This window comes from Microcaecilia unicolor, chromosome 12 (assembly GCF_901765095.1).
Source record: "Microcaecilia unicolor chromosome 12, aMicUni1.1, whole genome shotgun sequence".
In the NCBI taxonomy this organism is placed as follows: Eukaryota; Metazoa; Chordata; class Amphibia; order Gymnophiona; family Siphonopidae; genus Microcaecilia; species Microcaecilia unicolor.
In genome coordinates, this window is record NC_044042.1 from 87,638,036 (window position 1) to 87,759,216 (window position 121,181).

At 43.8% G+C, this 121,181-nt stretch overlaps 1 protein-coding gene across 1 annotated transcript; it reads right to left on the bottom strand.

Annotated features, from left to right (window-relative positions):
* Window positions 1–920: 920 nt before the first annotated feature.
* On the bottom strand, window positions 921–102,828 carry ESAM (endothelial cell adhesion molecule). Its single transcript, XM_030221910.1, has 7 exons — window positions 102,716–102,828; window positions 34,214–34,371; window positions 17,939–18,152; window positions 11,856–12,011; window positions 8,694–8,816; window positions 4,766–4,904; window positions 921–3,991 (listed from the first exon to the last, which is right to left on the bottom strand). Exons 1-7 carry the CDS (start codon window positions 102,777–102,779, stop codon window positions 3,568–3,570), a joined length of 1,278 nt encoding a protein of 425 aa, XP_030077770.1. The 5' UTR covers window positions 102,780–102,828; the 3' UTR covers window positions 921–3,567.
* Between the last annotated feature and the right edge of the window lie 18,353 nt (window positions 102,829–121,181).

Consider the following 121,181-nt stretch of genomic DNA (forward strand, 5'->3'; position numbering starts at 1 on the left):
TAATTAGTATACCCTGTGCTGAACTCAGAATCACATTTAATAAGTATGACTTTACCAATCATTTCCATTTACCTTGTAATGTTTGTTTGATAACTGTTCCCAAGAATTCAGTTGTTAATGTTGAAGAGTTTCTGTTTTACCTTGACACAGTTCCAGTGGTTACTGAAACTGAAGCTCTGAATGTGTTTCATGGACATTGTATTGGCTTTGCTCAAAACATCAAGCCATTTTTAATGTTTAAAGACTCACACAATTGAACTTGCTGTTGATCAAGATGACATTCAAATTGCTGACTACAAACATGAGTCATCTCCTGATGATGCTGTTAGCGATTTTACCACCTGTGTTGTCATCCCAATCTTCACTGTCTTGTGGACCATTGTGTTCCTGCTTGCTGTCTTCTTGGTGTGGGAAGTTCACAACCTGTGCTGCATCATTCACTCTGGTGCCCCTGAGATTTCAAGATTTTGAGAAGAATGCCCCTGCATAATTCTCTACTCTAATGTCTCTGTTTTCAATATCATGTTATGTACTAATCCTTGTTGGTGCTTTTGCCATGCACTAAGTAGCACCATATTTGATTTTAATTATTGTTTCATGAGTTAAGACATTGTACTAACACCATATTCTTTCTTCTTGTATTCATTTATTTCCTGTATGAAGTTAGAATATTGCTATATAATTGACTGAAGCAATTGCTTCTAGTTTTCATTGATGAAGAGTGCTAGTTTTGAGGTTGTTTTTAGATATTATATATTTTGATGCTTCTCTTTGGTCTTGACCACGAGTCCTGGTTCTAACCTGTCTAGTTGTATTGTTAGTTAGGTTGGAGATGGACTAGACTCCATTGCAGTTATTCCACTTACAAGGGGGGGGGGGGGGGGGGGGGGGAAGCTGTAGGGGTTTTTCTATCTCACCTTTCAGGTCTGAGGCCTAGTTAAGCTTGAACCATCATTGCTGAACCAATATGGATTCTGCAGCCTGAGGCCTGATTACAACATGAACCAACTTTTCTACAAGAAAACTACTTCTTGGCATAGCTGCACTAGTGACTTCATTCAAGGACATTATGTTTACTTTCACTAGCCTTCCAGTTTATCTCCTGGGAAGGTGTGTAGGAGCGTGCTTCACAGAGACAGTGTGTCTCTGGGAACATCTATCAACCATGGAGGGGAGTTTGGTACTGACTGATAAGCTGTTCTTGCTGGATGCCCACAAGGCCCCTCATTGTCATGACCTAGGCAGATAGACAGATGGGTTCATGACTGGACCATGATGGTCATCTGTGAACCCAGACAGCAGTGCCAATGCTGGGCATGAAAGAGAGAGAAAAAGAAGAAAAAAGGAGAAGAAGATCTGATGGATTTCAGGAAAGAGACTGATGTGCCCAAGGCTAAGTTCCAAAGCAGCTCTGTGGCTTTCTACATATGGACTAACCACCTTCACAAAGCAGAGACCTCTGACTAAATCCTGATCAGAAGGGGCTCTCCGGGGAATTCTGCTAGAGTCTGAAGAAGGAGCCGATTTATCACCCCATCTGGACTCCAAAGTTATGGACCACGAGGGTGAGAGAAGCAGGAATTTTCCTCTTATGTTCAGGTTTAGTTATTGCCTGTGAAGGACAGGTTTGCTCAGGTGCATGGTCATTAGCCTACTTTAGCTGCTAAGTTGGTGTTATCTTCTCAGGATATATTGTAGATATGTAGTTACATATATATATATATATATATGTTTTTTTCATATATCTGTTGGTGGAATCCTTAGTATTATTTTGTGCACAGTGCATATTTTGTATATTGCTATTTTTATATCTATAATAAATATATATTTTCATTTTGGCATTATTCCTTCATTGGTGGATAGCAAGATTCTAAAGCTAATTTAGGCATTGGTCATACCTCTAGTCATATGAGTCCAGAGTATTGCTGTCTGATTTTCTGACATACAACAGTGCCTACAATCTTAACTCTCTCTTCTTTGCAGAACTGCTTTAATTCAGACACATTCGTAGGTTTTCATGCATGAGCTGTTCACCTCATGACCGACAACTACATCTCTGTTGGGTTCAAGTCAAGACTTTGTCTAGGCCAATCCAAAACTTTAGTTTCTCCTCAACCATTCAGATGTTGACTTGCTTTTGTATTTTGGATCATTGCCTTGCTGCATATCCCAATTATACTTCAGCTCACAAACAGGTGACTAGAAACTCTCCTCAAGATGTTTCTGGAACAGTGCAAAATTTATTCCTGCAGATCCTGAGGTAGCAAAGTACCCTCCACACCATCACCAACATGTTTGACTGCTGGCATGATGTTCTTATTGTGGAATGTTGTAGTTGCTTTAGACCAAACATATGGGGCCTGTGTTGTTGACATTTATCTCAGAAGACTTGGAGATCATCCAGGTGTGTTTTTGCAAATGTGAGCTGAGCATTGATATTACTCTTGGGTAGCAGTAGTTTCCACCTTACTACGGCCCCACGAGTCCCACTTTTGTCCAGTATTTTTTATGGAACCATGAACACTGATCTTAGCTAAAGCTAGAGAGGCTTGCAGTTCTTTGGATGTTCTTCTGGGATGTCTTGTAACTTCCCAGATGAGTGGTTGCTGGGCCCTTGAAGTAATTTTGGCAGTCCAGCCACTCCTGCGAAGATTCACCACTGTTCCAAGTTTTCTCCATTTGGAAGTAATAGTTCTCACTGTGGTTCAATGGCGTCCCAGAGCTTTAGAAATGGCTTTGTAACCCTTCCAGACTGATACAATTCAAAAACTTTTATTCTCATCTCTTCTGGAATTTTCTTTGATTGTGTCACAGCGTTTTTGTAAAAACTTTGTAGTGACCACTTCACATTCATGGTTCAATATATAGTGACGTTTAGATTCAGCAGGGCTGGCTGCAGTGAAGCCTTCCTGTGTTCAGTTAGGTGACTCTAATTATCAATTACAATTTGGTCATTGTTGATTGCGTAACTAAGGGGGAAAGTACTTTTTTCACATGGGTGATATGGGTGTTGGATAACTTTGTTCCTTAAATAAATGAAGTATAAATAAATGAAGTAATAATTTAAAAACTGTGATGTGTTTACTCAGATTCCCTTGGTCTAATATTATATAATGTTTAAAGATCAGAAACCATTCAGTATAACATATATGTAGTAAAAGGGGAAATCCGAAAGTGGGGGGGTCTTTTTCACATCACTGTATGATAAAATGAAGTGGTGCGGAGGTTCCTCTGGTAGAACATTCTCCATGAAGTTCTGAGGGCTTTCCTCCATTTAAATTAGAAGAACTGAGTGATTCCTAGTTTGATGGGCTTGTGAATATTACAGGTGGCTTCTCCTGGATGTGGGCCTGTTTGTAATTTGAACCTACTAGCATTGTGTATTTTCATATGAGATAAATAGTGAAAACAAATACATCGGTAAGATTATAGCGGAAATCAATCTAAAGGACTTTCCCTATTATAATTACTGTGCTGGATTCTCTTTCAAGTCAGTGCTTCAGTTGCTGGGTATTGCAATTTTCAAAAAACTCGTTGTTTCTACCAACAGTCTGACAGTGTCCGTGCTTACACCAGTGATCCTGCTTGACTCTGAGCTGGAACCATGACTGGCACAGCTCCCATTCTTGCCAGGTTAGAAGGTGTCACTGTAGCAGGGGAAATGGCTTCTGGCCCTGGGAGCTGAGACGTTGCTCTCTTTGTCTGGCAGTGGTGGAAGTGGCTGCCATTGTGTGGAGGTAGGCAATGTCCCTGAGGCTGGCTGGACATACTTGGAGTTGGTGTCAGTGCTGCACTTCTTTGGCTCGTGTACGGTCTGTAGGCCAGCGTGCTCCCTGCGGTTACTATCGATGCTGTGTCAGAGGGAGGCTTGCCCAGGTAAGGTCTGAGGTCTGGGTTACTGTTCACAGATGACAAGCTGCCGTTTTTGGATACAATGTCAGATGCAGGCTTTCTAGCCCAGCTGGGGGTTCTTGGAGCTGGAGCATCTTCTCTGCACAGGAAAGAAACAAACGACATTAACATTTCACAAAGGAAACAGAGAGTGAACAGGATGCACTTGTTTAATGATTTGAACAATTATATTTGGAAGGCAAAATTCAGAGTGATTTAACCAAGTTGACTGATACATCTGAAATTTCTCCACTATCATGTGTGTTTTTAGCCTAGCTAAAATAAACATGTGTTCATAGGATTTTCAGAAACACAAATACTATTTTAAATATCACCCGCTCCCTCCACTCCCATGGGTCAGACCAGCCATTACACAGGACTAGGTGATTGCCTAGGGCAGTATTTTTTGTGGGACAGCAAAGAACAGCTGTAGTCAAACCAACAACCAGACAACTGAAAGAATTTGCCACTTTCCAAATAACCCATTTACCCATATTATTCTGAGAGGGGTCATGTTAAGAGGTCAAAGGGCTTCAAGGTTAATTGGAGGGGGTGCAAGGCTGAAGGTTTGCTTAGGGCAGTTAATACTTTGCCACTGGCCCTAGAACCCTCCCCCCCACCCCCGACAGATAGCAGACATAAAGGAAGCAGAGCCTTTTACTGTGCACACTCTATACTGGCTAATTTTCAAAGAGAAACCAGTTTGAAACTACAAGCACTCTCGATATTTCACATAATCTGCAAGTGCATTGACTGGAGAATGTTCCTCATGGCTCTACGAAAGCTGCACAAACCTTGTTACAACATTCAGATATAAATCAGCATGGTGAAGATGGATAATCATTTGAATCGGATACTGTAATACTGCTCTTACTTGATCTCATTTGCCAGGTCATCCCGAGCCTCTTTCTTCTTCTGTCTGTAGAAATAGAACAGCACGCCTAAAGCAATGATAAGGAAGAGCCCAAGGAAGGACCCAACAACAGCTCCCACGATCACTGCTGTGCTCACAGCTGCAGAGACAGAAGATACTATCAGTACACCAACACCACACAAGAAAATAACTGGATTCTAACACACGCAGATCAATATTAGAAATGTGTCCCATAATCCATCTGTTACGAGAACACAAAGAACACAAGCCTAAATATCACAAGTACATCTCTCCTTCAAGATGTTATTAATAGGTCCACACTCAAATATAACATCCCTCCTGAGAACATATTATACTAAAAATGTTGTTTTGGTTATGAAAAATTCATCTTTGAGCAATTTATTTAGAGTACTACAAGACAACTTATCACTTGATACTGCAAAATGTTTTTGCAACTGTCCACGATAAGACTTTTTATTATTATTATTTTAAATTAACTTTCACCAAAGAAACATTCCAAGCAAACACTTTACAATAGCAAAGATGAAGATAGTAACACACAATTCAACAATTCCAAAAAAGGAAACACAAAACTTCACAAGGAAAACTATAACTATCTCATTGTTCAGGTGGAAAAGAGGAGGGGAGAAAAATCAGATAAATAATCTACAGATCTGGAAAACTCCTCAGAAAATTAGAGAAAGAGAAACAATTTGAGAAATAAAGGAGAACATTACAATCTGGAGATATAATATTAAACACTCCCCTGATTCAAGGAAACAGCAACCACAAATCCTGATGACCTACCTCTGCTTTCCACAGCACTCTTCAAAAGTGTTAGGTCAAAGAAAGTAAACTCATTATAGTTATAGCTTACTAGTAAAACATGCCCGTTTCGTGCGGAAATGAAACGGGCGCTAGCACGGTTTTCCTTCCGTACCTCCCCCCCTCCCTACTCACCCCTTCGGCGTTCTGAAGGCACTGACTGCCATTGTTGCGGTCCTCGGCACGCCACCTTCAATCTGCTGCGTCGTCGGTTGTGAAGCCTGTGACGCCATTGCTCCGCCCTCGACGTCATCACGTTTGACGCGAGGGCGGGGCCTGAACACAGTGTTTTCAGTGGCTTCACCACCACGAAGGCTTCGAACCAGAAGGAAGTGCCCGGAGGACCTGACAGTGACATCAGTGTCCTCAGAACGTTGAGGGTGAGTTTTATTATATAGGATTATACAACATCAGGATTTTAGAAACATCAGTACCCGCACCGCCGCTTCACCTCCTGCAGAAGAACAGCGGTAGTGCCTGCCCCCAGCATGCACCATTTCTGGCATCTCAGATATTTTAAAATATTTTTATGCACCGGGGTTTACCTGGTGGTAATCGGTCAGCACTGTGCACTGCCCGGTTAATGCTGGGGAAGAGCGGGAGCCCTTACCGCCTCCTACATAGGTGGCAGTAAGGGCTTCCCCGGGAAATGGCCTCGCAGCAAGTGTTTCATTTACCACATAAGTACATAAGCTTCGCCATGCTGGGACAGACAAGGATCCATCGAGCCCAGCACCCTGTCTCCAACAGCGGCCAAAAGAACAAGCAATTTGTCCCACCCCTCCTAGAAATAGTGTATTATTCCCTCATCCATTCAATAACATTCTATGGCCTTTTCCTCCAGGAAGCCGTCCAACCCTTTTTTGTAGTCCGCTAAGTTAACCGCCTTAACCACCTTTTCAGACAGTGAATTCCAGAGTTTAACTACGCGTTGAGTGAAGAAAAATTTCCTCCGATTCGTTTTAAATTTACCACACTGCAGCTTCATCACATGCCTCCTTGTCCTAGTATTTTTGGAAAGCCTAAACAGACGCTCCACATCGACCCGTTCCATTCCACTCATTATCTTATAGACCTCTATCATATCTTCCCTCAGCCACCTTTTCTCCAACTGAAGAGCCCCAGCCTCTTCAGCCTATCCTGATAGGGAAGTCGTCCCATCCCCTGTATCATCTTTGTCGCCCTTCTCTGCACCTTTTCCAATTCCACCATGTCTTTTTTGAGGTGCGGCGACCAGAATTGAACACAATACTCGAGGTGCGGTGGCACCATGGAGCGATACAACGGCAGAATAATATCCTTATTTTTGTTTTCCATCCCTTTCCTAATGATGCCCAACATTCTATTTGCTTTCCTAGCCGCAGCAGCACATTGAGCAGAAGTTTTCAACGTATCATCGACGACGACACCTAGATCCCTTTCTCGGTCCGTGACTCCCAACGCTGAACCTTGCATGACGTAGTTATAGTTTAGGTTCCTCATTTCCGTCCCCTTCCCAGAATTTCCTTTTTCCGGGTGGCAGTAAAAGGGGGAACCTCGGTGCGTGGCACACCAATGCACGATGCCACCACAAGGTCCCTTTTACTGACATAAATTTGCTATACTGCCATGGCTAACTAGCAGATCTCAGCAGTTTACAATGATCCAAATAATATATAAGGAAAGGAATTACAAAAATTGATAGGAAAAAAATCAGCCATTCAGGAGAACAAATTCAGACAGGGAGAAGGGAAGAAAGGGGACGGGATAGGGGGTAGGAAACAGGCAAAACAGGAGGGGTAGGAATGGGAACGTGCAGAATCAAGAGTGGTCAAACTCAGGACTATATTTTAAGCCCAGGCGAAGGATTGAGTAAAAAGCCATGTTTTTAATCTTGATTTAAAATTTTTTTTAATGAAAGTTCTGCATGAATGTGTAGGGGAAGGGAATTCCACAGGGATGCAGCAGCAAAGAAAAAGGCACAGTGCCTGGTTGATTCCAACTGGAGTGACATGGACTATCAATACTCAAAAAATTCATATAGTATAAAGTGAAAAAATATTCACTCAAAATACATTGTTTGTTAAATTCACTATAAGGAGCATAACATACCAACGATAGCCAGTGTTAACAAAGGCTGCTTTAGGGTCTATGGGACATTAACGGTTAACCAGCAAACAGCTCATATAATAGAAACTCCTTCAAATGTTTGAAGGAGCATCTACTATCCTCTGAGGTATGCTGATGTACCATGCAAGAAGATAAAGTTGAGGAAAAGAGTTGCTTTCAACATCAAGGATGGAATTTGAATGCACCACTTCAGATATTATGGTATCCTGGGCGGCGTCTCTGGCTCAGCCCTAAGGGAGTTTCAATCCGGCATGCAGCCACTGGAGGTGTAGAACAAATTTGATGGTGGTTCCTCCTGAGGAAGATTTGTGAAATGTGGTTCTGCATTGAGGAGCCGGCATAACATGAAACAGATATGGTGGACTGTTGAGTTAGTCACCAAGCACACAGCACCTGTATTGTGATGCATACTAATGACTGGAGGTGGTGTATTTGAACAGCCAACACGGAGGTTTAACGGACATACAGAGTTTGTCCATGAAGAACAGTCATCCAGCGTTTATGTGGAAACATTTTCACTGTGTCCATGCGGAAGGCGTGGCGTTTGTAGGAAAAGGACCATTTTGCTGGCAGGACTGAGTTTTGATTATTTGAGTATGATATAATGTATAAGCATGGCAAAACATATGCACAATACGAAACAGTATAAGTATGCAGTTTAAAATGTAAAATCAACTGTTTTGTATTTAAAATAAATACAGGTGTGCAAGATGAGCGGAGGAGTGAATGTGTGAGGTTTTAATAGTAGGCAGCAGTGCTAGTGAGGTTAGCGGGCATTGCATACAATAAAATGTTTTTGTGATAAAGAAAAAATACTGGAGTCTTTGTGTAGTCGATATTAAAAGTGACTCTGGAATTAAAAGAGTTATCCCCTGATTAGTAATTTTGATTTTAAAAGTAAGGCAAAGGATTCAGAATTGTAGCAGCTGTGATGTCACTTCTAATGGTCTTTGGCCAGCACCAGAGGTCACCTCTGCCATTATGGAACACCCACCTGCGGTCACCTCTAATGTTACATTGCATTTTGAGCTTGAAACTTGGTTGGATGCTGTACAGGCATAAATTCCTGACATTCCATACGTGAGATTTGTTAACATCAGAGTTCCTTTTGCAGTGTCTGAAAAACAAGAACAAAGTATTTAGATTTTAAAGAAGAAAGAAAGAAAAACACTCAAACAAGTATAATGGTAGGTGAAGACAGCAGGACCCATCCAATCTATGGGCGAGTGCTCAGTTGGAGGCAGAAATCATTACAGGAGCATGGTTTAGTGTGAAAGCTAAGGCAGAATCCATGCTGAGCTGGCAAGGTGGAGGAAGAAAAAGGAAGTTGAAAAATTAATGGATTAACTGAAAAGTGCTTTACAATGGACAACAGATCTTTATGCAAGAAAAGTAAAACGAAATGAGGAAAAGGAAACCGATATGGTGCTCCAGAAAGTATCTGTAAAAATAAAGGCATAAAAAGTAGCATTCACAAAATACAGAAGATCACAAGAAGATGACATCCCCATCCTAACCGATAAAAAGCTGGATACAAAGAAACTAGACTCAGTGGCGAGAGAGAAAAACTAGAAAGGCAGTGATCATAGAAGTGTCGGTTCTATTCTGTGAATCGGGTGAAGAGGGAGAAGAGTGGAGGAGTGGCCTAGTGGTTAGGGTGGTGGACTTTGGTCCTGGGGAACTGAGTTCGATTCCCACTTCAGGCACAGGCAGCTCCTTGTGACTCTGGGCAAGTCATTTAACCCTCCATTGCCCCATGTAAGCCGCATTGAGCCTGCCATGAGTGGGAAAGCGCAGGGTACAAATGTAACCAAAATAAAATAGATACTATTGGAGATTCTACATGGAATGTTGCTACTATTGGAGATTCTACATGGAATGTTGCTATTCCACTAGCAACATTCCATGTAGAAGCCTGCGCAGCCACATTGGTGATCTGCAAGGGCCAACTTTGTTGCTAGTGGAATTGCAACATTCCATGTAGAATCTCAAATAGTAGCAACAGTGGAGGAGTGGCCTAGTGGTTAGGGTGGTGGACTTTGGTCCTGAGGAACTGAGTTCGATTCCCACTTCAGGCACAGGCAGCTCCGTGTGACTCTGGGCATGTCACTTAACCCTCCATTGCCCCATGTAAGCCGCATTGAGCCTGCCATGAGTGGCAAAGCGCGGGGTACAAATGTAACAAAAATAAAATAGATACTATTGGAGATTCTACATGGAATGTTCCTACTATTGGAGATTCTACATGGAATGTTGCTATTCCACTAGGCATGGATTAATGGGATAAAGCCAACATGGACTTAGTCACAGGAATTCTTGCCTCACCAACCTGCTACATTTCTTTGCTGATACAGTAGTCGTAGATAGTAATATATGCATATGAAAAAGTACATGATTTCTGATCTATTGAATTTCTAATTGACCGTAACTGTCAGGGAAAGTAAAATGATTTCTTCACAACAGCGGATATCTGTGAGCTAAAAGAGAGGGCTGAATTGAGGATTACTCCAAGATATCTGAACGAGGAGTGATTTGTCTGTCAAATAGGGTAGGCATTGATGACCCAGCAGTAATACTTTAAGATACGGCTAGGGGTAGATGCCATTTGAGGGTGCCAGGCAGGGTGAAAGTGAAAGGGGACCACTCCCTATGAGGACCCTAGACCTCCAGGTAGATCTCAGGGGTTTATGATGGGTCAGGGGTGGGGAGCGGACTCTGGTTTAGGCGGAGGGTCTTGGGAGGTTGGTAGTTCAAACCCAGGGAGGGTGGGAGATTAGAAGGGGTCCTTTTGGGAGGGGATGATTAGGGGAACCTTGCCAAGTGGGTTAGTGGTATGATCAGAGTCGTAGCCAGTAAGCTGTGGTAAGAGAGCACCTTTTATTGCTTCTTAATGGCTACCCCCACCCCACGCAATTCCCATGCCAAGAATACATGTGTAGATTTGCAAAATGGTTGTCCTAAAACATACAAGCTGCCACTTTCACCCGTAGGTTGCTGCTTTACAATGTACACATGCAGGTGTGGGCACGTACATATGCATATACCACAGAGTTCTATGTGGATTTTTTTCCATGATTCTTTTTCTAAAATGACTCCTCCCATAAACTGTGTATCCCTGACAGGCTTTGATGTTTATCCATGTCAGCAACTACACATGTATGCCAGTTTGTTATTTGCACACAGGAGAGTGGAGGATTGGCCTAGTGGTTAGAGCACCGGTCTTGCAATCCAGAGGTGGCCAGTTCAAATCCCACTGCTGCTCCTTGTGATCTTGGGCAAGTCACTTAACCCTCCATTGCCTCAGGTACAAACTTAGATTGTGAGCCTTCCTGGGACAGAGAAATATCCAGTGTACCTGAATGTAACTCACCTTGAGCTACTACTGAGAAAGGTGTGAGCAAAATTCAAATAAATTATTTGAGATTCTGTTGCTACTATCTGAGATTTTACATGGAATGTTGCTACTATTTGAGATTCTAGATGGAATGTTGCTATTCCACTAGCAACATTCCATGTAGACGCCTGCCCTTGCAGATCAGCAACGCGGCCGCGCAGGCTTCTGTTTCTGTGAGTCTGACGTCCCGCACGTCAGACTCACAGAAACAGAAGCCTGTGTGGCCGCATTGCTGATCTGCAAGGGCAGGCTTCTACATGGAATGTTGCTAGTGGAGGAGTAGCCTAGTGGTTAACACAGTGGAACATCGAACGTTGCTACTATTTGAGATTCTGTTGCTACTATTTGAGATTCTACATGGAATGTTGCTGAGTGGAGGAGTGGCCTAGTGGTTAGAGCACCGGTCTTGCAATCCAGAGGTGACCGGTTCAAATCCCACTGCTGCTCCTTGTGATCTTGGGCAAGTCACTTAACCCTCCTTTGCCTCAGGTACAAACCAAGATTGTGAGCCCTCCTGGGACAGAGAAATATCCAGAGTACCTGAATGTAACTCACTTTGAGCTACTACTGAAAAAGGTGTGAGCAAAATCTAAATAAATAAGGCTGTACATCAGGCAGATTCTGTTCTAAAATACTCCCAGATTCGTACACGTGCTGATGTAGACAAGTCAGTTCTGGTTCTGAGATACCTTGTATTGCCGAGGAGACCTGAGTGATGAATCTTATGATTTGAAAATAATATCCAGTTACTTTTACACTTACCCTGCGCCGGTGGAAAGAAGACTTGAGTTTTGCGTGCTCTGTGTTCCCAGGTGTACTGAGGTGCTGGTTTCCCAGATGAGGAATGACACTTCAGGGTGACATTGCCTCCAACCCAAGTTCTTCCATGGATCTGGCATGTTGGAATGGAGGGTGGAACTTCAGAAGAGAAAATGCATTTTCATAATCATAATCACAGCATTTATAACTCACTCTATCACAAATAAAATTGGTTCAAAGCGACTTACAACAACAAAAAACATATTGATATAATTTTTAAAAAAGCAAATTGTTTAATAAAATATCACTAGTAACAAACCATACTATTCAATCTTCTAATGAAAAAAAGGGTATGAAAACATTAAGATGGTTCAGTAATTACAAGACCTGTAAATATGGAAGGCTGAAGTTTGTCTTTATTAAAACCTGAAACCAGCTGCAGTGATTCAGAGGTTTCTAACTGTATTTGTATTATATAATTCAAGCTAGCATCAACTTCCTGGTAGAACCTGTAATCTCTCTTTTCATTAAGTCACACCTTGCATGGAACCTCATTCCTCCCTTCACTGGGAAACCTGCACGGTTCAGGCTTCAGCCCAAAGTACATGCTTTGACCCTACTGGTCATTTCTTTGCGTCCTAGTTTTCTGGGTAATTTCTTTGCCCCTACTTTGCAGAGCAGAATTGTCTATTTTGGGCTCAAGAACAAGCTATCCTCAGCCTCTGTCCTTCTTTTCCCCCTGGAAAGTATTCTTTTTCATCCTCCTTCCAATACCTAAAATCCTTCTTTCAATGAACCCTGCAGCTATCCAGTCCAGCAGACAGACAGACAGACAGACATCCTTTTCCCACTAAAGATTAACTTCCACCTCTGTCAATTGATCAGTATCCAGTTTCAAAGTCTTCTCCTGCCTGGCAGAATTTTTGTTTTCCAACTATCTGCATGCAGAAAAGTTATCTGTATTACTTATTTCCAATAAACAGTTGGATGGGACGACTTCCCTATGAAGAAAGGCTAAGAAGGCTAGGGCTTTTCAGCTTGGAGAAGAGACGGCTGAGGGGAGACATGATAGAGGTATATAAAATAATGAGTGGAGTGGAACAGGTGGATGTGAAGCGTCTGTTCACGCTTTCCAAAAATACTAGGGCTAGGGGGCATGCGATGAAACTACAGTGTAGTAAATTTAAAACAAATAGGAGAAATATTTTCTTCACCCAACGCATAATTAAACTCTGGAATTTGTTGCCGGAGAACGTAGTGAAGGCGGTTAGCTTGGCAGAGTTTAAAAAGGGGTTGGACGGTTTCCTAAAGGACAAGTCCATAGACCGCTACTAAATGGACTTGGGAAAAATCCACAATTTCGGGAATAACTTGTATAAAATGTTTGTACGTTTGGGAAGCTCCCCAGGTGCCCTTGACCTGGATTGGCCGCTGTCGGGGACAGGATGCTGGGCTCGATGGACCTTTGGTCTTTTCCCAGTATGGCATTACTTATGTACTTATGAAATTAAGAAAAGTAAGTCTTCCTTTGGGTGCTGGGCTGGTTCAGCTGGCTGTTTATTAATGCATGGATATGGGCTATGATAACAGCATAACTATTCTTAGTTAATCTGGGATCTCCACACAGTATGCATCAATGCTCCTGGTTAGATCTTGGGTTTCTTTTATGGGGACAGCAGGCAGTTTTGTTCCTGGCTAGATTTCAAATCTTAATTTTGAGTACAGCAAGCAAGAAGCCTATTGGTTAGATATAATGTCCCCCATATCTCTCTACCTGCCAGGCACTATACATCGTGCTGTGAGTAAGGGTGCTCTGCAGCTCAGAGGGGAGGGGAAAACATCTTGATGGGAAAGTTAAATACTGTCAGCAATACTTGGGAAAATTAAACAAACTGAAGATCTTAGTCTGGCTTGGTTTGGTTTGGTGACTAAGTCCTTGTCAACCAGAGAAATCGGCACCTAACCACTATACCTCTATTCAAGAAATCTAGACTGCCCCAACTTGACATTTCATCCTTTAGATTGTATGCTCCTTTGAGCAGGGACTGCCCTTTTTTGTTAAACTGTACAGCACTGCGTAACCCTAGTAGCGCTCTAGAAATGTTAAGTAGTCGTAGTAGTAGAATTAATTTGAAGACTATTGGAAAATATTGAGAATGAGTCAAGGGTACTAGGCATTTTCCTGGACTCTAGACTAAAATTTGAATCACAAATAAGTAATCTAACAAAAAAAAAATGTTTCAAGCTATGCCAATTAAGGGCAACAAGGTCATCACTGAATAACAAGAGTTTCAGGGTTATATTCCAAGCTGTAGTCCTCCCCCAGATAAATTACTGTAATTCTTTATACTGTTCATTGTCTTTAAAATTAAGGCAAAAGCTTCAATTTTTGCAGAACATTGCAGCCAGGCTTACTTTCTGTAGAAGTTTGAAAGAGCTACTCCACTTTTAAACTCCCTGCATTGGTTGCTGGTTGACTCACGTATCGCTTTTAAAATTGCAGGTTTGATTTTTAAGTCATTATGAGCTAGATTCTATGTATCACCTAAAACATCATTGCAGAAAAAAAATACGCTTAGGTGTATTCTATAAACCGCGCCTAAATTTAGGCACGGTTTATAGAATACTCCTAAATCTAGGCATAGTTTGTAGAATACACCCAATACCTGTTTTCTGTAACTATACTTAAACACAGCTATTTACACCAATGAAAACCTGGTGTAAATGCTGACACCTAAATTACACCTGGAACAGGCATATTCTATAACAGTGCACGTAAATTCTTGGAATGCCCACAACCCGTACATGGCCAGATCCACATCTTAGAATTTACGTTCATCACTTTATAGAATATGCTTAGACATTTGTGCACGTAAATTCTAATTAATGCCAATTAGTGTCAATAATTACTTATCAATTATCGGCACTGATTGGCTTAAGCTAATTAAGTTGCGTGTGCAAATCCAAAATATGACCAGATTTGCAAGCGCAACCAAAGTCGCACTATATAGAATTTGGGGCTATATAGCTTAAATTCTGAAGGTATTATTAGAATTTTAAATATTCCTTCTAAGTTACATACTGTGCGTGAGATTCATACGTTGAAGCTTGACTTTCTTTCTTTAAAAGGAGTCCATTAAAAAAAAACCAACAGATTAAACTGTCCTTTTCTTTCCAGGGAGTGAGAATTTGGAACAATCTCCCACAGCAGATTAGGGAACTGCCGTCTTATTTACTATTTTGTAAAGCTTTAAAAACTTATTTGTTCTCAAATTCTATATCCGATTGATAATATTTTGTAATTTTATTAGTTTTAATATTGTACTTCCCTCTATTGTTGAGGTCTCTCTATTTGTAATCTGCTTCGAATCCTTATTTAAGGAATTTAGCAGAATATACGATTAAACTAGAATAGAATGATATGTGGTTATGAACAAGACTTCTTAGTGTTTGGCTGCCTATATGGTTGGCATGGTGGAGACTTGACAACCAGTGTTTAAGCACGGGTGGCTGGGGCCCATACAGGGTGGCGGGCATGGTTCTGGCCACACTGTTGGGCAGACTGGATGGACCATGCGGGTCTTTATCTGCTGTCATTTACTGTCTTACTGTGTAAGAGATCGACAATTAATATCAAGCACAGTAGATTGCAGTTTGAGGGAGCTGGATAGCATGAAACCTCAACAGTCCACTACCCATATCACGTGTCATCCTTTTCTTCTTACTATTTTGGCTGTTACCCTCTATTACCCTCCAGAATCCAGAGTTCATACTGTTGAGTGTGCAAAGCATACATCAGATTCTGTCTGTTGGTCTCATTTATAAATCTTACCATCAACTGATTTTAGGGTAGATTTTAGACCTTAAGAGGCAAAGTAAATTTAGAATTTTAAACTCAAATTAGGTTTCAAGTTTTGCTCTAAGGTAAATTCTGAGGCAGAAAGAAATATGGAGGGACATTTTTGATATGACATCTAAATCTGATTTTGGACATTTTGCTGAAAATATCCAAAAATCAAGTGGTGAACATAGCGATTTTCAAACCAGAAAAAAAATGTCTCTTTGTTTTGAAAATGGACATTTGCTAGATGTGTTTCTGCTCAGTGCCATCTATCTTTCTGGACCATTGTCTAAAAATAACGTCCAAGGGGAAAACGCACAAAAACAAGTCACTGGGATGTACTGGGCGGGGGCAGCATTCTTAGTAGACTGGCCACGTAGCTATTCAAGCAGAGCAGTGGGACACTCTAGGAAGCACTGCAGTACACTTCACATAGAAGGTCCCAGGTACACATCTCACCATTACCCCCCTAGGTTTTTGGTGGGTTTTGGAGGGCTCACATTTTCCACCACCACAACTGTAACGGTTAAGAGTGGGATATGGGCCTTGATCCCCTTCTCTACAGTGCACTGCACCGACCACTAGGTTACTCCAGGGACCAGCTTGCTGCTCTAATAGGACTGGCCATAACATCTGAACTATCATATAGGCTGGTATGTACTGTTTTTTTTTAACATCATTTGGGGGGGGGGGGGGGGGGGTTGGAGAAGGTCAATGTCCAGTGGAGAAGTAAGGGGGGTCGTGACTTAATCCCTTCAGTGGTCATTTAGGGCACCTTTTTGTGACTTGTTATTGAAACAGGTATAGACCAAAACATCTAACTTTAGCCCTGGACGTTTTTGTTTTGATCCATCATGTAAATGATGTATGTTTTCCAGTTCAGAAACAGATGCATTGTTGAGTGTGATGCTTAATTCCAAGCTTACCATGAAAAATCAGGTGGTTAAGGTTATTCAGTCTTCCTTTGCCCAGCTTCACCTCTTGCACAGGCTGAACCTTATGCTATCATTATTATTATATAGAAACATGACAGCAGATAAAGGCCATATGACCCATCCAGTCTGCCCATCCTCTGTAACCCCTAATACTTCCTGTTCCTAAGTGATCCCACATGCTTATCCCATGGCTTTATAAACTCTCGAACAGTCCTCAACTCCACCACCTCCACCTGGAGGCCATTCCACACCTCCACCACCCTTTCTGTGAAATAGTACTTCCTTAGATTACTCCTAAGCCTATTCCCTCTTAACTTTGTCGTATGCCCCCTCATTCCAGAGCTCTCCTTCATTTGAAAAAGGCTCTCTTCCTGTACATAAATGCCCTTGAGATATTTAAACGTTTCTATCATGTCTCCTCTCTCCCTCCTCTCTTCCAGCGTATATGTGTTGAGGTTCATAAGCCTGTCCCTATAATTTTTGCATTCAAGACCGCTTACTAATTTCATAGCTGCCTTCTGGACTGACTCCATCCTGTTTATATCTTTCCATAGCTGCGGTCTCCAGCACGCAGTACTCCAAATGAGGCCTCACCAGAGACTTATACAACAGCACTATCACCTCCTTTTTCCTGCTGGTCATGCCTCTCTTTACCAAGCATCCTTCTGGCTTTGGCCGTCGCTTTTTCTACCTGTTTGAAAGCTTTAAGGTAATCTGACACAATCACCCCCAAGTCCCGCTCTTCCTTCGCACACTGAAGCACTTCACCCCCTATACTGTACCGTTCCCTCGGATTTTTGCGACCCAAGTGCATGACCCTGCATTTTTTGGGATTAAACCTTAGTTGCCAAATATTGGTCCATTCCTCTAGCTTCGCTAGGTACTTCCTCATGTCATTCACACCCTAAAGGGTGTCCACCCTGTTGCAGAGTTTAGTATCATCCACAAAGAGACAAACCTTACCAGACAGCCCTTCCATAATATCGCTCACAAAGATGTTAAAAAGAGCCGGCCCTAGGACCGATCCCTGCGGTACTCCACTGCGCTCTCTTTTGCACCACCAAGGACATACCCAAACCACGTAAATGTACATGCAGATCCTGTGTAACAGTATAACAGACTGAACATTGCTGTTGGCAACATGATTACTTCAGGATTAATTCAATCCTGTATGAGTATATTTATGGGTAAAGGAGTAACTTTAAAAATGCAGGTGTCACATTCAAAGCATGTTCTACACTCCCTTGCCTCTCCTTTACTAACAGTGTTCGCCTGTGCTAACATTATGCAGACTAATAGCTTCACGTTACCCTGCACAGTAAGGTTGACCACGCCAATATTTGTCCCTCCAGAGCCACTGTCATGTGCCACGTTGACAAGACATTCATAGAGACCCGAATCCTCCTCTCGAGTACGGTTGATGGAAACTGAAACATTTGTAGTTGGCATGAGGTATACAAACTGGATGCGATCCTTGAACTGTGGATCTTCTATCTGTGAGGATGCGTCCATGTATTTCAAGATCTGAAAGTAAGAAAAGAAGAATGGACAAGAACCAACAAAGGACTATTTCTAGGTTCACAGATACCGATACCACCAGGATTACTTGTAAGCCCCATAAGCTGTGAAAGAGTCAGAACTAATAATGAAGAGTCAATCCCTAAGTATACTGGTGAAGATCAATGGTTTAAACAGGATGCTCAAGAGAACTTATTAGGGGTATTTTTTTTTATTTTAGTTACATTTGTACCCCGCACTTTCCCACTCATGGCAGGCTCAATGCGGCTTACATGGGGCAATGGAGGGTTAAGTGACTTGCCCAGAGTCACAAGGAGCTGCCTGTGCCTGAAGTGGGAATCGAACTCAGTTCCTCAGGACCAAAGTCCACCACCCTAACCACTAGGCCACTCCTCCACTGTTGCTACTATTTGAGATTCTACATGGAATGTTTCTATTCCACTAGCAACATTCCATGTAGAAGTCGGCCCTTGCAGATCACCAATGTGGCCGCGCAGGCTTCTGCTTCTGCGAGTCTGACGTCATGCACATATGTGCAGGACATCAGACTCACAGAAACAGAAGCCTGCGCAGCCTTCTACATGGAATGTTAGAGCAACATTCCATGTAGAATCTCCAATAGTATCTATTTTATTTTTGTTACATTTGTACCCTGCGCTTTCCCACTCATGGCAGGCTCAATGCGGCTTACATGGGGCAATGGAGGGTTAAATGACTTGCCCAGAGTCACAAGGAGCTGCCTGTGCCTGAAGTGGGAATCGAACACAGTTCCTCAGTTCCCCAGGACCAAAGTCCACCACCCTAACCACTAGGCCACTCCTAAACCCATCTTTACTTGCATTTGTGTTTATGTATATTTTTTATTTGTTGAAAATATATATATACAAAACAAAATACATAAACACACACACAAAAAAAAAATATATATACACATAAACACAAATACAAGTAAAGATATACCCCTAATAAGTTCTCTCAAGCATCCCGTTTAACCCATTGATCTTCACCAGTACACTTAGGGATTGACTCTTCATTATTAGTGTCCATTTTTTTGATCTCCCTCGGGAATGTTTTGACAGTATTTAGTGAAACAGTCAGAATCATGTTTCTGTTCTTTTAAAAATAATTGTGATTACACTATAACAAAAGACAATTGTCATGAAAGTGGATCACAGATGCCACCTCAGCACATTAGTAAAGATAAATCCTGTAAATGCAATACCTACTCAGGCAACATTAGGAAGAGAGGAAACATTGGGCTGTTAGGCTGAGGCTGAGGTCTTCATTGGGAAAAGAGAAAAAAAACGTGTTTCTTCTCTTTAAGCATAGAATCAAAAACTTTGCTGAAGAGAGAGGCTTGTACAATCACCTTGTCTATTTCCTATTTCGTTCCCAAGCCACACCACATCTTTCAAGCATGTCAGGGTGGTGTTGGAGGGGTTTCTTTTTCCTTGTTTTCTATAAATACACATGTACAACTGTCACTCCTGATTAAGTTTTTTGGCTTTTGCATCCAAGCCACAGCAAACATTTACAATATAATCAGGGATCCATGAGGATAATGAACAATATTTTTCTTGTATTTATTCCATCTAAGAACTTTTGGCCAATTATAACACTCAATAACTTTTTGTTTGACCATCATCAAATTTTCCAGATATAAGGATTCTGTCGTATTTTAATAGGGATCCCATACATTCAGTGAATACACACAAGCAACTGTCATCCCTAATATGTTATTGATTTATTAGATGTGTTTTTAAACCCATCATGTTCTCATTCGTGGCTTGCAGTGCTACGTGATCAGTGAGTTGACAACATATAGACAAGTAGGACTCTTCGTTTTGCATTCATTACTTGGGTAAGCATGAGGTCTTGTTTTTAGTATATTGTCATTGCATGATACTAATATATAAAAGTGCACATGCATTTAATATTAATTACCCTATTTCATTTTTTCTAACAACCATTTATACATCATATTTTAGCTGGCATATAAGTCCAAAATTATATATATACCTGGAATACACATAATATTTATATTTTCATATTTTTTGATTTATATTAGCAGAAGCCAAAAACTTTTTAAATCTTTTGAATATATGTATGCTGTTTTAATGGTTATTAAGCATATTTGAGCATATTGACCTCTGATCAGAAAATCAGTGTCTATTGAATTTTCATATCTCTATATGGATGTGCATATATATGTTTTTATTGGCATTATTTATATGTTATATGTTTTGATTTGTAGTGTATTTATTGACCCCTGATGCAGACGCTTTTTAGCGTCGAAACACGGCCTGTGTCGGGTCGTTATCTCTGATATAATAAAGACTGTTGGACTCACGTCTCCAGTGGTGAATTGTCTATTAGTCTCTACTTTTGCCTTCATTGATATCTGCACCATATTAACTTTTCAGGACGTCCCAGGGTGTCTACAAGACCATGACATCAGTATATTTCATGGATTCACATTTGCAAATTGACTTTCTTTGTTGGCAAAAACAGAAAGAAAAAAAAAAAAAAAAAAAGATTGCTGGGCCGCACTGTTCCTGCTCACAGCTGCCAGTCCCACCTTCCTCTGACACAATTTCCTGTTCCGGGGTAGAACCGGTCAGCTGCGAGTGGGAATAGTGTGGCCCAGTGATCTTTTTCAGTGTTTTTGATGCCGCTGCTGAAGCAGCAGAAGCAGCAGTGGTGGTACTGGGTGGGAGTGGGGAGAGCCTAGTGCGCCAGTGGGGGGGGGGGGGGGGGGTGAAAAAAAAAGACAGACACTAGATGGAGGAGGGAGGGGGACAGACGCTGGATGGAGAATGGAGGGGGGAGGGGGGAACAGATGCCGGATTCAAGGAAGGAGAGATGGGACAGATGCTGGATAAGAAGTAGAGAAAGGACAGATGTCTGATGGAAAGAGGGAGAGGAGGGAGAGGAGGGACAGGCACTGGACGAGGGGGAGAGAGAGGACAGATGTCAGATGAAAGGGAGAGAAAGGATGCAGATGTTGGATGGAACTGGGGAGAGAGAGGGGCCAGATGCTGAATGGAGGAGGGAGAAAAAAAGAGGAGACGGAAATGAGGAGAGAGAGGGGGCAGAGGCTGGACGGAAAGGGCGGAGAGAGAGGGGGCAGAGAGAGGGCAGACGCTGGATGGAAAGGAGGGAGAGAGAGGGCAGACGCTGGATGGAAAGGAGGGAGAGAGAGGGCAGACGCTGGACGGAAAGGAGGGAGAGAGAGGGAAGACGCTGGACGGAAAGAGGGGAGAGAGAGGGCAGATGCTGGACGGAAAGAGGGGAGAGAGAGGGCAGATGCTGGACGGAAAGAGGGGAGAGAGAGGGCAGATGCTGGACAGAAAGGAGGGAGAGAGAGGGCAGACGCTGGATGGAAAGGAGGGAGAGGGCAGACGCTGGATAAGAAGTAGAGAAAGGCCAGATGTCTGATGGAAAGAGGGAGAGGAGGGACAGGCACTGGACGAGGGGGAGAGAAAGGACAGATGTCAGATGGAAGGGAGAGAAAGGATGCAGATGTTGGATGGAACTGGGGAGAGAGAGGGGCCAGATGCTGAATGGAGGAGGGAGAAAAAAAGAGGAGACGGAAATGAGGAGAGAGAGGGGGCAGAGGCTGGACGGAAAGGGCGGAGAGAGAGGGGGCAGAGAGAGGGCAGACGCTGGATGGAAAGGAGGGAGAGAGAGGGAAGATGCTGGATGGAAAGAGGGGAGAGAGAGGGCAGATGCTGGACGGAAAGAGGGGAGATGCTGGACAGAAAGAGGGCGAGGGGGAGAAAGGGGGAAGACGCTAGACAAAGAGGGTAAGGGGAGAGAGTGGGAAGACGCTGGACAGAAAGGGGGAGAGAGGGGGCAGATGCTGGATGGAGATGGAAAGGGAAGAGAAAGAGAGAGAGAGGAAGAGAGCAGATGCTGGATGGAAAGGGGGGGGAGAGAGAGGGGCACTGGCAAGACTTAAGAAGAGATCGAGGAAAGAAGAAACAAGACACTGGGACCAACACAATTTTAAAAAAGTAAATGGCCAGACAACAAAAATAGGAAAAAAATGAATTTTATGTTTAGTTTAGGATAAAGCAGTGGCGTAGCTACGTGGGGCCACGGGGGTCTGGGCCCCCATAGATTTGTCCCTGGAGCCCCCATGCCAACAACCCTCTCGATCCCCTCCCGCCGCCAACCCTCTGCCGCCGTCGGCTACCTTTCCTGGCAGGGGACCCCAACCCCCACCAGCCGACGTCCTCTTCTTCCGGCGCAAGGCTTGTTCTGCAGGATGTCAGACTCACAGAAACAGAACGAAGCCTTGCACCGGAAGAAGAGAACCTCGGCTGGCAGGGGTTGGGGTCCCCCGCCAGCCAAGGTAGGCGACGGCGGGTTGGAGGTGGGGGGGTTGAGACTCTCGGTAGGGTCAGCAGCGGCGGGGGGGGGGGGGGGGGGGGTCAAAGTTGGTGGTGGCGGAGGCGGTTGGGGGAAGGTCGATGGCGCCGGGGGGGGGGGGGTGCTAAAATGTGCCCCCTCATCTCGGGCTCTTGACCCCTCTCCTGTTTGGCTACGCCGCTGGGATAAAGTAGAGTGGTACCTGTGTTAATAAATACAGAACATGGAGATAAGGTGATATCTTTTTTGGACTAATTTTAATACATTTTTGACTAATGTTTGGAGACCCAGCCCTCCTTTCTCATGTCAGAACAGAATACATTAACAGCAGTATACTGTCCTGAACTGAGGAAAGAAGTTTTGGCCTCTGAAAGCCAATTGAAAAATGTATTTAGTCCAATAAAATGATATCATCATATTTTCCATTTTTATATGCTAATTTATAGTATAGTGATTGAAATATGTCAATTTTTTGAAATTTGCATCTGTGGGTGGGGGAATAGCGTCAGCGCAGCAGGCAGGAAAGAACATGCTCACCCCCCGCAGAGGCCACTAGACCACCAGGGCCCTTCAGGTAGGACCAGGATGGCAGGTCCATGGGCTGGGATACAAAGGCATTATAGTATTTTCGGTTTTATTCACCATCCCTTTCCTAATAATTCCTAGCATCCTGTTTGCTTTTTTGGCCAACGCCGCACATTGAGCAGAAGATTTCAGCGTATTATCTATGACCACCAGATCTTTTTCTTGACAGCTGACCCCTAAAGGTGGAGCCTAGTAGCATCAGGTAACTATTATTCAGATTATTCTTTCCAATGTGCATCACCTTGCATTTGTCCACATTAAATTTCATCTGCCATTTGGATGCTCAGTCTTCCAATTTCCTGAGGTATTCCTGCAATATTTCACAGTCCACACGTGTTTTAACAACCTTGAATAGTTTTGGATCAGCTGAAAATGTAATCCAGTGGCGTAGCCAGACAGCCAATTTTGGGTGGGCACAAAATTATCACTGCTCCGCCATACCTCCACCTCAAAATATAATTACTTTAGCTAATGAGGATCCTCAAGCTTTGTTAGCTGAAGACTTTCTTCAAAGGCAATTAATACCAATCGGTCCAGCACTTTTCTTCCTTCCCCGCCTCCAGTCTATGGTCTGGCACCTCTCCCTAGCTCCACCCCACTGACAATTAATACCTTTAAATAAATTTAGATATTAGATATGTATCATATGTCAAAGAATAAAGTGGTTGCTCAAAGCATCAATCAAAGCGACAATCGCTCTACTGCAAAACACTATGCACAAATTTGTGCAAAAACACACTCAGAACCTTACTGTACCATAAATATTACACTGGGCAGACCCTAATACACCAATATACCGATACAGAAAATGCAGACCGTCAACAATATGAAACAAGGGATCATATCACAATTCTCATGTAGAGCCACAAAACACCTTTTTAGGATGGATAGTGTTCACAATGAGCTCCTTTTATTAACGACCATATATAGATCCTTCAAGAGGTAGTGTGTCATGATTTAGGCTCTACACCCTTTCTGATGTTCTGGTGCCACCTCAGTAAGGCCAATACACAAATTCTCCACTGCAAAACACTATACACAAACTTGTGCAAAAACACACTTATAACCTTACCAAACCATAACAGCACTAATTCCAAGGACAGGACGAGCTACAAACTTATGCGTGGAAAGGCAGCACTATAATTACACCGGGCTCTAAAACACCAGTACACAACCTAGTGAAACAAAAAAAACAAAACAAAAAAGGCTGCAAATACTACACGCTAGCAGAATACTGCACCTTGATCACACATGAAAAACACATGACACAACAGATATGAAGGCAAATTTCTGAACTGGAAAGTTATCTCTAGAAGTCGAAGTCAGACTCAGCATGCAGCAATACTAGAAAAACTGAAACTTACATGCAAAATATCACAGATGCACATTTCCAAAAGCTGACATATTCCAATTAATAAATTCTGAATTAAAAAATGTTTTCTACCTTTGTTGTCTGATCATTTAGTTTTTCTATTCGCGTTGGTCCCAGTGTCTTCTGTTTTATGCAGTGTCTTCTTTCTATTTGATATTTTTTCACTCACCATGTCCACCATCCTCCTGTGTCCTTATGTTTTCTGCCCCTGCCCTCCCCTCATCCATGTCCAGCAATTTCCTCTCTCCCCTCCATCCATCCATCTCCTGATGTCCAGCAATTTCCTCTGTCCCCCCCCCACCCTCCTCTCCATGTCCAGCGAGTCTCCCTGCCCTCCCTCAGCTCCCCAAAAGCCCTCCGAATCCTCTCCATTCCCCCCTCCCCTCCCACCCATGGCCAGCGAGTCTCCCTGCCCTCCCTCAGTTCCCCAAAAGCCCTCCGAGTCCTCTCTGTCCCCCCTCCCCTCCCACCCATGGCCAGCGAGTCTCCCTGCCCTCCCTAAGTTCCCCAAAAGCCCTCTGAATCCTCTCCGTTCCCCCTCCCCTCCCACCCATGGCCAGCGAGTCTCCCTGCCCTCCCTCAGTTCCCCAAAAGCCCTCCGAGTCCTCTCTGTCCCCCCCTCCCCTCCCACCCATGGCCAGCGAGTCTCCCTGCCCTCCCTAAGTTCCCCAAAAGCCCTCCGAATCCTCTCCGTTCCCCCTCCCCTCCCATCCCACCCATGGCCAGCGAGTCTCCCTGCCCTCCCTCAGCTCCCCAAAAGCCCTCCGAATCCTCTCCGTTCCCCCCTCCCCTCCCCTCCATGGCCAGCGAGTCTCCCTGCCCTCCCTCAGCTCCCCAAAAGCCCTCCGAATCCTCTCCATTCCCCCCTCCCCTCCATGGCCAGCGAGTCTCCCTGCCCTCCCTCAGCTCCCCAAAAGCCCTCCGAATCCTCTCCGTTCCCCCCTCCCCTCCATGGCCAGCGAGTCTCCCTGCCCTCCCTCAGCTCCCCAAAAGCCCTCCGAGTCCTCTCCGTCCCCCGCACACGAACCTGGCCTTTTTCTTTCAGTAGCAGCGAGCGACGTGAAGGCACTGCAACGCTCGCCAGCTTCATGTTCTCCCTTTCCTCTTCACACAGTGTTCGTCCCGCCTTCGCGGAAACAGGAAATACGTCATCGTAAAGGCGGGACAGACACTGAGTGAAGAGGAAAGGGAGAACTTGAAGCAGTGTCTTCACGTCGGTCGCTGCTTAAACAAAAAGGACAGGTTAAAAACATTTGCGGCGACGGACGGAACTGAGGGGGGAACGGAGGAGGAGCGGAGGAAGTCTGACGGTCGGGCGAGGGAGGGAAGGAGGAATGCCACGACTCGGGGTGCACCATTCCTGGGTGGGCCTTGGGCTTAAGTGGGTGGGCCTAGGCCCACCCAGGCCCACCCGTGCCTACGCCCCTGATGTAATCACCTCACTCATCGTTCTGATTTCCATATCATTTATAAATATGTTAAATAGTACTGGTACCAGTACAGATCCCTGTGGCACTCCACTGTTAACCCTCCTCCATTGAGAGAAATGATCATTTAACCCTACCCTCTGTTTTCTGTCCAATAACCAATTCCTAATCCACACCAGAACCATGACTCCTATCCCATGACACTTTAATTTTCTCAGGAGTCTCTCGTTAAATCACAAGAGGATTTTTCTTCACCCAACGCATAATTAAACTCTGGAATTCGTTGCCGGAGAACGTGGTGAAGGCGGTTAGCTTAGCAGAGTTTAAAACGGGGTTAGACGGTTTCCTAAAGGGCAAATCCATAAACCACTACTAAATGGACTTGGGAAAAATCCACAATTCTACTACTACTACTACTACTATTTAGCATTTCTATAGCGCTACAAGGCATACGCAGCGCTGCACAAACATAGAAGAAAGACAGTCCCTGCTCAAAGAGCTTACAATCTAATAGACAAAAAATAAATAAAGTAAGCAAATCAAATCAATTCATGTGAACGGGAAGGAAGAGAGGAGGGTAGGTGGAGGCGAGTGGTTACAAGTGGTTACAAGTGGTTACGAGTCAAAAGCAATGTTAAAGAGGTGGGCTTTTAGTCTAGATTTAAAGGTGGCCAAGGATGGGGCAAGACGTAGGGGCTCAGGAAGTTTATTCCAGGCGTAGGGTGCAGCGAGACAGAAGGCGCGAAGTCTGGAGTTGGCAGTAGTGGAGAAGGAAACAGATAAGAAGGATTTATCCATGGAGCGGAGTGCACGGGAAGGGGTGTAGGGAAGGACGAGTGTGGAGAGATACTGGGGAGCAGCAGAGTGAATACATTTATAGGTTAGTAGAAGAAGTTTGAACAGGATGCGAAAACGGATAGGGAGCCAGTGAAGGGTCTTGAGGAGAGGGGTAGTATGAGTAAAGCGACCCTGGCGGAAGATGAGACGGGCAGCAGAGTTTTGAACCGACTGGAGAGGGGAGAGGTGACTAAGTGGGAGGCCAGCAAGAAGCAGATTGCAGTAGTCTAAACGAGAGGTGACAAGGGTGTGGATGAGGGTTTTGGTAGAGTGCTCAGAAAGAAAGGGGCGGATTTTACGGATGTTGTAAAGAAAGAAACGACAGGTCTTGGCGGTCTGCTGGATATGAGCAGAGAAGGAGAGAGAAGAGTCAAAGATGAACCCAAGGTTTCGAGCTGAGGAGACAGGGAGAATGAGAGAGCCATCAACAGAAATAGAAAACGGGGGGAGCGGGGAGATGGGTTTGGGGGGGAATAACATGTATAGAATGTTTGTACTTTTGGGAAGCTTGCCAGGTGCCCTTGGCCTGGTTTGGCCACTGTCGTGGACAGGATGCTGGGCTCGATGGACCCTTGGTCTTGTCCCAGTGTGGCATTACTTATGTACTTAATTACAAGAGGACCTTACGAGACTGGGCATCCAAATGGCAGATGACGTTTAATGTAAGCAAGTGCAAAGTGGTGCATGTGGGAAAGAGGAACCCAAAATATAGCTATGTAATGCCAGGTTCCACATTCGGAATCACCGACCAGGAAAGGGATATATGTGTCGTCATTGATGATACATTTAAACTCTCTGCTCAGTATGCGGCGGCGGCGGCAAAGAAAGCAAATAGAATGTTAAGTATATTGTGTAAAATTCTGATCACTGCATCTCAATAAAAGATCTAGTGGAATTAGAACAGGTATAGAGAAGGGGAACGAAAATGATAAAGGGGATGGGACGACTTCCCTATGAGGAAAGGCTGAAGCGTCTAGGGCTCTTCAGCTTGGAGAAAAGATGGCTGAGGGGAGATGTGATAGAGGTCTATAAAATAATGAGTGGAGTGGAACGGGTAGATGTGAAAGCATTGACAAAGCGCTAATCACAAAACACTAAGTACTGCACTACAGCACTAGCACGAGCAAAGAAAAAAGAAAAAAAAGAAAGTGGGCAGACATTTTATCTGCTGGTACACCTAGCACCCTAAGTGGAGTACAACCAGGGATTTTTTTTTTTTTTTGGGGGGGGGGGGGTACTTGGGGGTACTGAGTACCGGCACCTTTTTCATAGTCTGCTAAAATTGACTCATGGTCCCCAAGTTATAATGAAAGAGCTCAGGCTCTACACACCAATTCTGCCTTTTCATAGATTCTGTGACTGGTTGAAGGGGGCCTGGCTATTGTGGGGAGGGTCCCTCAGTGATCACCCCACCCCTGAAGGATGGCATGGCATTTGAGTACCGGCACCTTTTTTGCTAGAAAACACACACTGAGTACAACTTATGCAGAGGAGCTAAGTATTATTATTGCTAATGTTATACTGTTTAGATCATGTCAACTGAATACTGACCATGCTGGTTATTTTTAGCATTTCATCTATCTCAGCTCCATTTGCAGGTAGGAAGGGAGGGATTGACAGTGCGATGATGGTGGTTACCAGTGATATGGTACAAGCTGTTTAACGGCTTAACTCATGCACTGTATTCTGAGCACTATTGTACATTATTGTACACTACTTTAGAACACATGGGATTTAGAGGTAACATATTGGATAGTAAGCAAATTTATTAAGGTTTCTAGTCTTTCCATATACTTATAATATAAGAGAAACCTATCGATTAAGGATCCCCAGAATACCTTTATTAGTTAAAATGTAATGCCAAGTGCAGAAATCCAAAGGAGATGTACCAGATAGGAGAGGAAATATTGATTGATACGCACAGCTCAAGAGAGGGATCTTTGGGTGATGGTGTCTGAGGATCTCAAGGTGACAACACAATGCGACAATGCAGTGACAATGGCAAGAAGGATGGTAGGCTGCATAGACAGAGGCATAAACCAGCAGAAGAAAGGTATTGATGCCCCTCTACAAGTCATTGGTAAAGCCTCACTAGGAGTATTGTGTTCAGTTTTAGAGGCCGTATCTTGCTAAGGATGAAAAAAGACTAAGTGGTTCAGAGAAAAGCGATGAAAATGGTATGGAGTTTGCGACACAAGATGTATAAGGAGAAACTTGAGAAACTGAACATGTATACCCTGGAGGAAAGGAGAGACGGGGTGATAAGATAGACATTCAAATATCTGAAAGGTATAAATCTACAAACAAACCTTTTCCAGGGATAGGAAGGTAGTAGAACTAGAGGACATGAATTGAGGTTGCAGGGGGGCTGACTCAGGAATAATATCAGGAAGTACTTTTTCATGGAGAGGGTGGAAGATACTTGGAATTCCCTCCCGCAGGAGGTGGTGGAGATGAAAACAGTAACAGAATTCAAAAATGTGTGGGATAAATACAAAGGAATCCTGTATAGAAGACATGGAACCCAACAAGCTTAGCGGTAATGAGATGGCAACACCAGTAACTGGGAAGCAAAGTCAATGCTGGGCAGATTTCTATGGTCTGTGTCCCGACTGTGACTGAACAGATTGAGCTTCAGTAGCTGGAGAACAAAGTCAGTGCTGGGCAGACTTCTACAGTCTATGCTCTGAAAATTACAAGCACAAATCATGATCAAAGTATACATATGTAGTTCACATTATACTTTATGCGATGAATTATCTTGTTGGGTAGACTGGATGGACCGTACAGGTCTTTATCTGCCATCATCTACTAGGTTACTATGCTTCACTGATATATACAAAATGAAAACACAATTACAGAACTATTTGGAAATGGAAGCAGATCAGCATGAAAATAAAGTTTTAAATACTACCTAAACAAAATCCCCAGAGTTAACAGGGAAAAATAAGTAAATTTCCGAATTCATAATAATTTTCCACTGCTTCACACTTTCAGTCCAAAACCAATTTAACTTTCACCCGAGATATTCTTACCACTTGGAAAGTTACAACCTAAGGCTCTATGGCTCTGTTGGAAAAGAAAGCAGGAGCCAATCTAGTATCCACTTCCTGGAATTTGTCAGAAGATTGCTTGGAAAACTCACAACTAAGTTACTGACCCCCTTCAGTTTACACTACATTCTAGTGACAGCCCACCAAACATCATGCAAAGAGACATCTTGCTCACCATCTAAATGCCTCTACAGCTATGCCCAGATCACCAAGAAAAGACACCGACACAGAATAGGCCTCTTACTGGCTCTCTTCAATGGAGAACTACTAGTAGTAAAAACTCAAGTCAAAACAACCCAAACCAGACAAACCATATGAGCACAAATCCCCAGCAGGATATAAATCAGAAGCCATCGATGGGGGTGGGGAAGAACAATCACAGTTCAGTTCACAGTTCAATTTTGATGTACTGCCTAATAAAAAAGATAAGTAACTGTATATACTATATAAACAGCTTTGAATATTTTTTTTTTTTTACATTTGTACCCCGCGCTTTCCCACTCATGGCAGGCTCAATGTGGCTTACATGGGGCAATGGAGGGTTAAGTGACTTGCCCAGAGTCACAAGGAGCTGCCTGTGCCTGAAGTGGGAATCGAACTCAGTTCCCCAGAACCAAAGTCCACCACCCTAACCACTAGGCCACTCCTCCACTATAGTTGCAAAAACAATAGAAAGGCTGTATATCAAGTCCCATTCCCTTTCCCTACAGGTAAATACATACAAAATAAAGTCTACGAGAAACGGAAGAAAAGGTGGGGAAGATAGGAGATCTAGAATATAATTAATTTCAAAATAGAGCAAAGGGGAGGAGACATGGCAACATTAATAGATAGCATAAGAAAAGGAAGGAGAGAAGGGGTAGCAGACACAGGACTCAAAGATGAGGTTGGTAGTGGCTGAAATCTACATGTGGTAGGTTACTTAAACCGGGGGGGGGGGGGGGGGGGGGGAACTTTTGTTTAAAATTCTGAAGGGAGGTTTCCAGTCAAGTATCGATGGGAAGTCTATGCCAAAGAGATGGGGCAACTACTTTAAAGCAAGAGGCGTGCATTGTCTCCAACTTTAATGCATAGTAGGAAGGAATAATGAGAAGTTTTTGTTGAGTTGAGCATTGTGTTTGGACGGGCTTATGCTGAAATTTGGATGCACTTCTGAGGTGTGTGTGCAACTTAATTGGCTAACAAGCCATTAATGAGTAATAATTGGATGTTAACAATCAATCATTGATGTCAATTGGCTCTAATTAAGATTTGCACATGCATCTGGCTGCACGCCATTTTAGAACACTGGGCACCTAAATCCCATAGCATGCAATCCAAAAGGGGATGTGACCATGGGTGGGGGTCAGAAGCATTCCAAAAAATTGCATGCAACTTGCACACCAGGTTTCAGCAGGTATAAGTCAGGCACCCTGAGGTAGGCACTGGAATCGACGCTAAGCACTGTTCTATAAGGGTGGGTCCCTTTAGAAGAATAGCGATTAATGTCAATCTTTTTCAAGTGACATTTATAGAATTCCCCCCTTAAGGGGCAGATTCTATATATGGCACTATGAGTTACACATGCTAAATTGGGAGCATGTCCAAATTAATATGTGGAACTTGAGTAACAAGTCAGTCAATCAGCACTGATAATTGGGCAATAACCAATTATCAGCACTAATTGGCAATAATTAGGATTTACACACTATTGTATTCTATAATGATGTGCATGTAAATCCTAACGTGCGTACATATTTGGGGCATGAATAGGGGCATTCTCAAATGTTATGAGCATTGATATAGACTATGGCCAGACTGCACTTAACTGTAGGTACCTGCATTTAAGGCTGCTCATAGCAGGCCTAACTGCAGGCGTCTACAGTTAGGCACAGTTTATGCCTAAGCGTGATTCTATAAAAGACACATACTCTTTATAGAATGACGCTAAGCGCATTAAATTTTCAGTGCTGATTTTTAGGTGCTACTTATAAAATATACTCCTAAGAGTATTACTAAGAAATGAAGGAATGCCTGTGTAGAAAACTTGGTGGGCTACCAAAAGAATCTTAGATGGGGTGCAAAATGAGACAGGTAGCCAATATGGCCTATAGATTGTAATCTGCTTTGTTTTTACCACAAAGAACGTCAGTATATAAAATCTTAATAAACTGTAAACTGTCTGTAAACTAGTATGATTTCTTCTTGCCTAAGATAAGCTTTATGGCAATATTTTCAACTAAGTGCAATCAATGCAGCTGGATATCATTGGCGTAAGTGAAGAGATTTAAGTCTACTGATTGGATAAGAAGTACGAGCTAAGTGAGATGTCTGGCTCATCAAGAATAACATCTACAACTCATGTTAACTCTCAAGACCCATCCAGAATTTTGACATATTTGTGCATAGGTATCTGTGCAATTAATGGCACACCAATAAGTGTATAAGAACATAAGAATTGCCATACTGGGTCAGACCGATGGACCATCCAGCCAAATACCTGCTTCCAACATTGGCAAATCCAGGTCACAAGTACCAGGCAGAATCCCAAAGAGTAACAAACAAAAAGGGAGGGGAGGAAGGTCTGATATCAGAAAAACAACAGTGGTGACGACCAATGTCATTTGAACAAAATACATTTGTATATATATTTTGGTGATGCAAATTGTAATCATGAGGGCATATTTCCATCTAAAAGGATAACATCCAAAGCTGCTTTCTACGTATAAAGGTATTAAATTGAAAATACTCTCTCTTATTCACAGTGTTGTGGCACTCATCAAAAGTAATTACAGCTATTTTTATATTTCACCTTAAAGTAATTAGCAATGGTAATTAAATTACTCCTCTAGGAAAGTGGTTAATTACTGATTACAGTTACCAGTTTACAATAACTGGTTACTTTTCCTCTACTTTTGAACACGACATGAAAAATAAAGACAGCGCATGCAAATTCTCAAATTTGACATATTCCAAACACTAAAATGAAAATAAAATGATTTCTTCTACTTTTGTTGACTGGTGATTTTGTTTTCCTGATCATGTTGGTTATAGTCTCTATCTGTGCTGTGAACTCAGTTTCCAGCACCTCCTGTCCATTTGCTATTTCTTTTTTCTTCTCCTTTCTTTTTCACTTCCTGCCTAATTCCATCTCCCTCCTCTGTCTTTCCTTCCCTTTATTTCCATCCATCAGGACTGGTTAAAAATTCTATAACCTCATACAATGGGGACAGCAGAGGATCTGGCTTTGCTTATGTGTTGCTTTCGTCTGCCCGGATCCAGCGGCTGCTATGGCTGCTTCTCCATCCTGCCCTGCTCTGCTTCGGCAAGGCTTCCCTTGACCAGGAGCTTCAGGATTATTTTTTGTGTTATATTAAAGTTGGATCTGTTGGTCTCTGAGGAGACCCCAGGATCCAACTTTAATATTAAGAAAAAAGGTCATAAAGGTGGAGACATGACCAGGGCAGCTTGAGGAAGCAGTGGATCTGTGGCAAAGATTTTATATATATACAGAATATAAAATACTCATTTAGAAAAAAATACACACACATACACGCAGGTACACAGATACTCTTACACCTTCTTCAGAGAAGCTGTGAATCAGTGCAAGAGAATTTGTAAAAATCTATTTATAAAAGCAGAAAAGCACAAAATAAACAATGTATTGGACATTTCATATCCAAAATATAGAACAGGAGAAGTTCTCTACGATGACGAATCACAGAAGGCAAAAGTAGAGACTAAAAGACGATTCACCACTGGAGACGTGAGTCCAACAGTCTTTATTATATCAATGATAACGACCCGACACAGGCCGTGTTTCGACGCTAAAAAAGCGTCTGCATCATGATTCTTGATCTGTTTGCGTCCAGCATTTTCTGATTAGTGATACGTGATCAGTGAGTTGACAACACACATACAAGTAGGACTCCTGGTTTTGCATTTACTACTTGGTGTATTTATTGACCCCTGATGCAGACGCTTTTTTAGCGTCGAAACACGGCCTGTGTCGGGTCGTTATCATTGATATAATAAAGACTGTTGGACTCACGTCTCCAGTGGTGAATCGTCTTTTAGTCTCTACTTTTGCCTTCTTGGACATTTCATATAAATGGTGTTATGAAATTATTCCCTATAAGGATAAACATGCTGGTCAAGTATGACCGAGACTCTTCCCTTCTTTCCAGCTGATTTTCTTGGCATGAAAATGTGCATCTGATAAAGCCACAATTTGAGTACTGTACTTTCCACTGCCTCTCAAAACTCATCCCCGACCACAACACCGAATTCACTGCTTCACAAACAAAGCTGACAGCAAAGTGTGAAGATCTTCAGTCATCCAAACTCTGTTCATTCTTACCTGTGAGCCAATCTCATGATTCTCCTCAGTACTGCAGCCTTTCAGATCTTACAGGTTTCCTTTAAATTACGTCTTCTTACCTGAACCCTCTTGGATGAAGCTCTCTCAAACAGCCAACTGACAAAAGGAGGTTCCCGAGAGTCACTTGTGTACCACACAGGCAGGACAATGCTTTTCCCTTCAACTGCAATCACTGGGGTTTGTCCAACATGAACTCGTACAAGGGCAGACGAGAACTCTACAGTGGATTAAGAGAGCATCAGTTAAATCACTAACATTCACGAACTACGTACCTGCCAAACTCTCCTTGCATCCCTCCACCCCAGCACTGCACTACATCACTGAATCTGTAAAGAACCTCCATGGCTCCTCAAAACACATTCCTCCTGAATATTCAAAACTATTTAACTCAACAGGAAGGCTCCTGGCCGGTTAAACAGAGTTTAAGCACCAAACCTGGAGGAGTGGCCTAGTGGTTAGAGCACCGGTCTTGCAATCCAAAGGTGGCCAGTTCAAATCCCACTGCTGCTCCTTGTGATCTTGGGCAAACCACTTAACCCTCCATTGCCTCAGGTACAAACTTAGATTGTGAGCCCTCCTGGGACACAGAAATATCCAGAGTATTTTTAACAAGCAATTACTGGCACTACTTAAATTTAATTGGGTGTTACATGCATAAAGTTAGCTGCATGATCCACGCCTAAAGTTTATGTGGAGCAGAACGGGGGCGTGATTTTGAGTTATGCGTATAATTACAGAATAAGGGTGCTCCACACATAAATATAGGTGCGAACATTTGTACCATGTTTTCATTGATGCAAACGATGGCACCTACATTTACGCACAACCATACACTTAAGCGTTATTCTATTAACCGTGACTTATAGAACAATGCTTAAGCGGCTTTTTGATTTTTCAGGCACCATTTATAGAATCTAACCCTATAAGTATTTTTTTTTCTATTAATTCATTCCATTTTGGGATGTATTAATTTCTTAGGTACCTTATTGTGTGTCCTATTCAAAGATAATTCTTTGCATATCTAAATGTCAATTAAAAAATACAGTCTTCACAAAAGGAAAAACACTTTCCCCAATCTCCTCCAGTCTCTGTTAAAACTTAAAGCATTTTAAGGGGCAGGTATGATCTCCAGTTACTCCTGCCTCACCAGTGCAATGATTGAAAATGGTGCCATTAGTTTTGCCGTATAAGAAAATGGCAATAAACGGGGGTCTGAAAATTGACAAGAGTGTTGTCCTTGTCTGCTGACCCAGTTTGCAATGGCTGAACGGGGATGGGCAGGGGGAGGAATAACCTTACTTTGCCTCTTCTCCTCAAGTATGTAGTATTAGTATATAAAGAGGAACTGGGGAGGAGGGAGGAGAACTGAAGCACTGTGAAGGATAAAAGTTTGAAGGGGGGGGGGGGGTCCAGATTTTTTTTGTTTAATTTTGCTTGTTTAGTGTCTACAGGTATTTCATTTGAAATGAAATGAAAAAATACATTTCTTTAGATTCTTGGGGCTCTGTTTACTAAGCCATGCTGTAGGCGTACACACTTTTTAGCGTGCACTCAAAATTAGTGTGCGCTAACGATAAACACACCCATTATATGCCTATGGGTGTCTCTAGGATTACCACATACAAAGTTTTAGTGCGTGCTAAAAAGTGTGTACGCCTACAGCACGGCTTAGTAAACAGATCCCTAAACCTGAGCGATGTAATTGTGAACACTGAAAGCCTACCCAAATGACCCAATCTAATCCTATGAACCCATCTACCCAACACATATCCAGAAGACGACGACAATGACTCAGACTACATCTCCCACCATATTTCCCTGTGCTTTTCCTGTGTCCCTTCCCCCTCCCGCCTCCTCTACCCCTCCTCCAATGCTCATCTACCCCTTGCTCATACCTCTCATACTCCCATCACCCTTCCCCATCTCTACCTACCTATCTCTTTTTATTACTCTGCTATAATTAACTAATATTTTCTCTATCAACACTCTGTAATCTATATTATTATTATGTAAGACGCATTGAACCTGCTTTGAGTGGGAAAGCGCGGGGTACAAATTTAATAATAAATAAAAGAAAACACAAATATATATATTACACATACACACACACACAAATACACATACATACAGTGGGGGAAATAAGTATTTGATCCCTTGCTGATTTTGTAAGTTTGCCCACTGACAAAGACATGAGCAGCCCATAATTGAAGGGTAGGTTATTGGTAACAGTGAGAGATAGCACATCACAAATTAAATCCGGAAAATCACATTGTGGAAAGTATATGAATTTATTTGCATTCTGCAGAGGGAAATAAGTATTTAATCCCTCTGGCAAACAAGACCTAATACTTGGTGGCAAAACCCTTGTTGGCAAGCACAGCGGTCAGACGTCTTCTGTAGTTGATGATGAGGTTTGCACACATGTCAGGAGGAATTTTGGTCCACTCCTCTTTGCAGATCATCTCTAAATCATTAAGAGTTCTGGGCTGTCGCTTGGCAACTCGCAGCTTCAGCTCCCTCCATAAGTTTTCAATGGGATTAAGGTCTGGTGACTGGCTAGGCCACTCCATGACCCTAATGTGCTTCTTCCTGAGCCACTCCTTTGTTGCCTTGGCTGTATGTTTTGGGTCGTTGTCGTGCTGGAAGACCCAGCCACGACCCATTTTTAAGGCCCTGGCGGAGGGAAGGAGGTTGTCACTCAGAATTGTACGGTACATGGCCCCATCCATTCTCCCAATGATGCGGTGAAGTAGTCCTGTGCCCTTAGCAGAGAAACACCCCCAAAACATAACATTTCCACCTCCATGCTTGACAGTGGGGACGGTGTTCTTTGGGTCATAGGCAGCATTTCTCTTCCTCCAAACACGGCGAGTTGAGTTCATGCCAAAGAGCTCAATTTTTGTCTCATCTGACCACAGCACCTTCTCCCAATCACTCTCGGCATCATCCAGGTGTTCACTGGCAACTTCAGACGGGCCGTCACATGTGCCTTCCGGAGCAGGGGGACCTTGCGGGCACTGCAGGATTGCAATCCGTTATGTCGTAATGTGTTACCAATGGTTTTCATGGTGACAGTGGTCCCAGCTGCCTTGAGATCATTGACAAGTTCCCCCCTTGTAGTTGTAGGCTGATTTCTAACCTTCCTCATGATCAAGGATGCCCCACGAGGTGAGATTTGCGTGGAGCCCCAGATCTTTGTCGATTGACAGTCATTTTGTACTTCTTCCATTTTCTTACTATGGCACCAACAGTTGTCTCCTTCTCGCCCAGCGTCTTACTGATGGTTTTGTAGCCCATTCCAGCCTTGTGCAGGTGTATGATCTTGTCCCTGACATCCTTAGACAGCTCCTTGCTCTTGGCCATTTTGTAGAGGTTAGAGTCTGACTGATTCACTGAGTCTGTGGACAGGTGTCTTTCATACAGGTGACCATTGCCGACAGCTGTCTGTCATGCAGGTAACGAGTTGATTTGGAGCATCTACCTGGTCTGTAGGGGCCAGATCTCTTACTGGTTGGTGGGGGATCAAATACTTATTTCCCTCTGCAGAATGCAAATAAATTCATATACTTTCCACAATGTGATTTTCCGGATTTAATTTGTGATGTGCTATCTCTCACTGTTACCAATAACCTACCCTTCAATTATGGGCTGCTCATGTCTTTGTCAGTGGGCAAACTTACAAAATCAGCAAGGGATCAAATACTTATTTCCCCCACTGTATATATACATACATACCAGGGGCGTATCTGAACTGCGGCGGTAGGGGGGGCCAGGGCCAGAGTGAGGGGGCACATTATAGCCCCCCCCCCCCGCCGCCGCCGCCGCCGCCATTGCCGATCCCCCTCCCCCCAGCCGCTACCATTGCCAACCCTCCCCCTCCGTTGCTCGCTTACCTTCGCTGGCGGGGGACCCCAACCCCCGCCAGCCGAGGTCCGCGTCCTCCTGCCGCTGCCGCTGCCGGCTGCCTTTGGTGCTTTCATTTGTCCATTGAAGCTGGCGCCAACTAAAGTTTCTTTTGACTCTGACGTCGCTGCACGTTGTACGTGCAGGACGTCAGACTCAGAAATGTTTCTGAGTCTGACGTCCTGCACGTACAACGTGCAGCGACGTCAGACTCACTACACATAGACAGGGTTCAGAGCTGAGGGATTTGATCCGAATTTGCTTCCTTACAGGAGTTCTCTTGCTTTTTTATTTCCTTTTACCTTTTGACTTGCACCCATCCTAAGGGGTTTCTTAGATTTCCAAATAATGCTTGGTTAGCATAAAACACTAAGGGTCCCTCGTACATTGGCATGCTAGCGTTTTTTAGCGTGCACTAAACATTAGAGACACCCATATATTAAATTAGGCATGGATCTGCCACATTCTGTAGGACTACGCACAAATTCTAGGAATGCCCCTGACCATCCATGGCCACACCCTCTTTTCAGATCCGCACGTTAAGAATTTATACGCACATGTTTATAGAATACCAAAAAGATGCACATGCAAATTCAAACTGTTGCCAATTAGCACCAATAATTCTTAGCAACCAGTTATTGGTGCTACTTGGCTTGTTATTCAATTAAATTATTGTGCATGCAAATTGTGTGAACGCCCAAATTTTCACACAATTTTGAGTGCCATATAAAAAATGTGGGAAAGATGTCTAAAAAGATGAGCCATTTTCCAAACTCAAACACCCAACTTACGAACGCCAAAAAAAAAACAGGCACAAGAACATCTGTCTGGCATCATTTTGATATAGATGGGCAAACAGACTCCCTGCAGGTCTAGTGGTCAGTGCAGTGGACTTTAAACTGAAAAAAACTTAAACACAAGTTAGAAGGTTAGAATGTGCGTGGAATAAAAAGAAAGACGACCTCACACTTGACGCCTGGAAACAACTTCAAAGAAAATATAAATATACCATAAGACAAACTAAAAGATTATTTTATAAAACTGAAATTGGACCAAGCTACAAAGACACACACAAACTCTTCCAACTCGTGAATAAACTGCTAGATATCACACCAATCACAACCAACAGCAAAGATACACCAGGAGCGGACAATCTTGCGAAATACTTCAATGAAAAAAATCGTACAATTGCAACTTAAAATACCAGTCAGTACCACCGATTACGCCGCACTCCTTGACTGTCTAGATCCAGACCCTGGTGTACACCCAGCAGACAGAACCTGGACCAACTTCGAGATATTATCGGAGGATCTTATCTCCCAAACACTCAAAAGATTCGCCGTCTCATTGCAAATTAGACATATGCCCAAACAACCTTATGACACCTGCGCCTCAAAAATTTATAACAGACCTCACGAATCACATGAACTATATGTTACAAATTGGACTCTTCCCGAAGGAGAAAGGAAACATTCTACTCACCCCTATACCCAAAGACGCAAAGAAAGTGCCAGTGAATTAACCAACTGCAGGCCAGTAGCATCCATTCCCTTAATAACTAAACTAACGGAAGAAATGGTAACCAAAAAACTCACAAACTATTTAAACAAATTCTCAATACTGCACGACTCCCAGTCAGGATTCCGGTCTAACCACAGCACGGAAACGGTACTAGTCACTCTCATGAATAAATTTAAACAAATGATTGCAACTGGCAAGAACATACTACTTCTACAATTTGATATGTCTAGCGCCTTCGACATGGTTGATCATGGAATACTACTACATATCCTCGAGTACTTCGGAGTTGGAGGCAACATTCTCAATTGGTTCAAGGGGTTCCTAACCACACGATCATACCAAGTGACATCCAATTCGACTACATCAGCTACATGGATACCTGAATGCGGAGTTCCACAGGGATCCCCCCTATCGCCGACCTTATTCAATTTAATGATGATACCCTTGGCGAAACTACTATCAAACCAAAACCTTAACCCATACATATACGCAGACGATGTAACGATCTACATCCCATTTAAACAAAATTTAAATGAAATTTCCAATGACATCAACCAAAGCGTACATATCATGCACACATGGGCGGACGCATTCCAGCTGAAACTCAATGTAGAAAAAACCCAATGCCTAATACTCACCTCGCAACATAACACAAACAAATTCACCACCATTAACACAGCAAAACTGAATCTTCCAATTTCAGACACCCTAAAATTCTTGGAGTAACCATTGATCGACACCTAACACTGGAGAGTCACGCGAAAAACACAACCAAGAAGATGTTCCAATCAATGTGGAAATTAAAAAGAGTAAGATCTTTCTTCCCAAGGACCATCTTCCACAACCTGGTACAATCATTGGTACTCAGTCATCTAGATTACTGCAATGCACTCTACGCTGGCTGCAAATAATTAAAAAACTTCAGACAGCAGCAAGACTCATATTCGGTAAAACAAAATATGACAGTGCTAAACCCCTGCGAGAAAAGCTACACTGGCTCCCACTTAAAGAATGCATCACGTTCAAAATATGCACCCTAGTTCACAAAATCATTCACGGAGACGCTCCAGCTTACATGTCAGACCTGATAGACTTACCACCCAGGAATGCTAAAAAATCATCCCGCACATTCCTCAGTCTTCACTTCCCCAACTGTAAAGGTCTAAAATACAAACTAATGCATGCTTCAACCTTTTCCTACCTGAGCACACAATTCTGGAACACACTATCGCGCAACTTAAGAACGATCCATGATCTAACTAACTTCCGCAAACTACTGAAGACCCATCTCTTTAACAAGGCATACAACAAAGATCAACAAATATGAACTCCTATACATATATCCAGAACTGCCTTACAATATGTGTTTGTTAAACTACTATCATGTTTTATCATTATCATGTTACCCAAAATCCTTCTGTTATATTAAATGTATATTTTCTCATATATTTCCACAATTCATGATGTATTGTAAGCCACATTGAGCCTGCAAAGAGGTGGGAAAATGTGGGATACAAATGCAACAAATAAATAAATAAATAAATAGTAGGTAATTTTGTGGTTTTGGAGGGCTCATGATTTTCCACCACAAATTTACTAGGTAGTGTGGGATTTGGACATACTACTACTACTAAACATTTCTAGAGCACTACTAGGGTTATGCAGCGCTGTACAGTTTAACAAAGAAGGACAGTCCCTGCTCGAAGGAGCTTACAATCTAAAGGACGAAATGTCAAGTTCGAGCAGTCAAGATTTCCTGAATAGAGGTGTAGTGGTTAGGTGCCGAAGGCGACATTGAAGAGGTGGGCTTTGAGCAAGGATTTGAAGATGGGCAGGGAGGGGGCCTGGCGTATGGGCTCAGGGAGTTTATTCCAAGCATGGGGTGAGGTGAGGCAGAAAGGGCAGAGCCTGGAGTTGGCGGTGGTGGAGAAGGGTACTGAGAGGAGGGATTTATCTTGAGAGCGGAGGTTACGGGTAGGAACGTAAGGGGAGATGAGGGTAGAGAGGTAAGGAGGGGCTGCAGATCGAGTGCATTTATAGGTTAGTAGGAGAAGCTTGAACTGTATGCGGTACCTGATCGGAAGCCAGTGAAGTGACTTGAGGAGAGGGGTGATATGAGTATATCGGTCCAGGCATGGATCCTCTTGTTCACAATCCACTGATCTGACCACTAGGCTACTCCTGGAACCTGTTTGCTGCTCTGTTGGGTATGCCTACAATACCTGATGTTGTCACAGTGTCTGGTATTCCCTTTCAGTTTCACTTCTTAGGGGGAGTGGGAGGGGGACAGCATCCACTGGGGATGGAGAGATCAAGGTTTAATAAACAAAAACAGCGAAGATGACACTAAATAACAATAAAGTGAAAAAATGGAAAGGAAGATGAAAACAGGAAAAAACATAAAAAATGTGACAGAGAAAAAAATCCAAAAATATACACTTAAAAATAAAAAAATAAAAAATGAAACACAAAATGTGTGTGTAAACAATAAGGAATCTCATTAGCCAAAGATGGTTTGAAGTAACTTTATTCAGCACCAGATTTATATGTGACCAAACACAGGACTGTGTTTCAACAGATATACTGTCTGCCTCAGGGGTCAAACACTATATACAAAATAAATACATACAAAAAAAGGTTAAAAACAAGAAAGTCTACAATTTTCATATAAAACATAATAATAAAAATGACAACATCAATATCATAATCAATAAGAATAACAATAATAAAATGATAGAATAATAAATTAAATATAAAATTAACATAGATTATATATGAGAAAATAAGCACCAATCAGTATGAAGACAAAAACACAATATAAAAATATATATGCAATAAAATGTGTAATAAATAGTTAACAGGACTGACCTTGAGGGGCATAATCGAACGCAAACGCCCATGTGTAAGAACGTCCATCTCCGAGAACGGGTCCGTGAAGGGGTGGGCCGAATTGTATTTTTGAAAAAGATGGACGTTTATCTTTAGTTTCGAAAATACGGTTTGAAATGCATTGGATGTGGGCGTTTTTGAGATGTAGGCGTTTGTTTGAGCTGGGCGTTTTCGTTTTTCAGCGATAATTTAAACCGAAGCGTCCCAGCTCAAAAACGACCAAATCCAAGGCTTTGGGTTGTGGGAGGGGCCAGGAATCGTAGTGCACTGGTCCCCCTCACATGCCAGGACACCAACCGGGCACCCTAGGGAGCACCTTTAAAAAATAGGGAAAAAAAACAATTACATTACCTTGGGTGCTGAGACCCCCAAATCCCCCTCTCCACAACTCAACACCATTACCATAGCACTTAATGGTGAAGGGGGACACCTACATGTGGGTACAGTGGGGTTTGGGGAGGGGGGGTTAGAGGGCTCCCATTTACCACCACAAGTGGTACAGGTAGGGGGGGATGGGCCTGGGTCCGCCTGCCTGAAGTGCACTGCATTACCCACTAAAACTGATCCAGGGACAGGACTTGGTGCTGCTGTATAACCTTGGCACAGCAGTTCACACTAAGACTAATCTAGCTGAAAACGTCCTTTATTTCAATAACCACGTTTACTCACAGTTAACTGCAGATCAGAGGTTGTGCCCCACTGGCAACGAGTCTCCCTGGTACTAAGATTAGCAGTAGGTCAGAGCTGGCAGAATGGTGTACAATGCCCTCTTTCAGCAACATTCAAGGTAAGAACTAAGTTCTGTAATGTGGCTAACACACGAAAGGGATCTAAAATGGACTTACAAAAATGGCCACTACCTCGTGGACTACCGGAAACAAAACAGGGCACACTCTAACCCAGTAAGCAGAGGGAAAAGCATCATGGGAGAAGAGCCTAAAAACTACCAACATCGTGAGACTGTAACACAAGCTACTGAAATCACGGAGCCCAATACCCTACACCCACCACAATGCAATGCTGATGTGACCCTGCAGTGCACCCGAGAGCCACATCTGACCCAGGGAAAGGCTGTGAGAGGATCGAACACATTCTGCTGTCATGGAGGTGGGTACGGAATTTGAGGGTGGCATAGAGGCTGGGAAATAAGGTTTTTGCAAGTGGGTTTTTTTTGGTGGGAGGGGGTTAGTGATCACTGGGGGAGTCAGGGGAGGTGATTCCCGATTCCCTCCGGTGGTCATCTGGTCATTTAGGGCACTTTTTTGGGACCTGTTCGTGAGAAAAAAGGGTCCAAAAAAGTGTCCTAAATTCTCGCTAAAAACGCCTTTCTTTTTTCCATTATCGGCCGAGCGCGCCCATCTCTGCTCTGCCGATAACCACGCCCCAGTCCCGCCTTCACCATGCCTCCGACACGCCCCCATCAACTTTATTTGCTCCCGCGACGGAGTGCAGTTGAAGACAACCAAAATCGGCTTTCGATTATACCGATTTGGCCGCCCATGGGAAACAGACGCCCATCTCCCGAACATGGGCATTTTTCTCCTTTCGAAAATAAGCACCCTTGTGATGAAAATTACAGAATGTGGGTGCAAAAATAGAGAAGAATAACTGATGATGATCTAAATGAAGAGAAAGGAACCGTTATAAAACCACAAAAAGGAAGAACACTGGAACAGGTAAATAATTTAGACATTGTATACGGAGGAAGGGCAATCCTCAGGAACTATTAAAGGGTCATAAACAATGATAATAAATAAAAATGAAAAAAAAATTGAAATAATAAAATAATGAATTAAAATAAAAAAGTAAAAAACATCTATATGACCATAAAAAGTGTATAAATACACAATCAGTTTTAATGAGAAAGAAGGGTTAAATGTGTAAAAAGGTTTTAAAGAAGTGTATGAACCAAAGTAATACAGGGAGGGGAAACAGAAAAGAGAGAAATATATATATATACGTATCTCAAATATGAAAAAATAAAATCGTGTGAAAATCCACTATATAACTGGACTTAGAGGCCCTGGGGAGAATCAAGAAACCTACAAAAAGAAGAAAATATAAAAATCAGTGGTTCATAATAGGTAAGTGACATGGAAGTGTACTACTAAAAAATATATGAAATATAAAAGAATAAAAAAGAAAACAAGGAGAAAAAAGAAACAGCTTAGAACGGGTAAAAAGTGGTATGCTGTGCCGTAGTCATAAAGCATGCTTTAAGCTGTGAAAAAAAGGGGGGGAGGGGGCAATAGCACAAAAAAAAGGAACAGAAAGTAAAAAGGGAGGATGCTACAAACTACCATTAAAGTGAAACATGAGTACCTATCATGAAAATGTGGAAAAAAGGGGTCAATTTGAAGGCTAGAACAAAGTGTCGCTGTCATCAAATAAAAAAAGAAGTCAACATCGTATCCATAAAAAAAATGATGTTATAAATTGGGAGAAAGGCTACTTAAGAAAGCAAAATATAAAAAATATATTTTTGGGGCATCACAGTATCTGCCAGATGTAGAAAAAATACAAACAAACCCCATAGTATTAGCTAGAAGAAAAAAGTAAGAGTGACCGGAGAGCGGAATACTGAGCAGTAAGCATGAGAAAAGTAGCCATAGAGTAATGGAAAGCTGAAACGTAAATAGAAATGTGCTAAGATATAAGAACACAGACCACAAGGTAAACAAACTGACGTACAGAGTTACAGAGATTGAAACTAAAGTCAGCAATAAAGAACCAAATCAAAAGAATAAAACAGCAAGGACTCACCCTTTTTTTCCACATTTTCATGATACTGCATGGCCATGTGTGCCTGGGGACTTTTTACCCACTGTTGTAAAAAGGGCCCTGGTGTGCAGGAAAAACAGCCCCCACCGATAGTGCAGGTCCCTTTTTCCCGTAGTTTGGTAAAAGGACCCATCTGGCTTGACTTTGGCTATTAACTTGGAAAAAAGATGGCTGAGGGGAGATATGATAGAGGTATATAAAATAATGAGTGAAGTGGAACGGGTAGACGTGAATCGTTTGTTTTATTCTTTCCAAAATACTAAGATTAGGGGGCACACATTGAAGCTGCAAAATAGTACATTTAAAACAAATTGGAGACAATATTTCTTCACTCAACGTGTAATTAAGCTCTGGAATTTGTTGCCAGAGAATGTGGTAAACGCAGTTAGCTTAGCAGGGTATAAAACAGGTTTGGAAATCTTCCTAAAAGAAAAGTCCATTAGCCATTATTAAGATGGACTTGGGAAAATCCACTGCTTATTTCTAGGACAAGCAGCATAAAACGTATTGCACTGTTTTGGGATCTTGACAGGTACTTGTGACTGGATTGGCCACTATTGGAAACAGGATACTAGGTTTGATGGACCTTCGGTCTGTACCAGTATGGCAACGCTTACGTTCTTAACTTTGAGGCCATTGAGTGAATTCCTTCAAAAAGGCGGTAAATAAATCCTAATAAATAAATAAATTACATTTTTCTTAATAACAAGAGACCGGATGCAGGGAGCAGAAAGTGCTCATCTCAGACTGACAGCAGAGGGCGCTTTCCTGATTAATACTACTTTCCATTCGCTGCTAAGGCTTTTGCCTTTTTACTTTTTACTTTTATAGTTCACTATTTCTGGAACCCCCTTATGTCAGTATCTAGAAAATTGTCTAAATAGTTGTACAGAAAGTATAGTTGAAAAGTTTCAGGGCAAAGATTTGTTACTGGTGTACATTTATGCATTTATCCTACACAACATCAGGAAAACAATCTCTGCCTAATTATCATTTATAATGTTTCTAAGTAACTGTACTATTTTAAAATAGTTTGTTAACATGTGATAGACTTTTCTGCCTTTTGAAACCTTTCATTTCTAGAGCCCAGAAGCACTGCAAACTACTGTTGGATATTTATAGGTTTCTTAATATATCTTGGGAGTTTCCTGTCAGGTCTCTAGAAGCTCTTGGACAGGAAATGCTGTGTTGGAGCGATAACTCAGGGAACAATGGCCTCCAGGAGTCTATGTAGCTGAAGGGTAGCGATATGTCTCTGTAAATAAACAGAGGACACACTGAATGCAAATACACGACTGCCAAACAGCATGACATACCGTAATTAACTCTGGAAATCCATGCAAGGCCTCTCTCCAGTTTTATACCCCAACCAGTCTGTGCAGACTCCACAGGAGACACCTCTCTCCAAAGTTACACCCAAACCACACCAATAAGCATAGGCTTCAGCCTTGGACAGGTTCCCCAACCATTTTTCTCTTCTTTGTACTTTACCTTTAGAAGTATACAAAGAGCATGCTTTGACAAGAAATTTAACTACAAACTCTAAGGAAACATAGAACTATACACGGGAGGAATTATATAATTACACAAAAAGTTGGTCAAGAATCAGAAAACAAACAGGAAATTGTCATAAACTGCTTTTTACTATTTTAGGAGTCCTTTTACTAAGCCGTGGTAGGGCTACTGCGTGAGTAGCGCGTGCCCAATTGACCTTACCGCTGGGGTAGCGTGGGCGCCTGGTGATAGTTCCAAAGTTGGCGCGTGTATTTTCTCGTGGTAGACAATTTTCTATTTTCTACAATGGGGGCATTCCTGGCAGTAATCAGCAGCGTGGTCACATTGCCATGCTCTGCCCGATTACCACACGAGTAGTGCATAAGCCAGGGGCGTAGCCAGACTTCGGCGGGAGGAGGGGTCCAGAGCCAGAGCCCGAAGTGAGGGGCACGTTTTAGCCCCCCCCCCCGGTGCTGCCGACACCCCCACTGCCGCCAGCACCACCACGAACTTTGACCCCCCCCGATGACCCTCTTTGACCGCCTGCGCCGTCTGCTACCTTTGCTGGCGGGGGACCCCAACCCCCGCCAGCCGGTCTTCTTCCTTCATTTGGTTGCCGAGTCTGACGTCCTGCAGGACGTCAGACTCAGAAATCAAACGAAAGAAGAAGACTTCGGCTGGCGGGGGTTGGGGTCCCCTGCCAGCAAAGGTAGCAGACGGTGATGGTGGGTTGACGGCAGGAGGGGGAGTTGAGAGGGTCGTCGGAAGGGGGTCCAGGGCCAAATCTACGGGGGCCCAGGCCCCTGTGGCCCCATAGTAGCTAAGTCCCTGGCATAAGCCCTTACTGCCTTCTAAATAGGTGGCGGTAAGGGCTCAGGCAGTAAATAGCCACACGCTAATTTTAATATTAGCAAACAGCCATCTACTGCCCCATTTTTAAAAAGGCCTTTTTCCCACCGTGGAAAAAAAAAAAGGGCCCAGCACACACCAATTTCACATGCCAAAACTAGCACAGGCCACTTTTTACCGTGGCTTAATAAAAGAGCCCTTTTATCTCCAGAAATATCACAGAAGCCTAGATTGAGCCTTCAAAGCAGCACAGGAGACACCTTTCCCTTCTAGAAAAGAAATCTCAATTGCTGCAGTTCATTTAAAAAAGTGGAGGGTCATTTTTCGAAAGGATGTCTACTACTGTAACGCTCTGTATGCCGGCTGCAAAGAACTGACTATCAAGAAACTCCAGACAGCCCAAAACACCGCAGCCAGACTCATATTTGGTAAAACCAAATACGAAAGTGCGACATCCTTAAGAGAGAACCTTCACTGGCTACCACTCAAAGAACGCATCGAATTCAAGATATGCACGATCGTACACAAGATCATTCACGCAGATGCCCCTCTTTACATGTCTAACCTAGTAGACCTACCGCCCAGAAATGCCAAGAGATCAGCCCGCAAATTCCTCAACTTGAACTTCCCTAGCTGTAAAGGGCTTAAATACAAGCAAGCACACGCCACCACCTTCTCGTATAGAAGCACACAGCTATGGAATGCGCTACCCCCAACCTTAAAAACCATGGACAATCTAAGTAACTTTTGCAAATCCTTGAAGACACATCTCTTCAACAGAGCCTACAAAAAGAACCTCTAAAAACACAAATCACTATACAACCCACCCACACAACCAATTACACCTCCTACATCACCCTACTTAACACCCTCTTCTCTTTCTCTAAATATCTTCATCCTACCACTGACTATATCTACTATTCCCTCATGAATATGTCATAATAACACTCTGTAAGCCACATTGAGCCTGCAAATAGGTGGGATAATGTGGGGTACAAATGTAATAAATAAATAAAATAAATAAATCTGAACATCGAAGTCAGAATGTCCCAAACGGACATCCATCTCACATGTATTTTCAAACAGGATACAGCTTGTTTGAAAGTACGTGAGATGGACATCAATGTGGTGGAAACATCCAGCATGGACATCCATTTTACACACTGAAATCTCCAAATTTTGAAAGGACATGGACATCTGTATAGCAGCAGTCTTAGAAATTGTCTTACAGATGTCCCTGCAGAGGAGAAGATCAGTTTAGTGGTTACGGCAGTGGGCTGTAAACCAAGGGACCCTGGTTCAAATCCTACTTGAACTCTTTATTCTTGTAATTGTGAGCCCTGTAGGAACAGAAAAATACAAAACCACACTAACAATTCTTGGTGGGGCAAATGAGAGGAACCCATTCAATTCGTAGGAGCATAATGTAAGACATTTTTCGCCAGTCCAGGGCAGTGTAGCCTGACCTGACCCTCCTATGCCTTGATAACTTTCTGCATCCAGCAGCCCCCACCGCACCCACTCCCTCCTCCCATATTTAAAAAAACCTTCCCCTAGTATCTAATGCACTCCCATCATGACCCCAACCTAACTGTAAAACATTTTCCCTGGTGTCTAATGCCCCCCCTTGAGCCCTCTTGGGGGGCATTCGAAACCAGGGAAAGGAATGGAAAACAAAAATGACGTTATAATGCCTTTGTATCGCTCCATGGTGCGACCGCACCTCGAATATTGTGTTCAATTCTGGTCACCGCATCTCAAAAAAGATATAGTGGAATTAAAAAAGGTGAAGAGAAGGGTGATGAAAATGATAAAGGGAATGGGACGACTTCCCTATGAGGAAAGGCTACAGCGGCTAGGGCACTTTAGCTTGGAGAAAAGACAGCTGAGGGGAGATATGATAGAGGTCTATAAAATAAGACTGGAGTGGAAAGGGTAGATGTGAAGCGTCTGTTTACTCTTTCCAAAAATACTAGGACTAGAAGGCATTCAATGAAGCTACAAAGTAGTAAATTTAAAATGAATCGGAGAAAAGTTTTATTCATTCAACGTGTAATTAAACTCTGGAATTCGTTGCCAGAGAATGTGGTAAAGGCGGTTAGCTTAGCGGGGTTTAAAAAAAGGTTTGGACGGCTTCCCAAAGGAAAAGTCCATAGACAGTTATTAAAATGGACTTGGGGAAAATCTACTGCTTATTTCTGTCAGTCCCTTATTTGGTAGATTGGGTGGAGACTTCCAAACAAGGAAAAAAATTGTCATTTTGCAGACCAACCCTACCTGTTAGTGTATGAGCCAATCATCACCCACACACTGTCAGGAAGGGTGACATTTTCCAAAGAGCTACAGTAATTTTCCCGCTCATCACCTACTGCATGACCATGGAATTTTTGTAGTTAATTTCACATTAGAAGTCATGTATTGAGCTGGCTCTATGATATTACTTTTACACTTTCCAACCGTACAAGGGTCAAAAGCCATTGGACAGTTCATTTCCATACCAAGCATCTTTAGTTTGGAGCAGTTTACCCAGTATGCTTCATTCTCAACCATCTTATTCAATTATGAAATTGTAACAGAGATATTTGCAGTTCTCAGTTATATTATTGTAATCCGCTTTGGGCTCTTACAAGGATTTGGCGGAATATAAACGCATGGATTAGATTAGATCAGTCCCAAAGCGTCTGCGCAAATCTGGCTGCTTTGATAGGCAGACTAAATAGTAAACGATGACAGATCTGCACTCTATTACAAGGCATTCAATGATACATTGTCCTATCAGTGCAGAAATCCCCACAGAATACCTCTGCTACTCTCATTTCAAGATTTGGCACACTTATAATACACACAAAAAAAATAAAACCAAGGAGAAGGGTTCCTCTAAGAATCAGAGAATAACACAAAAAAGAGCAGGGGTAGATCGATAGGCATGTAACTAAAAAGTGTCACCAAAGACGTATTAAAAAAAAAAACAGCCAAGATTTACTGACTTAAAAACAAAGAAAAAGTCTATAAGGGACAATGAAAGGTTTCAACTTGTAGAAGAAATGTTCAAAAGAATGACTCGACGTGCCGTGTTTCGGCGTGATCAGCAGCATTAGGAGTCACAAACATCTAAATGATTTACAGAACAGCTATGAGGCCACAAACCATCACTCTAAAGTGAGACCAGTTTCAGTGGAAATGCCTCTCTCTACAAACACTGCAAACTGTGTGTCTCCTGGTTACCCCAATTAAACACTCTGTTTTGTGGACAAGAATGTGTTCCCAGAGCTAACAAGGCACGTAGCAGCTCAAGGCAAGTTACTTAGGGCAGAGGATGAATGTTTGGTTGTTCAACCAGGTTTCTGTTGTCATGCAACTCTACTGAAACTGATCATTTGTTCAGGAAGGTGAACTGCATATGTGGGATAGTGGTTTGGGGAAATTGATATTGGTTGGGTATCAAATTGGATGGACAGCAGCCTATGGGGAGTGGGAAGTAACATGGCAGGATTTGTTTAGGAAGTGTGTATTTTAATTTGTATTGTACCTCGATTAAAAGTGTTTTTGGAAAATCATGTTATGAGATGAAATACAGTTAATAAACGGACCGCTTATTTACGGGAAAGGAGAATGATAGATAACAATTAACCCAAAACAGGAAGAAACCTCTACAATATAACACCTAGTAACTGCAAGAACATTCTGCTCTTCTAAGAACACAACCAAGAGATAAAACAAGAAAACTTTGGTTTGAAGGACAAGTCTAGTAACCTTTAGACTTACAGAAGAAATGTTAGTTCTATAAAGTGTTGTCCTCTCATTAAGGGGCCCTTTTACTAAAGCGTTGCCACGCAGCAACCTGGAACTACGCTGGCCCAACGCGGGTGCTGAAAGTAGTTCTACCCCTAGCGAGCTAGCGAAAATATTGAAAAATATTTCCGCAGGAGGTTACCCGAAAGTAATCAGGCAGTGTCGCGCACTGCCTGGTTACCACTGGGTTAGCACAGGAGCCCTTACCGCCACCTCAATGGGTAGCGGTAAGTGCTCCCCCCCCCCCCCCCCACCGAAATGGCTGCACGGCAAGTGCAAACTTACCACACTTTTGGTTATTTTCACCCGCTGCGGTAAACTGGGCCCTAGTTCGCGGCAAAAATGACCTCTGCCGCTAGCGAAGGACAACTTTTACCACAGCTAGTGAAAGGGCTCCTAAACCTGTTAGTTTTTTCTATACCATAGTATAACAGAGAGAGGGGAAGCGAAGCACAAAAATGCCAAGAAACAAAACAAAAAGCACCAAGGGCCTTCAAAAAAAGTCTTTAATCATATACGTTTATGAAACAATGCAAAAAAAGACCCGACACGGTCCGTGTTTCAGCGCCCAGCTCCTGCGTCAGGGGTCGCAAAATACAGCTGACAACATGCGGCAGTATTGAAAGAACAATACAATGTTGGAGAAGTAATATACTGCAAACGCCGTGTGATCCCCTTCACGTGCAATGAAAAAATATAGTGATGGAGCAAACGCAGTCCTTCAGTCAGGGATTGAGACCGTCACTGAAGCAAATAATAGTACATTATTGTTCAAATAATCAATAGAAATAGAATAAAATAAAACAGAGAAAAGAAAATAAGATGATACCTTTTTATTGGACTCACTTAATACATTTTTTGATTAGCTTTCGAAGGATGCCCTTCTTCGTCAGATCATTCAAATAAATATGTCTTCAAACCTTCCAAATTTTTGCCCCTTGATATGAAAATTAATTCTCACGGATAGACTTTAAATGTATATCTTTAAAGGTGATAGTAAGACCCCAATCTAATATTATTTTTAAAATATAGAAAAATAAAGTGTTGAAGATCCAACCATTTGTTCCCATCATATATCTGCTCTTTGTCCCTCAACTATTTTTTTAAGTCGTATTGTAGAAAATCTTTAGCATCATAGCTATGTTAGTTGAATGTTCTAATGCATGCTTATTAGGTGTATCATTAGTATTATGCTAACATTTATTTTTATTTATTTTAGATTTTGCTCACACCTTTTTCAGTAGTAGCTCAAGGTGAGTTACATTCAAGTACACTGGATATTTCTCTGTCCCAGGAGGGCTCACAATCTAAGTTTGTACTTGAGGCAATGGAGGGTTAAGTGATTTGCCCAAGTAGTGGGATTTGAACCGGCCACCTCTGGATTGCAAGACCGGTGCTCTAACCACTAGGCCACTCCTCCACTCAGCAACATTCCATGTAGAATCACCAATAATAGCAACATTCCATGTAGAATCTCAAATAGTAGCATCAGAATCTCAAATAGTAGCAACGTTCGACGTCCCACCGCACTAACCACTAGGCTATTCCTCCACTAGCAACATTCCATGTAGAAGCCTGCCCTTGCAGTTCAGCAATGCGGCCGCGCAGGCTTCTGTTTCTATGAATCTGACGTCGTGCATGTACGTGCAGGATGTCAGACTCACAGAAACAGAAGCCTGCACGGCTGATCTGCAAGGGCAGGCTTCTACATGGAATGTTGCTAGTGGAATAGCGACATTCCATGTAGAATCTCAAATAGTAGCAACAGAATCTCAAATAGTAGCAACATTCCATGTAGGATCTCAAATACTAGCAACAGAATCTCAAATAATTTATTTGGATTTTGCTCACAGCTTTTTCAGTAGTAGCTCAAGAGGAAGGCTCACAATCTAAGTTTGTACCTGAGGCAATGGAGGGTTAAGTGACTTGCCCAAGATCACAAGGAGCAGCAGTGGGATTTGAACCAGCCACCTCTGGATTGCAAGACTGGTGCTCTAACCACTAGGCCACTCCTCCACCCAGCAACATTCCATGTAGAATCTCAAATAGTAGCAACATAATCTCAAATAGTAGCAACGTTCAATGTTCCACTGCACTAACCACTAGGCTACTCCTCCACTAGCAACATTCCATGTAGAAGCCTGCCCTTGCAGATCAGCAATGCGGCCGCTCAGGCTTCTGTTTCTGTGAGTCTGACATCCTGCACATACATGCAGGACATCAGACTCACAGAAACAGAAGCCTGCGCGGCTGATCTGTAAGGACAGGCTTCTACATGGAATGTTGCTAGTGGAATAGCAACATTCCATCTAGAATCTCAAATATTTATTTAGATTTTGCTCACAGCTTTTTCAGTAGTAGCTCAAGAGGAAGGCTCACAATCTAAGTTTGTACCTGAGGCAATGGAGGGTTAAGTGACTTGCCCAAGATCACAAGGAGCAGCAGTGGGATTTGAACCGGCCACCTCTGGATTGCAAGACCGGTGCTCTAACCACTAGGCCACTTGTCCACTATATAACACAATAACATTATATAATATATAACATTGTATTATATCTCTGTTATTTGATATTCCAGTGCTGTTAAATGTGCATATTTTTGATACTGTTTCATGGTGGTTCTATTATTAGGTTCCAATGTACCTAATTTTCTTGTATTTATGTCTATTCTTGGTTGTTTTACTATTGTTATGCTGTTAACAGAATTGTAAGTTTTATGTAAAACTGTATCTGCTGTACTCCGCCTTGGGTGATGAATCTCTTCATAAAGGCGATGAAAAAATCCAAATAAATAAATCTGACACAGCTCAAAGTCTTGAGAATGGGGGACTGAGGTTCAGATACTGCATCTGGAGGCAAACAGATCATAGCACTGTGCTGTGCAGTGGCGGATCCAGGTTCAGACATCCCACTGTGCAAAAAGCTACAGAGTGGGGAATCTGAGTTCATATCTGTATTTTTATAATTATACTGAGCATGTGGAAAACAGTGTTTCCTCTAAGGAGTGGCCTGGTGTATGCAAATGGTTTTTTGATTAGCAATGCATATCTGTATATAGCACAAAAAAAAAACATTTTTGTGAACAACCATATAAAAAATCTGTGAGCGATGCTCCTAAAATGTATGAACAATCGCTCATGTGCTCCGCTTAGAGGGAACATTGGTGCAGAACCATACAATGGTGATACGTAGAATCTTATATAATAATACGCACCTCCAACGTTCTATGAGCCTGGCTGCCTGTGTCCGTAACTTTCCTCGCTGGGCTCCGAAGCCCCAGCTGACGTCACTGGATGTGATCAAGTTGGAATCTGTTTGTGTGCGTGCGCCAGACATCAGACGCACGAACACAAACTGATTCCAACCTGATCACATTCGTCCACGCCGCGCGGCCAAGAACAGGACTTCGGCTGGTGGGGGTTGGGGTCCCCGCCAGCACAGGTACGCAATGGCAGCGGGAAGGGGGGTTCGGAAATCGGAGGGAGGAAGGCAGGGAGGTGGGGTCTGGAACTCGGACAGCGGGAGGGAGGGGTCTGGAACTCAGAGGGGGGTCTGGAATTCGGAGGAGGGGACGACAGGGGAGGAGGGGAGGAATGCATCACCTGTACCAAAACTAAAGAAAAAAAAGGGGGGACACTGGAACTGAGTGGGAGGGAGGGACCCCAGGCACACACACTCTCTCTCACAGACACACACTTGCACACAGTCTCACTCACTCTGTCACACACACACACTCGCAAATTCGCTCTCTCTCACACAGTCACTCACACAGTCACTCTCACACACACTCTCTCAAACATACACACGCCGAGGAAACCCTTGCTAGTGCCCGTTTCATTTGTGCCTGAAACCGGCCTTTTCTACTAGTGTCATAATAAAGCCCTGCCCCGAAGAGCTTTCCATGCAAAGTAACTGAGATAAGAGAAGAGAAGCTGTACAAATAAGAGAAACAGGATTTGAATCTTGCCTTCTCTAGTCCTCAGGTGACTGCTCTAACAATGAGGCCACTTTATTCTTCCTGTCCAGTAGGGCTGCTGGGCATAGACTGATGTACACTGCCTTGGGTGAATCTCTTCATAAAGGTGGTTAAGAAATCCCAATACATAAATAGACACACAGCGGAAAAAATGCACTTAGTTCCAGGAATGAACAAGACATGATTCAATTAGGCCTACAGATGGAACAAAGATGGCTGTCATTACCGTAATGGCTGTCAGCTAATAAGTGGCACTTAAGATATATCGCCATCTCTTAGGCTGGAGAGGAATAGAAAATAAAACAGAGGATATCATGATGTGATTTGCTGCTTGAGTATATTGTGCAATTCTGATCACCATATCTCAAAAACTACAATGGGACTAGAAAAGTTACAGTGAACAACCACCAAAATGAGAGACAATGAACAGCTCCTTATGAGGAATGACATAGGTTAGAGCTCTTAAATTTGAAGAGGAGACTGCTGAGGATAGATATGATAGAGATCTATAAAGTCATGAGTGGAATAGAAGGGGTAAATGTTAATCGGCTGCTCTCAAAAAGCATAAAGATACTCCATGAAGTTACTAACCAGGCAATATTCAGCCTGGGGCAATGAGGTTCCAATATTCAGTGATGACACTGAACATCTGGGATCTGGCCAGCACTAGACCATGCATGCACGCAGGTGGGACATTCAGCCAGCTACCCAGTTAGTTAACTGGCTAGTGGGCTGAATATCAGATGGTCACACCTGATCCCCCAAACAAGAGAAGCGCCCCTTCCCACCCCGTCACCCAGGATCAGCCTCCATGACAGAACTCCCCACCCAAACACCTCCAAGATCATGTATCCTCAAGATAGATCCCCAGCCAGACCTTTGCCGGACTGCTCCAACGGTGTATCCCTTCCTGAACCCCCCATGACAAGAGCAACATCACCACCCAAAATCACCCCCCCCCCCCACTATATGTACTCCCCCAGGCCTAGCTTGGTGGTCTGGGGGAGGGTAGTCCAGATAGGACCAATGCCTAGTTGCTCCTGCCTTTGCTAGTTTCAAAATGGTGGCCACAACCTACCTGTAGTATCACAGTACTACCACTAGGGGTCAGGACATAACATTTTTTCAAATGATGTAGCTAAAGATTTTTAAATGAAGTTCAGCAAAATGTCATTTTTGCCTATGTTTGGTTTGAAGAAATGCTAAAACCAATACTATTGACACGGGAATAAATCTCAGACTATCTGAAAAGCTCGGGTCACCACAAATTGCACACCAGGGCCTCAGGTCTCTCAGCCATCGCTCACTGGGCTTGAACACAGACTCAGAAACACAAAGAGTGTATGTTATTTACCCAAGCAGGAGAAGGAAGGCCATTGAAAGAAAACCGATACTGTAGCAGCCGCAGCAGACTCAGTGGCTCAAAGGGCAAATCAATGATTGATCAAGTTTGGTCCCTGCGGAATATGAGGGCAGGGAGAGCACACAGAAAGGGATCCTTTAATCTACATATGGAGAGCAGCCAGCCACACATAGCTGCTGCATGCCACTAGAAGAACTCAACATATGCATGTATACATGCTAAGAAACTGTCTGGTCTATGAGCTGTTCACGTATGTTTTATACAAGCACACACTATTTCAAAATAACAGTTATCCCAATAACAAATAAGACTTGACTTACAAATGGGGCTGTGATAGAGGTACTTATTTATTTAATACATTTATAACCAGTGCTTTTTTTGAGGGGGTACTTGGAGGTACTAAGTACCGGCACCTTTTCCATTGTCTAAAATTGACCTACGGATCCCAAGTTTTAATGAAAGAGCTCAGGCTCTACACACCAATTCTGCCTTGTCATAGATTCTGTGACTGGTTGCAGGGGGCCTGGCCATTGTGGGGTGGGTCCCTTAGTGATCACCCCACCCCTGAAAGGTGACTAGCATTTAAGTACCGGCACCTTTTTTGCTAGAAAAAAAACAAACACTGTTGATAACTCGCCTATCCAGCCATCTATGCGGGGTACAACACTCATTCAAAACAAAACAAAACATAAAAACGTCAAGAAAACATACAGCCAATGCCCCAGAAACATCCGAAAGCCCTCCCCTCAAACAAACGCTTTACAAAACCACCAGGTTTTTAACCGCTTTTTAAACTGAGACACAGAAGAGAGTTGGTGCATGGCCAAAGGAAGAGATATGAATAACTGTAAATATTTTTCTTCTCGCCTACGGAAGACATTCAGAGGGGCATATGGTAGTGCCTATATATATATATTAATTTATTTCGTAAACTTTTATTGTGCTTATTGTTTAGCTTGAAGTTGGTTATAGTCACTGATTTTGCGATCTCATTTGGCTGTTCTGTTTGTACCGTGAACGCCGTGAGAAGGTACAAACACTGTTCAGTTGCAGTACTGCGCATACCTTCTCTTATTTAAATCACCAACACAGTACAGTGCCAACACTGTGTATACTTTTCTGCCCTACGTTACCCGATTAACACCGTATACATTTCTCTCCCTTATATTTCCTGATTTACAATGTAAAGTCCTTAGGACACATATTTCTTGGTCTAAACACCATACATATTTTTTCTGCTCTATAGATTCCGTGGACACATCTTTAAAGTACAATATATTTCTGCTATAACCCGAGTTGGAGTAATGTCGTTTTCTCTTTCTTTTCTATTCTATTTTTCTGCATAGACTATTCGACCTCAAGTTCCTACTTGAGAATACAAGGATCACTAAGGTCGGTCTTTATATATATATACATTTTTTTCATATAAACACCTGATCTCATTACTTTTTACATACTCACTGCATCCCATACTTTCCGTAATTACTGATCTTATACCCTCTCTGAAAATGGGCTTTGAATATGGCCACATATATATATATATATTTATTTATTTTTAAAAACTTCTTTAATAATTAAATACCCTCAGTATACACATATATATATATTTGTTTAAACTTTCCATTTTTTAATTTTTAATTTTCAGTTTGATTTAAAGATACATATACATGTAATATATATATATATATATATATATATATGTGTGCATGCATGTATTTGTGTGTATGTATGTATATTTATGTACACATATTTTCCTGACTTTCTTTGTCTTAATCATAGATTTATATGTGTGCACACTAATGCAATATAATATGCAAGCATGTTCTGCTTTCTATTTGCTATATCTTATAGAGTTTTCACATATGGACATGTGATTATATGTGTATATATATGTACCTTTTACTGCATTTCATATCTCTTTTTTAGATTATACAAATTCATATTGTCTTATCATTCTGAATTATTTATATTTATATTATATATATTTTTGTCAATATTATGTTTCTTCTATATATATTGTTCTTCTTATTACATTACTTTGATTATATTTGTTGTTTATTTTAATTGATGTTTTTAAATATCTATTGTTTTTAGACTCCTGAGGCAGGCCTTCTGGCCGAAACACAGGTGTCTGTGTCGAGTCATTCAATAAAGTGGTTCTTTAAATTTAACTCCCATTCTCCTGGAGTCATTGGTCCATTTCCCACTCTTCTTCTGTACTGTTGTTTTCACGTGGGAGCTAGTGTTCATCCACTTAGGTGGATTACTCCTTCTCAAAGGAAGAGAATTCCACAAAGAAGGGCCAGCCACGGCAAAAACTCGATTTTGAATTTCCTCTAAACGAACTTGATGAAATGAAGGGACAACCAACGAATTCAAATCTTCAAATCGCAACACCCTGGAAGGACAGCAAATCTGCAAACACTGCACTAAAGCCAACAGAGTAACACCCTGATGCGCCTGGAATACCAATACCAAACCTTAAACTCAATACGCTGCATCGCAGGTAACCAGGGCAACATCTTCCATTGCGGAGTAATATGCACCTCCCGACTCAAACCCAAAAGAAGCTGAGAAGCTATAAAATGATCATGCAAAATATGTGAACACTAACAGGGCCGCCAAGAGACTAAGCCGGGAAAAATGAAAGTGAAAAATTCCAAAGGATTATTTTTCACTTTCATTATTAGAAGCAAATATTGAGACTTTAAAAAGCAAAAAATAAAAAAATATATAAAAAATTTTCTCTTTGGAGTTTTTCATGCCCAATGATAGAAACGGAACGCCTTATATGTCAAAACACATCACGTAAGAGCGTTCAAAACCTTCAGCAAAACTGTCGTCGGTTTCTGAGGGCTTTTCTCCAAAGTATTCTTTGAGCACTTTATGCAAATGATCTGCTGAAGTCTGTGTTTTTTGTATTAGGTTACTTCATCTTAGCTCCAGCATATACTGTAAGTTATATATTTTGCCTTTAGACTAAGCCAGGCCCAGGACAAGGCCGCCACCCCCTCCCCCCCCGACGCTGCAGTTCCCGGTCTCACATGGCTGCCCTCGGCTCCGTCCGCCACCGGGCCCCCTGCATTAAAATCGGCAGCGCCTCAGCTCCGTTTGGAAAGGCAGATCGCCTCCCTTCGGGCCTTCCCTCACTGTGTCCCACCCTCGTCTGATGTAACTTCCGGTTTCCACGATGGCGGGACACAGGGAGGGCCCGAAGGGAGGCGATCTGCCTTTCCAAACGGAGCTGAGGCGCTGCCGATTTTAATGCAGGGGGCCCGGTGGCGGATGGAGCCAAGGGCAGGCAGGTGAGACCGGGGACTGGGACTGCAGCGCCGGAACCTGACCCCGGCACCAGGCCCCCCTTGGAGGCCTGGGCCCAGGGAATTTTGTCCCCTCCTGAACACTAAAACCAGTATGCTCTAAATCAATTTGCCAAATTTAAGTTATTTGCGCCGACAGTGAGTCTGCAGAGTGTCTTCTTCATTTCATACCAGATCTTAAACTTGATCAGTGACATCAATAGCGAGTGCACTACTGCAGCGACAATTAAAATCTCCTTCAGCCTAGATTCAAATGGCTCTCGCAGAATCAACTAGCACTGCGATCTCTGTCTCTCGCTTCTCTCCCTACCTAATTTCCTTTTTCTCTTTATTTATTTTATGGAATATGTACATCGCTTTGTTATCCATGGCTCCTCAAAACACATTCCTCCTGATATTCAAAACTATTTAACTGGCCAGGAAGACTCCTGGCCGGTTAAACGGAGTTTAAGCACCTAACCACAGATATTCAGCGGGAGATAACCAGTTATCAATCTTAGTTAATTTTACTGTTTTGTTATTAGATATTTTATTATACATGATCTGTGTAAGGAATGACAGTATAAACAAATGATCAATAAAATTGCTATCTGACTAGCTAAGGGAGAGGGGAGGAAAAATCACCTGTTGACCACTCTCAGCCCCAGAACCTCACTCAAAATATATGGTGTTCTGACTTTAAAATGCCTGTTGGTCAACAGGCAAAAATCCCTGCTCAAGTTCCGACCCTGCGCTCCAAACCTCACCTCTTACACAGGACCGCCGAGAGACTAGGCCGCCCCGCCCGCGGTCTCACCTGCCTGCCTCCATGGCTGCGGGCCCCCTGCATTCAAGGCGGCAGTCGCAGATCGCCTCTCTTCTGGCCTTCCCTACCTGTGTCCCGCCCTCGTCTGATGTAACTTCCGGTTTCACGGAGGGAAGGCCCGAAGGGAGGCGATCTGTGACTGCCGCTTCGAATGCAGGGGGCCTGGAGCCGAGGAGGCAGGCAGGTGAGACCGGGAACTGCAGCGCTGGTGGCCTGGCCGGCTGCGCCGGAGAAGAGGACTTCGGCTGGTGGGGGTTGGGGACCCCCACCAGCAAAGGTACCTGACAGCGAGGGAGGGTTGGCGGCGGGAAGAGGGGGGTCAAAAGGGTTGGCGCTGGGGGGGGGGGTCAAAAATGGCGGCTAGGGTCAAAAATGGCAGGGGTGGTCGGCGGTGCCGAGAGGGGCTAAAATGTGCCCCTCACCTCGGGCTCTGGACCCCCCTACCGCCGAAGTCTGGCTACACCCCTGCCGTGTACTGAGGCCCTTTTTACCGCAGCAGGTAAAAAGGCCAGAAAAAGAAATGGCTATGCGGCAAAAGTGCACTTACCAGGTGTCCATGAGGGAGGGAGCACTTACTTCCGGGTAACCTCCTGCAGAAATATTTTTCAAATTCTTCCACTAGTGCCAGAAACGCTGCAAGCAGGGGATGGAATTACCACCAGCATCAGCGTTGGCCGGCAGTAGTTTCAGATTGCCACGCGGTGAGCCCATGGTGGGCCAGGGGCGTAGCTAGACTTCGGTGGGAGGGGGGTCCAGAGCCCGAGTTGAGGGGGCACATTTAAGCCCCCCCAGGTGCCGCCGACCCCCCCCCCCCGCCATTTTTGACCCGCCGCCACCGCTGCCACCACCAGCTTTGACCCCCCCCCCCCCCGCCGACAACCCTCTTGACCCCCTCCCGCTGCCAACCCTCCCCCGCCATCGGCTACCTTTGCTGGCGGGGGACCCCAACCCCCACCAGCCAAGGTCCTCTTTGTCTGGTGAAAGTCTTTGTTCTGTTTCTGTGAGTCTGGCTGATCTGCAGGACATCAGACTCACATAAACAGAATGAAGCCTTGCGCCAGACGAGGAGGACCTCGGCTGGCGGGGGGGTTGGGGTCCCCCGCCAGCAAAGGTAACTGATGGTGGCGGTGGGGGAGTGTTGGCGGCGGGAGGGGGGGTCAAGAGGGTCAGCAGCAACAGCAGGGGGGTCTAGGGCCAAATCTACGGGGGCCCAGGCCCCCGTGGCCCCACGTAGCTACGCCACTGTGGTGGGCATATCGCTGCTTTTGTAAAAGGGCCCCTAAGTGATTTACAAATTAATAAAAATATAAGGGAAGGGAAGACAAGTCTGAAAACAATAACAGCGATACAACACACACAAAAAAAATACACAGACATACATATAATAGAAGTACAGAGAGGGAAGATACAAATCATAGTCAGGAAAAGTGAGAAGGGAAAACATAGGAGGAGGAGATCCCTTTAAATACGATGGATCATTGTATATGCATTTGGTACATTTTAAAAATCTTTTTAGACTACTGTAACAGTCTTTCTCTAGTCTTACCTCATACCTACACTACAAATAGTCAAAAACACTGCAGTATGAGTGATCTCAAGGAAATCTAAATGCGATTATTGCTCCTCATCTGCATACACTTATACTGGCTGCCAATTAACCGTGTATAAAAAGTTCAAACTTTTGGCTCTAAATATAATGGAATATAAAACTAATAAATGAAATATAAAGGATAAAGAGTAAAGGGTCGTGGATTTAATACCCCACCTTTCTGCAGTACAAACAAAACAGTTAACATTTTTCTTATACACAGGTACAGTAATGTGTGTTTTGAATAATTATTTATGTGTTTATGTTGTGTATATTCTGTGGCATTCTGGTGTTTGTGTGTTGAACTTAACGCTCTTGGTGCACCACTTTGGACAACTTCAACAGCTGGGAAAGCGCTCAATTATTTTAAACAAACAAACCACTTGGATGCTTCCTAATACTATTACTGGGAGTTTCCTTTCTTTCCAGCTTATGGATAAAAAAACCTGTTCCTTCTGCTAAAATGGATCACCTAACTGAAAATCATGCAATTTTCCCAAGCCGAACTTTTCACAGACTTTTTTCTTCTTGTTTTTACACATTTTCCCACTTATTTTGCTATTGAATGTGAACAAAGCAATGGCATTCTTAATATCCATTCCCACATTATTTATGAATGCTAAAAACAGCGCCGGGTCACATGAAAAAATACTCTTCTGGCCCTTCACTTATCACATCTGACAAACGACATCAATTTATTTATAAATTGCCCACTGTTTATTTCCCATCAGCTAACTCTCAGACCAACTGCTTTCTTTCCCATATGTTTTGAAATTTCTAACATATTTTAACAAGTTTCTATCAACCAGTGTGTCACAACCTTTGGCAAAAACACCCAAAAAATTGTAAAAAAAAAATCAAGCAAGCCCTGAAGACATATTTTACCAAGGCTGATTTCTCAGCAGTGTTGGCTCCCTGATTAACACTTCACCGTATATACCCTACCCTTCCTTTTGTATTTTAATTTAGTTAATAATCTTCTATAATTGTTCATTTAAAATCCAATATTATGATGTAACCTAGGCTAGCTTTTATGTTTTTTTCTGTCTCTGGCCCCTTCTTTTCCTTTGCTTATTTTGTAAGGGGTCCTTTTACTAAGGTGCGCTGAAAAATGGTCTGCAGTAGCGTAGACACTTGTTAAGGCTTGTTATACCACTAAATATAGTAACAATGAAAAGAACTCCATTATTTATTTAGATTTTGTTCACACCTTTTCAGTAGTAGCTCAAGGTAAATTATATTCAGGTACACTGGGTATTTCCCTGTCCCTGGAGGGCTCACAATAAGTTTGTACCTGAGGCAGTGGAGGGTTAAGTGAATTGCCCAAAATCACAAGCAGCAGCATTGGGATTTGAGCTGACCACCTCTGGATGTAAAGACCAGTGCTCTAACCACTAGGCCACTCCTTTACTCCATTAATAAAATAGGAATGTAAGACTAAACACTTGCAAGATTCACTCATTCCTAAATTTAATCCAATATTAGCAGTTTTGCAGGACACCTACTCCACTGAATGTCGATCAGATTTCATAAAATGGAATTGAAAGCAGAAATAAAAAATGGATCTTTAATAGAGACTTACTTTTGGGTAGTGAACTATGTGAAGGTTTGTTACATATGTGTGCTGGAAGGTCATTCCAAGTCTTTGGTAAGAGAGTACATTTAGCACCGACACTAAAATTTCCAATTTGGTCTCATCAGATCACAAAATCTTCTTACATATACATGTAGGTTCCAATAATTGTTCTTTGCAAATGCTATGCAGCACCCATACCATTTTTCCTCACCAGTGGCTTCTTTGCCCACCTTCCACATAAGCCCACTTCTTTCTGAGCACAGAACCAAAATCCTTATCCACACTCATCACCCCTCCCATTTAGGTTACTGCAACTTGCTTCTCACAGGTCTCCCACTAAACTATCTCTCTCCTCTTCAATCTGTTCAAAATTCTACTACACAGATTTATCTTCTGCTAGTGTCACTACGCTCACATTAGCCCTCTCAATTATTTCATTGGCTCTCTGTTTCTATATACAGTTCAAATTCCTATTGATTTACAAGTGAATTCATTTTGAGGCTCCTCGGTATCTCTTATCTCTCTATATATCCTTCCATGGGAATGCCATTCATCAGGTAAGTCATCTGTATCCTTCTCTACCACCAACTCATGACTTCATTCCTTCCATCTTGCTGCGCCATACACCTGGAATAGATTTCCTGAGTCAGTACATCATAATTCTTAACCCTTTAATTTACCAGTTCAAGGCTCATATTGTTTTAATCATTCCCATAATAATTAAACTCCGTTAACGCTTTATTCGTCCTTGCAACGTACTGTATAGGAAAAGCACACTCCCTAAAAGGGCCAGATTAACAGGCCTAGTTCTCGAGGGCTTAGCAGGGAAGGCCCGGCTCAGTAAGGCCAGATAAAACTCCAGAGTAGAGGCAAGATAATAAAAGGAGGAGAACTCTTGGGACCTGATATTCAGACTGCGGGAGTTAGCCTGGCTAATTCCCGCGGAATGCGCAGAGCTTGGATATTCATAAGAACATAAGAGTAGCCATTCTGGGTCAGACCAATGGTCCATCTAGCCCAGTATCCTGTTTTCCAAACAGTGGCCAAGCCAGGTCACAAGTACCTGGCAGAAACCCAATTAACAGCAACATTCAATGCTACCAATCCTGGGGCAAGCAGTTGCTTCCCCATGTCTGTCTCAATAGCAGACTATGGACTATTCCTCCAGGAATTTGTCCAAACCTTTTTAAACCCCAGATACGCTAACCGCTGTTACTACATCCTCCAGCAAAGAGTTCCAGAGCTTAACTATTCGTTGAGTGAAAAAATATTTCCTCCTTTTTGATTTAAAAGTATTTCCATGTAACATCCTTGAGTGTCCCCTAATCTTTGTACTTCTACTCATTCCACACCACTCAGGATTTTGTGGACCTCAATTATATCTCCCAGCTGAAGAGCCCTAAACTCTTTTGCATTTCCTCATACGAGAGGAGTTCCATCCCCTTTATCATTTTGGTCGCTCGTCTTTGAAACTTTTCTAATGCCACCATATCTTTTTTGAGATATGGCAACCAGAACTGAACGCAATACTCAAGGTACGGTCTAACCATAGAGCGATACAAAGGTATTATAGTGTTTTCGGTCTTATTCGCCATCCCTTTCCTAATAATTCCTAGTACCCTGCTTGCTTTTTTGGCTGCCACCGAAAATGAGCAGAAGATTTCAGCGTACTATCTACAATGACAACTAGATCTTTTTCTTGATTGCTGACCCACAAGGTGGACTCCAGGATCAGGTAACTATGATTCGGATTATTCTTTCCAATGTGCATCACCTTGCATTTGTCCATATTAAATTTCATCTGCCATTTGGATGCCCAGTCTTCCAATAGCCTAAGGCCTTCCTGCAATATTTCACAGTCTGCAGGTGTTTTAACAAACTTGAATAGTTTTGTGTCATCTGCAAATTTATCATCTCACTCGTCATTCCGATTTCCATATCATTTATAAAATGTTAAATAACACCGGTTCCAATACAGATCCTTGTAGCACTCCACTGTTCACCCTACTCCATTGAGAACAATGACCATTTAACCCCTACTCTCTGTTTTCTATCCAATAACCAATTTGTAATCCACACCAGAACATTGCCTCCTATCCCATGACACTCTAATTTTCTCAGGCGTCTTTCATAAGGAACTTTATCAAAAGCTTTCTGAAAATCTAGATACACTACATCAAACACCTCACCTTTATTCATGCCTTCAAAGAAATGAAACAAATTGGTGAGGCAAAACTTCCCTCAGCTGAACCCATGCTAACTCTGTTTCATTAAACAATGTTTGTCTATGTGGTCTGTTAATTTTACTCTTTATAATAGTTTCCACTATTTTGCCTGGCACCAACGTCAGGCTTACTGATCTGTAATTCCTAGAACCCTTTTTAAAAATCTGCTTCACCTTGGCCATCCTCCAATCTTCAGGTACTATGGACAATTGTAATGACAGCTTACATATTCCTAACAGCAGATCAGCAATTTCATGCTTGAGTTATTTGAGTACCCTTGGATATATGCCATCCGGTCCAGGTGATTTCCTACTTTTTGTCAGTTTGGCTCAGTATATCTTTGAGGTTCACCAAGATTTCTTTCAGTTCCTCCACATCATCATCCTTGAAAACCATTTCCTGTACAGGCAGATCTCTTACATCTTCTTCCGTAAAGACCAAAGCAAAGAATTAATTCAGTTTCTCCGCTATGGCCTTGTCTTCCCTGAGTGCCCCTTTTGCTCCTTCATGATCTAACGGTCCCACGGATTCTCTTGCAGGCTTTCTCCTTCTTATGTACCTGAAAAGTTGTTATTGTTAGTTTTAGTCTCCAGGACAAGTCTCTCTTCATATTCTCTTTTAGCCTTCTTTATTAAGCTTTGCATCTGACTTGCCATTGCTTATATTGCTTCTTATTTTCTTCATTTGGATCCTTTTTCCATTCCATTCACTACTGGGTCATTTCCAGTGACTGTCATTAGACTATCTGGTTTATTTTTGGACAGTTCAAACTTAACCAAGCAAGCTAATATTCAGCACTGGCCAGTTAATTTTGAACTGGCCAAAAATATTCACGTGGCCAAATATGGCCGCCAAGCTCACGCAGAAAACTGGTGGATAACCTGTTATATTGTGTGATATAACTGGCTATCTGGTAGCCGCTAACTGTGAAATTTCGGCGTATCATGGCGACCATGTCCTGCTGAAAATTTGCAAATAGCATTGACACTTAACCAGCCAGGTGTGAATCCGGCTGTTTGAATAGAGTCTGCATTTAAATGGCCAGCATTGGCACCATATGGACTGAATTCACATTGTTGGTAGATTTGACAGACCTCCAATAAAGGGTGTATTTGATTTTCTACAGATAGTTGAATTGTACAAAGAATTTGTGCAATTAGAGATTACTTGCTTAGACTTTAAGGATTTGTAACTTAAGATAGGGGAAGAAACTTCTGCAACTTTAAGTTACATAATTTTCCTTTATCTCTTGAGAAAAGAGATTTGCAGGCTTATTTTCAAAAGAGAAGGATGCCCATCTTTCGACACAAATCGGAAGATGGTGTCCTTCTCCCAGGGTCATCCAAATCGGTATAATCGAAAGTCGATTTTGGACGTCCCCAACTGCTTTCCGTCGCGGGGACGACCAAAGTTCCCGAGGCTGTGTTGGAGGCGTAGCGAAGGAGGTACTTGGGCGTACCTACCACATGGGTGTCAACCCATAATCGAAAAAAAGGGCATCCCTGACGAGCACTTGGACGACTTTACTTGGTCCTTTTTTGGTTACGACCAAGCCACAAAAAGGTGCCCGAACTGACCAGATGGCCACCAGAGGGAATCAGGGATGACCTCCCCTTACTCCCCCAGTGCTCACTAACCCCCTCCTACCCTCAAAAAAATTCTTTAAAAATATTTTTTGCCAGCCTCAAATGTCATACTCATGTCCATCGCAGCACTATGCAGGTCCCTCGAGCAGTTTTAGTGGGTGCAGTGCACTTCAGACAGGCGGACCCAGGCCCATCCCCCCCCTACCTGTTACACTTGTGGTGGTAAATGTGAGCACTCCAAAGCCCACCAGAAACCCACTGTACCCACATCTAGGTGCCCCCCTTCACCCGTAAGGGCTATGGTAGAGGTGTACAGTTGTGGGTAGTAGGTTTGGGGGGGGGGGGTTGGGGGGCTCAGCACACAAGTTAAGGGAGCTATTACCTGGGAGCTTTTTCTAAAGTACACTGCAGTGCCCCCCTAGAGTGCCCGGGTTGGTGTCCTGGCATGTGAGGGGGACCAGTGCACTACGAATGCTGGCTCCTCCCAAGACCAAAGGGCTTGCATTTGGTCGTTTCTGAGATGGGCATCCTCAGTTTCCATTATCGCCGAAAATCAGAAACAACCAAGTCTAAGGATGACCATCTCTAAGGTCAACTTAAATTGCCAGATTTGGGCATCTCCGACTGTATTATCGAAACAAAAGATGGACATCCATCTTGTTTCGATAATACGGGTTTCCCCGCCTTCACGGGGACATCCTGCGCGGACGTCCTCAGAAAAACTTGGGCGTCCCTTTCGATTATGCCTCTCTTGGTCTCACTAAGTGTTCTGCTTCAAATTGTCTCATCAAAAATAGTGCTCTTAGAATGTTTCATGACGAAGGACTTGTTCCTGATTTTCCTCATGTATGGGACCCAGAGAGGCAAAAGTAATTGAGCTGGCCTCCATCTGGTGTTATGTAACAGCATAATAGTTACACAAAATAGTTCTGTGTCACAGATTCAGTTATACATGTCTGAGTACCTGATAAAACTTGTATAATACTGACACAGGGTGAAGCATCCATGAATGTTGCTACAGTCAATGCACAAGACCCAGAAACTACTGAGCACATACATATTCTCAGGTAGCAGACTTTAGGTTTTTAACTATCCAAGTCACAAACATTTTTATCTACATGTTTTCTTTTGTGTCAATGACATTGTATCATATATTACAGAACCACTGTGACACTGATGACTGTGTTTTATATTTTGTGTCTGTAATCACAATACACATCAGTGATCGTTAACAGACTAAATTTTGCTGCAGTTACTATAAAAGACTATGGTCAGAATATGATAGACACTAGACCCAAAAGGGCATTTCACATTTTGTTTTTACCTATACAGTGGTGGAAATAAGTATTTGATCCCTTGCTGATTTTGTAAGTTTGCCCACTGACAAAGACATGAGCAGCCCATAATTGAAGGGTAGGTTATTGGTAACAGTGAGAGATAGCACATCACAAATTAAATCCGGAAAATCACATTGTGGAAAGTATATGAATTTATTTGCATTCTGCAGAGGGAAATAAGTATTTGATCCCCCACCAACCTAGTAAGAGATCTGGCCCCTACAGACCAGGTAGATGCTCCAAATCAACTCGTTACCTGCATGACAGACAGCTGTCGGCAATGGTCACCTGTATGAAAGACACCTGTCCACAGACTCAGTGAATCAGTCAGACTCTAACCTCTACAAAATGGCCAAGAGCAAGGAGCTGTCTAAGGATGTCAGGGACAAGATCATACACCTGCACAAGGCTGGAATGGGCTACAAAACCATCAGTAAGACGCTGGGCGAGAAGGAGACAACTGTTGGTGACATAGTAAGAAAATGGAAGAAGTACAAAATGACTGTCAATCGACAAAGATCTGGGGCTCCACGCAAAATCTCACCTCGTGGGGTATCCTTGATCATGAGGAAGGTTAGAAATCAGCCTACAACTACAAGGGGGGAACTTGTCAATGATCTCAAGGCAGCTGGGACCACTGTCACCACGAAAACCATTGGTAACACATTACGACATAACGGATTGCAATCCTGCAGTGCCCGCAAGGTCCCCCTGCTCCGGAAGGCACATGTGACGGCCCGTCTGAAGTTTGCCAGTGAACACCTGGATGATGCCGAGAGTGATTGGGAGAAGGTGCTGTGGTCAGATGAGACAAAAATTGAGCTCTTTGGCATGAACTCAACTCGCCGTGTTTGGAGGAAGAGAAATGCTGCCTATGACCCAAAGAACACCGTCCCCACTGTCAAGCATGGAGGTGGAAATGTTATGTTTTGGGGGCGTTTCTCTGCTAAGGGCACAGGACTACTTCACCGCATCAATGGGAGAATGGATGGGGCCATGTACCGTACAATTCTGAGTGACAACCTCCTTCCCTCCGCCAGGGCCTTAAAAATGGGTCGTGGCTGGGTCTTCCAGCACGACAATGACCCAAAACATACAGCCAAGGCAACAAAGGAGTGGCTCAGGAAGAAGCACATTAGGGTCATGGAGTGGCCTAGCCAGTCACCAGACCTTAATCCCATTGAAAACTTATGGAGGGAGCTGAAGCTGCGAGTTGCCAAGCGACAGCCCAGAACTCTTAATGATTTAGAGATGATCTGCAAAGAGGAGTGGACCAAAATTCCTCCTGACATGTGTGCAAACCTCATCATCAACTACAGAAGACGTCTGACCGCTGTGCTTGCCAACAAGGGTTTTGCCACCAAGTATTAGGTCTTGTTTGCCAGAGGGATTAAATACTTATTTCCCTCTGCAGAATGCAAATAAATTCATATACTTTCCACAATGTGATTTTCCGGATTTAATTTGTGATGTGCTATCTCTCACTGTTACTAATAACCTACCCTTCAATTATGGGCTGCTCATGTCTTTGTCAGTGGGCAAACTTACAAAATCAGCAAGGGATCAAATACTTATTTCCACCACTGTATGTGCACATATATCACGCTAGACAGACTTGTACGGTCTGTGCCAGAGCCGGTGGTTGGGAAGCAGGGCTGGTGGTTGGGAGGTGAGGATAGTGCTGGGCAGACTTGTACGGTCTGTGCCAGAGCCGGAGGTTGGGAGGAGGGACTGGTGGTTGGGAGGCGGGGATAGTGCTGGGCAGACTTATACGGTCTGTGCCAGAGCCAGAGGTTGGGAGGAGGGGCTGGTGGTTGGGAGGCGGGGATAGTGCTGGGCAGACTTGTACGGTCTGTGCCAGAGCCGGAGGTTGGGAGGAGGGGCTGGTGGTTGGGAGGCGGGGTTAGTGCTGGGCAGACTTATACGGTCTGTGCCCTGAAGAGCACAGGTACAAATCAAAGTAGGGTATACACAAAAAGCAGCAAATATGAGTTATCTTGTTGGGCAGACTGGATGGACCGTGCAGGTCTTTTTCTGCTGTCATCTACTATGTTACTATATATATATATATTTATATACATTTATATATGTAGCTTAACTGTTTAACCCCCGTTTATTAAAGACTGTTTACACATACCACTGGTAACTGAACTTCACAAATCACATTAATATCTATACATTTTTCAAAAGTGTGTGTGTGTGTGTGTGTGGGGGGGGGGGGGGTTGTTTTACTTTTTTGTGACCTCGTTTTCCTGTTTCCAGAACTAAATTAATAGTGATTCATGCATTTCTAGTGTCAGTGATTCACCTCAACGACATCCACAAACCTGATTGGGGACAAAGAAACTGATGCCCTGTCTCATTGCTTATCCACCAGTTCGCCCAGGCATCTTCTCCCTCCTGGCAAGCTGTGAAGGCTGCTCTGTGGAAGGTTGCCCAGCTCCTCAGGCCTGCACATCCTGACTCGCCCCGCCAGGGAACAGATTCCTAACCTATCCAGCTCAGCCCTGTGCCTCTAAAGACAGTGTCATCTCTCTCCTTTGTTTGCTTGTTTTTAAACAAACTTTATTCCCCCAGTCTGCAGAACAAAATCTGACTGCTATCTTTTATTTTTTGTCAGATTCTGCAAGAGAGCATGGGGGGGGGGGGGGGGGGGCGTAAGGAAGAAAGCCCCTCTCTCTCTCTACTGGCAGGGGCCCTGTACAGACTTTTGCCAGCAAGCCTCACCAAACAAGAGTCCATGAGCTACCACTCAGGGCTGCAAAGGGTCAGACCCCTCCAGACTTCACTGGTTTAAGGACCGTGGGCCCAAACTCCAGGATCTACACCAGCCAAAGGATGTGACCTCAAAGGACACAAGCTGTGGATTCTTCCAGTGAGCCAGCCCTACCTGCTGTTGCACTAGTCTAACTTGTTCCATCTGCTGGAGGTAGAGAAGTACTGAAAGTTTCCAGACTGCACTAGCCCTTATGCCAGTGATGTCACTGGAAGAGTTCAGCTTCTCTGCTTCCATCTGCTAGTAGGGGATACCATCTGTTGGTCTGGACTGGTCTAGCAAGATGAAAAGAAGTTTTATTTGATTACATTTGATAACACTCTAATCAAAATTTCACAGGGTACAGTACAATAAAATACATCAACAATTATATAAAATATAGTACAAAAAATCTAAACTGTAAAATGCAATCCCACACCCTCCACTCATTTTATTCATCCTGTCCTTAAAAACGATGACAGCTCTCCAGTGTTCTCCCTAGAAATTCTTGCCAGCAGGGTGGTATGAAGGTGTAGCTGGGTGGGGGTGGGGGAGTACTGCCCAATACGATAACATTTTCTGTTAAGTTAGCTGGGCAGTCAGTAAAATCATTCAGGTGGCATGCCCATTCAAAATGTCCTGGGAAGAACACTGCCAGTGGCATAGGAAGGACTGAATAGGCCCTGAGCAGAAACTTTAAGATGCCCCCCCCCCCATAATGCCATCTCTACTAAGGTAGTTGTCACGTATCTGAGACATCAAGGTTGGAGCCTTCTCCCCTCAAACGAACTGTATACTTCCCTCCTGACTTCCTCACTTTGGGCTCACCTACACTTTAGTGTGCCTGCACTTTGGGCTCACCTACACTTTAGTGTGCCTGCACTTTGGACACACCTACATTTTGGGCGTGCCTACTTTGACGTCAGATGCCTTCACTTTAAAACCAGGAGCTTCTCCCTACTTCATTGCCTCAGCTACAACCTTCTTGGTGTCTGGTGCGTTTATCTTGTTGCTGTTCTGTCTGACCTGACTTCTGCCTGGACCAGACCCCACTGAATTGCTGCCTGACCCGACTACTGCCTGGAACAGACTACTGCTGGATCGCCGCCTGCCTTGACCACTGCCTGGTACTGACTTCTGTTCTGCTGTGTCTTCGCCTCCTTCTGTCTAAGCCGAGTCCTCTTCCTCGCCCGACTTCCTAAGTCCTGTTGGCCACCTGAACCCAGGGGCTCAACCGCTGGGGAACAGTGGTCACCACAGGTGAAGCGTTGGGTTTCTGACTGCTGGTCCTTTGATCAGCACAAGGACACACTTCTATTCCTGACATTGTGACAGTAGTGGGGACTGGGGGGAGGGAGGAGGAGAAACCCCTTCAAAGCTGCAGTAAGCACTGCAAAAAGCAAACACATTCCAAACCTATACTACTAAAATAAAAACCCCACTTATAGTAATAGAAATAGAAATGTAAGATATCAGAGATGCACATTTCCTAAAGCTGATATATTACAATTAATAAATTCAGAAAAAAATACTTGTATCTACCTTTGCAGTTTCTCTTTGTTTTATTTTTTTCCCCTTAACTCTCTTTGCAGGATCTCCTGTTTTGATATTTCCTCTCTCTTTGAGCTCCTTTTACAAAGCAGCACTACCGATTAGCATGTGCTGAATGTGAAGAAGTCCATGGGAATTAAACGGACATCTTCATATTCAGCACACCGCTAAATCAGTAGCACCACTTTGCAAAAGGAGCCCTATATCTTTCATACCTATCCTTAGCCTTCTCTCATGTTCTGCACCTGTCCTCTCAGTGTCCCTATCCCTCTGTTGTGTCCATCATCTCTTCTCCGAGTCACTCTCCCTCTGCTTATTCAGCTTGTCACCTCTCTCTTCCCCTCCTTCCACAATGCATATCCCAGGCCCAGCATCTCTCCCTCCCTTCCTATCCCGTGCCCCTCCACAGACTAACATAACTCTCTCCCTCTACTGGTTCAGTATCTCTCCCCATCAGGATCTCTTCTTTCCCTCTACTTACCCCAGAGTCCAGCATCTCTCCTCACCCCACTTGAGTCCAGCATCTCTCCTTCCCACCTTTCCAGTCTCTCTGCATGTATTCCCTCCAGTCACCCCCTTCAGTCCACCATCATCTCTCACCTTTTTTTTCCCTAGGTCTCTCTCTCTCTTCCTGTCACCTCAAACTCCACCCCACCCCATCATGCAGGTGCTGGCATCTCCCCCCCCCCTCTTTTGTCCTAGCAGGTCAGATATCAACTCTCTTTCTCTGTCCCCCTTCCTCAGGTCCTGCATCTCTCTAACCCCTTCTCTGATGCCCCCCACCCCCAGGTTCTGGCATTTCTCCCCTTCTCCCCCCTCCTGCAGGTCCCGGTATCTAACACCCCCTCCTCCCCCGGTTTCTTGAAATCTGCAACAAGCAGCCGGCAGAGGCAGTGAGGTAAACAGCCAGCTTCCAGCTGGTGCCACTAGGATATTCCGTCGCTGTCACTTCCTGTGGGTGGAATAAGGCAGTGAAAAGGCCCTGGTGGCGTCAACCAGAGGCAGGCTGTTTACCTCGCTGCCTCTGCTGGCTGCCTGCTGCAATTTTGGAGGACTGGGGTGGGGGGGGGGGGGGGGGGGAGAAAGAAACTGGACCTAAGAGGGAGAAAAATGCTGAGACCTGCAGGGGGGTGAGGTGCAATAGTAGGCAATCCCTACCACTGGCTGGCCCTGGGCATTTCACTGGGCTCGCTCAATGTTATCTTTTCCCCTGAACACTGCTTTATAATACATACATATTTCATAAACAGATTTTGCAATAAATGAAATATAATATCCCTTATATCTAAATGCATAATGTCCCTGTTACAATGACAATGACTATTCTTTTACCAATTCAGATAATTGTTCTCATGTAAATCCCAGAGTAGAGAATTCCATAACCAGACTCGTTCTTTGAGATGACCCACTCTAGGCATCTCTATCCAGGCGCAAACAATCAATAAATCTTACCTACCAAATCTGAAGGTAGGGATAATCTGTAAAGAATACAGAAATAATATATACAGTCTAAAACAAGCAGCAAAAGCAGCTTGTGCGTGTTCCTTGGACATTTTAAGAAATCTCCATCTGTTAAACACACTCAGAATTAGAGCATTCCCCTCCACACTAGACATGGAAAGTAAAGGGCGGGGGGAGGACGGTTAGGAGCCACTTTTCATGTCATGCTTTGTGCAATTATATTGTGTTGTGATGCAAAGCAATCACTAAACGTGATCTTTCTTCTACTGCTGCAATCATGCAGGCAGGTTCCTGAAGCTTGCTCAGAGGACAGAGAGCTCCAAAGGCTGTATCTGCTTACTAAAAGGAGGAATGACACAAGTCCCCAGGGAAGTGAAAGGACTGTGTTAGGAGAGTCCCCTCCCACCTCAGCCTGTTCTGCAAACCAGCAGATATATGTCTGCCTTAACAGGGCAAAAGCAGGCAGTTTTGAGAATGTTTCTGGCTGCATTTCTCACGACCCAGGGGTGACTCTGATTCCATACACCAGAGAACAAAATTCATGAAATAGGAAAGGCATGTGGACCAGTTACTTCTAGATAACTGAACTACTTCTTTACGGGGGGGGGGGGGGGGGGGGGGGGATTTGCTGTTTTACACCAGTCATTCAAATACAAAAGAAATAAAACTTCATAAAAGACACATTGCCAAAGTCACATCCTTTCATCTATTTAACATGACAGGCAGTACAACTTATCTATTATAAATAGACAAGATGGGCATTTCATTCCTAAAGGAAGAATAGTGTTTCTGGTTAAGAGGACTGTGGTAGCCGTGTTAGTCCACTCTTAAGGTTATCAATAGAAATCAAACAAAATAAAACATGGAAAAGAAAATAAAATGATACCTTTTTTATTGGACATAAGTTAATACATTTCTTGATTAGCTTTCGAAGGTTGCCCTTCTTCCTCAGATCGGAAATAAGCAAATGTGCTAGCTGACAGTGTATATAAGTGAAAACATTCAAGCATTACTATGACAGTCTGACAGGGTGGGAGGAGGGGGTGGGTAGGAAGTATGCATGGGGACATCAAAGCATATCATTGATATTCTAACAGGATGGGTGTGGATAGGTGAGGGAAGGGTGATCAACAGAGAAATACAGCTTTATGGTTTATAATGGGCTAGGAACCAAAATTAATCTTACTTTGATAGAGACATGTCAAGTTGTATGTTTATTGTTTCAAAGCTACTTCTTTGTGTAAAGCAGTGTTTTACCAACAGAATTAGAGTTTTATAAAATTCTCCACCAAAGTGCCATTACATGCTTACTTTGATGTCCTGCAGTGGGCAGCATGGGCGTAGACTGGGGGTGGCGAGGGGGGGGCAATGCCCCCCCAAATGCAGGGCCGGCACCAGGCAGCTCACCCCACCCTCTCCCCGTTCCTTCTCCTCCCCCCCCCGGCCCCCCCGTGAGCCGGCTCTCCTCCCTCCCTCCCTCCGGATCCGTCCCTCTCCGACCTGATCTTCACATCCTTTGCCTGCCTGCTAGCGCTCTCTCCCCTGCTGGTTTGAGCTTTAAAAATGTCGAGACCTCCAGAGGCGGCCTCGCAAGACTTCTGCTGAAGTCTCGGCGGCCATTTTGAAGCACGAACCGGCAGGGGAGAGTCAGCGCTAGCGGGCAGGCGAAGAATTCAAAGATCAAGTTGGTGAGGGACGGATCCGGAGGGAGGGAGGAGAACTGGCTCGCTGCGGGGGCGGGGGCAAGGAGGGTCACTGCTGGACTGGGTGGATGGAGGGCAGGGGAAAGGAGGGCCACTGGGTATGGGGACAGGGGAGAGGAGGGTCACTGCTGGACTGAGTGAATGGAGGGCAGGGGAAAGGAGGGTTACTGCTGGACGGTGGATGGAGGGCAGGGGAAAGGAGGGCCACTGGGCATGGGGACAGGGGAGAGGAGGGTCACTGCTGGACTGAGTGGATGGAGGGCAGGGGAAAGGAGGGCCACTGGGCATGGGGACAGGGGTCACTGCTGGACTGGGTGGATGGAGGGCAGGGGAAAGGAGGGCCACTCGGCATGGGGACAGGGGAGAGGAGGGTCACTGCTGGACTGGGTGGATGGAGGGCAGGGGAAAGGAGGGCCACTGGGCATGGGGACAGGTGAGAGGAGGGTCACCGCTGGACTGAGTGGATGGAGGGCAGGGGAAAGGAGGGTTACTGCTGGACAGTGGATGGAGGGCAGGGGAAAGGAGGGCCACTGGGCATGGGGACAGGGGAGAGGAGGGTCACTGCTGGACTGAGTGGATGGAGGGCAGGGGAAAGGAGGGCCACTGGGCATGGGAGCTCTTTGTTAGTCTGTCGAATTTAACGAGTTTTCCTTAAATAAGATGCCCCATACCAAACGCAAGGGGAAAGTAGCGGCCTCGGCTACTAGGACATCTTCCCCGGTGCAGCAGACTATCGAGAGATATACCACGAAGCAACTTACCTTGGATTCTGGAAGGGGCCCTGCTGTCTCTACGGGTGAAGACTCCCTAGGAGACTTGGGGCTTGAGGTAACACTCTCCCCTCCAGATCTTCATCCACCGCCGATTCCCATAGAACGCCTATCCTGGCGTGATCAACACGACCCGGAAGAGGTCGACGTGGTCCCGATTAGAGGAGCAGGAGCGGCGATTTCCGAGGGACGCCCGATGTCAGCGGCTGAACACCATACCCCGATTCGGGGAGAAAATTCGGCGGTAACCCTGGAGAGCATTTGGACGGCTCTCCAGAGAGTGGAGTTAACGGTGGCCAACTCAGCAAAGGAGATTAAAGATTTAGTGAGTACTGTTGCACTTTTATCCCAGACCTTTGCCACAACTCATCAAGAAACAAAGGAACAATTGGAAAGTCTTAAGCAAGACGTTAACAATTTGAAAGAAGTCTCCGTATCACTTGTAAAAGATAATACGGTTATACAACGTAGATTAGAATTATTTGAAAACTTTAATCGGAGACTTAATCTGAGACTCTTGAATTTCCCGAAAGAAATGGGCATCAACCCTTTGGATGCATTTAAGTTATATTTGCAGGAGGTATTAAACTTTCCCCTGGATTCCATTCCACCTTTGAATAAAATATATTATATTTCCTCAAAAAAACCACCTGCAACAACTTTACAAGCTATTCCAAAGGAAATTCAAGAAGAATCTTTGAACATTACTGATATATTAGAGACAACCTTGAATGTAAATTCTGAAAGATCAACGCTAATTGTGTCCTTCGTTTTTCAACAAGACTTAGACGCAGTGTTACGAATATACTTTAAAAAAATGCAGACACTATTCAGGGGTAAAAGAATTTGGATATACCCAGATATAACTAAACAAACTCAAGAGAGGAGGAAGTTGTTTTTAGTATTAAGAGCTGAAGTTATATCTATAGGGGCTTCCTTCTATCTTAATTACCCCTGCAAATGTGTTGTAAAGTATCTGGGATTAAAATATATTTTCCATCAACCAGAACAACTAAAAGCATTTATCAATATGAAGAAATTGACTAACCGTTAACTTTTTGAAGATAACTAAGTGTATTAAGATTGGTTTGCCTGCTAAGCATATTTCCTCTGTTTAATTTCTTATAAAATTTAAGTCTTCTTAATTTGGTAGACCTCTCCCCCCTTTTGTTGTGGTCTAAAGAAGATTAACTGTTTCCTTTTTTGAATAATTTCGCCTGTTATGGGAAGGAATATTGTTTCTCATATAATAATGTCTTTGTCTGTATTGCCTGTTCAAATGTAACAATTTGTTTAATTTGATTAAAATATAAATAAATAAATAAATAAATAAAAATTAAAAAAAAAAAAAACCTTGTAAGACTAACCAATGTTTCAAATTCAACTAGCTGCAGAATACATGCCTTTTGTAACATTCATTCACTTTATTTTAAAAAAGGGAATTCTGTCTTAATGATTTTGTTCAGTTTCTTTCTACAAAATTAATGCTACAAAGAAAAGTTTCATACGTTGGGAAAAAGATTCTCATTTCTTCTACGACTGAGAATGTCTTTCTGCTTTATCGTAATGTCCAGCATAAAGGAGCCAGGGCAGATTAGCATTTTCCTAAAGTGTTAGCAGGCATAACACTGTCCTGTAGAGACACAAAACAAGGGATAACCCCCTGCTCCGCACAGCCTACAATATTTGGTCAACGCAAACACACATGACAAAACAGGCCCTGCCACCAAACTAGGCATTCACCTAGGGCGGCACACTCAAACCCTGCTGCATCTTGTCCCCTCTGATAGACGTTTGTGTTGGACAGACTGGGTTGCGACAGAACTTGATTGTGTCTATGCTCCAGGCTTGGCAGCAAGCTTACTTTTGCTGCAGTCTTGCCCTGGGTGGAGGCAGGATGGTGGTGGCACCAGCAGCAGGCCAAGCAGGAACAGAAGAGGAGAAAAATACTGGACTATGGGAGGATGTGAATGTTTTTTTATTTATTAGGATTTGAATAGAGCATTAAGCAGCCCTGGTGAGGAGGGGGAAGGGCACAAGGATGGAGGTTTGTCTAGTGTCAGTCCTGCCAGCAAGAAAGTCTAGAAGAAATCATATTTACAGATGTAAAAGCAACTTGAAAAGGTGAGTTTTAGTCTGGATTTTAATATAATCAGAGGGAACATGAAATACCAATTCAGGCAAGGGCAGGTTATTGGAAAATAGCTTGTGGAATATCAAATTATAAATCAAAGCAAAATTATTTAACAAATTCCAGCCTTGCACGCAGATGCAAATTTGTCTTTGCACCACAAATAGTTTACAATTAAGCAGAGACAAAAATATTATTCCAATGTGCACAACAATACCTCAAGACGGTAGTGTGGCTGGACAGTCTGGATGGGATATTTAGCCTTTATGTTTCTCTGTTTCTTTCTATGTAAAATGTGTTGCCACAGCAGAAAGCTGGTTTACTTGTTTTCAATAAAATAAATACATAGAGATATTTTAAAAGATATATTAGATTGTTAACTGGCAAATTCAAAAGCAATTATCCATATATCCAGCCACATTACAATCAGTGTCCTATTACTCAATTTCTACTAACATCCTATATAATAATTCTCACCTCCAACGTTCTAATGTGCCTGGTACTGTGGCTCCCTCGGAGGTGGTCTGCTAGGCAGTTTAGAATGCACTGACGTCAGTGATGTCACTGACAGCTGATTCCAAGGCAAGGGGAGGAGTAGGGAAACAAGCGGAGCGTGTTTCCCTACTCCTCCCCCTGTCTGGGAAACAGCTGTCAATGCCCCCCCCCCTTGGCGCAACACCCAAGCCCCTGCCCTGCAAAACCGCGAGCCAGGCAGGAGGAGGAGTAGGGAAACACGCGGAACGTGTTTCCCTACTCCTCCCCCTGTCTGGGAAACAGCTGTCAATGCCCCCCCCCTTGGCGCAACACCCAAGCCCCTGCCCTGCAAAACCGCGAGCCAGGCAGGAGGAGGAGTAGGGAAACACGCGGAACGTGTTTCCCTACTCCTCCCCCTGCCTACCAATCAGCTCTCAGTGCCCCCCCCCCTCGGTGCAACACCCAAGCCCCTACCCCCCCTCGACGCATCATCCAAGACCCTCCCCCTGGCATATCACCAAAGCCCCTACCCCCCCTCTCGGGCACATCAACTCCCTCGCCACCCGCAACCGTCAATACTAACGTTGTCCGGCCGCTGCTGCTTCTCCTGTGGAGCAGCAGCGGCTGGTACAAAAAGAAAAAAGCCAAAAAAAGATCTTTAACCTGAAATGCAGCTCCGTAGACAGCCATCTGGCATTGGCTGTCGTCACTGCAGCCGCTCCTCCTCTCCTCTCCCCTCCACGTCACTGCCCCTGCAGGAAAACCCCGGAGGAGCGCAGTGACATCAGAGGGGAGAGGAGGAGCGGCTGCAGAGATGACAGCCAATGCCAGATGGCTGTCTACGGAGCCGTGCTTCAGGTTTAAAATCTTTTTTTGGCTTTTTTCTTTTTGTACTGGCCGCTGCTGCTCAACAGAAGATGCAGCAGCGGCCGGACAGCGTTAGTATTGGCGGCTGCAGGTGGCGAGGGGGTTGATGTGCCCAAGGGGGGGGGGGGTCGCTGGACATGGATGGCTGCAGGGGGGGCAGGGAAGAAGGAGGTGGGGAGGGGGTCCTGAGACCAGATGGGTGGCTGCAGGGGAGGACAGGGGAGACAGAAGGGACGCTGCAGGGGGGGCAGGGGGAGAGAAGGGTCACTGCACATGGATGGCTGCAGGGGGGGGGCAGGAGAGAGGTGGGTCGCTGGACATGTGTGGCTACAGGGGGGCAAGGGGAAAGGAGACGAGGGTCGTTGGACATGCGTGGCTGCAGGGGCAGAGGAGGGTTGGTGGGGAGGGGGTCCTGAGACCATGCGTGGCTGCAGGGGGGGGCAGGGGAGACAGGAAGGATGCTGCGGGGGGGGGGGGGATTACCTTGCTAGCGCCCGTTTCATTGCCTACCGAAACGGGCCTTTTATACTAGTAGTTATATAATACCACTGAAAATTCTTAGACTTCCCCAACACTATCCGATTAGGGACAATGCAGACTGAGGGCATAATGTGGGTGTTCTGTCTACATATTCAAAAGTTATCCATATAAAACAAAAAAATTGCCATATTGGACTAGACCAAAGGTCCATCGAGCCTAGTATCCTCTTTGCTACAGAGGCTGACCCAGCTCACAAGTACTTGGCAGGATCCAATAAAGTAGAAAAAGTCCATGTTACCCCTACGGATAAGTGTGCTCTTCCCGGGGTCTACCTTTTCTCCAGGAACTTGTCCAAACCTTTTTTAAACCCAGCTACACTAACTGCTTTTACCACTCCTTCAGGCAAGGAGATCCAAAGCAAAACTATGCACTGAGTGATAAAATGTTTTCTCCGAGTTGTTTTATGTTTCAATCTTTTTATTGATGACAAGAAACATGAACAGCAGTCACAACCGTATCCCTCCAAAAAATTCTAATGTCCAAATACACTTAACAAATATGGCATAACATCAACATCATCAATGAATTTTGTTTTATCCCCGAAACATACCCACCCCCCCAATCCTACCCATCCCTTTACACTAACCCCCTTACTTATCACAAACAGCAAATCATAAATTACCATTGAAAACAACCACGCCTAGAGTGAAGCGAACTGTTCAACTTCGTGACTATACTAATACATTCCCATTTCTCTCAGTCTATTAGACCATCACCCCTCCCCTTCTCAACCCTACAAGAATAAAGTAAGTCATCTTGAGAATTTCTCCCAGTTGTTTTAAATGTAAATCATTCCCCCTAGCCTTTGTACTTTTTAACTGCGCTGCAACCACAATGCTTGTGCTAATACAGTGTACCCTCATCACAACGCGCACCATTATAACACAAATTTAGTTACAATGCAGTAGCGAAAATGGCTCCCAGAACTTTTGTACCTTTTGCTAGATTAAAAGACAAAGCAGATACGTATATAATTTTTAAAAAATAAATATAGATCATAATATAGTTAGCAAGCCCGACACAGGCTGTGTTTCACCCAACTGGGCTGCATCAGGGGCTACAAAATAAACAGTTATATAACAATTAGAACAAATATAAACAATAAAAAAACAATTAAAAGCAAAATAATAATAGTTAAGTTCTAAAGTATCTATGATGAATTGTAAGCCACATTGAGCCTGCAAAGAGATGGGATAATGTGGGATACAAATGCAATAAATAAATGATAAAATACTCGGCTGATAATTTTAAAACACCATGATAATATGGTCTGCTACAAAAATATCAGAATGATATAGTGCAATTCTGTAAATGTATAAATTACAAATAAATATAATTAAAACAATGTATGTTAACATTCTTTCCAAGGACAGACATTATATTTATGTATTTTATCAACAAAGAAAATACAAGTAAAATGCATATTATAATAAATAATTTAATTATGATCTATATTTATTTTAAAAATGTATATACGTATCTGCTTTGCCTGTTTTCCATCTTGGAGTTTGCAGATCGATTGCCCTGTTGTTTTCTTGGACCTTTTGCTAGATTATACTGTACAAGTCTAGTATAAAATACTCATGATTGAAGCGCACAGTTCCGGCTCACATGGTTGAAGCGCCCAACCAGCTCATATGGTCAACGTGCAGTTCCAGCTCATAGGTCTTGAAAATGGCAAGTACTTCATTGAAGCAAATATCACATATTTTGGAAGAGAAACTAAGAGCAATACAAAATACACTGATGTCAGACTCAGAAACAGAACTAAGGAAGAAGAGGACCTCGGCTGGCGGGGGCTGGGGTCCCCCGCCAGCATAGGTAGCACACAACGACGGCAGGTTGGCGGCAGGATGGGGGTGGGGGTCGAGAGGGTCATCAGCAGGGGGGTGCAGGGCCAAATCTACAGGGGCCAAGGCCCCCATGGCCCCACGTAGCTATGCCCCTGCTCTGCACAAATCCACTTCTTCATGAATAAACACTGGAATCATAAATAGGGCAGTCGGCAATTTTTTGTTTCTGGTAACTTTAGTCACTTTTTCCCCAGGGATGGTCGCATATCAAATCTCTCTCCCTGCCAATTCTGTGGCACAGACTGTAGAAGTATGCCCTGTACCGGTTTGGTGGCAATTACAATAGCTGGGAAGTAGAAGTCACACAATATTTGAGAAGTGATACAAAAGCATTATAGCAGCCTCATTTTTGCTTTCCATTCCTTTCCTAACAACACCTAACATTCTATTTGCTTGCTGAGCCACTGCCTCACACTGAGCAGAGGGTTTCAACATATCAATAACGATGACACCTAGATCCCTTTCCTGTTCGGCGACTCCAAATGTGGAAACTTGCATTACGTAGCAATAGTTTGGGTTCCTCTTTCCCAAATGCATCACTTTGCACTTGCTCACATTAACCATCATCTGCCATTTGGATGCCCAGTCTCGGAAGGTCCTCTTGTAATTTTTCACAATCCTCGCTTGAGTTAACAATTTTGAATAACTTTGTGTCATCAGCAAATTTAATTACCTCACTAGTTACTCCCATCTCTAAATCATTTATAAATATGTTAAAAAGCAGCAGTCCCAGCACAGACCCCTTGGGAACCCCACTATCTACCCTTCTCCATTGAGAATACTGATCATTTAACCCTACTCTGTTTTCTATATTTTAACCAGTTTTTAATCCACAATAGGACACTACCTCCTATCCTATGACTCTCCAATTTCCTCTGGAGTCTTTCATGAGGTACTTTGTCAAATGTCTTTTGAAAATCCAGATACACAATATCTACTTGGCTCACCTGTATCCACATGTTTGTTCACCCCTTTAAAGAAATGTAATAGATTGGTGAGGCAAGATTTCCTTTCACTAACCCATGTTGGCTGTGTCGCATTATTCCATGCTTTTGAATATGCTGTAATTTTTTTTCTTTATAATAGTCTCTACCATTTTGCCAGACACCAACATCAGACTCACTGGTCTATAATTTCCCAGATCTCCTCTGGAACCTTTTAAAAAATATATATCAGTGTTACATTGGCCATCCTCCAATCTTCCGGTACCATGCTTGATTTTAAAGTTAAATTATATATTACTAACAATAGTTCCGCAAGTTCATTTTTCAATTCTATCAGTACTCTGGGATGAATACCATCTGGTCCAGGAGATTTACTACTCTTCAATTTGTCAAATTGTGCCATTACCTCTCCAGGTTTATAGAGATTTCATTCAGTTTCTCCGACTCGTCAGCTTTGTATACCATTTCTGGCACTGGTATCTCTCCCAAATCTTCCTCGGTGAAGATTGAAGCAAAGAATTCATTTAATCTCTCCGCTATGCCTTTGACTTCCCTGAGTGCCCCTTTTACCCCTCGGTCATCTAGCGGTCCAACCGATTCTTTTGCTGGCTTCTTACTTTTAATATACCTACAAAACGTTTACTATGTGTTTTTGCCTCCAAAGCAATCTTTTTATCAAAGTCCTTCTTTGTCTTCCTTCTCAGTGCTTTGTATTTGACTTGCCATTCCTTAATGCTGTTTATTACTATTTTCAATCGGACCCTTTCCACATGGCATTTCAATCCATAGGGATTCCAAGATGTGTTTTGTTTTCTGCAGAATTTTCAATCTATTTGATTCAAGGCTACCCCTCTACCAATTCGATCCACCCTATCACTACGATATAATTTGTATCCCAGTATAACAGTGTCCCACTGGTTATCCTCCTTCCACCAGGTCTCAGAGATGCCTATTATATCTAATTTTTCATTTAGTGTAATATATTCTAACGCTCTCATCTTATTTCTTAGGCTTCTGGTATTCACGTATAGACATTTCACACTATGTTTGTTGTTCCTATTTACATCTTGCTCAGCAGCCGACCGTGTTAATTTGCAATCTTTTGTCTGATTTTTATTTAAGGACACCTGATCTACTATGGTCTCTTTTGCAACCTCGCTATCGGGATACCCTATCTTCCCTGTTTTGGCAATATCTTTGGAAGATACCTTGTTCCGAACCATGCGTTTTTCAACGACTGTCAGCCTTCCCTCAGGTTCTAGTTTAAAAGCTGCTCTATCTCCTTTTTAAATGCCAATGTCAGTAGCCTGGTCCCACTCTGGTTAAGGTGGAGCCCATCCATCCGGAATAGGCTCCCCTTTCCCCAGAATGTTACCCAGTTCCTTACATACATACATAACATAGTAGATGACGGCAGAGAAAGACCCGCACGGTCCATACAAATCTAAAACCCTCCTCCCTGCACCATCGCCTCATCCACGCATCGAGACTACGGAGCTCTGCCCATCTCTCGAGCCCTGCCGTGTGGAGCATGTAGCACTTTGGAAAATTCTACCCTAGAAGTTCTTGATTTGAGCTTTCTACCTAAGATCCTAAATTTGGCTTCCAGAACCTCTCTCCTACATTTTCCTACATGTACCTACATGTACCAAGACAGCCGGCTCCTCCCCAGCACTATGCAAAATCCTATCTAGGTGACGGGTGAGGTCTGCCACCTTTGCATCAGACAGGTAAGTGACCAGGTGATCTTCAAGTCCATCAGCCACCCAGCTATCTACAGGCCTAATAAACGAATCACCAACTACAACAGCCGTCCTAACCCTTCCCTCCTGGGCAGTGGCTCCTGCAGAGACATGCTTGGTGTAAGAGTATTGCATCCCCTGGTGTGCTGGTCCTGACTACAGGATTACTTCCAGCTGCACCAAGGTGATGCTCTCCTTTTAGAATACCTCCCTCTTCCACGGCAGCACAGGGGCTGCCAGATTGGAGGTGGGACTTCTCTACAACGACCCTGTAGGACTCCTCTATGTACTTCTACTACTACTACTACTTATTTCTATAGCGCTACCGGACATACGCAGCGCTTCACACTTGAACATGGAGAGACAGTCCCTGCTCGATAGAGCTTACAATCTAATTATGACAGACAGACAGGACAAGTAAGGGATAAGGGTTAGGACAGACAGGACATATCAGGGATAGGGGACAGTTGAAGGGTTAGGGTTAGGAGTTAAAAGCAGCATCGAAGAGGTGGGTTTTTAGCTCAGATTTGAAGATGGCCAGAGATGAGGCTTGGCGTACCGGCTCAGGAAGTTTATTCCAGGCATACGGTGCAGCAAGACAGAAGGAACGGAGCCTGGAGTTAGCGGTGGAGGAGAAGGGTGCAGATAAGAGAGATTTGCCCAGTGAGCGGAGTTCCCGGGGAGGAGTGTAGGGAGAGATGAGAGTGGAGAGGTACTGAGGAGCTGCAGAGTGAATGCATTTGTAGGTCAGTAAGAGGAGTTTGAACTGAATGCAGAAACGGATAGGGAGCCAATGAAGTGACTTGAGGAGAGGGCTAATATGAGCTTAACAACCCTGGCGGAATATTAGTCGTGCAGCAGAATTTTGAACAGATTGAAGAGGAGAGAGATGGCTCAGTGGGAGGCCTGTGAGAAGCAAGTTGCAGTAGTCTAAGCGGGAGGTGATAAAAGTGTGGATGAGGGTTCTGGTTGCATACTCAGAAAGGAAAGAGCGAATTTTGGTGATGTTATAGAGGAAGAAACGACAGGTTTTAGCAGTCTATTGACTATGTGAAGCGACGGAGAGGGAGGAGTCGAAGGAGGAGTCGCAGACTTCTCTGTCTCCTTCAGCTCCTCCAAGTCTGCTATTCTAGCCTCAAGACAATGGACTCATTGAGAGCTAGGAGCTCTTTGAATCAACGACACACATATGACCTCTCACCAAATGGGAGATAATCGTAGATGTGACACTCAGTGCAAAAGACTGGATAGCACCTCTCTCGCTGCGGACTACTGTTTGCATCATTGAGTGTCCCTTTTACCCTAGTACTACTAATTATTTCTATAGCACTACTAGATGTACGCAGCGCTGTATACTGGATATAAATGACAGTCCCTGTTCGACAGAGCTTACAATCTAATTAGGACAAACAGGACAAATAAGAGATGAGGGAGTTACTAAGATGGGAATGATGAAACATGGGATACTGAACAAGTGAGTAAGGTTTAGAAGTTAAAAGCAGCATCAAAAAGCTGGGATTTTAGAACAGGTTTCGGAGGCTATGGTCACCTTATGAGAAGTAGTTGCATGATGAGCAACTGTTTAGTGGGTTAGTAGGAAATTAGTCATATAATGATGGAGTCAGGAGAAGGGTGAAGGGGTTAAAGTGTAAAATGTACAATCTTTTCTTGGTGCATGGAGAACTGGTATGTAAAAAGAACAATTGCACATATTTAAATCTTTTTATTAAATGAAAATAAAACATTTTCTTTACAAAAAAAAAAAAAAAAAAGCTGGGATTTTAGCCTAAATTTGAAGACAGCTAGAGATGGAGCTTGACGTATCGGTCATCTAGCGGTCCAACTGATTCTTTTGCTGGCTTCTTGATTTTAATATACCTAAAAAAATTTTTTGCTATGTGTTTTTGCCTACAACACAATCTTTTTTTTCAAAGACCCTCTTTGCCTGCCTTATCAGCACTTTGCATTTGACTTACCATTCCTCATGCCGTTTCTTATTATTTTCAGTCAGATCCTTCTTCCATTTTCTGAAGGTTTTTCTTTTAGCTCTAATAGCTTCCTTCACCTCATTGTTTAACCATGCCGGCTGTCGTTTAGTCTTCCTTCCTCCTTTTTTAATACACAAAATATATTTGGCCTGGGCTTCCAGGATGGTATTTTTGAACAGCATCCATATCTGATGTAAATTTTTTACTTTCACAGCTGCTCCTCTAAGTTTATTTTTTCACCGCTTTTCACTTTATCATAGTCTTCAAGCAGCCCCATCACCATTACCTCCTTCACCAGATTATACCTTCCACTAAGGACTAGGTCTAGAATTTTGCCTCCTCTTGTTGGCTCCTGTACCAGCTGCTCCATAAAGCAGTCCTTGATTTAGTCAAGGAAGTTTACCTCCCAAGCATGCCCTGTTATATTTACCCAGTCAATATTGGGGTAATTGAAAATCACCCATTATTATTGTGTTCCCCAGTTTGTTAGCCTCCCTAATTTCTGATCACATTTCTACATACGTTCGTCCTAGCCAGGTGGACGGTAGTACACTCCTATCACTATCCTTTTCCCCTTTACACATGAAATTTCAATCCATAGGGATTCTAAGATGCGTTTTGTTTCCTGCAGGATTTTCAATCTATTTGATTCAAGGCTCTCCTTAACACTCAGTGCTACCCCTTCACCAATTTGATCCACCCTATGACAACGATATCATTTGTACCCTGGTATGACAGTGTCCCACTGGTTATCCTCCTTCCACAGGTCTCAGAGATGCCTATTATATCTAAGTTTTCATTTAGTGCAATACATTCTCCCATCTTATTTCTTAGGCGTCTGGCATTCATATATAGACATTTCAAACTAGGTTTGTTGTTCCTATTTACATCTTGCTCAGTAGTTAACGGTGTTAATTTGCAATCCTTTGTCTGCTTTTTATTTAAAGACACCTGGTTTACTATGGTCTCTTTTGCAACCTCGCTATCAGGATACTCTATCTTTCCTGTTTTGGTGATATCTTTGAAAGATACCTTGTTCCGAACCATGCGCTTTTGAACGACTATCGGCCTTCCCCCAGGTTCTAGTTTAAAAGCTGCCAACACTTGGCTAACACAAAAGAACTTCAGATCCTGCATGAAATGCCATCTCACAGCACCACTATATTATTTTCACTTTGAGGGTATAAGGGTCACGCTTTCCTGCAGACCATTATTAAATGGGGTTAAATGGGCAGTAGTCACAATGGAGAAGGGTAGTTAGTGGGGTTCCTCAGGGGTCTGTGCTGGGACCGCTGCTTTTTAACATATCTATAAATGATTTAGAGATGGGAGTAACTAGCGAGGTAATTAAATTTGCTGATGACACAAAGTTATTCAAAGTCGTTAACTCGCGACAGGATTGCGAAAAATTACAAGAGGACCTTACGAGACTGGGCGGCTAGATGGCAGATGAAGTTTAATGTGAGCAAGTGCAAGGTGATGCACATGGGAAAAAAGAGCCCGAATTATAGCTACGTCATGCAAGGTTCCACGTTAGGAGTTACGGACCAAGAAAGGGATCTGGGTGTCGTCGTTAATAATACACTGAAACCTTCTGCTTAGTGTGCTGCTGCGGCTCGGAAAGCGAATAGAATGTTGGGTATTATTAGGAAAGGTATGGAAAACAGGTGTGAGGATGTTATAATGCCGTTCTATCGCTCCATGGTGCGACCGCACCTTGAGTATTGTGTTCAATTCTGGTTGCCGCATCTCAAGAAAGATATAGTGGAGTTGGAAAAGGTGCAGCGAAGGGCGACTAAAATGATAGCGGGGCTGGGACGACTTCCCTATGAAGAAAGACTAAGGAGGCTAGGGCTTTTCAGCTTGGAGAACAGATGGCTGAGGGGAGACATGATAGAGGTATATAAAACAATGAGTGGAGTGGAACAGGTGGATGTGAAGCATCTGTTCACGCTTTCCAAAAATACTAGGACTAGGAGGCATGTGATGAAACTACAGTGTAGTAAATTTAAAACAAATCAGAGAAAATGTTTCTTCACCCAAAGCGTAATTAAACTCTGGAATTCGTTGCCGGAGAACGTGGTGAAGGCGGTTAGCTTGGCAGAGTTTAAAAAGGGGTTAGACGGTTTCCTAAAGGACAAGTCCATAAACCACTACTAAATGGACTTGGGAAAAATCCACAATTCCAGGAATAATATGTATAGAATGTTTGTATGTTTGGGAAGCTTGCCAGGTGCCCTTGGCCTGGATTGGCCGCTGTCGTGGACAGGATGCTGGGCTCGATGGACCCTTGGTCTTTTCCCAGTGTGGCATTACTTATGTACTTATTAAAGCTATGCTCCAGCATGGTGCAAAGAGATGTTGGCACTAACGATAAACAATTACTGCAGTTAAGAAAGTTTTAGAAATGAATGCTTCACTCATACCATAACAAAATGTCATTTTGGAAAACGTATTAAAATGTTTTTCTATGTTTTAAATGAAATATATAACAAATGTAAAAAACAAAAAAACAAAAATGCTTTTCTTCTGAACACTGGCTAAGTTCAAATTCTGGGTCCCCAACCAAAATTCGGCAGAGGGACTTGCACAGCCATCTCATCTGCGAGTGGGGAGAAAGATCCCCTCTTTAGTGAGGCTCAATGTAACTCTGGGTCAGCTGCAAAGGGTCCATAGCGCTACAAGTTTCTTAAATTCCTGCTCCCCACTTCCCTCAATGGAAACAAGTGTTTTTAGACTGGCTCCTTACAATCTTGTTTTCAGCAACACCCAGAAATAACATTGATAATACAGGGCAGAACTGAGGTGCACTGGGAAAGCCGTGCGTTGGGTCTTGGTACTTGAGTACCAGAATAACAAGGGGTGCTACCACTTCTGTCAGACTGGAGAGTTTAAGAAGAGATTTGGAGGAAGCATAAGAGTACAGTTAAAGTGAAGTACAGTGTTTGCCACATGCTACCTCCATCCCTGCACTTCACAGGTCCCCTCAAGGGCTGTTTGGGCAGAATTTATACCTAGTGTTACCTGAATGTAACACCTTGACCTACTACTGACAAAGGTGTAAACAAAAGCCCCCAAAATAAAATAATTAATTTGTGTCATGCTTCTGAAGTAACTACATGCAGCAATGAATTTGCATGTGCTGACATCAAATTTCAACTGTCACAGACAGAATCAGAATCAAATACTTTAAAAAACAAACAAACCCGGAAATAAGCCCAATTGTTAAAACAAACATTCACAAAACCATAAACGTTTATGCTGAGGGATCTCAGAACATACCGCGATTGGTATAGATCTCACATTTTTTTAATACTGGTATCCAGCCAAAACTTCAATAGTTTGTACAGTGCTATGTAATCTGTTGACCCAAATTCCTCTGATAATATTTAATTGGATATTAAAAGAAAAAGCCTTACCTGCCCTCCATTAGCTAGTTCTAAGTAATCGTGTCTAATGAACTAAACTTTACATTTCTACGCCGTATACATATGTGAGCCACTTACTTCTTTAGTCAATCGGGTTCTCTCTCTCAACCTTAGCATGTAGACACCATGTGAGCCCACAAAATGGGTGGTAGTTCGTGCTCACATGGTAATTTACCTGAAGCTGTGATACTCCTCTCTCCCCTGCCCTCCCCTCTTCGACCACAGTGCTATCCCTTATTTGTCCTGTTTGTCTGTCCTAATTAGATTGTAAGCTCTGTCAGCAGGGACTGTCTTCTTCATGTTCAAGTGTACAGCGCTGCGTACATCTTGTAGCGCTATAGAAATGATAACTACTACTACTACTACATTGCTCTTTTGGGGAATATGTAATTGGTCTTTGAGTAAACAGACCTCTTGCCCTGCTCTGGAGGGCATCTCTAGGGAAACAGAATGCCACCAAAAGCTTCACCCCCCACTCTGCTGACTTGTATTGTGTGAAGGTGCCAAAGGTCATTATTTATTCTAAATGTGGGTGGAGCCGATGCTGATCACAGGGGGCTCTACAAAAGCCTCAGACCTGGGGGTAGGTTTTGGTCATTGAGCCCCTGCGGTAGACATCAGCGCACATCTGATACGCCTCTAGCTTACATTTTAATGTGCTGTGCACATGTTAGATACTTAATGAAATATATGGTTTTATGTTTTATTGATTTTATATAAGTATGTACTGTAACCCGCTGTGGATTAAAAGCGGGATATAAATATGAAAATAAATAAATGTCTTGCGCATGAGTAAATCTCAGCTCCATGCATGCAGCGGCCATTAGCACGCAGATAAACTGCTTGTTAGCCACACACTGCAACTCCTGGCAGCTTTCTGCATCCACTTCTTCGAGAGTTTCTTTAAATGCGGCTGCTTTGCCTGGAACATTCCCCATGCCTTGCTTGATCTTCTTATTTCTGATTTTAAGCTGAGAGGTCTCAGGAAACCCAGCTGTGGGGATCTAAAAGTAGTAAATCTGAAAATCCAGCTGGGGGGGGGGGGGGGGGGGAGCGGGAAGCTGCTCTTTGCTGATAAAGGCCACAGAGCCTTTCTGCTGCACCCACTGTGTGAAAATCCTAATGACAAGGAAATGGCTCATTGTGTGTCCAGCAGCAGCTATATTTTCCTTGGAGGCTGGGATAATTGCTGGGCGAGAATAGCATGGCTGGCCAGGCTACCCCCTCTATCCTTAGTCTGGCACTGCACAGCCAATGCAATCAGCAGCAGCCCTGTGGAAAATATCCAAGTCGACAGCATCTCGGCCTCCTTGTGCTGCTCCCCTTCTACCAACAAGGGCTACTTTCATGGCTGGGGGAGCTTCAGTTATAGCTAGTACTATAGAACATTTCCTCAGCTCCACCTTAGAATCAAATTAGTGACTTGCTCCTGGTCTCAGTTCTGCAGTGTCCTGGATGGATTCTACAAGGGTTACTCATTTATAGCACAAGACAGTCTGAAGTAATCTATTATGGCCTACTATTAAAGTAGCAGATTATTTGTAAATTGGCAAGTGCTTGTGACCACCTTAACACTGGCTATGAGATCCACATGGTACGGCTACCTCATCACAGTCAGTCTGAAACCAACTAGTGGTCAACTTCAGTAGCAAACCTTGGCCTTGAGCTATGAGCCTCACCTGTGCAATTTGATTTGAGCCATAATGACATACTACAAATGAATAACCAAACACTTAGGGCTTCTTTTATCAAGACCCTAGCAGTCCCCCTTGCGGCAATTCCAACAAGGGCTTCCGCACAGGAACCGCTAGCATGGCTTGATAAGAGAGGCTCTTAGTACCGAATCCACATGCTAAGTCCCAGAGAGAGTAAACCTCTGTGTTTTAAGTGCTATCATGAGAGCCAACTTTTCAAAATTATTGGGGGTGCTAAGCCCAGTGGAAATAAACCCTCCCTGGACACATACAAGGAATTGTCTCAATAATTGGGGGTGCTCAAGCACCCACAGAGTCGGCTCCTATGATCATGAGTATCCCACAGAGATGTCGAGAACATACTCTACAGCAGGGGTGGGCAACCCCAGTTCTCGAGGGCCACAACCCAGTCATGTTTTCAGGATTTCCCCAATGAATAGGCATGAGATCTCTTTGAAGGCACTGCCTCCATTGTATGCAGGTCTCGTGCATACAATGGAGGCAGTGAACACTCAACAGAGTTATGGATTTCGAGGACCAAGCTGTCCACCCCTACTACTACTACTTATCATTTCTATAGCGCTGTATCCCTGCTCTAAAGGAAGTATGTGTGGATGTGATCAGAGATCTGAGGCTGGTAAGTGAAACAGTATGAGAGAGACGCTTCCTGCACTGAACTGAGTCAGAGACTTCAAGAAGACAGTAGCACGGAAGCCCTTCTCCAAGTAACAAGCCCCTGGGGCACCATTACAATTGTACCTGCATAATCCCTCCCAACACCTCTCCTATGGAACTTCCTTAAGATGGAAGCATTCACAATGAACAAGTCAGAAGATCATTTCCTCAGGAAGGCTGAGAAACCCAACATACTTAATATCCTAAATATTTCCATAAGAATTCTATTCAAAGAGGAAGTGATGTGGGAGTGAGGAAAAGTGCAAAATGTTAAAGTTTAAAGTAAACAAAGGACTGGTATGAACAAGAAACCAGTAAGTACCACACTGTGTTCACATTTGACAGAGAAAATTATGGCAAATAAAGACAACAAGGCCTATCCAGTCTGCCCATCCATATCATCTACTGATCTCTACCATCCTTTCCCTTAGGGATCCTCTGTGTTTGTTTCATGTTTTCTAGAATTCAGATACAGTTCCCGTCTTTACCACCTTTCCCCGGGAGGCTGATCCACAGCTCCACCACACTAGCACATTCAGTTCACTAAGGGGCCCTTTTACTAAGCCACGTAGGCGCATACGCGTGCCCAATGCGCACCAATATGGAGTTACCACCCAGTTACCGCATGGCCTTTGAATAATTTCATTTTTGGCGCGCGTCTGAAAAATATTTTTTTTTAATTTTGGGACGCGCACTTGCAGTAATTTCATTTTTGGCGCACATCTGAAAAATAGTTTTTTTAATTTTCGGACGCGCGCCAAGTGGCATTTGGCGTGTGTAGGTCATTACTGCCCGGTTACTGCGTGAGTTTTTACCAGTAGATCAATGGCTGGCGGTAAGGACTCAGACCCAAAATGGACACGCGGCAATTTTCATTTTGCCGCACATCCATTTTCAGGAAAAAAAAAAAGGACTTTTTTACAGGCGTGCTAAAAAATGGATTGGCATGCACCCAAAACTCATGCCTATACTACCACAAGCCATTTTTCAGTGCGCCTTTGTAAAAGGACCTCTTAGGAATTAATTGAAACATACAAATTTGACCAGAGGTGCCTAAATTTTTCTATGCAACTGTTGATCTGTGCAAGTCCCCTCCTGCCATAGCTTCTTTCAGGGTTGTAATTCCTGCTTCCATACGTTAATCCCCCTCTCCCACCCATGTCTTTGTGAAATACATAAACTCATTTCATGGCTGTTTTGAACTGAAGTATCATGTAAGGTCTTCCGTTTGTATCCCACTCCTTTCTGAATTCTTCCACCTGTTTAACCCACTTGTTTAACAAAGAATATTATTTAATTTATTTAAAGGATATCCTACTTACTAAAAAAATCTGAGTTATAGCTTCACATACATACTTTAAAAAAACCTAACAAAGTAAAACAGTAAATACAATTAAAATAAACAAAATCAAAAAGCAACAGAAAACAACAATCTTACAAAATAATCACATAAAATTCATATAAAAGCTTATTGGAATAAAACGGAAAAAAAAGCTTTAATAAGATGTTTTCTAAAAGATAAAAAGGAATTTGTCTGCCTTAACTCTAGGGTGAGAGAATTCCACATAGAAATACATAAAACTGAGCATGCCCAAACTGTACCTGTGCAGAAGAACTACAAACAGTTTTCTCCATGGGTGCACTGCATAAATGTCCTTACTATACCACCCTAGCTGCAGTCCCAGCTCAATGCTCTTGTTTATTTGCTTTGATGACAGAAGAGCAGCACCACATGTTTCTACAAGGATGCTTGGGTGAACAGGGAGAGGAATGGCCAGAAAGAAAAATGAGGTGATGATGCTCCTGTATAAGACTGTGGCGAGACCTCATTTAGAATATTGTGTACCATTCTGGAGACTACAACTTCAAAAAAATATGAATAGGACGCAACTTCTCCGGGGTGGGGCACAGCACAGGAAAGGCCCCATCGGACAGAGAGCAGCTTTTCAGCACTGCTTCTGCTGCAGCGCTTGGAAGACCGGCGGGAGGAGAGGAGGTAGACAGATGCGGGATCCAGGCATGGGGAGGGGAAGGAGAGGAAGGGAGGGTGCTATCTGAGGTGACCCTGGGCATTTTGTCTGCTTGATTAATTTATTTATAACATTTATATCCCACAGTATTCCCACCCAAGGGCAGGCTCAATGTGGCGTACAATAGTTAATATGCAAACAATAGTACAAAATACAAGGTCACAAGAGGGAGAAAGAAATAGTTGAGGAGGAAAGGAAGAGAGGGGAGGTGAGAAATTATCACAGAGAGAGCCATGGGTTAAAAGGGCGTGGCATAAATACACAGGAGGCGAGTCTTTTTCAACTGAAAGGAAACTCTGGAATGAGGGGACATAGGATCAGTGACGATCCTAGGTCGGCTGCCCCGGGTGCAGCACGACCCCCCCCCCCTCCCCCCCCGGCGCATTCTTGGCTGCTGGGAGCAGCCGCGCGGCTCTCGGCTCCGGTGGCTCCCTGTTCCCTCTGCCCCGGAACAGGAAGTAACCTGTTCCGGGGCAGAGGGAGCAGGGGAACAGCGGAGCCGACAGGCATGCAGCTGCTCTCTGCACCCCTCCATGGGCGTGCACCCGGGGTGGACCGCCCCCACCGCCCCGCCCTTGCTACGCCGCTGCATAGGATGAAGGTGAAAGGGGAGAGACTCACTTGAAGAAATACTTCTTCATGGAAAGGGTGGTGAATTTGTGGAACAGCCTCCCGGTGGAAGTGGAGATGATGAAAACTACTGGAATTCAAGAGAGCTTGGGACAAGTCCATAGGATCTCTAAGCGAGTGATAGGGAGAGTAGATGGCATGGATGGGCAGACTGGATAGGCCATATGGTCTTTATCTGCCTCTTTTTATCTACGTTTCAATCTTTTCTTTTTACATACTGCATGTACCTTCTCTTCTACAAGCTGTGACCTGAAGTTTGGACTCACAGCCAATAAATTCAACAATATTAAAGCCAAGACAGAAGCAAGAATTAAGGACTGCAGTGGTCCTGGCCAAGGGGTGGACACAAAGAGTGAATATGAGAGAGAAAGATGGGGCACTGGGCAGGGACATAAAGACACATACAGATTTAAGAAAGAATCATGCAGAGGGGGTAGAGGGGGGAAAAATAATCTAACACTGCTTATGTAGCCTGTTCTGGGGGTTCCACAGCCAATAAACATGCCGGTTGTGCTCTAAAATAACCACTGTGATTCATTCAAGCTGTAATCAACACACCCAAGCAAGCTGTCGTCACTTAACACTGCCCCCACTGACTCTTAAAGAACAATTTTGGGAAGTAAGACCAATGCCAGGCAGACTTCTACCATCTGGGTCCTGTAAACAGCAAAAACAGATCAGGGATCGAGGCTCGCAACTCCAGTAATTGGGAAGTAGGACCAGTGCTGGGCAGACTTCTACGGACTGTGCCGCAAACTTGACAGAGTGAGAGAGAGACGGAGATGAAGTATATCAGTATTCAACTCTGGCCGCCTTGGTAGGCCGTGCAGCTCTGTATCTGCTGAAATTTGCAATGTTACTATGCGATTCCACAAACAAATGTTTTTTTTTAAATTACATGTCATGAGCTCTGGCTTACAAGATCAGGGGGGTATGAGAGGAGAGCAGGCCAAAATCAAGGATTGTGTGAAATTTGTATTGAGGTGATTCAAGCATCGCTCAGACTGGGGAAAACAACACACAGCCAGGCCCAGCCAGATCTCCACTTCTTTCTGCTGGCACTGATAGTGTGATACCATGAAACATATCGAAGGTAAATCTTATAACAGGCACTAACATCTATATGCATTTTAATGTATAGAACATCAAGACTTATATGTGCACGTGTGCACATACATACAGAACTTCCAAGGGCACTTACTGAACTCAATTAGCACATAAGCACCGCCATACTGGGAAAAGACCAAGGGTCCATCAACGACAGAGGCCAATCCAGGCTTCAAGAACCCGGGAAACCACCACCAAAAAAAAATATATATATATATATATTTAATAATGTTCAATGGACTTTTCCCTCAGGAATCTGTCCAAACCCCCCTTAAACTCTGTAAGGCCAGCCACTGCCACCACATTCTCCGGTAACGAGTTCCAGAGTCCAACTACATGCTGCGTAAAGAAAAACCTTCTCCTGTTTTAAATCTACCATATTCTAGCTCCATCTTGTGTCCCCTGGTTTTGTTGTTGTTCGAAAGTGTAAACAAACGCTTCACATCTGTCCGCTCTACTCCGCTCATTATCTTGTAGACTTCTATCATATCACCCCTCAGTCGCCTCTTCTCCAAGCTGAAGAGCCCTAACCGTCTTAGCCTTTCCTCATAGGGAAGTCGTTCCATCCCTTTTATTCTATAAATGGTGCCCAAGTCTAGTTGCCAAAAAAGTAAGCGTGCTCTGCGTTATTCTATAAACGTTCCTGCAAGTTGGGCACTGTTTATAGAACAGCATTTAGCTCCAAGATCTGCGTTTAATTTTGAGCATAAGGTTTACACCAAGCGAACCCTGCTGTAAACCCCATGCCTAATTTAGGCACAGATCATCTGACTTCTATAACACTGCCCTCAAGCCCTAGAAACCAGTGGCGTATTTAAACTAGGTGCATCTGTTGCATACGCACCCCCTAGTCAGACCTGGTCCCCCGCCCCCACCTTAAAATCTTCTCTGCTGCAGTCTTCACCTGGGCAGTGGCAACAGCACCCATAGGCAGCCTGCACTGAGACTTCCTCCCTGAACCGTCCCACCCCTTCTGATACAACTTCCTGTTTTATAAAAGGCGGGACGGTTCAGGGAGGATGTCCCAGTGGAGGCTGCTGGCTAAGTGAAGACTGCAGCAGAGAGGATTTTAAGGTATGAGGGGGAGACAGGAGCGGCAGTGCAGGGGGGTTGGAGGGAAAATGTACCCCCTGTAAAAACTTCTTGGCTACATCACTGCTAGAAACACCCCTGACCGTTCCCATGCCCCCTTTCCACGCAGAAACATTTACGTGCACACCTTTATAGAACAGCAACTATAACGCTGGGCGTGTAAAGTGCAACTATTGAACATTAATGCTGATAATTGATTGTTGATGCCAAATTATCAGTGCTAACCGGCTCATTAAGCAATTATACTGTGCTCACAATTTGGGTGCTATATATAGAATTAGGGGGATTATGTAAATGCTCCTCAACATAGGAGGCAACTTTTCAAAATTATTGGGGGTGCTAAGCCCAGTGGAAATAACCCTTCCTTGGACACATAGAAGGAATTTTCTCAATATTGGGGGTGCTCAAGCACCCACAGCCTCGGCTCCTGTGCTCCTTAACATACATAGCGAACATTTGCAAGGGAGATGTACAAATGGGCGGAACTTGGACATGGCTCAAACTTATGCACATAACTTAAAGTATTCTGTAAATTATGCACATATCTGCCACAATTAGGCACTAACTTCAGCTCTAGGAAGACACGGTCAGGCCTAGAGGAGCAGCTTAGCGGTTAGAAAACCCCACTGACAACCAGGGAAGCCTGGTTCAAATCACACTGTGATCTTGCGGCCAAAAAAAACAAACAGGATGAAAGGAATTATTAGGAAAGGGATGGTAAACAAGACAGAGTACTATAATGCCTCTGTATTGTGGTGCGACCTCAGCTTGAGTATTGCGTTCAGTTCTGGTCACCGTATCTCAAAAAAGATATAGTGGAATTAGAAAAGGTTCAAAGAAGAGCAACCAAAATGATAAAGGGGATGGAACTCCTCTCCTATGAGGAAAGGCTAAAGAGGTTAGGGCTCTTCAGCTTGGAAAAGAGACGGATGAGTAGGGATATGATTGAGGTCTACATAATCCTGAGTGGTGTAGAAATGAATCGATTTTTTACTCTTTCAAAAAGTACAAACACCAGGGGACACTTGAAGTTACATGGAAACACTTAAAACAAATAGGATGAAATATTTTTTTTTCACTCAACGAATAGTTAATGCTCTGGAACTCTTTGCTGGAAGATGTAGCTACTAATACTACTTAACATTTCTAGAGCGCTACTAGGGTTACGCAGCGCTGTACAAATTAACAAATAAGGACAGTCCCTGCTCAGGAGAGCTTACAATCTAAAGGACGAAATGTCAAGTTGGGGTAGTTTAGATTTCCTGAGAAAAGGTGTAGTGATTAGGTGCCGAAGGCGACACTGAAGAGGTGGGCTTTGAGCAATGATTTGAAGATGGGTAGGGAGGGGGCCCGGTGTATGGGCTCAGGGAGTTTGTTCCAAGCATGGGGTGAAGCGAGGCAGAAAGGGCGAAGCCTAGAGTTGGCGGTGGTGGAGAAGAGTACTGAAAGGAGGGATTTGTCAAGAAAGCGGAGGTTACGGGTGGAAGATGTAGCGTATCTGGGCTTAAAAAAAGTTTGGACAGGTTCCTGGAGGAAAAGTCCATAGTCTGCTATCAGACAGACATGGGGAAGCCACTGCTTGCCCTGGGATTGGTAGCATGGAATGCTGCTACTAATTGCATTTGACCTGGATTGGCCACTGTTAGAAACAGGACACTGGGCAAGATGGTCCCATTGGTATGACCCAGTATGGCTATTCTTATGACCTTACGAGCAAGTCACTTGACTCTCCACTTCCTCAGTTACAAACTTAGGGTGCAATATTCAAAATGAGTTCAACAGCCAGGAGAGGCTCTTCGAGTGAGTGAAAAGTCCCAAGTGTTGTCCCTATCACTCTCCATTCCTGATCACTGGCAGGCCATGAGTTGCAGTCTCAGAGATCAAGATAGTCCAGAGAAGGTCCCCGTTCTAGAATGCCAGGGTACCATGCCCCTTTATGGTCAACTCTGGCCAAAAGAAATGTGGGGGCTTTCAAAAGTTTCCTTTTTTTCAACCATATCAGGCCTCCCCCACATGGCTAACCACCTACCCCTTTAATGTTTATTGTACATGCTGAACTGCGTCTTTGTGCCTTCCGTTCAAAAATAAAGTATTTAAAAATAGCACAGAAAGCCAAGCTTCCTACTCAGTTTTGCCAGATTTCACTTTTGGAGAGACTATGAGTTTTGCACCACTGATTAATTGAAGTTAGTGCCTATGTTACAATGTAACAAAATGTTCATTGTTCGGACACTCTCTCCTAAACAATGAGGTTCTTCATTGTTCTACTGCAAAGTCAAATAAGTAAAAACATTCCATAGCAAAGCAATAAAGATACAATGAACTGCACCATCCCTCACTTCCTTCTGAAGGAAATTCAATGGCACAAAACGCCTTTCATGGGGAAAGAATAATCTGCAAGCAGCACTGTGGGGAGCCTGGCACCAAGACTGGTTAACGGGGTGAAGTTGGTAACTTAACAGGTTGAGCCAGCCCTGGTTTTGCCCCATCGTATGTAAGGAGTCGTTACTCTAATTCTACCGATATCATCAGAACTATAATTAGAACTACAGATCCATATATACAATGGAGCAAAACCAGGCTTGGCTCAACCTGTTTGATCAACCTGGGGTAAACTGGCAACCTAGCCAAGCTCCTCCAACCCTACAGTCTGACACCTGAAAAACTGAAAAACCTTGTCCCTATGAGCAGTCAGCACACAGAAATTACAGGGCAATCAAAATTACAGGACACATGTCTGGCTGCTTAGAATGGTAGGGATTGCCACATGACACTGTACTTTCATCTTGCTTTCACATTGAACCTCCAGAGCACCCAAAGGAGGACTGTGCCTTAACTTGTAATTTCCCTGGTGGCTACAGAAGTGATAAGACATGGCCCTGTGACCTCCTACTGATGGCTCCCTTCATGAGGTTCCTCCATACTCTCCTGCTCAATCCAGAACCAAAAGAAAGAGACACCAAGCAAATCACTACTACTTAACATTTCTAGAGCGCTACTAGGGTTACGCAGCGCTGTACAGATTAACAAAAAAGGACAGCCCCTGCTCCAAGGAGCTTACAGGGAAATGCTGTACAGATGATGGGAGCGGGAAAGAAGTGTGGTGTATATTTAAATGCAGAGCTCCCATACCAAATTTTGCACCCACTGTGGTGAGAGGGACTCTCCCTCCCAACTCCCTGCCAATTTCCAGCCCCCAGCTATCACATAAGCACCGCCATACTGGGCAAAGACCAAGGGTCCATCAAGCCCAGCATCCTGTCTCTGACAGCCCCTCAAGAGGCTTTTAAGAAGTTGTTATACTGCCTCCCTCTAGTTTTCAGCAATAAAACTATTACCACCCTATGCCAGCACCCAGAGACTGTGTAAGCCCTCCCCACCCCCACCTATTGCTGGGCAAAAGACTGTGGAGATAATAAGAAAGGAATATACACCACTAGGTGTGGCAGCCAGTAAGGGCGAGAGAAAAAACTAAGAAGATTTAGTTGGCCCCTTCCTGAAAGGTGAGATATAAAAACATGACTCAGTGAAAGACTATAAGATTTATCCGTCCATCCATGCCAAACGCTAATCTCTACTACTATCCCTTACAGATCCTCTGTGTTTGTCCCATGCTTGCTTGAATTCAGATCCAGTCCTCTTTCTCAACTTGCAGGGCTAATTCCCACCACATCCGTCACTTTTAGGGTAAAAATAGATGATTCTTTAATCTCTCATCCTATACCTCCTCCTTTTCCTTCTGTGTACTTCTACCCTGGAGACAGTTAAAGCTCTATTTCCCCTATCCCTCGATCTCCAGAATTTCACACAGGTCCTATCAGAAGCCCTGTGGCTGAGCATTGCAATCCCGTGGCTCCTGGCTACAGCAACCTCAGACTTCCAAAGGCACATTCAGGTAAAACCCTACACCCACCAGAGACAGCCAACAACGAGATTTGCTGCAGTAAATTCAAAATCCGTGGTTTGTTGTAAAAAAGCAAACGCGGAGTCCTGCGCACCTTACAGGTTAGCAAAAGTCCCAGCAAGAAGAACAGAAAACTTTTGCTAGGGCTTAAAACGTGCGAGCGCAACAAGTAGCGGACGGGGGTGACAAGCTCCCATGTCCTCTTTGGCTGTACATACCAAGCAACAGTGGCACCAAGGGCAGCGAGAGGCGCAGCCCAGACCGTCTACTGCGAACATCCATGACCGTCAGCACCAGGAAACAACAACCGAGACCGAGAAACAGAGATCGGCCAGTCCACAGGCTGTGTGTGTCCGACTGTGCTCAAACCCCGCCCTTCCAGCACCTGCAAGCTCCGCCCACCCAAGCTTGACTCCTCCTACGCGCCTGGTCAAGGATACTCGCCGCTCCTGGGAAAGGAAAGAGCTACGAATTGTGCTGCTGTGTGTCAGACCGTGCTCAAAGCCCGCCCTTCCAGCACCCACAGGCCCCGCCCACCCAAGCTTGACTCCTCCTATGCGCCTGGTGAAAGATACGCGCTGCCCCTGGGAAAGGAAAGAGCTACGAATTGTGCTGCTCTGTGTCCGACCGTGCTCAAACCCCGCCCTTCCAGCACCTGCAAGCCCCGCCCATCCAAGCTTGACTCCTCCTGCGCGCCTGGTGAAGGATACGCGCTGCTCCTGGGAAAGGAAAAAGCTACGAATTGGGCTGCTGTGTGTCCGACCGTGCTCAAGCCCCGCCCACCCACCCAAGCTTGACTCCTTCTGCGCGCCTGGTGAAGGATACTTGCTGCTCCTGGGAAAGGAAAGAGCTACGAATTGTGCTGTTGTGTGTCAGACCGTGCTCAAAGCCCGCCTTTCCAGCACCTGCAGGCCCCGCCCACCCAAGCTTGACTCCTCCTGCGCGCCTGGTGAAGGATACGCGCTGCTCCTGGGAAAAGAAAAAGCTACGAATTGGGCTGCTGTGTGTCCGACCGTGCTCAAGCCCCGCCCACCCAAGCTTGACTCCTCCTGCGCGCCTGGTGAAGGATACTTGCTGCTCCTGGGAAAGGAAAGAGCTACGAATTGTGCTGTTGTGTGTCAGACCGTGCTCAAAGCCCGCCCTTCCAGCACCTGCAGGCCCCGCCCACCCAAGCTTGACTCCTCCTACGCGCCTGGTCAAGGATACGCGCTACTCCTGGGAAAGGAGAGAGCTACGAATTACGCTGCTGTGGACGAGGGGAGGGGCAGAGGTAAACCAAGGTGACGGGAGCCGAGCAGATGCAATTCTCTCTCTCTCCAAATCCTGCCTCTGAGTTGGTTTGCTAGGGGAATGATTGAGACAGTCCCAATACCATGGAGTATTCCAGGGGAATTTAGGGGCTGTCATGGGGGAGGACTTGGGCACTAGATACAGACCAGTTCATATATCTGGGAGTGGAGGGCTGAAGGAGAGATATACTATGCTTGCTGTGGAGGGAGAGGTGAGGACGCATTCTTAGTTCTTGCATGGGGTGGGAGACGCAATTTCTGTTCGGAGAAGGCAAATACGGGACCTACCTGAGGATGTGGGGAAGATACCTAGCTATGTGTTTATTTTAACCATTTATAACAAAAGTTATCAAATAAGATACAAGTAAACACAACAAAAAAATACAATAGTAAAGATCTTGATCTGATTAGATTACAGAAGGTGTGATTACCATTAGAGCCTTGAACAGACTCCTGCTCCATAAGGTTGGCCCAGTGTGTAAATACCGGCCATTTTTCTTCTAGAAAACAAGCAGAATACAAAAAGTGGGGGGACTGGATGGTATTCATCCTAGAGTACTGATAGAACTGAAAAAATGAGCTTGCGGAGCTACTGTTAGTGATATGCAATTTATCCTTAAAATCGAGCGTGGTACTGGAAGATTGGAGAGTGGACAATGTAACGCCGATTTTTAAAAAAGGTTCCAGGGGAGATCCGGGAAATTATAGACCGGTGAGTCTGACATCGGTGCCAGGGAAAATGGTAGACGCTATTATTAAAAACAAAATTACAGACCAAGTCAGCATGGCTTTTGTGTGGGGAAATCTTGCCTGACCAATTTACTTCAATTCTTTGAAGGAGTAAACAAACATGTGGACAAAGGGGAACCGGTTGATATTGTGTATCTGGATTTTCAAAAGGCGTTTGACAAGGTACCTCATGAAAGGCTACAGAGGAAATTGGAGGGTCATGGGATAGGAAGAAATGTCCTATTGTGGATTAAAAACTGGTTGAAGGATAGGAAACGGAGAGTGGGGTTAAATGGGCAGTATTCACAATGGAGAAGGGTAGTTAGTGGGGTTCCTCAGGGGTCTGTGCTAGGACTGCTGCTTTTTAATATATTTATAAATGACTTAGAGATGGGAGTAACTAGCGAGGTAATTACATTTGCTGATGACACAAAGTTATTCAAAGTCGTTAACTCGCGACAGGATTGTGAAAAATTACAGAAGGACCGTACGAGACTGGGAGGCTAAATGGCAGATGACGTTTAATGTGAGCAAGTGCAAGGTGATGTATGTGGGGAAAAAAGAACCCGAATTACAGCTACGTCATGCAAGGTTCCACGTTAGGAGTTACGGACCAAGAAAGGGATCTGGGTGTCGTCGTCGATAATACACTGAAACCTTCTGCTCAGTGTGCTGCTGCGGCTAGGAAAGCGAATAGAGTGTTGGGTATTATTAGGAAAGGTATGGAAAACAGGTGTGAGGATGTTATAATGCCATTGTATCACTCCATGGTGCAACTGCACCTTGAGTATTGTGTTCAATTCTGGTCGCCGCATCTCAAGAAAGATATAGTAGAATTGGAAAAGGTGCAGTGAAGGGCAACTAAAATGATAGCGGGGATGGGATGACTTCCCTATGAAGAAAGATTAAGGAGGCTAGGGCTATTCAGCTTGGAGAAGAGACATCTGAGGGGAGACATGATAGAGGTATATAAAATAATGAGTGGAGTGGAACAGGTGGATGTGAAGCGTCTGTTCATGCTTTCCGAAAATACTAGGACTAGGGGGCATGCGATGAAACTACAGTGTAGTAAATTTAAAACAAATCGGAGAAAATGTTTCTTCACCCAATGTATAATTAAACTCTGGAATTCGTTGCCAGAGAAAGTGGTGAAGGCGGTTAGCTTGGCAGAGTTTAAAAAGGGGTTAGACGGTTTCCTAAAGGACAAGTCCATAAACCAATACTAAATGGACTTGGGAAAAATCCACAATTCCAGGAATAACATGTATAGAATGTTTGTACGTTTGGGAAGCTCGCCAGGTGCCCTTGGCCTGGATTGGCCACTGTCATGGACAGGGTGCTGGGCTTGATGGACCCTTGGTCTTTTCCCAGTGTGGCATTACTTATGTACTTATGAGAGATGGTAGTAAAAGATGCAGAGATAAGGTTTTATTTTCTTCCTTGGAGTTTTGGGAAGAAAAATTCTGGCTGGTGTCAGCATATGCCCTGAATGGGGATAAAGAGACATTTTTAAAGAAAATTATACATAGATTACCTTGTTTGAAGGAGATATAAATAGGGTGATGAATCTGCTTCTAGATCAGACTTCAGCAGACAAATGGGGAGGACAAGGTATAGAGAAGGGCTCCCTAAACTATGCAGAGTGTTGGTGCTGGTGGATATGTTGGATGTATTTTTAGGGTTCAGTTTCTTTATTAAAGTTCAATTTTGGAAAAGTTGGTATATTAAGCCATTGGAGGCCCTTCATTTGGGAGGCCAGGGGTATGTTCATGTTTCTAGAGCTCATCCTGCACATAGGGGCCAGATTCGGTAAATGGTGCCCAGTTAGGTGCTGTTAAAATCCGCACTAAACATCAGTTCTATAAAGGTCATGCTTAGCATCGATTCTCAAGCCCAACTTTGGGCACAAAGACTTAAACCTGCCAAAAGCTGGTGTAAATCCTGGTGCCCACTTGGGGGTAAATTATATATATGATGCAAAAAGAAAAAATTGTTAAAGTTAGGCGTGGTAAATAGACTAGCACTTATGCCTGAGAATCGGGCCTAACTTTAGGCGTGGTCATTTGTGGTGCAAATGTACACATCTAAATTAGGCATGAATCCCCCTTATTCTATAACTGCATGTGTAATTTTGGGGAATGCCCCCATTCCACCCATGACTGTCCCATTTCAGCACCCTCGTTTTGAACTCACTTGTAAAACCTAGGTGCAGATACCACACCTGTGCAGGGGTTTACTACGCCGATAGTGCAGCTGGCTGTGCGCTAGTGCTGACACAGTCCATCCATGCCACGAGGAAGCCGCTAGCGCTGCTTAGTAAACAGACCACATCAATTTATGCACATATAGGTCAATTAAATCTAGTGCCAATAATTGCTTAACAAGCCAATTAGTGCATAAGTATTGCCATGCTGGGACAGACCGAAGGTCCATCAAGCCCAGCATCCTGTTTCCAACAGTGGCCAATCCAAGTCACAGGTACCTGGCAAGATCCCAAAACAGTACAATACATTTTGTTCTGCTTCTTCTGGAAATAAGCAGTGGATTTTCCCCAGGTCCATTTTAATAATGGTCTATGGACTTTTCCTTTAGGAAGCCATCCAAACCTTTTTTTTAAAACCCCACTAAGCTAACTGCCTTTAATTACATATTGAGTGAAGAAAAATGTTCTCCAATTCGTTTTAAATTTACTACTTTGTAGCTTCATTGTGTACCCCCAGTCCTAGTATTTTCGGAAAGAGTAAACAAGTGATTCACGTCTACCCGTTCCACTCCACTCAGTATCATATCTCCCCTCAGCAGTGCTAATTAGCTTGTTATTTAATTAATTTGCACATGTAAATTGGGCATAACCCAAATTTGAGTGCGCAATTTTTAGCAACTTTTATAGAATTCAGGGGTCGATGGCAAATGCGGGTAGGGGTGGCCCAAGGCAATTTTTCCACCTGAGGCAGGAATGAGATGGCACCCCCCCCCCCCCCAAAGTCCAACATCTTTCCATACTCTCTTTGCCAACTCCCTTCCCTCTCCCTGGCCATGGTCTGGCATCTCCCCCCTTCCTTTCTCAACCCTCCCTCCCCAAACCTACCTTTTCTTTTTTTGTTTTCAAAAGGTGGTGGTGGCAACAGTAGCCCCCATTCACTGCCTTCTGCCAGCACTGGCATCTCCTCTGTACTGCGGCCCACCTCCGAAGAAGCAGGAAGTTATATCAGAGAATAAGCACTGCCATTGGCAGGGCAGCGTATGGGGCTCACTGCCAACGATGAGTTTTGAAAAACCAAAAAAAGAAGGTAGGCTGGGGGTTGGGAGTTGAGAAAGGAAGGCGGGAAAGATGCTGCATCATATAGAGTGCTTCCTTAGGCCCCCACTTCATTTGGTCTAATGGTAGGGCCACCACTGATCACAGGCAAGGCCGCCGAGAGGGGAGGGCAAGGGGGACAAAATTCCCCGGGCCTCCAAGGGGTCAGGCTGTCGGCGCTACAGTTCCCGGTCTCACCTGCCTGCCTCCTCAGCTCCGGGCCCCCTGCATTCGAAGTGGCAGTCACAGATCGCCTCCCTTCCGGCCTTCCCTCCCTATGTCCCTGCCCTCGCGGAAACCGGAATTTACATCAGACGAGGGCGGGACACAGGGAGGGAAGGCCAGAAAAGAGGCGATCTGCGACTGCCGCCTTGAATGCAGGGGGCCCGGAGCCGTGGAGGCAGGCAGGTGAGACCGCGGACTACAGCGGTGGGGGGAGGGGCGGGGGCGGCAGGGGAGCGGGGGGGGGGGCAGGGGGACAAAATTCCCCGGGCCTCCAAGGGGTCAGGCTGCCGGCGCTACAGTTCCCAGTCTCACCTGCCTGCCTCCTCAGCTCCGGGCCCCCTGCATTCGAAGCGGCAGTCACAGATCGCCTCCCTTCCGGCCTTCCCTCCCTATGTCCTGCCCTCGCGGAAACCGGAATTTACATCAGACGAGGGCGGGACACAGGGAGGGAAGGCCAGAAAAGAGGCGATCTGCGACTGCCGCCTTGAATGCAGGGGGGCCCGGAGCCGTGGAGGCAGGCAGGTGAGACCGCGGACTACAGCGGTGGGGGGAGGGGCGGGGGCGGCAGGGGGGCAGGGGGACAAAATTCCCCGGGCCTCCAAGGGGTCAGGCTGCCGGCGCTACAGTTCCCAGTCTCACCTGCCTGCCTCCTCAGCTCCGGGCCCCCTGCATTCGAAGCGGCAGTCACAGATCGCCTCCCTTCCGGCCTTCCCTCCCTATGTCCCGCCCTCGTGGAAACCGGAATTTACATCAGACGAGGGCGGGACACAGGGAGGGAAGGCCAGAAAAGAGGCGATCTGCGACTGCCGCCTTGAATGCAGGGGGGCCCGGAGCCGTGGAGGCAGGCAGGTGAGACCGCGGACTGCAGCGGTGGGGGGAGCAGTGGGGGGCGGCAGCGGCAGGGGGAGTGACGGGGGTGGCAGTGGCAGGGCGGCCTTGCCCCAGGCCCGGCGGCCCTGATCATGGGTAATTTCTGAGAATGTCCTGACCTGCCCATGCCTTTCCCATGAAGAGAGCTATAGACAGAGGAGAAAGTTGAATGGGAATTTTCTTAGGCATAGTGAGCAGTTGTCTAGGGCTCACAAGGAGTTTGAAAGGAGAATGACACCAGAGCTTAGAGCACAGTTCTTTCAGCTGATGGCTGGAATTCACTGCCATATCTGCCAAAGGATCAAGTTTCATTTTATTTGACAGATATAGTTTATTAAAGTTTGATATACTGCCAATATTTACCAGAAGATGACGGTTTACAACAACAACAAAAAAAACCCCAAGAAACTCTATAAACTTGCTAGTAAAACCTAGGCACATACATTCCGACAGAGAGACAAAGACTACAAGATGTTTATTATAATACTAGTAAAAAAGGCCCGTTTCCAAAACAAATGAAACGGGCGCTAGCATGTGTTTGTTTGTTTTTTTGTTTTCTTTTTCTGTTTGATATTAAGGGATATATTTTTTTTTAAAAAGGAAAAGAGTTTTTTTTTAAGTTGTAAAGTCTGTATGAGTGTTTGTGGTTTTGAGGGGGGGTTGTGGGGGTCTATGGGTGTATGCTATTTTTTTTGGGGGGGAGGGGTGTTTGTGGGGTAGGGTAGCGTTGTTCTGTATGAGTGTTTGTGGTTTTGAGGGGGGGTTGTGGGGGTCTATGGGTGTATGCTATTTTTTTGGGGGGGGGGAGGGGTGTTTGTGGGGTAGGGTAGCGTTGTTCTGTATGAGTGTTTGTGGTTTTGAGGGGGGGTTGTGGGGGTCTATGGGTGTATGCTATTTTTTGGGGGGGGGAGGGGTGTTTGTGGGGTAGGGTAGCGTTGTTCTGTATGAGTGTTTGTGGTTTTGAGGGGGGTTGTGGGTGTCTGTGGGTGTGTATCATTTTGTAGGGGGGTGTTTGTGGGGTAGGGTTGTTCTGTATGAGTGTTTGTGTTTTTTGGGGGGGGGATTATGGGATTCTGTGGGTGTTTGTAAGAGAGAGATGTAGGTTTTTACTGTTTCAGTTTTTGTATTAAGGGGGTTGGGGGAGGGAGTGTGTGTGTATGAGTGTGAAAGCAAGATGTTGTCTGTCCATGGCAGTGTGTGGCATTTTGGGTGGTGGGCAGTTTGGTTGTATGTATGTGTGTTAGTGAGTGATGCTGATTGTCCATATTAGATGTGGGTTTTTTTTGTGGCTGGTAGGGGGTGATTCTCTGCGTGTCAGTGTGATACAGTAATCTTAATTCAGCAGGGCACTCTGATGTGGTATTTGTAGGCACTTGTATTTTTGTTGAAACCAGAGGGATCCGTTGCAGGCAGGCAGTAGGAGTAGATATGGGTTTTTTTCGAGTGTGGAATGTGGGTGGTGTTCTGTAGGGGGGGACGGGGCTGAGGGCGCATGTGTCTGGAGGTCTCCTTGTAGGCACTGATTTCAGCTGGGCACTCAGGTGGGCTGTGATCCATTTTTTTTAGGGGGGGGTTGGGCGCCGGAGGTTTCCGTTTGGGGGGGGGTTTGGGGGGGGTTGGTTTGGTTTTAGTGTGGAATGTGGGTGGCGTTCTGTAGGGGGGGCGGGGCTGAGGGTGCATGTGTTTGGAAGTCTCTGTTGTAGGCACTGAACGCCGGCTTTGAGACTCGCCACATGAACAGCTTGCAGAGTAAGGTCCGCGATGTAGTGGTTGTTTAGTGGCGTTCTTCGTCCGCGCTTTCCTCGCGGTTGGTCCCCGTGCTGGTAGCTACCCCCTCCTCAGGAAGGGGCGGAACTCGTGTGTGTGTGTTTTTTTTTTTTCCTGAATGCCGCTGCATTTTCTTCGCTGTCCCACTCCTGCTCCTCTGCAGCACCAGTCCCATTCAAAGGCTTGGTGGTTTCTAAGTCCATGTGAGTGTTTGGGAGGTGGAACCGTACTTTGTGTGCATCACCTGAGGCACAGCCAATCAGCAGCGCGTGGGCGGGGCAAACACTGATGTTCAAAAAGTGGTCTCTGCCGCCTCACTTTAGAACGTTGGGAAAGTGAGGCTTCATTAGAATGTTGGAGGTGCGTTTTATATAGAGAGATGCCTCTCATCCTACATCAGTATATTTTTCCCTCCCCCCTCTGGCAAAATATTAAAAGCTAATACGAAAAAATGTGTCTTTGATAATTTTTTTAAAAGCCTTAAAATTCATTTCACCATTAATACTTTTTGGAAATTATTCCAAAGTGATAGGGCCAACAACAAAAAAAAAAAGTACTAGACCCGGTTGATTCCTAGAGCCTTGGAAAAATGTGGCGTCACTATTCTGAAATCCTGCAAGGACCTAAGCGTCCTCTCCGTAGTGTAGGGAATAACTAACCCCTATGTTTACTAAGTGAATGGGCTCTGTCGGCATTAGTGCATGACAGCCACTAGAGCAGCTTAGTAAATCAGGGGCGGGGGAGTAAGCTACTAAGATATGAAGGGGTCCATTCATAGTAGGCTGTGTGGACCAAAGTCAAAATCTTCAACAAAATACAGAAATGCACCAGTAACCAATGGAGTTCTAAATAGAGAAGTAATTTGATCCCACTGCTGCTCCTTGTGATCTTGGGCAAGTCACTTAACTCTCCATTGCCTCAGGTACAAACTTAGATTGTGAGCCCTCCTGGGTCAGAGAAATATCCAGAGTACCTGAATGTAACTCACCTTGAGCTACTACTGAAAAAGGTGTGAGCAAAATCCAAATCAATAAATATTGATGTGCCTTCTCCAAAAACCTGAAAGCAGTATTTTGTAAGGTCTGTAAACATTTAATACTACTCTGTACCAGTGACTAAAGCAATTATTCACAACTCACAATTGATGCAGAATTTAAAAACCCTCTCTTTACAACAGAAAGGGGAAAGGGAAATGGGACTTGATATACTGCCTTTCTGAGGTTTTTTTGCAACTATGTTCAAAGTAGTTTACATATATTCAGATACTTATTTTGTACCAGGTGCAATGGAGGGTTAAATGACTTGCCCAGAGTCACAAGGAGCTGCAGTGGGAATTGAACTCAGTTCCCCAGGATCAAAGTCCACTGCACTAACCACTAGGCTACTCTATTTGAAAAGAAAGCCTATAATCCAAAATGATCCCTAAACACCTAAAGCTATCAACTACTGCCATTAATGTACCAAATAAAACTGGTAACAATGAAGGGTGCTTTTCCTGACCTGTGAACCAACATGCCACCGTCTTCTCAACATTAAGAACCAAATGATGTTCCTTCAACCAATGTGATATTGCCTCTAAAAAACTTTGTAAAGTTATCACACGTGCATGGGATAAACACAAAGGAATCCTGTTTAGAAGGAATGGTTCCGCGGAATCTTAGCTGAGATTGGGTGGCGACGCCGGTATTTGGGAATCGAAATGGGAGCTGGGCAGACTACGGTCTATGCCCTGATTGTGACAATAGATAGGGATGGGCTGGAGTGTAGATTTTAAGGGGCTCCAGAACTTAGTACAAGAATAGTGCTGGGTAGACTTCTACGCTCTGTGCCCTGAGAAAGGCAAGGACAAATCAAACTCAGGTATACATATAAAGTATTACATACCATGTAAAATTAGTTTATCTTGTTGGGCAGATTGGATGGACCGTACAGGTCTTTATCTGCCGTCATTTACTATGTTACTCTTTGGGGTTCTACATGGAATGTTGCTACTATTTGGGATTCCAGAATCTTGTAACTCTTTAGGATTCCAGAATCTTCAGAACCTTTAGTATAAGAAGAGTGCTGGGCAGACTTCTATGGTCTGTGCTCTGAGTAAGGCAAGGACAAATCAAACTCAGGTATACATATAAAGTATTACATACCATGTAAAATTAGTTTATCTTGTTGGGCAGATTGGATGGACCGTATAGGTCTTTATCTGCCGTCATTTACTATGTTACTATGCTAGGTTAACGGAAGACACAGAAACCTTAATAACCAATAAAATATCATCCTATGGGCCCTGCTACAGATAACTCAAGCTAAGGTTTAGTAAAAGACCCCCTTGGAGAAGTTCTGATGTCTCTACTGTCGGACCTTTTCAGTGCTTCTCTAGAGTCGGGAGTGATCCCCCAAGACTGGAGAAGGGCGGATGTGGTCCCTCTCCATAAAAGTGGAAATAAAGAATGGGAACTACAGGCCAGTTAAGTCTGACCTCAAATGTGACTAAATTAATGGAATCTCTTCTAAGACAGGATAGTGAGGTTTCTGGAATCCAGTGGATTGCAGGACCTGAGGCAGCATGGCTTTGCTAGAAGTTGGTCTTTTCAGACAAATCCAATGAATTTTTTAGACTCAACGATCAGACAGTTGTATCAAGGAAGAACGCTAGGTGTGGTGTACTTAGATTTTAGCAAAGCCTTTGTCACAGCTCCTCATAGATGACTAATAAATAAACTGAGTTCCCTTAGTATAGGCTCTAAAGTGACTGACGGGGTCGAAACTGGTTGAGTGGAAGGCAACAAAGGCTGGTGGTAAATGGAGTTAATTCTGAGGAGAGTGATATTACCAGTGGTGTTCAACACGAATCTTCTAACTAAATCCCAAAACACCTACTATAATACACCTATTATTGATTGGTGATTCTACATGGAATGTTGCTGAGTGAAAGAGTGGCCTAGTGGTTAGAGCACCGGTCTTGCAATCCAGAGGTGGCCAGTTCAAGTCCCGCTGCTGCTGCTGCTTGTGATCTTGGGCAAGTCACTTAACTCTCCATTGCCTCAGGTACAAACTTAGATTGTGAGCCCTGCTGGGACAGAGAAATATCGAGAGTACCTGAATGTAACTCACCTTGAGCTACTACTGAAAAAAGTGTGAGCAAAATCTAAATAAATATATGGAATGTGGCTACTATTGAAGGTTCTACATGGAGTGTTGCTACTATTTGAGATTCTACATGGAATGTTGCTATAGTGGAGGAGTGGCCTAGTGGTTAGAGCACCAGTCTTACAATCCAGAGGTGGCTGCTTCAAATCCCACTGCTGCTCCTTGTGATCTTGGGCAAGTCACTTAACCCTCCATTGCCTCAGGTACAAACTTAGATTGTGAGCCCTCCTGGGACAGAGAAATATCGAGAGTACCTGAATGTAACTCACCTTGAGCTACTACTACTGAAAAAGGTGTGAGCAAAATCTAAATAAATAAACATGAGCAGGGATAGTAACAAATCTTGAATTATGGTCTAGAATTTGGCAGCTAAGATTTAATGCTTAAAAACGCAGGGTAATTGTATATGGGCTGCAAAAACCCTAGGGACCAGCAGAGTATAGAGAGTGAAATATTCCACTTGGGCAACACAGGAACATAAATGTCTCTGTGGCATCATATGAATGTCTAAGTTATGAAATGGCATCCTTTAAAGAATACTAACTTAGCACAGATCATCCCATTGCCTAACTTTGGGCGGTATTTATTGAATTTTCCTCTAAGCGCTGACCATTCCAGCATTATCAGGATAGCTTTAGCTCTGCTATTAATCAGGCCTAAATTTAATCAAATAACTTATCTGTTTAATGGCATGTTGTCCAATAGCAGACTCCATAACTGATATTGTAATGCACTCTGCTTGAAGGCTTATTTGATTGAAATACAATGCTACCTTCCAGGTACCTCAATACATGAACATGGAGTGTACATACTTTCCCTTCCCTCCTCCTCACAAACGCCTGTGTTTACAGAGGTGTGCTATAGGTGCATTTAGTGTTTTTAATGCGCGTTAAACGCTAACGTGCATCAAATGCTAATGCACTTATAGGAATGTATTGGCACGTCAGCATTTAACACACCTTAACTTTAAATGTGCATTAAAAACATACATGTTAGACCTTATTGACCTACCACCCAGGAATGCTAAAAGATCGGCACTTCCCCAGATGTAAAGGTCTAAAATACAGATTAATACATGCATCCAGCTTTTCATACTTAAGTTCACAAATGTGGAATGCTCTACCATTGGACCTGAAAATAATTCACAACCTAATTAACTTCCGTAAGGCACTGAAGAAACGTCTCTTTAATATGACATACCATAATGACTTATAATTGGAACTAATTCACCATCATTTACTTAACAATAGGATTACTCTCTTCCTATACCGTATTGTTTAATTTTAATATACTCAATAGGAACAAATATTAGTTTCAAAATGGCAACTGCTATCAATAATAGAGGAAAAGACTTCAGACTCCCGGTCTCAGCTGTTAACATTCAATATTAAACTAGCTGACCGCTCTGCTCTGCGTATCTGACTTTCAGTTCACGCTGGTGAGAATCCTCATCAGTCAGAAAAACCTCTAGTTCATTAACACATCCTTTTGTTGTTATAGAACTATTATAGAACTATTATTCAAATAGTACTTAGCTGTGGTTTGTGCGAGGGCAAATTAAACTAGTCCAAGCCCAACGGCGAGCTCCCGCTCGAAGCAATCCATGTTCAATATGTGATACCATTTGTATATTTTCCCTTTTTTACCCGACTGTTCATTTTGCATTCATGTTCTCTATATATTATCAATTGTATGTGTATTCTGAAATGACATAAGTCATAACGGAAAAATTGTAAGCCACATTGAGCCTGCAAATAGGAAAATGTGGGACACAAATGCAACAAATTAATAAATAAATAAGCATATCCCTGTGGCTTAAATGTGAATACTTTCAGCTTTATCACACAAAAGTAATTTTCAGACAGCCAATCATTGTGGGTAAAATGCTCTGAAAATTGCCTTCCAAAAGCCCAGTCCATAAAGCCACTTCCAGGAATAGGTTCCAAGCAGAACAGGCAACCTTAACCACCATCCTTAATTTTCATTGGAAAAGGGTGAATGGGGTTTAATATAGCATTTAAAAAAATGTTTAGAACATGCTAAATCCTTTTCAGTGTTTTGATTTGGCCTCATGTCTGAAATATTGCATCCAGTTTCTCCATTAGATGCACACACATTTTAAAACCATTGAAGCTGTTTGCACATCGTGTGCTGTTTGGTTGCCATGGAAACTGCATCAGACTTGCAACCAGAAAAGCTACCTGAACCGATAGTGAGTTACATTGTGAGATCTGTTCACGCAGCAGTCCGAGAGACTAATAACATTCTAGCCTAGTTGGGAGACAGGAGAGAAATCTGACCTGTATTACACAGGAGCATCTCACATCAATGCTTCAATGATATAGTATACTGGGAAAGACAGTAGAATTTGTTTATAATAAACCCCTTTTCTGGCACATTGTCAAGGCTATGTATATCTAGTCATCTGTCTATCCGCATCTTGTTTTTGCACATACAGAGCAGTGTGACTCAGCCTGAAGTACTGGTGTGGCTCCCATTCCCCACAGGCAGAAAAGGACACCTAGACCCAAAGTGGCATGATGGAGGATTCAGTTCCCAGCTCCCACCACACTCACAGCAGCAACACTACATGTCCTGGCCAAAATAACAAAAAAAAAGGAAGAAGAAAGGAAGTGAGGGTGAAGTGTGAGCAAGAGAGGAGAGAGGAAGGAAGATGAGAGGGGAGGGGGAGACGGAAAGGAAAAGAATGAAAGAAAAGAGAAGGAGCTGAATAACATCCATATCTGTCTCCAGAATCCCAATATACCCCAATCACCAATGCTCCCCCCTTGCCTTCATGCCCCCTTCACACTTACCCCCTGCTTGCTACGCAAACCCATCCATGTACTACCTATGTCGTTTCATACTACCATATGCAGAAACTCGCATGAATTCAGTGAAGCTTTACTTGCTTTTCTGCTTACAGAATGTACTTTCACATTCTTATTACACTGCTAAGTTAGAACCAACCTGAAAGCTTTAACTAAAAAAATAAGGCCCATGTAATTAGGGCTTCTGCTTTCAGGGTTTAATAAACACAGCTGAACATTTCTGGTGCAATAAAATGAAATTCATGTTTATTTAAGGTTATTGTTTAACAATCCCCAATGTATGATAAATGTCTTCAAAGTAAGAGGCTTGTCCTAAAATTATGTAGTGATAATGTTTCTGTCCCTGTCGGGGCTTTCACATGCACATTATTATGATTCTGCTAGACAGGCAGGGGAATGACTGGGACTCGCTTCTGATTGGCCTGGTAGGGATTGAGTTGACGTCTGAGGCAGCAGAAGTCAGATCTATTTAAACCTACCTTTCCCTACAGTCCATGCTTTAGCGTTGATCCCTGTCATCTGAAGCCTGTAACCCTCTCTCTGTCTGTGCTTGTAGCACACCGTGCTGTCTTGGGAGTATGTTTACTCCTCTCATTGCTCGTAGCTTCTCTGTGTGCTGGTTGTTTCCAGTGTATGCTTGTTTGCTTCCCTAGCTTAGCTGCTTCCCTGATTACCTTGCTTCCGTGCACCTGTGGGTGCTCTGTCTCTGTGTGCTGCTGAGTTCTGGTAGGAACATTGTGTTTTTCCTTTGTTAGCTTTAAACCTTTGACTACAGTGTCAGCCCTGCTTCTTCCTAAATTGAGTGTTGTTAGCAGCCCTTCCCTTTAGCCTGCTCTAACTCTTTGTCTGCTTGTGGTTGTCTCCTGAGTCCTGTAAGCATTGCTCCTTATCTGTCGGGTGTATGTAAAGGCAGCTTTCCCTGCTTGCTTGCTTTTCCCTTTGTCTCTAGTGTCTGTTATTTGACTCTGTGGCACAGCCTTGTGCACTCTTGTGTGTGGTTTCCCTTGACCCTTGAGTGCTGAGTGGCACAGTCCTGTGCATTCCTTTAAGTGGTTTCCCTTAATCCTTGAGTGCTGAGTGGTACAGTCCTGTGCATTCCTTTAAGTGGTTTCCCTTAATCCTTGAGTGCTGTGTAGCACAGCCTTGTGTATTCCTATAGGTGGCTTCCCATTTCCCTTGGATGCTGTGTGGTACAGCCTAGTGTATTTGTGTGCTGTATGGTACAGCCTAGAGTGTTCCTGTGGAGCTTCACTCCTATGGAGTCTGTGTCCCATTTTGTCCTTGGCTTTCTCTTCCACTGGCTGTAGCCTGTTCCTGCCAGCTTCTTGTCTGTTGCCCTTCCCTTGTGTCACTAGCTAGCGTTGTGTGCGTTGCATGTGTTCCAGTCCCTTCTGGGACCCCTCATTGTTCTTTTTCCCTTCCCTAGTGTGTGACTCAGTTCCAGATCGGCCGTGAGGCCCGTACGCTTGGACTCTGTACGAGTGGGTTCCCATTCGGCCATGAGACCTGCCTGAGTGGTCTATCTCCCCTTTCTGCTGGTGCTGGTTGAGTGTCCTGAGTGTGCGGGCCTTTGTGGCTGTGGTATTGTGTAGTGCCTGTTAGGTCCACCCTAGGCCTTGGCCAAGATCCTTCATAAGCCTAGGCTCAAGGGCTCACGAACGGATTAACAGACATCGGCTTAATACACCCCAACAGCACAGATAGAATATGTCCAAGATTAGGGATGAGATAGTGCAATTACCACAGAAGCAAGAAACAAACTGGCTGACATTCAAAGCGAGTCAACTGGTCAGGAATGGCCGCTGGTCAGTTAACACGCCTGCATGTGGCTGTCCAGTCATTTTCAGTGGCACTTAAAAGGTGAGTGTTTGCCTCTACACACCCCAGTGACTGCCACTGATTGAAGGACAGAGTTGCTTACAAAGTTGTACTATTCTGCCTGCCTTTTGTATTGTAAAAGAAAGATTCCTCTCTCCAGTTTCCTCTCCTATACTCTTTCTTTCCCCAGATTCCCCAACAAAAAGAGCTGGCAGAGTGGAGGAGTCGCCTAGTGGTTAGCGCAGTGGACTTTGATCATGGGGAACTGGGTTTGATTCCCACTACTGCTCCTTGTGATGCTGGGTAAGTCGCTTAACTCTTCATTACCCCAGGTATAAATAATAAGTACCTGCATATACCATGTAAACCACTTTGAATGTAGTTGCAAAAGCCACAGAAAGGCAAGTATATTGTCCCATTCCCTTTTTCTCTTATATTGTGTGACTGTGGGCTCATAAAAAAAACGTCTTCACAGTGATTGATAGATTCAATTTTCAAGTTGGAAAAATGCATGCACTGTGAAACTATTCTTTTGCAAACAGCTCAGAAAACAGGATTTCCAGCATTAGCATGTTTGCCTGGGTAAATTCCTGCACTTAAAAAGAAAAAAAAATCCTTCACAGAGCACGGGATTCCCAATATTCTTCCTCACCCTCCTTACATACAATGTAACAGAAAAAGAGCCATAATTATCTTGAAAAAATACACATCTGCAAGCAACTGGTCGGAGAGGAGGCAGGGTTAAACTATGGATTAAGAACTGGTTAAAAGATAGAAAACAGAGAGCAGGGTTAAACGGTCAATATTTTGAATGGAGAAGAGTAAATATTGGGGGTTCCCAGGGGGTCTGTGTGAGGACTGGTGCTTTTTAACATATTTATAAGTAATCTAGAAATGGGAATAATGAGTGAAGTGATTAACTTTGCTGATCACACGATGATATTCAAAGTTGTTAAGTCACAAAAGGATTGCGAAAAATTGCAGCAGGACCCTACAAGATTGGGAGACTGGCCATCCAAATGGCAGATGATATTTAATGTGAGGAAGTGCAAAGTGATGTAGGAAAGAGGAACCCAAACTATAGCTACATAATGCAAGGTACCGCATTAGGAATCACAGCACCCAGCGAAAATATTTAGGTGTCATCGTTGATGATGCGTTGAAACCCTCTGCTCATTGTGCAGCAGAGGCTAAGAAAGCAAATAAAATGTTAGGAATTATTAGGAAAGGAATGAAGAACAAAAATGAAAATGTTATAATGCCTTTGTATCGCTCCATGGTGTGACCACACCTCAAATACTGTGTACAATTCTGGTCACCGCATCTCTAAAAAGCTATAGTGGAATTAGAAAAGGTACAACAGAGAAGGATGATGAACATGATACAGGAGATGGGATGACTTCCCTATGAGGAAAGGCTAAAGCAACTAGGGCTCTTCAGTTTGGAGAAGAGATGGCTGAGGGAAGATACGATAGAGGTCTATAAAATACTGAGTGGAGTGGAATGGGTAGACGTGAATCGTTTGTTTACTTTTTCCAAAAATACTAAGACTAGTGGGCACACAGTGAAGCTACTAAGTAGTACATTTAGAACAAATCGGAGAAAATATTTCTACACTCAATGTGTATTTAAACTCTGGAATTTGTTGCCAGAGAATGTGGTAAAAACAGTGCTTAGCAGGGTTTTAAAATGGTTTGGACAATTTCCTAAATGAAAAGTCCATAAACTATTATTAAGATGGACTTGGGAAAATCCATGCTTATCCCTGGGATAAGCAGCGCAAAATCTGTTTTACTTGTTAGGGATCTTGCCAGGTACTTGTGACCTGGATTGGCCACTGTTGGAAACAGGATACTGGGCTTCATGTACCTTCAGTTTTTCCCAGTATGGCGATGCTTATGTAGGTACAGTAAAAATCCAGATGACGGAAATCCAGACCACCTGTATGCAGCTGTTGGCTCTGCTGGTCCCCTCTTCCTTTTGACGTCAAATTCCTATTCTGGGGGAGGGGACCAGTGGAGCAGATAGCTGCATGCATGTATACTGCAAGACTGCTCAATGCACCCCCTGACTGCATTGGGGGGGGGGGGGGTGATGTGCCTATAGCAGGGGCTGCTCCATTCCGGGTGGCAACCAAGCTAGGTATGCCACTGCTGAGGAGAGAGAAAAGCCAAACTGTGGTGTGATGGTTCTTTCTACAACTTGCCTTTAATAATAGTAACTGCCTGCCAAGTTTCTGGGTGGCACATGCCAAACAGTGAATACTGTAGATTGTTAACTTTATGTTCTTCCTTCCTTGACTAAGCAACAGGACACGGCAACCCGTACTGGGGATGGGGTGTTCCCTTTTCCAGAGTACAACAGGCCCACTGGCATCACTGTAAATTGAGATTTGAGAGACTGAAGGGAAGTGAGAGATTTTGGGCGTGCCTGCACCCCACAATGTGACCACTCGGCCAAGAACTGGGGGGGTTTTGTTTGTTTTTGTTTTTTCCTAATGCTGCAGTCTGCAAAACAAGGTGAAAATGATCATACATTTTGACTTTTTCACAAGTGTTAATCACAATCATGTGTTCAATGAAATTATCATATAAATATGACCGTTGCATATATGACAACACTGCTCAGCCCAAAATACACTGCTTACCACCCTAGATTTCACCAAAGACTACAAAACCGTACTGACAAATTTATAAAGTGCATTTCTTTA

Bases quoted from the DNA above. Each gene is read 5' to 3' on its own strand.
- ESAM (XM_030221910.1), bottom strand. From the start codon at position 102,779: ATGGATGTTCGCAGTAGACGGTCTGGGCTGCGCCTCTCGCTGCCCTTG. The intron at 8,817-11,855 runs GTAAGTGTAAAA...CTTGTTTTTCAG, and splicing joins CTTCTTTCCACCGGCGCAGG to ACACTGCAAAAGGAACTCTG. The intron at 3,992-4,765 runs GTAAGAGCAGTA...TTTCCTGTGCAG, and splicing joins GACCTGGCAAATGAGATCAA to AGAAGATGCTCCAGCTCCAA.